The sequence below is a fragment of the Stenella coeruleoalba genome (assembly GCF_951394435.1).
Source record: "Stenella coeruleoalba genome assembly, chromosome: 14".
NCBI lineage: Eukaryota > Metazoa > Chordata > Mammalia > Artiodactyla > Delphinidae > Stenella > Stenella coeruleoalba.
In genome coordinates this window covers 63,988,059-64,101,788 of record NC_137160.1, presented here as the reverse complement: position 1 = coordinate 64,101,788, position 113,730 = coordinate 63,988,059, and the positions used below count along the sequence as shown (strand labels likewise).

The 113,730-nt window shown below is 44.9% G+C and overlaps 2 protein-coding genes and 2 pseudogenes across 4 annotated transcripts; 3 read left to right on the top strand and 1 right to left on the bottom strand.

Annotated features, from left to right (window-relative positions):
- The first annotated feature begins 5,871 nt into the window (after positions 1-5,871).
- MAPK1 (mitogen-activated protein kinase 1) lies at positions 5,872-101,360 on the top strand. Its single transcript, XM_079941728.1, has 9 exons — positions 5,872-6,190; positions 59,351-59,533; positions 61,268-61,457; positions 74,025-74,141; positions 80,440-80,554; positions 80,822-80,953; positions 91,178-91,287; positions 93,089-93,214; positions 97,674-101,360. The coding sequence occupies exons 1-8, from the start codon at positions 6,075-6,077 to the stop codon at positions 93,203-93,205; spliced, it is 1,080 nt and encodes a 359-aa protein (XP_079797854.1). The 5' UTR covers positions 5,872-6,074; the 3' UTR covers positions 93,206-93,214; positions 97,674-101,360.
- On the top strand, positions 10,044-11,138 carry LOC307196628 (large ribosomal subunit protein eL39-like; annotated as a pseudogene). Its single transcript has one exon. The product of its transcript is annotated as a large ribosomal subunit protein eL39-like (transcript).
- On the bottom strand, positions 42,460-43,316 carry LOC307196658 (small ribosomal subunit protein eS27-like; annotated as a pseudogene). Its single transcript has one exon. The product of its transcript is annotated as a small ribosomal subunit protein eS27-like (transcript).
- On the top strand, positions 64,639-69,408 carry LOC307196977 (non-histone chromosomal protein HMG-14-like). Its single transcript, XM_079942452.1, has one exon. It carries the CDS (start codon positions 66,094-66,096, stop codon positions 66,397-66,399), a length of 306 nt encoding a protein of 101 aa, XP_079798578.1. The 5' UTR covers positions 64,639-66,093; the 3' UTR covers positions 66,400-69,408.
- Positions 101,361-113,730: the final 12,370 nt, after the last annotated feature.

Here is a 113,730-nt window from a genome sequence, read left to right as displayed (position 1 = left end):
TAAAGACCGTTTCCTGGTTTGTGTTACTGTATAATTTGGTGCATTTGGTTTCACAATGACTTTTTATTCTGTGTATTTTTTGCACATCTTTTCTAATAACATTACATATTCAGAGTTTGTCCTTTGATCTGATCTGAGATTTTCATATTTTTATATAGGAATTTTAGCTATTTATGTGTTTCTTATTTATTTACATTTCCCTTATTTGCTACACTTAGTTTCACTTTCCATCGTCTAATTTTCTTGTATTTTGATGTTGTTTTTTAATGATTCCTTGCCATTTCTTTTTTATTTACAACGTGAAGAAAGTGTCTAGCATACTTCTGGTTACATACTCTTGATTTTTGCTGTATGAATTACCTTCTTCCTTTTATCTCTTATAATAATTTATAAGGTAGACATACAGCATTTTACACTGAAAAAATATCTGAAATTATATATATATTTTTTGATGTGGACCATTTTTAAAGTCTTTATTGAATTTGTTACAGTATTGCTTCTGTTTTATGTTTTGGTTTTTTGGCCGTGAGGCATATGGGATCTTAGCTCCTCGACCAGGGATCGAACCTGCACCCCCTGCCTTGGAAGGTGAAGTCTTAACCACTGGACCGGCAGGGAAGTTCTATAATTTTTTAAAATAACCTTTTTCCTCATTTTATGTAAAACAAAGACTTAGTACCTTGCTCTTTCTACCCTCTTTCTTCCTATCTGATTGCATTAATCTGAGGTTAAAACCCCCTATTTTATTTAATTTTAATTTTTTTTTTTTTTTTTTTTTTTTTTGTGGTACGCGGGCCTCTCACTGTTGTGGCCTCTCCCGTTGCGGAGCCCAGCCGCTCCGCGGTATGTGGGATCTTCCCGGACTGGGGCACGAACCCGTGTCTCCTGCATCGGCAGGCGGACTCTCAACCACTGCGCCACCAGGGAAGCCCTAATTTTAATTTTTATTTTATTTATTTTTTTTCTTTTGCGGTACGCGGGCCTCTCACTGCTGTGGCCTCTCCCGTTGCGGAGCACAGGCTCTGGATGCACAGGCTCAGCGGCCATGGCTCACGGGCCCAGCCGCTCCGCGGCATGTGGGATCTTCCCGGACCGGGGCACGAACCCGCGCCCCCTGCATCGGCAGGCGGACTCTCAACAAGTGTGCCACCAGGGAAGCCCAAACCCCCTATTTTAAAAAATCGCTCTTTCTCAATTTTTTTCCTTTTGCATTTTGTTTGTTACTATAGCAACAACAATTATTTCAACTTATCAGCATCGGTCTCTACTGAGTGTTTTTATTCAGTTATCTCTCTATCTTTAGCTAGTTTCAAGGCTCATTGCCAGTTCTTTTCTCTTGTTTCATCATTCATGAGTTTCTGATTCATGTCCCGGTGATTTATTGTATGACTCTGAGCAATTTTTGCAAAAAAGGGAGTTAGTTGGGTCGTGTATTAGTCACAAACTCTTGTGGTTTCAAGTGACAGAATCCAAATTCAAATTGATTTCAGTTAAAAAAAAAGAGAATACATTGTCTCATGAACCTGTAAAGTCCAGGCTCAACTGAATACAGCCTCGAACTCTGTCATCAGGAAACTGTCTCCATCTCTGGACCCTGCTTTCCCCATCTCAGCTTCATTCTCCGAGGGCAGTTCTCACATGGTGGCATGTCTGGCCCCAGACTCGTACTCCCTGCCCTGGCACCCAGGCAGAAGGAGAGCACTCCTTTCCCAATTGTTTCTGCAGAAGTCTGGGCTGAGGGATTTCCCTGGCGGTCCAGTGGGTAAGACTCCACGCTCCCAATGCAGGGGGCCCGGGTTTGATCCCTAATCAGGGAACTAGATCCCGCATGCCGCAACTAAGAGCCTGCATGCTGCAACTAAGAGTCAGCATGCCACAACTAAAGTTCCCGCACATGGCAGCAAAGATCCCGCCTGCCACAACTAAGACCCGGCGCAGTCAAATAAATAAATATATATTTTTAAAAGTCTGGGCTGGGCTTCCCTGGTGGCGCAGTGGTTAAGAATCCGCCTGCCAGTGCAGGGGACATGGGTTCGAGTCCTGATCCGGGAAGATCCCACATGCCGCGGAACAACTAAGCCCGTGCGCCACAACTACTGAGGCTGTGCTCTAGAGCCCGTGAGCCACAACTACTGAGCCCGCATGTTGCAACTACTGAAGCCCATGAGCCCGTGCTCCGCAACAAGAGGAGCCACCACAATGAGAAGCCTGTGCACCGCAATGCAGAGCACCCCCAGCTTGCTGCAACTAGAGAAAGCCTGCATGCAGCAACAGAGACCCAACACAGCCATAAATAAATAAATAAATAAAAGTCTGGGCTGAGTGTCAATGGCCTGGATCAGGTCTCATACCTATCCTTTAAACCAACGTCTACGACTCTGATTGTGGAGCCCTGGATCACATTCTTACTCTTGACTTGGGGGTGGGGCCAGCCCTGCAAACCACATAAGGGTGTAAAAGGGACAGTTCACCAAAAAAAACCCCGGATTGTTGCTACCAGAAGGAGAAGGGGTCAATGCTGGGTAGGCAAAAAATAACAGATATCCATTGTTTTCTAAGATTCTAGATCTGTGAACTGTCACCACTCTAGAGAGACAATAAGGAAGACATCCAGGTGGCCAGCTGGCCATCTAAGCAGGGTCTTAGGCTTAGATAGTGGTTTAGCATGGTCTCACAGTGTTCCAGTGCCTCGTTCTCAGGTTCTCAGGTCTGTGCTTCTGGAAATCTGTTGTTGTCAGTCTAGCTAGATGATTGTCCCCTATGGGCCTGTCTCACGCCAGCCTGACTCAGCAGAGACAGATGTATATCTAAATCCCATCTTAGAGGGAACAGTAATTGCCAAAGGACCTAAACAGGGCTGTCTCCTGGTCAGTGCATTTTCCCTGTCAAAAACCACAAATGAAGCCAAACTCTAATCATAAGGTAGCTTAGTGACCACAGAACCAATCAAGAGAAGTTCTCTGGAGAAAGGTTATTGGCCAGATGCATCATGCCATGATAATATGGTGACTTTAAATGTCCATAAACACTGGAAGAATGAAGAGAGGACATATTACAAGGCTGAAAGGTAGGAAAGAACTGAGAGCTGCCTGGTCCGGCTGGAGCACAGGGGAGGGCAGGTGAGGACGGCAGGTAATGTTGTGTGTCAATTATACCTCAACTTAAAAAAAGCGAATAAAACAGTGCTTTTCAAAGTTTAATATCCATATGAACCACTGGGGAATCTTATTAAAATACAGACCCTGAATCAGTGGTCTGGGGCGGGGCCTGAGATGCTGCCTTCCAAACAAACCCCACATGATGCTGATGCTGCTGGTCTGGAGACCACACTTTGAGCAGCAACAATTTCCAAAATATTAAGAAATAGAATTTATAGGTGTTTGTGAGGGTTGGATGGGAAGAGGGGTTGGGAGCAAGGAAAAATGCATTGTTAAGGACCATCCCCAAACTTCCAGCTTGAGTATCTGGGTGGTGATGCAATCCACGAGTACAAGACGAGGAACAGGTTTGCGTGGGGTCGATAATAATGAGATAACATTTATTGGGTATATATTATGTGCCAGGTTCTTTACATATGCTGTCTTATTTATTCTGTACAATAGGGAGGTAGGTGCTATTATGATTTTCTTTTTTTTTTTTTGCTGTACGCGGGCCTCTCACTGTTGTGGCCTCTCCCGTTGCGGAGCACAGGCTCCAGATGCGCAGGCTCAGCGGCCATGGCTCACGGGCCCAGCCGCTCCATGGCATGTGGGATCTTCCCGGACCGGGGCACCAACCCATGTCCCCTGCATCAGCAGGCGGGCTCTCAACCACTGCGCCACCAGGGAAGCCCCCCTATTGTGATCTTTAAGAGTGAGGAAACTGAGGCCAAGGTCATACAGGTAGTAAGTGGAAGAGCCAAGATTCAAACTCTTTCTGGTAGTCTGAGGGCAGAACTCCTGCAGTTAACCATTGGCAGTTTGGAAATGTAAAGTTGAAGCCCCTGTAGGATGTCACAAGATGTCCGGGTGGACAAGCTGACCACATATTCTGACAGTTAAAGACCTGGGAGGAAGTGAGGCATCAGTGGGAATTAAACCATGTAAGAACGGCAACAACCTACCCTCTCAGAGTGCTGCCAATCTTGTTCCATTTTCCTTTGGCATTTAATTATTACAGAGGAGGACTCTGAAGAAAACCACCTTTTAGCTTCTTAAATAAATAATCTTTCTTTTTTTTTTTTTCTGATTGGATACTGTGTTCTTTATCCCTGAAATTTAAGAACTTTTCCAGGTTATGTCTTGAAGTTGGTTTCTGCTTATTAATTTTTCTGGATTCAGAGAACTCACTCAATTTTCCACTTCTACCTCAGATCTTTTTAGACCTAAGGCAAGTTTTCTTTTACTATAATTTAAGTTATTGTCTCTAATTGATTTGCTCTGTCTTCTTTGGGGGGTGCCTATAGTTTGACTCTCCGTGGTATTCTCCTGTACATTTTTTTCTCTCTTAAAGAATTTCATCACTGACTTTTTCTTCTATACTGCTGATTTGCTCTTCTACATTGTTAAGTCTGCTTTTTAGTGCTCCAACCATTGCTTTTACTTTGGTTATCATGGTTTTAATTTCATGGAATTCTCCATTTATCTTGGCCTGTTCTTTAAAAGATGCAATGTCCTCTTTTAGTTGAGAGTAAGAATTAGGTGTTTTCTGGAACTGGGCTCTGCTTCATGGACTAAATATATTGCAAAGGAGTAATTTTTGGCTCTAGCACTTTATTTTTCTCATATGCCACATATTTCTCTCCCCAGAGGGTTAAATTTTTTTTTTTTCCTTATTCACCTTTGATATTGTCTAGTTGATCTTTGTTGTTGATGCCTGGACGTCCAGGCTTACAAGATCACAATGTTGGACAATCAGGATGCAGGGTTCCCCACCTTTACTCCCCATCCAGAGATGGCCCGGGTGTCGGTTCAGAAGCAGTGGTTAGATCATCTTCTGTCTCATTGTTAGCTATTCTTGGCATTCACTTGCTTCAAGATTCCGACTTTTATTTTTCAACCTCTGGTGTCTGTGACTATTTCTGAGGCTCAGGGTGTTTGTCTCATATTCTCTAGATCTTGATGCTTTGGACTTCAGTGTTTCTATCTTTGCGTTTCTATTTCAGTATGTCCTATGTCTGAGACGCTGTCCATCTGTACCAATCTGAGTCTCAGTCTCTGAATCTCAATGTTTTTTTCAGTGTCTCAGCCCCGTACTCCCGAACCCCTTACTGATCTTTATATTTCATCATAGCACTTATCACAACTCGAGTCTCTCTCCCTCCCTCCCTTCCTCGCGACCCATCCATCCATCGATCCACATCTCCTTCTGCTGGAATGTAACTCGTGGCAGAGTGGACGCACAGGATCAGGGTAACTTGTTGAACGAGCCTCTGTCTGATCAGCGGGTCCCGTCCTGGCCTCTCGTCTCGGCCTCCACCTCTAGGTTTCACACTTTCTCAGGATGCAAATGTCTTTCTCGGTCTCGGTCACCCTTCCAGTTTCTGTCCGTGTGTAGAGGACTCTAAGTCCGTGTGGGCCGCGGACTCGCACAGGCATGGCCAGGGCGCGCGGCAAGGTATGGTGAAGGTTCCTTTCCTAGGCCCCGCAGGCCCACTGGCTCAGCCTCCGCGTCCCCTGCGCCTAGGGGTCCGCCTCCCGCGAGTGCACGTGACCGCGTCCCGCAGAGCCGCCGCAGTGCCCCGCCCCGAGCGCGCGGCTTCCGCCGGCCGCGCAGCCCCGCCCCCGTGCGCGGGGAGCCAATCCGCGCGCACGTCTCCCGGCCCCGCCCGACGCCCTCATCGGCGCGCGCCCCTCCCTCCGCCTGCCGGCCCGCCCGTCAGTCAGTCAGGCAGGCAGTCGGTCCGAGCGGCTGGCTGCTCCTCGGCTCTCCCGAGCGGCGGCCTCCCTCTTTCCTCCCGGCCAGCGGCGGCGGCGGCGGCGGCTGCGGCGGCTGCAGCGGCGGCGGCGCGGTCCCCTGGGAGGCGCGGCGTGGGCCGAGCGGCGGCCGCGGAGCGTCGAGCCCAGCGCGGCGGCTGCGGCGGCCCGGCAGCCAACATGGCGGCGGCGGCGGCGGGCGCGGGCCCCGAGATGGTCCGCGGGCAGGTGTTCGACGTGGGGCCGCGCTACACGAATCTCTCTTACATCGGCGAGGGCGCCTACGGCATGGTGTGGTGAGTGTCCGCGCCCCGCAGCTCGGCCGCCCCTGCCTGGGCCTGGCGGACGCAGCCGCGGTCTCGCCCGGGCTTTGGCCCGGCCCCGGCCCCCGACCTCGGCCTCCACCTGGGCTGCGCCGTCGTCCGCGAGCTGGGGGCCTCGGGCCGGGGCGGGCCGTCGGGCCTGGGCGTTGCTCCTCGCTGGGCTCGAGGGGCGGAGGCTGGGGCCGGGACCCCGGGACTGGCAGCGAGGCGCCCCCGCCCCCAGTGTGCGCACAGCGCGGCCTCGAATTCCTTCGGATGCTCGTCGCGGCGTGTGTGCACAGCTCCGAAATAATCATATGATTTTCCTCCCCTCGCCTGCGTTTTCCGCGAACGGCTTTCGTTAAGTGCCTTCCGTGGTGCCAGGCGGGCTCTCCTACGCAGGCTTTCTAAAAGGCGTTAGTGGCACCAGTGTTCGTTGTGGAATATTTCAATCTTGAAGTCTTCAAAGGGTTTTTAATACCGTACTGCTAGCGTTTCAGGAAGGATAAGCCAGTATTGCTCTTTTGGTTTATTAAGGAGTCATTTGGAGTTGGGCCTAATTTGACTTGTTTTTCTCTTGCCCCGCGTGGGCTCTCTTACCAGCATAAAGGCATCCAGACGTTTTAGCACAATTACTGTGAACTTTCTCTGTTAATGCTTTAGTGGTCAGTATGTGTGTAGCTCTAATGGAGTTCTTGCAGAATCACATTCAGGCTCTCTCGTCTCGATCCAGCTCACCGAAGCGTTTGTGGAATCGGGGTGACAGTCTTGTTTTTCATTAGAACCACCTAGCTGTCGTGTTTTGTGCTGGTGAAGACCTGTGCAAGTGTAGACTCCCTTACACCGAAATTTTCTCGTGAGTGTGTCTTTTCTGTTGAACGAAGGAAGCGAACTAATATTTATTGAACACTTCGTGGCAGGTACTGTGCTAGGTCCATTATCTCATTTGAACAAACAGCTGGAGGGAGGGGAACGCGGTGATGTCTTTCAGATGAGAAAGTATTTCGAGGTGAAACCAGTTCCTAAGGTCATACAACTAAAGAGGCATACTTGAGATTGTGGACTGAGATCCTGTTTCAGTTGCTGCAGTTCTTTTCATTACACCCCACTTTCCTTAAATAGTGTTATTAATCATATTAGAATTTTAGGATGTTTTCCTCTTAGCATTTCTATTTCAGAAATGTATTCAAATTTGAATGATCATAATTTTAGAAATACCATAGAGCGCATGTTTTGCCAAGTGTTAGTTAAAATTATTTTTTAAAAAAAGACTTTAATTGAATCTTGAATATTTTCATACTCTTTAGGAGCAAAATGTTTCACAGTGCACAACTGTGAAAATTAACATGAACTCAGAGGCTTAGGAGCCAAAAGAGAAATTAAATTAGGTCAGGCCTAAAAGAAATAAGGTCCTAGAATGTAACGGAGAGAAAGAACTGCCCGCAGCATCACTTCTGTTGCACCTGCTGGTAAGTATCCCAGTAAACATGTCTCTTTATGAGAGGTTCAGAATTGCCCATCACGTCCTTCAGTCCTTTAAAATATGTACTAAAAAAAACTAGTTTTATGACATTTCAGTTGCAAGTTTTTTTTTATTTCTTTTTAATCTGAAGCTGATTTAGATAATTTTCTGGTAATTTTCTGTCACTGCTGTAGGCTTATTTGACCTTCTCAGTCTCTGTCAGGTGAAATATCAAGTCCTCTTACTATGATGTTCTTTTCTTAAGTAAGATCCAAGTACAAATATTATTGGAATTAGAATCTGGGTCCAAATTATAGCTTTTTATCTTCAGGTTGATGATATTTATTTAATATAAGAATTTAATCTACGTCGTATGCTATTAGCATTTAGTAAATGTTGGTTAACAATGTTGAGTTTATGGAGGATTTCTTGATTGAAATGTTAATATTTGAATAGTGACATTTTTAAAAAATTAATGCTTCCAGAAGGATTTAAGGATTTTCAGGAAAAGAGGTTTTTCTTTTTTAATTTCCTGAATCAATTCATTAGGAATTTGCCTTTTTCTTGCAGAGTCCTTTCCTAATCATCAAGTGGAGGATATAAAGATGAAAAGTGGGGTTTGAATTGGGTCTTTAGGAGTGAGTGTGATTTTGATAGAAAGATAATAGGTGAAAGTGACAGTTTGAGCTGTGGAATCTAATCCTGGAAAAGTATTTAGGTGACAAACTTGTAGAGGACTCTAAAGGCAAAACTGAATTTGTTTGTATATTTGTGCAGTGGAGATGCATGAATGTTTTTGAAAAGAGGCAGGCACATGGTCAGTTTTGGAATTTGGTGGGACGATAGACCAACACTGGTGGAAATGACAGGAAAAAAAACAGGTGGGGAATCACCTAGGCTGTTGTAACCTTCTAGAGGTGAAGTAATATAGTGGGCATGGAAAATAGCAGATGGAGATGAGAGCCCTTATAAAGATAGAATCAGTAACAGGGGCTCTTGTCAGAAGAGTGATGGACTTCTAATCATGGCAAGTGTGGGATGAAGCAGAGGATGATGAGTGAGGTCTTAATGGGTAAGAGGTGAGAGAGGTGGGATTTGGATTTGAGAGGGATTTCCAGGCTTGATGATATGGCATGGACATGGCTGTTAATTCCAAGGCTTCTAGCGTGGGAGCCTGGGAGGATGGTGGTGCTGTTATAAGAGAAGGAATACCATATAGGCAGAGGAGGTTTGCTGAGGAGAAATAGTGAGTTCTGGTTTGGACTTGTTAAGTTTGTGATGCCTTTAGGCCATTTAAGCTATATCCAGAAGGCATCTTGAAAATAAGAGGGAAGTAAAATCTGGAGATGAAAATTTGTGTAAGTGATAGTCTTGGGTGGAGGAGCACAGATTCTTTTTTTTTAATTAATTAATTTTTGGCTGTGTTGGGTCTTCGTTGCTGCGTGCAGGCTTTCTGTAGTTGCAGCGAGCTGGGGCTACTGTTCGTTGCGGGGCACGGACTTCTCATTGCAGTGGCTTCTCTTGTTGCGGAGCACGGGCTCTAGGCACACTGGCTTGAGTAGTTGCGGTGCATGGGCTTAGTTGCTCTGTGGCATGTGGGATCTTCCCAGACCAGGGTTCAAACCCGTGTCCCCTGCATTGGCAGGCGGATTCTTAACCACTGTGCCACTAGGGAAGTCCAGAGGACAGATTCGTACTTGAGGTCATTGGTTAGGTGAAATTGCATGCATATGTTCTGTATGTTTACCTTTTTAGTGACACAATCCACAGCATTCATTAGATTTTCAAAGGGTCCATTATCCCAGAAAGGTTAAGAACCAGTGAGACAGAAGAGAAAGACCAAAGAGGTAGCTCTGGCAAACAAGTGCTTTTAATAGATGAGCAGAGGAAGAGGAAGCTCTGGACTGGTGAGATGTATAAGAATCAGGAAAAAAAAAAATAGTATGAAAGAGGAGAAATTGAAGCTCTTTGCTTGGTCATCTAATTAAGATAAGTATTTTGGATAAGTTCAGTTTGAAACACTTTCTAAAATGTGACTGAGAGGTCGTGGGGTCATCTCCATAGAGACACTAATTGAAGCCTTGAGAGTGGACAAGATGAGAAAAATGTGAGAGCTGAGCCAAAGGAATGCCTGACTTCAGGTGTCAATAGAGGGCAAGTTATAGAAGAGGACGGAGGAAATGTGGTCGGAGACCAGAGAACCAGAGTTCACACTATCAAAGGAGCCAAGGGAGGTCGTGGTCATTAGGGATTGGTTTAAATACTGTAGAGAGCACCGTGCAGCTGGAAGAGCAGCTGTTAGATTTGTTAACTTTCAACTCTTCTAACAGATGGGCTGTCTTCTCTTCTCTGCCATCCTGTGTGTGGTTGAGTTTGCTCCTCACCATGCCTTCTCACAAGACTTCAGGATCAAGCGATTCTTGGCCAAGAAACAAAAGCAGAATCATCCCATTCACCAATGGATTCCAGTGAAAACTGGTAATAAAATCAGATACAACTCCAAGAGAAGACATTGGAGAAGAACCAAGCTGGGTCTATAAGGAGCCTTGCATATGAGGTGGCACACATATTTATGCTGCATCTTACCATGTCACTCTGAGAACATCACTACTGTCTGAACAGCTGGATGTGTTTTATTGCGAAAATGATTTTTCTCTTTGTGTGTTTGTGCACTAGTGCTTTGGCTCAGTAATAAATGTGTGAGACCTTAAAAAAACCCGAAAAACCAGATGGTTCCTACTAAAATTTCATTGTGATCACATTCCTGATGGTATAATATCCTGTCCTGTGAAGTTTTTTTGTCGTTATGGCAGACTAATAGAACTTTTGTTACGTTTTGTTTTTTAAACATACATACATTAATTAATTAACATACATTAATTAATCCTCACACTGTCAAGGTGGTTACTTTAAGTAAGTGGGAATTTGAGACACAGAAGGGTTAACTTGCCCATGGACACCCAGCTCGCAAGTGATAGAGTATCCTAATCTGGTTCCTGAGTGATACTCAACCAAAGACCCAAGTTGAGAAAATACATGTTTTCAGTAACAGAAAATATCTGTTGTCTGCTTTTTGCTTGTGTCATGTTTTATTTTTTTTTTAATTAAAAAATTTTTTAAATTTATTTTTTGGCTGCCTTGGGTCTTCGTTGCTGCACGCAGGGGTTACTCTTTGTTGCAGTGTGCGGGCTTCTCATTACAGTGGCTTCTCTTGTTGCGGAGCACGGGCCCTAGGCGTGTGGGCTTCAGTAGTTGTGGCTCACGGGCTCTCTAGAGTGCATACTTAGTAGTTGTGGAGCACGGGCTTAGTTGCTCTGCAGCATGTGGGATCTTCCTGGACTAGGGCTCGAATCCATGTCCACTGCATTGACAGGCGGATTCTTAACCACTGTGCCACCAGGGAAGCCCTGTGTCACGTTTTAGCTTTTTTTGTTTGGTTTTTTTTTTACATTTTAGCCTTTTAAAAAACCTTTCAGGGCTTCCCTGGTGGCACAGTGGTTGAGAGTCCGCCTGCCGATGCAGGGGACACGGGTTCGTGCCCCGGTCCGGGAGGATCCCACATGCCACGGAGCGGCTGGGCCCGTGAGCCATGGCCGATGGGCCTGCGCGTCTGGAGCCTGTGCTCCGCAATGGGAGAGGCCACAGCAGTGAGAGACCCACGTACCGCCAAAAAACCAAAAACCTTTCATACGAGGTTATTCACTCAGAAAACTTTAACTGAGCACTTGTTATATGCTAGGATGCACATGGTCTCAGCCTTTTAGTACCCCTTAGTCCAGATAGTGGGATGGAGTTGGGCAGTAATGCAAAGAATGTACCAGTGTCATACAGAAGGGACGTGTGCAGTATTGTGAGGAAAAAAGAAGGCCTGAGTGACGGGGCTGTCTTTGTATGGCTTCACAAATTTTTGAGCTGGATGTTGATATGTGACTGGAAGTTTGCCTTGAGAAGTGCATTCTAGGTAGAGGAAGACGTACATGCAAAGGCACAGAAGTATGAAAACAGCACATCAGGTCAGGAAAACCAGGAGTTCTTTGGGAAGCTAGGGGTATGGGTTGAGTGCCTTCGGAAGAAAGCTGGAGTTGAGACAGTTGGGATGGGCCTGGCCAGATTCTGAAGGACATTGTTTACTGAGTTTAGACTTGATTTTTTAGGTGAAAGTCATTAGAGGATGCCCTTTTTCTGCCAGTTCCTCATCACATTTTGTGTTCCCTTCCTTGTCTCTCTTATGCTCTCTACCTGCTTGTGCTTATTTTCTCTTCTTTCTTCTTATCTAGGGGTATTCAGTGGGTGTGATTTTTACCCCCTCTCCAGTGGCATTTTGAAATGTATGTGGGTTAGGTTTTGTTTTTTGGTTGTTAAATTGATTGGGGAGTGTTATTGGCCTTCGGTGTGTGTATGGTCAAGGCAGATGTGCTGAACAACCTGCAGCTCACGGTGTAGTCCTGCACTGGAGGACCATCCTGCTAAGAGGCCAGCAGTATTTCCCTCCAACCCATCCCCAAGAAACACTGGGCCCTGTTCAAGTCCAGTTTTCCTCTAAGGTTCGTCTCCTCTGTAAACTTGTGCTTATTACTCTCTGCTGTAGTGCTCCCTCCTGCCCTCCCTGGAGCTCTGCTGGGGGTATTTGTACCACCTGTTTGAAAGGCAGGGCCAGCAGTAGTATATATCATCTATAAAGGCTCGAGACCTGGAAATGCATCTGGATTCAGATTCATAGTTTTGCTTGTTAACTGTTAATTTAACTTTTAATAAAAATGTCTCTTCTATGCTTTTTGGAGCTCAAAGATGTGAGGAGACCAGCTTAGATGAGCAGCAGAATATCCAGAGTTTCTGAACGGTTTTGAGTGCAGGTAAAACTCAAACAAAATTAAATTTATATTAATAACAGCCTGGTGGTTAGCTCTAAATGATAGGCCATTCCCATGAATTTAATGGGAATGCTCTCAATTCTCAAGTATTTATAAAAAGAGTCTCATGAAAAGCATCCAAGTTGAGTTTTCCCAGGAATCATCTATAATTTATTCCTCATCTCACATTAACATATCTACTAAATAAAAAACAACTGATTCCCCAACAAACATCTAGAGCTACCTCACCATTATGCATCCAGCCTGTTCCACCTGCCTAACCCTGAAATGCTTTTTCTCCCCGTTTGCTTCTCTTGGGGCTCCCATACATTGGAAAGTCAACAGGATAGACATTCTCCAAGATTTCTCTCAGATGCTGAGTCTTAGGGCAGGCTCTGGGTTCTGAACCCATCCACAGCTAGTAGGAGCTGGGAAGTGGAGTGTATGTATGGGTGGGGTCTGCATGGGATATGCCATGACCAACTGACTAACATTAGTTGATCTTGAGCAACTTCCTCTCCCTTTTTTTAAATTAATTAATTTATGGCTTCGTTGGGTCTTTGTTGCCGTGCACTCAAGCTTTCTCTAGTTGTGGTGAGTGGGAGCTACTCTTCGTTGTGGTGTGTGGGCTTCTCATTCTGGTGGCTTCTCTTGTTGCGGAGCACGGGCTCTAGGAGCACAGTCTTCAGTAGTTGTGGCGCGCAGGCTCAGTAGTTGTGGCTCGTGGTCTCTAGAGCGCAGGCATAGTAGTTGTGACGCAAAGGCTTAGTTGCTCCGCGATATGTGGGATCTTCCTGGACCAGGGATCCAACCTGTGTCCCTTGCATTGGCAGGTGGATTCTTTTTTTTTTTTTTTTTTTTTGCAGTATGCAGGCCTCTCACTGCTGTGGCCTCTCCCGTTGCAGAGCACAGGCTCTGGACGCACAGGCTCAGTGGCCATGGCTCACGGGCCCAGCCGCTCCACAGCATGTGGGATCTTCCCGGACCGGGGCACAAACCCGTGTCCTCTGCATCGGCAGGCGGACTCTCAACCACTGCGCCACCGGGGAAGCCCCTGGCAGGTGGATTCTTAACCACTACACCACCAGGGAAGTCTCCTCTCCCATTCTTTGATTTAACAGAGCATCTCCTGTGCCTACCCTGGTCCATGTTCCTGCCCTCCCTCAGGAATGTTGCAGTGCATTGTTGGAGACAGACTGATAAGGAAATAAATTACTGTGTCGTGTGGTAAAAACACTGTTCTGAGATCATTCTGGACAGAGCAACTAACTCCACTTGGGCTTCCCAGTTGCTAATTAAATCAACAAATAGTGTATGTGTACACCAGGCACGCACTAGTTGTTTCACTACATTGGTAAACGAAACATCTAGCCCTCATGGTCTATGGGTGCCTGGCTGAATGGGAGTGGCTTGAAGAGAGGATTAGAAAGGTTTGGTCAGGCCTTGGCTTTAGGTTCCTTCTAAGGAGTTTCCTTTTGGGAATTCCCTGGCAGTCCAGTGGGTAGGACTCCACGCTTCCATTATAGGGGACATGGGTTCGATCCCTGGTCAGGGAACTAAGATCCCACAACCCACATGGTGTGGCCTAAATAGATAAATAAATAGTTTCCTTTTATTTCTTTTTTTTTATAGTACTTATCATAGACATGTCTAAGATACTTTTTTCAGTTTATTGATAAATCATTTAAGCCCAGAATTAAAACCTTGAGGAAAATTATTTTCTGTACTATAAAGTTAAAGAACTTTCTAATACTGTTGTTCCAGAGTAATAGTTTACCTCGAGTGATTAGGTTATTCACGTGTGTTTGGCTAAGAGAGAGTTTTTAACTGAGTGGCTGGAAGGAATGTTCTTTGTTTTTCTTTTTTTAAAAATAAATTTATTTATTTTTGGCCGCATTGGGTCTTCATTGCTCCACGTGGGCTTACTCTAGTTGTGGTGAACTGGGGCTACTCTTTGTTGTGGTGCGTTGGCTTTTCGTTGCGGTGGCTTCTCTTGTTGCGGAGCACGGGCTCTAGGCACGCGGGCTTCAGTAGTTGTGGCACGTGGGCTCAGTAGTTGTTGCTCGCGGGCTCTAGGGCACAGGCTCAGTAGCTGTGGCGCATGGGCTTAGTTGCTCTGTGGCATGTGGGATCTTACTGGACCAGGTCTCGAACCCGTGTCCCCTGCATTGGCAGGCGGATTCTTAACCACTGCGCCACCAGCGAAGTCCTTAGACCAAATGTTAATGTTGCCACATTGTCATTGGGAATATTGGGAACACTGTCATTGGGGAATGTATAGTGAAAAATGTAGAGTTTCAGAGATAGGGAAATTCTTAAATAGGACTGATTAAAAGTAATTCTGGGGAAAAAGTAAGTACAGTCTTATTTATAGAACAAATAGTTTTAGCTGCATAGCTAAGGAAAATAAGCAAAACCATTACATTTCTCCAATTAATACCTAAATTGCCACTGATCACAGGTCAGGCTTGCTAAGTAGAGAGTAAAACCTATAGAATGTACCTTGGTCACAAGGATTTATCTTGAGTCAGTAGCTAAGTTCAGGGTACTGTTACTTATTGCTTCAGTAGATATGTAAAAATGTTTAGTTTGGGGCTTATTTGAGATTTCCTTCCATTTTCAGTGTATCAGTGCTGAACCCATCCTCAAACTTGTATTTCCCTCATTACATCATCTTTCTGTTTCATGGTTGAAACAGATACTTTTTTTTTTTTAAAGGATCAATATAATCCTTTCCCATGAGTTAATTTTTACCTCAGGACTATATAGACATATAAAAATATTTGATGTTATGTTTCAGACCAGTGAGAAACCATTTGATAGGAATGCTAAGTAATCCATTATCTATTACCATTTCCAGGTATGTTCATTGAGCCATTCTACCTGTTGTGTGTTTTGCTGTTTTCAAGCATCCTTTCATGACAACTCTTATCCCTTAATTCAAGTGATGGTAAAAGTGGTATTCCCTTAAGAGTGTTGTAAATTATTTCTTTAGTCCAAAGAGCTGGAAAGAAAAGACTTTTTTTTTTTTTTTTTTTGCGGTATGCGGGCCTCTCACTGTTGTGGCCTCTCCCGTTGCAGAGCTCCGGACACGCAGGCTCAGCAGCCATGGCTCACGGGCCTAGCCGCTCCACGGCATGTGGGATCTTCCTGGACCAGCACACGAACCCGTGTCCCCTGCATTGGCAGGCGGACTCTCAACCACTGCGCCACCAGGGAAGCCCGAAAAGACATTTTTGATTCTTTGTCCACTCTGACATAACTGTTGGAAAGAGCCATTTGTTTCCTGCCACAGAGAAAGTATAAGACAGAAATTAGTCATAAGAGGGCTAAAGTTTTATAGAAACTTTAGGAATGCTTCTGGATACCCCAGCAGGCAGAATGTAGCATTCAAGAACTGGTAGATGTTTATCTAGCATCCTAGAATGTAGTGCTTAACTATAAAAATGTAAATTGGAAAATATTTTGGCCTTATGTGGTTTTTGGCTTTAGCAGGAAAGCCTCTATTAAGATGCTGGCATTAGGCTGAGGTATATTTTATTTATTATATTTACAGAAATATCCATCACTTCTATTTTGGTTTTTTTTAACATAAATAAGTGAATTTTCTCAAATGTCTTTTCTGCCTTAATGGAGGTGATCATATGGTTTTTCTCTCTTTAGCATTGAGGATCATACTAATGGATTTCCTTATATTGAATCTTCCTTGCGTTCTTAGAGTAAATCCTAGTTGGTTATGTTGTATTTTTCTTTTCAATTTTATTTTATTTATATTTTATACAGCAGGTTCTTATTAGTTGTGTATTTTATACATATTAGTGTATATATGTCAATTCCAGTCTCCCAATTCATCCCACAACCACCACCACCCCCTCACCACTTTCCCCCTTGGTGTCTATATGTTTGCTCTCTACATCTGTGTCTCTGTTTCTGCCCTGCAAACTGGTTCATCTGTACCATTTTTCTAGGTTCCACATGTATGCGTTAATATACGATATGTGTTTTTCTCTTTCTGACTTACTTAACTCTGTATGACAGTCTCTAGATCCATCCACATCACTACAAATGACCCAATTTCGTCCCTTTTTATGGCTGAGTAATATTCCATTGTATATATATGCCACATCTTCTTTATCCATTCATCTGTCGATGGGCATTTAAGTTGTTTCCATCACATGGCTCTTGTAAATAGTGCTGCAATGAACATTGGGGTGCATGTTTTTGAATTAAGGTTTTTTTGAATTATGGTTTTCTCTGGGTATATGCCCAATAGTGGGATTGCTGGGTCATATGGTAATTCTATTTTTAGTTTTTTAAGGAACCTCCGTACTGTTCTCCATAGTGGCTGTATCAATTTACATTCCCACCAGCAGTGCTAGAGGGTTCCCTTTTTTCCATACCCTCTCCAGCATTTGTTGTTTGTAGATTTTCTGATGATGCCTATTCTAACTGGTGTGAGGTGATAACACCTCATTGTAGTTTTGATTTGCATTTCACTAATCAGTGATGTTGAGCAGCTTTTCATGTGCTTCTTGGCCATCTGTATGTCTTCTTTGGAGAAATGTCTATTTAGGTCTTCTGCTTTTTTTTTTTTTTTTTTTTTTTTGCGGTACGTGGGCCTCTCACTGTTGTGGCCTCTCTGGTTGTGGAGCACAGGCTCCGGACACGCAGGCTCAGCGGCCATGGCTCACGGGCCCAGCTGCTCCACGGCATGTGGGATCCTCCCAGACCGGGGCACAAACCCGTGTCCCCTGCATCGGCAGGCGGACTCTCAACCACTGCACCACCAGGGAAGCCCCCTTCTGCCTATTTTGTGATTGGGTTGTTCGTTTTTTTAATATTGAGCTCCATGAACTGTTTATATATTTTGTAGATTAATCCTTTGTCCATTGATTGCTTGCAAATATTACCTCCCATTCTGAGCGTTGTCTTTTCGTCTTGTTTGTAGTTTCCTTTGCTTTGCAAAAGCTTTTAAGTTTCATTAGGTCCCATTTGTTTATTTTGGGTTTTATTTCCATCACTGTAGGAGGTGGATCCAAAACGATCTTGCTGCTGTGATTTATGTGAAAGAGTGTTCTTCCTATGTTTTCCCCTAAGAGTTTCATAGTGTCCGGTCTTAAATTTAGGTCTCTAATCCATTTTGAGTTTATTTTTGTGTATGGTGTTAGGGAGTGTTCTAATTTCATTCTTTTACATGTAGCTCTCCAGTTTTCCCTGCACCACTTATTGAAGAGACTACTTTTCTCCATTGCATATCCTTGCCTCCTTTGTCATAGATTAGTTGACCAGAGGTGTGTGGGTTTATCTCTGGGCTTTCTATCCTGTTCCATTGATCCATATTTCTGTTTTTGTCCAGTACCATACTGTCTTGATTACTGTAGCTTTGTAATATAGTCTGAAGTCAGGGTCCTCCAGGTCCGTTTTTTCCCCTCAAGACTGCTTTGGCTATTTGGGGTCTTTTGTGTTTGCCATACAAATTTTAAAGGCTTTCAGTTCTGTAAAAAATGCCACTGGTAATTTGATCAGGATTGCACTGAATCTGTAGATTGCTTTGAGTAGTATAGTCATCTTCACAATATTGATTCTTCCAATCCAAGAACATGGTATATCTCTCCATCTGTTCGTCATCTTTGATTTCTTTCAACAGTGTTTTATAGTTTTCTGAGTACAGGTCTTTTATTTCCGTGGGTAGGTTTATTCCTAGGTATTTTATTTGGTTTGTTGCAATGGTGAATGCAATTGTTTCCTTAATTTCTCTTTCTGATCTTTTGTTGTTAGTGTATAGGAATGCAAGAGATTTGTGTGCATTAGTTTTGTATTCGCCAACTTTACCAAATTCATTGATTAGCTCTAGTAGTTTTCTGGTGGCATCTTTAGGATCTTATGATGCTTTGTATTTGTGCAGTATCTGTTATAACTTCTCCTTTTTCATTTCTGATTTTATTGATTTGAGTCCTCTCTCTCTCTTTCCTGATGAGTCTGGCTAATGGTTTATTAATTTTGTTTATCTTCTCAAAGAACCAGCTTTTAGTTTTATTGATCTTTGCTATTGTTTTCTTCGTTTCTGTTCCATTTATTTCTGCTCTGATCGTTATGATTTCTTTCCTTCTACTGATTTTGGGTTTTGTTTGTTCTCCTTTCTCTAATTCCTTTAGGTGTAAGCTTAGATTATTTTTTTGAGATTTTTCTTGTTTCTTGAGGTAGGCTTGTATTGCTGTAAATCTCCCTCTTAGAACTGCTTTTTCTGCATCCCATAGGTTTTGGATCGTTGTGTTTTCATTGTCATTTGTCTCTAGGTATTTTTTGATTTCCTCTTTGATTTCTTCAGTGATCTCTTGGTTATTTAGTAACGTATTGTTTAGCCTCCATGTGTTTGAGTTTTTTACCTTTTTTACCCTGTAATTGATTTCTAACCTTCCAGCATTGTGGTCGGAAAAGATGCTTGTTATGATTTCAGTTTTCTTAAATTTACCGAGGCCTGATTTGTGATCCAAGATACGACCTATCCTGGAGAATGTTCTGTGTGCACTTGAGAAGAAAATGTAATCTGTTTTTGGATGGAATGTCCTATAAATATCAATTAAATCTATCTGGTCTGTTGTGTCATTTGAAGCTTGTGTTTCCGTATTAATTTTCTGTCTGGATGATTTGTCCATTGGCGTAAGTGAGGTGTTAAAGTCCTGCATTATTATTGTGTTACTGTCAATTTTCTGTTTTATAGCTCTTAGCAGTTGCCTTATGTATTGAGGTGTTTCTGTGTTGGGTGCATATATATTTATAATTGTTATATCTTCTTGGATTGACCCCTTGATCATTATGTCGTGTCCCTCCTTGTGTCTTGTAACATTCTTTATTTTAAAGTCTATTTTATCTGATATGAGTATTGCTACTCCAGCTTTCTTTTGATTTCCATTTGCATGGAATATCTTTTTCCATCCCCTCACTTTCAGTCTGTATGTGTCCCTAGGTCTGAAGTGGGTCTCTTGTAGACAGCATATATATGGGTCTTGTTTTTGTATCCATTCAGCAAGCCTGTGTCTTTTGGCTAGAACATTTAATCCATTCACGTTTAAGTTAATTATTGATTTGTATGTTCCTAATACCATTTTCTTAATTGTTATGGGTTTGTTTTTGTAGGGCCTTTTCTTCTCTTGTGTTTCCCACTTAGAGAAGTTCCTTTAGCTTTCGTTGTAGAGCTGGTTTGGTGGTGCTGAATTCTCTTAGCTTTTGCTTGTCTGTAAAGCTTTTGATTTCTACATCGAATGTGAATGAGATCCTTGCTGGGTAGAGTAATCTTGGTTGTAGGTTCTTCCCTTTCATCACTTTATCATGCCACTCCCTTCTGGCTTGTAGAGTTTCTGCTGAGAAATCAGCTGTTAACCTATGGAAGTTCCCTTGTATGTTATTTGTCATTTTTCCCTTGTTGTTTTCAATGATTTTTCTTTGTCTTTAATTTTTGTCAGTTTGACTACTATGTGTCTCAGCATGATTCACCTTGGGTTTATCCCGCCTGGGACTCTCTGCGCTTCTTGGACTTGGGTGGCTATTTCCTTTCCCGTGTTAGGGAAGTTTTCGACTATAATCTCTTCAGATATTTTTTTGGGTCCTTTCTCTCTCTCTTCTCCTTCTGGGACCCCTATACTGCGAATGTTGTTCTGTTTACTGTTGTCCCAGAGGTCTCTTAAGGTGTCTTCATTTCTTTTCATTCGTTTTTTTCTTTATTCTGTTATTCTGTCTTCCAGGGCACTTATCTGTTCTTCTGCCTCAGTTATTCTGCTGTTGATTTCTTCTAGTGGTATTTTTCACTTCAGTTATTGTATTGTTCATCTCTGTTTGTTCTTTAATTTTTCTAGGTGTTTGTTCTTTAATTCTTCTAGGTCTTTGTTAAACGTGTCTTGCAACTTCTTGATCTTTGCTTCCATTCTTTTTCCAAGGTACTGGATCATCTTCACTATCATTATTCTGAATTCTTTTTCTGGAAGGTTGCCTGTCTCCACTTCATTAAGTTGTTTTTCTGAGGTTTTATCTTGTTCCTTCATATGGTACAAAGTCCTCTGCCTTTTCATTTTGTCTGTCTTTCTGTGAATGTGGTTTTCCTTCCACAGGCTGCAGGATTGTAGTTCTTCTTGCTTCTGGGGTCTGCCCTCTGGTGGATGAGGCTAAGAGGCTTGTGCAAGCTTCCTGATGGGAGGGACTGGTGGTGGGTAGAGCTGGGTGTTGCTCTGGTGGGCAGAGCTCAGTAAAACTTTAATCCACTTGTCTGCTGATGGGTGGGGCTGGGTTCCCTCCCTGTTGGTTGTTTGGCCTGAGGCGACCCAGCACTGGAGCCTAATGGCTCTTTGGTGGGGCTAATGGCGACTCTGGGAGGGCTCACACCAAGGAGCACTTCCCAGAACTTCTGCTGCCAGTGTCCTTGTCCCCACGGTGAGCCACAGCCATCCCCCGCCTCTGCAGGAGACCCTCCAACACTAGCAGGTAGGTCTGGTTCAGTCTCCTATGGTGTCACTGCTTCCCCTGGGTCCCGAAGCACACACTACTTTGTGTGTGCCCTCCAAGAGTGGAGTCTCTGTTTCCCCCAGTCCTGTCAAAGTCCTGCAATCAAATCCCACTAGCCTTCAAAGTCTGATTCTCTAGGAATTCCGCCTCCCATTGACGGACCCGCAGGTTGGGAAGCCCGGACATGTGGCTCAGAACCTTCACTCCACTGGGTGGACTTCTGTGGTATAAGTGTTCTCCAGTTTGTGAGTCACCCACCCAGCAGTTACAGGATTTGATTTTATTGTGATTGCGCACCTCTTACTGTCTCATTGCGGCTTCTCCTTTGTCTCTGGATATGGGGTATCTTTTTTCGTGAATTCCAATGTCTTCCTGTCAGTGACTGTCCCGCAGCTAGTTGTGATTCTGGTGCTCGCAAGAGAGAGTGAGTGCACAGCCTTCTACTCCAACATTTTGAACCAATCCTGTATTCTTTTTTATATGTGCTGTTTAAAGAATAAGTTAAATATACGTAATCATTGTGCAAATTTGAAAATAGAACACTGTCAGGACCTTAGAAATGTCTTATCAAATCCGCTTCTAGAGTTGACCACTATCCTCAATTTGGGTGATAATTGTTCTTTTCTGCCTCTCCCCCTTTTTATTTTTTACTTATTAAGAATTTTTTTTTAATTTTTTACTTTTATTGAAGTATAATATACATACAGAAATGTGCGCATATCATAAGATTACAGGTTGATAAATTTTCACAAACTAAGCACACCCATATAACTAACCAGTGTTCAGATAAACAGAACCCCAGCACCTCAGAAGCTCCGCTTGGACTCCTTCCAGTTGCCATTCTCCAGGGGGAAGCTCTATCCTGATGTGTAACTGCATGGATTCATTTTGTTTTGTACTTCCCATGAATGGAGTCGTATAATATGTTTGTTCTCATTGGTAGCTGGCTTCTTTTATTCAGCATCATGTTTGTGTGGTTGTGGATTATTCATTCTCATTGCAGTATTGGTATTCCATGGTGTGACTATACCATAATTTATTTATCTGTCCTACTGTGAATATGCATTTGGGTTGTTTCCAGTTTTGGGGCATTATTATTAGCGCTACTATGACCATTTTAGTGCATGTGTTTTAGTGAACATGTGTGCAAATTTCTGTTGGGTGTATACCTAGGAGCAGAGTGGCTGCATCACAGGGTATGCATACATTCTACGTTAGTGGATGTTGCCAAGACATTTTCTGAAGTGGTTAAATTGTATTCATGCCCACTATCTGTGTATTAGAGTTCAGACTGCTCCGTATTCTGATCAACACATCATATTTTCTATCTTAGTTTTAGCCATTCTGGGGGGGCATGAAGTGGTATTTGTTGTGGGTTGGGTGTTGTTTGCATTTTCCTGATTATTTTAGCTCTGTTTTATATTAGCCTTTTGGCTATCTTGTGAAGTGTTTAGGTTGTTTGCATTTCTTTTCTATTGAGATTTTGGCCTTTTATTAAATAATAGGAGTTCTTTCTAGATACTGGACATGAGTCTTTTTTTAGGTTTATGTATTGCAAATACCTTCTCCACTTTGGGAGTTACCTTTTCATGCTCTTAAGGGAGTCTCTTTGATTCTGTGTCACAGATTTCAGTTCTCTGGTGAACGTCATCATTTTCTCAACTGCTTTCTGCTGGCAAGACTGGCAGGGTTCAGAAGGGCTGTTGGTGGGAGGAAGCTCCAGGGAAGCAGTAAGGAGCAGGCCTCTGGCCTGTATTGTGCCTGCATTGTGTCTGGTGCAGTTGTGCATGTTGTGAGATCACAGTTGGGAAGGTTAGAGGAGGTCTTTTCCCTTAGCTCAAGGGAAGGAAAGTAAGGGCACTAGAAGAACAGACATCACTGGAGAAACCATGGCAGACTGAGGGTATGTGACAGGTTTTTTTGCCAGGTGGCCTTAGCTTCTGAGTCAAGTAGGAGGTTAGGTCAGACATCTGCCAAGAGTGCATTGCCTGGAGGATCGAAGGCTTGGAAAGCATGGCGAAAGTTTGGGACAGCTCTCGTGTGCTTGAAAGTCAACCAGAGATGAAGCAAAGGACTGACCCAACTCCTTGAGAGTGAGGACTCTGTTCACTGCTGTCACCACAGTACCTAGTACACACATTGCACATAGTAGGTGCTCAGAAAATATTTGTCAAATCAGCCAGGTGGAATAGTACCAGTGATGGTATACTGAGGCTGAGCTAGCTAGCTGAGGCTGCTAGCTCTGTGCTGTCCTCACATTTCCATTTACTTCCCTATATTATTTGAATACCTGAATGAAAGAAGAAATAAAGTGCCTCGTGCCCCTTAGGCCTCTTTAAGAGCAGCAGGAACATATCTCTTTTATCAATTAGAAACTGCATTTAAAAATCTCATCTCTGGCACTAATAGCTGGGTGATTGACAGCATGTCATTTAACTTCTCAGAGTCTCATTTCACTCTTTGGTGAAACGGGGATCATGCCTTTTGAGTGCTGAAATGACTACATCAACTAAACCACTGTAATCCTGATCCATCTCAATATGGGTTTACAAGATAAAGCATTGAAATGAATGATTGGGTGCAGGCTGAACACTGATGTAAGTAGGTAACTTGTGGAGCTTGTTTTGGGGTTTTAAAATTATTTTTTAATTGCAGTAAAATGCATATGACAGAATTTACCATCTTAACCATTTTTGAGTGTACAGTTCAGTAAAGTACATTCACTTTGCTGTATAACAGATCTGTAGAACTTTTTTATCTTGCAAAACTGAAACTACCCATTAACAGCTGTTCATTCTCCCCTCTCCTCAGCCCCTTTCAACAACCATTCTGCTTTCTCTGTGAATTTGACTACTCTAAGTACCTCATATAAGTGAGCATTAATGTCCTCAAGGTTCATTCATATTGTTGCAAATGGCAGGATTTTCTTTGTTATCCATTCATCCATTAATGAACAATTGAGTGGCTTTCACCTCTTGGCTGTTGTGAATAATGCTGCTATGAACGTAGATGTACAAATATCTCTAACACTCTGCTTTCAATTCTTTGGCTATATACCCAGAAGTGGAATGGTAATTCTGTATTTAATTTTTGGGAGAACTACCGTACTTTTTTTTTTTTAATTATTTATTTTTTGGCTGCACCAGGTTTTAGTTGTGGCATGTGGACTTCTTAGTTGTGGTGTGTAAACTCTTAATTGTAGCATGCATGCAAGATCTAGTTCCCCGAACAGGGATCAAACCTGGGTCCCCTGCATTGGGAGCATGGAGTCTTACCTACTGGACCACCAGGGAAGTGTCCCCTACCATACTGTTGTTTTTTTTTTGGGGGGGGCTGCATTGGGTCTTTGTTGCTGCATGTGGGCTTCCTCTAGTTGTGGCGAGCGGGGGCTACTCTTCGTTGTGGTGCGCGTGCTTATTGAGGTGGCTTCCATTGTTGTGGAGCATGGGCTCTAGGTGCACAGGCTTCAGTAGTTGTGGTGCACAGGCTTAGTTGCTCCATGGCATGTGGAATCTTCCCGGGCCAGGGCTCGAACCTGTGTCCCCTGCATTGGCAGGTGGATTCTTAACCACTGAGCCACCAGGGAAGCCCTACCATTACTGTTTTTTAAAGCAGCTGTACCATTTTACATTCCCACCAACAGTGCACAGGGGTTCCAGTTTCTCCACATCCTCACCAGTACTGCTTTTCTGTTTTTTGATAGTTACCATCCTAATGTGTGTGAGGTGGAGAGTTTGTTTTGATGGGTCCTGTGCTCTGTGTGTTTGGTGTGCTGTCTGTCAGCACTAAATATTTGGAAGCTAAAGTGGGAGTGACTCTCAGCAAATATTGTGTTAAGCACTTGCTGGGATAAAAATATGAATAAAACACAACCCTTACCTCAGAGGAGCCTTTAGTAAATACAGTAGGGCGCTTACAACTTAGAAGTCTGTGTGTATATACACGTGTGTATGTATTTTCTCTTTGTTCCTAGACAATTATAAAAGTACTTCTTAAATCACATGGTCGTCTAGTATCACCATTGTTAATGAATTAATGATGCCAAGCATTGAAAGTTAACATTTATTTATTTATAAATTTTGTTTATTTATTTATTTATGGCTGTGCTTGGTCTTCATTGCTGCACACGGGCTTTCTCTAGTTGCAGCGAGCAGGGACTAGTCTTCGTTGCAGTGTGCGGGCTTCTCCTTGCACTGGCTTCTCTTGTTGTGGAGCACGGGCTCTAGGCGCATGGGCTCAGTAGTTGTGGCTCTCGGGCTTAGTTGCTCCGTGGCATGTGGGATCTTCCTGGACCAGGGCTTGAACCCATGTTCCCTGCATTGGCTGGCAGATTCTTAACCATTGGACCACCAGGGAAGTCCCTTATTTTATTTTGTTGCCACACTGCGCAGCTTCTGGGATCTTAGTTCCCCAACCAGGGATTGAACCCAGGCCCTCTGCAGTGAAAGTACAGAGTCCCAACTACTGGACCACCAGGGAATTCCCTATTTATTTATTTTTTAAATTGAAGTTTAGTTGATTTACAATGTTTGTTAGTTTCAGGTGTAGAAGAACATTTTATTTTTATTTCGTAGGTTTTCAGTGGAATTTTATAAGTCTTCAAGATGAGTTTTCCAATTAGACTAGACTTCATAAGTACTCTGATACCCATAATCCTGCAGGTGACTTTAGGAGACTCCTCCGTTTTCCTCAGCCCTGGGATGGGGCCTCCAGCGTCTGTCTGTTAGTTGTACTTATCTCAGGTGGCCTCCAAGTTGAGGCTTACGGCCTCCCTGAGGGGAGAAGCTGGGCATTGCCCTCAAGTTATCCATTATCCCTTGATGGAGCCAAGTGAGAGTCCCCAAAGGATAGTGTGTGCCGAGAAGGTGGGGAGAGCCCAGCCTGCTTCACCTGTGGGGAGTGGCCGGGGGGGCGGCAGGGATGAGAGGTACTTTCTCTGTTAAGTGGTCTCAGAATTGTCTGCATAGAAAGCATTCTTCTTTGTTCCTGGAGTTAGTATGAATTGTATTTTTTTTAAATGGTTTTAATGCATATGATGAAACTACCTAATTGCTTTTATGGTGGTCGAGTTTTTTATGAGAGGCCTTAGTTGAAGAAAAGCACTAATTATGGGTTATTATTCCTAATAGCAGTAATAAATAGTACTTTATCTTTAAAAATATTTCATTGAAATATACATAGGTACACAAATCTTTAATTGTTCAGCCCAGTGAGTTTTCACAGACTGAACACACCTGGGTAATTAGTACCCAGATCAAGAAGCAGAAGTGATAGGCATTCCAGAAGCCTGCTGTGTTCTTCCTTTTAGTCACTACCCACCCCTCACCCACCAGAATAGCCATTATCCTGACTTCTAACATGTTTGCCTGGCTTTGTATTTTATATAAATGGAATCATAAAGTATGTATTCTTTTGTGTGTGGTTTGTTTCACTCAACAGTTGTGAGAATCATATTGTGTGTATTTGTGGTTTAAAATTACTTTTTAAAGTATCCTACTTAACAACCTAGGAAAGGACTTTACCCATGGCTTTGCCATGCTCTTGATGCTCCAGTTCTGGAAGGAAGATGTTTTTAGGTGGTCTTCACATTCTCTTCATTCCTTTTCTAGACCAAATGACACCTACAGAGTTTTCTGTAATCTTGTTTTTCCTCATTTCATTTGTTGTAGTACTAATCTATTGCTGTGTAATAAATGCCCTACAACTTCGTGACTTAAAACATCAATAAACATTTGTTTTCTCACACTTTCTGTGAGTTAGGAATTGAGTGGGCCTAGCTGGGCAGTTCTGGCTCAGGGCCTCATGAGGTTGCAGCCAAGATTTCAGCTGGGTCTGGGGTATCTATCTGCTTCCTAGCTCACCCAGCTGACACACTGGCGCTGGTTGGTTGTGGTGGGGAGATGGGGGGTTAGGGCTCAAGTTTCTCTCAGTGGAGCCCTCTGCATAGGCTGCTTGAGTATCCTCACTACATCGTGGCTGGCTGTGCTCTTCCCAGAGAGCACCTTTTTATGACCTAGCCTCAGAAGACATACAGCATCACTTCCACCCCATTTTACTTGTAAAGCAAGTCACTAAGTCTGGCCTATATTCCAGGGGGAGGAGAATTAGGCTTTTGGAGGTTAGGGAAGTCATCTGCTATATAGACTCATCTAGTGGAACTGTAGCTAACACAGCTATATTTGGCTTTTAAACTCTCTAAAATAGAATAGAGGTTTTAATGAGATAGTTGGAAACTTAATGTCCCCTACCTTGAGTGGATACCACGTAAGCTGATCGCTATAGTGTAAGGTGGAGCTCAATGTTAAGTGTTGCTATCTTCTGTAACCATTTTACTGCAGTATCCATTTCACATAAATATCACCTGTTCTTAAAAATGTGCTAATAATTCTTAGGGTTTTGACTCTTTACTGTATGAATTTATACAACTAAGCTTTAAAACTATAATACTTTTTTGTATAAAATACATAACATTTTAATACATTCTGACTAGATCTCCAAGGCTCAGCAGAGGTATAAAATGACACAGTTCAAGTAAATTATCAGGTATATCAGAAGTACAAATTTAAGGGGCTTAGTTGAAATATAGTGATCCTCAGAGGGCTGCTTGGTGACCCCTGTGCTCTGCCTCTGACAGGAGAGCTCTGCCTTGCCCTTTGCTGCAGCAAGTTCTCTGCAACTTCTGCCTCTCTTGTCTCATCTCCAAATAACGGTCTGTACCCCCTCACACTGGCAACCCCTGAGTTCTTACTTCAGCAGAGCCAAGAAGGGAGGGGCCACGACCACTGGAATTGGTTCTAAGGGTTGGAACTCATCCCTCGGTCAGATATGTACAGGTCCACAGTCCACTTATGAGTGGGATTAGTGCTGTTTATAAAAGAGACCCCACAGAGCTTCCTGGTCCCTTCTACCATGTGAGGGTACAGTGGGAACTCTGCAAACCAGGAAGAGGACCCTCACCCAACCATGCTGGCACTCTGTTCTCAGACTTACAGCCTCCAGAACTGTGAGAAATAAATTTCTGTAGTTTATAAGCTACCCAGTCTGTGTCTTTTTGGTTTTTTTAGCAGCCCAAATGTAAGACAATCCCTGTGTTTTCTTTAAAGAATTTTGTAGTTTTAGCTCTCACATTTAGGTCTTTGATCCATTTAGAGTTACTTTTTGTATATGGTATGGGGTAAGGGTCCAACTTCATACTTTTGCATGTGGCTATCCAGTTGTCCCAGTGTCATTTGTTTTTTTTTGTTTGTTTTTCGCGGTACGCGGGCCTCTCACCGCTGTGGCCTCTCCCGTTGCGGAGCACAGGCTCCGGACGCGCAGGCCCAGCGGCCATGGCTCATGGGCCCAGCCGCTCCACAGCATGTGGGATCCTCCCACACCGGGGCATGAACCCATGTCCCCTGCATCGGGAGGCGGACTCTCAACCACTGCGCCACCAGGGAAGCCCCAGTGTCATTTGTTGAAAAGACTGTCCTTTCCCCACTAAGTGGTCTTGGCACCCTTGTGGAGTATCAGTTTACCATAGACAAATGAGTTTATTTCCAGACTCTCCTCCATTCTGTTTGTTTATCCTTGTGCCAGTACCACACTGTCTTGATTACTTTCTTGATTACTTGCTTTGCAATAAGTTTTTTTTTTTTTTTTTTTGTGGTACGCTGGCCTCTCACTGTTGTGCCCTCTCCCGTTGTGGAGCACAGGCTCCGGACGCGTAGGCTCGGCTGCCATGGCTCACAGGCCCAGCCGCTCCGCGGCATGTGGGATCCTCCCGGACCAGGGCACGAACCCGTGTCCCCTGTATCGGCAGGAGGACTCTCAACCATTGCGCCGCCAGGGAAGCCTTGCAATAAGTTTTTAAATTGGGCAGTGTGAGTCCTGTCACTTTGTCCTTCTTTTACAAGATTATTTTGGTTATTCTGGTTCCCTTGAGTTTCCATATGAATTTTAGGATCAGCTTGTCAACTTCTACAAAGAAAAGGCTGGTATTGTGATAGAGATAGTGTTGAATCTTTAGATCAACTTTGGGTATACTGCCATCTTAACAATATTTTGTCTCCTGATCCATGAACATGGGATGTTTTTCCATCTATTTAATTCTTTCAGCAAAGTTTTATAGTTTTAAGAGCATAAGTTTTACCTCTCTTTTGTTAGGTTTATTCCTAAGTATTTTGTTTTGATGGTATTGTGAATGGAAGTGTTTTCTTGATTTCATTTTTGTTTTTTTAAAAATAGATTTATTTATGTATTTATTTTTGGCTGCATTGGGTCTTCGTTGCTGTGTGCAGGATTTCTCTAGTTGCAGTGAGCGGGGGCTACTCTTCGTTGCAGTGCGCGGGCTTCTCATTGCGGTGGCCTCTCTTGTTGCGGAACACGGGCTCTAGGCGCGAGGGCTTCAGTAGTTGTGGTGCTCGGTCTCACTAGTCGTGGCTCGCGGGCTCTAGAGTGCAGGCTAACTGGTTGTGGCGTATGGGCTTAGTTGCTCCACGGCATGTGGGATCTTCCCGGACCAGGGCTCGAACCCATGTCCCCTGCATTGGCAGGCGGATTCTTAACCACTGTGCCACCAGGGAAGTCCTTTTCACTGTTTTTAAATGATGCAGCTGTAAACATTTTAGCACAAACAGGACCCCACCCCCACCCCCTCTGAGTAACTTTCTTAGAACCTATTCCCCGAAAATGATTGACCAGGTCAAAGATAGGACTTCTGCAGATTGCTCTCCAGAAATAGCATTTGAATTTGTGCTGTCCCTGTTAATCTTTTTTTCCCACCCACATCCCCCCCCCACCCAGGCACCTGTCCCTGTTAATCTTTAAAAGTCCCTCTTTGCTCTGTGTCCCCCACCCCAGCCCTGGTTCCCTCTTGCTGTGACAACATGGTATTATTCTTTTATTTATATGTAATTGAATAGAAATGAGATAAACCTTTTAGGTGCCTTGTTTTTGGTTATTTGTGAGGCCAAACTTTTTTCTAAGTTTTACTCACTTATCTGATGTTTGAACTGCATTCAAGTTATGGAACCGTTTATGCACTAGAAGCTAAGCATTAATGTTCTGAAAGCCTTTAAATTTTTTTCTGAAAGCTTTAAAAATATTTGTATAATCAAATTCATCAACTAATTGTTTGCTGTGTTCTTTTATTGCTTCAGAATTGGTGAAATACATGAAGGCCTTTAACCTTTAATTTAGTCTTTTAAGCTGTGTGGAAATGATTGCAGAGAAGAATGCTGCATTTATATGCTTTATGTATTTTATTCCATATTAAGAGTATAATTTTAGCAGTATTAGACACCTTGTCTAATTTCACATGAGTTTTCATATTAAACTTAGAGGTATTTACCTGTGTCTTTCTGGAATCTGTTTGTTCCATTGGTCTAGTTTATTATTTTTAACTATAACCTGGTATTATAAGGCTTTTTACTCTTGTTTTGCCCAGATGTCTGCTCTTTAACTTCTTAGCAGGGCTTCTACCTTGAATCCTTGTCAGTTTTCATACTCTGGTGGAGTGGGTTGGCCAAGATAAAACGTATATATCATCAGGATGCCTTTTCTCTCCCTCTTCCCTACTCCCAGAACTCAGAGCCAGTTTTTCTCCTTGCTCTTGTGCCTGGTCTTGGTTGCTGGTAGCTCTCCAGAGTGAAGAGATTTTTCAGGTTGAACTCTGGGCCACGCTGTGCGGCTCTCGGGATAGGGATTGAACCCAGGCCCTAGTCAGTGAAAGCGCCAGTCCTAACCCCTGGACTGCCAGGGAATTCGTTGAACTCTTTAAGTGTTAGCCCCTGATATACCGATTTGAAAAAAGAATTTTTTTTTTTTTTTAATGAGACCATGCTTTTTTTGAGGGGCGGTGATATCTAATTCCAGAACGTTTTTATCACCCCAAAAGGAAACCCTGCACCTAGCAGTCACTCCCCATATTTTCCCCAGTAATCAGCCCCTGTGCAGAAAGCCTCCTGCCAACGTGGAGCTGGGGGAAGGGGTGCCCTTTTACATTCCGGCTTCTTTTCACATGCATTTTACATTTTACTATTTTGTTAAGTTGTCAAGATTTACTTTTCAGAGTCATTAGTTGCTATTTGGCATTGGCTCTGTAAAATGAACTTGGCGAATAACCACCTTCACTTATTTTACTTCTCATAGTTGGGCCTGGGTGTGCATCATTTTCTCATCTCTTTCTGCATTCTGAGATCTTCGTTTTTCCTCCTTTTGCCACTGGTTATTCTTCCTTTTTGAGCCTCTTCCTCTTGGATTTAACCCTGATTGGTAGGCACACTATTCTTTTATTCTTGCCAATGATATCTTTTTTGTTTTTAATTCAAAAAATATTATTTGATTATTTTCTCTCTGATTTTTATTTATTTATTTTCTAATTTTACTGTCTCTCTGATCTTAAACAGTTAATCTTAACTCTTTTTGTGGGCCTCTGTTATTGTAGCTTAATTCTTTTATTTTTATTTTTTGACCGTGGTGTGCGGCTTGCAGGGTCTTAGTTCCCTGATCAGGGATCAAATCTGTGCCCCCTGCAGTGGAAGCACAGAGTCCTAACCCCTGGACCGCCAGGAAAGTCCCTAATTCTTTTTTAATCTGTTTTCCAGCTCTGACGGTATCATCTGCACTCTCTTCCGTCTATTTAACTGATTTCTGTTATTGTTACCTTATAAATTATTATTTTTTAATTTACATTCTGCTTGACTTATCTTTTTTTTTTAAATCCTGATTCTGCTATTTGCAGAATTCTTTTTTTATTTTAAATTCTTTTGTAATATGTCACGGTTCTGCAGAATATATTCTGGTCTGTTTTTATTTAGCATTCCCCTTGTGTGTAACACTTTAAATGTGTTTATGAGTCCCATTCTGTCTTTATCTCCATTCTTAGAGATGACTCTGCTAAGCCTGCTCCTTTTCTCCTGGACCTGTATTGTTTGTGCTTAGTGGCCACTCCTGCTCCTGGTTGCCCTTTAAAATTTGCTTGCTGTGTTCCTTCAGTTGAGTCTTATCTTTGTTCTTTGTTTATAACATGTTTATTTTGTTGAGTTTTGAAGGAGGCGGCATTCTGTACCACTTCTCACTTAGTGCTTCCCAAAGTTCTGTTGTGTAAGACTTTCTGGGCACATTTTTACATAATGGAAAGAACACAGAATTCAGAGGAAGGACCAAGTGTTAATCCTAGCCCTCGCATTGGGTAGCTTTGGCTAAGATATTTAGACTATATGGTAGGACTTAATTCTTTTAAAGTTTTATATAGTTGTTGTGTTCTTAAAAATTAGCATAATTTTTATATCTAATGGGAATATAAGGAAAATTAAAATAATACAGTGTACAGTGATGAACTGAAAATTGATATAATTATTAACTGATTTATTTTAAAATGATAATGAAATAATTAAAACATGAGATTGTTGGGCTTCCCTGGTGGTGCAGTGGTTAAGAGTCTGCCTGCCGATGCAGAGGACACGGGTTCGTGCCCCGGTCTGGGAGGATCCCACATGCCGCGGAGCGGCTGGGCCGGTGAGCCATGGCCGCTGAGCCTGTGCATCCGGAGCCTGTGCTCTGCAACGGGAGAGGCCACAACAGTGAGAGGCCCGCATACCGCCAAAAAAAAAAAAAAAAAAAGAGAGATTGTTGGGCTGGAACTCTGATAAAATTGTTGTCACGTAGGCGGCAGTGGTATTGTTTGCATATGTATTGAATTTATGAAGTGAGTTCGCATATACTTATTCTTCCAAATAAGCCTATATATGAGAGATAAGTATTCTTTCCATTTTATGGGGGAGATATTGAGGTTCAGCAAGGTTAAGAGAATTGCCCATGGTTACAAGCACAGAGTTGTGACAGTGCAAGAACTTGAATTCAGATTCAGGACTTCCAAGACCAAGGCTTTTGTAACTTGACCCAAAATAAAACTTGATTAGTTTTAAGGTTGTTTCTTCAGATACTTGACAGTCTGTCACATGGGTAGATTTTTCGGAGTACAGGCCCTAGTTTCAGCAGTTGTCCTGGAGATCAGCTGTCACTCTGAGTGTGCGGAGGATCAGTGTTGGGAGTTACCTGGGGGCAGCCACTGTCTCTGGCAGTGTTCCTCTCTGTCTGGATCTTTGATTGTGTCTGGCAACAGATATATTTATTGGTCAAGGGCAAAAGTGAAGAGATAATATGGGGAGAAAAGAAAAGAAACTGATTTCAGAAATAAGATTTCCACAGTAACTTGAGCAATGAAACATTTGAGAAATTCTTGGTTGTGCTGACCAGGATCCTATGGAATTCTTGTCGGTCTCTGTTGTAGTTTCTTAGGACAGGGCCGAAACTAAGCTCATCACACGAGATGAATTGTGCCAAAGCACAGCAGTAGAGGGCTGCCGCTCGCTCAGGCAAAACAGCGCCGTCTGTCTGCTGTGGTAACTTTTATTAAAGCATTATCTAGATTTACATTTTAAGACTTGTTTTCTTAACATTTCAGAAGTGCCAAAGCAGCATCCTATGTTTTTATTAATTATACGAGCAATAATTGGCTTTCGTGAGCACCTGCTGTGCTTCCTCCTTGAGCGCAAAAACAGCACAAAGTTCCCACCATTATTTTGATTATACTGAAGTAGCACAAGGACATTTCCTTGCGTTCCCACCACTCTGATTATACTGAGGACATCTCATGGATCAGTGCCCAAAGCACTCAGTGCTTCTTTTGCAGGCCCCCGGTTTGCCGGGGCGGGGGGGGGGGGCGCTCGAAGCATTCAGAACTGTTCACAACTCTGGCTTATTCGCATGCCCCCCGGTTTGCCGGGGGGGGGGGGCTCAAAGCAATCAGGACTGTTTGCAGTTCTGGCTTATTCGCCAGCCCCCAGTTTGCTGGGGGTGGGCTCATGGGTCACGTCTCCTTTCCATGTCCTCAGTTATCCCACTACAGTCTCTGAAGTCTTTGGGGATCCTTTGTGTACACTCTCAGATTATTGAAACACAGGGACTCAGGCCAGGACCTAAGGGAAGGAGGACTCAATTGAGGAATTGGGAAATTATCAAGAATCATGGCAGTGGCTCCATCATTCTCTCTTTTCACATTCTTCTCATTCTCTGTTCTCTTTTTAAAATCTTTGTTACACACATGCACACACAAATATACATATATGCATATAATTTTAACAAAAGGATGTAATTTTTTATTTTGAGATAATTTTAGACTTAGAAAAAAGGTGCAAAAATAGTCTAGAGAGTTCCCATGTAACCACCTTTTCCTAATGTGAACATGGTGTATGTCTGTAGGAATGTCATCAAAACCAAGAAATTAAAACTGGTACAATACTAGATGCAGACCTTATTTTCCCCTAATGTCATTTTTTCTTCCCATTTTCCCCTAATGTCATTTTTTCTTCCAGGTTCTCATTTTGCATTTAATTGTTGTGTCTCCTTAGTCTCTTCCAACTGTGACATTTCTTCAGCCTTCCTCTGTCTTTTATAACCGTGACACTTTTAATGAGTATTGGATTGTTGTTTTTGTAAATTTATTTATTGTATTTATTTATTTTTGGCTGTGTTGGGTCTTTGTTGCTGTGCGCAGGCTTTCTCTAGTTGTGGTGAGCGGGAGCTACTCTTGGTCGCGGTGTGCGGGCTTCTCATTGCGGTGGCTTCTCTTGTTGCAGAGTATGGGCTCTAGGCCTGTAGGCTTCAGTAGTTATGGCACGCAGACTTCAGTAGTTGTGGTGCTCAGGCTTAGTTGCTCCACGGCATGTAGGATCTTCCCGGACCAAGGCTTGAACCTGTGTCCCCTGCATTGGCAGGTGGATTCTTAACCACTGCATCACCAGGGAAGCCCTGGACTGTTATTTTTGTAGGCTGTCCCTCAGTTTGTGTTTATCTGATGGTTTTTCATGAATGGAATGAGATTATGCAGTTTTAACAGAAGTGATGTGCCTTTCTTGATACATCACATCAGAGAGTTGGTGTTGTGGAGATATTTTATCCTTAGGGATGTTAACTTTAATCACCCGGTTAAGATGGGGTCCATCCATTTACCCCTTTGTAATTAATAAATATCTTAGAGGATGTACTTTGAGACTAAGCAGATGCCCTGTTTCTTCTCAGATTTCTACTCACTAGATTAAGCATCCATCCATGGACCTTTTTCTGAAAAAATTATTGTGGTATTTACCTAATGACAGTTTTTCTATTTTCCTCATTCCATCTGATTGGAGTGCCTCTGTGAGAAAGAGCTGTTCCTTCTCCCCACTGATTTATTCACTTACTTATTTGTGTCAGTATGAACTCATGGGTATTTGTTATATTCTGTAGGTTTGTAATCCAGTATTGTCATTTTTTATTTCAAATTGTTGCAACTTCGACCTTTGTTTGCTCCTTCAGAGTGACTGCTTTCAACAAACCCCACCCTTGTTTGAGTACCTTTTTAAGGGCAAAGTGTGCTCGTTGCTACTGGGGTGTAGTTGCTTCTAAGTCTTCTTAGTGAACAGAGCTGGGAAAATAGATGTGTGTACACCAACCCACACATACACACATCTGTATTTCTCTGTCTGTGTATATGTTAAAAACTATGAGTTCATACTGATGTCCCTGATTCCAATCCAACACCATGTGGTTTATTTTAGCCTTTCCTCTTGCTTGTATTCTTTCCCCAGCCTGGCTCTCATTATCTTCCATTTTGTTTGCTTATTTGTTCAGTCCCATTCTGTTTATACATAAAGTAGATGCAGAATTGCTAACCCATATCCTTGTGAGAAACATGTTCACTAATTAGATTACAGGATTTGTGTTCAGCCTTTTCCTGCTTTAGCTTTACAGCATGCAGTTAAAATACTGTTTTCTAAAGTTGCTTAGGCTGGTTTCTAGTTCCTCATGCCCTTCAGTGTGGTTATGTCATTGATTTGTAATACAGTTAGGTTCATTTGTTACTGTTGGTGTTCCATTTGGGGTTCTTCCTGTATCCTCATTCTTGTTTCTTTAGTTTTTTGAATATGTGATATGACTGTGACTTTCGGAGTAAGAGCTACACACAAGGTATACTCAAGGAACAGTCCCTCCCTTCTCATCCCTACCACCCTGTTCCCATCCTCCCCTTCACCACTTTCCCACTCATCCCCTGTATACAGTCGATCTCTTTAGTTCTGGGTTTATCCTTTCTATATTTCTGCTATACAGATAAGCAGATACATTTATGTTTTTTTATAACTCTTCTTTCTTATATGAAGGGTAGCATAGTATAAATCTTTTATACTTTGCTTTTTTACTTAACATTGTATCTTGGAACCACTCCGTGTTAGTTTGTAGATCTTTTTCATTCCTTTTTTACAGCTGCATAGTACTCCACCATGTGAGTGTATCATAGTTCATTCAGCCTTTCTCCAGTGTATGAGTATTTAGGTTGCTGCTAGTATTTTGCAGTTACAAATAATGTTGCGGTGAATTACCTTGTGCTTATGTATTTTCATATCACTGGAGATGTATGTTTAGGGTAGAATCCTAGGAGCGGGATTGCTGAATCAAAAGATAGGTGCAGATGTTTGATTTTGGTAAGGACTGTCCTACCAACCTGTCCAGAAGGGTTTATAACCTGTCTTCCCACCACCAGTGTTTGAGAGTTAATTGCGTATATTTTATGATGCATACATATGAATGATTATCAGATTTTGTTCAGGGTCTTCCTTTCCTTATCTACTTCCTCTTCTATCATGATGGGTTGGGGAAAGAAAAAAACAACTCCAACTGTAGAAGGTTTTTTATTGGAAAGAAGTAAAATTAGTTTTCCAGCTCTGACTGGAGATTTTTTTACTGGTATTTTAGAGTTATAATTGTATGTTACAGTTTTCTACTTTACCTAGTTTAGCATCTGTTGTGTAACATCTCACTGTCTGCTTAGTTGTGCGGGCAGTTCTTTTCAGTTTAGATAATAATGCTGTTTGCTTCCAGTTTAAACACTTTTCCGTCTTCCATAGGTCTGGGTGGGTGTTAATATTTCTGACATTGGGGCAGTTCATGAGGAACTTGCATTTCTTGACTGACCTAAAGTTTCCATGATGGGGATGATCATCCGAGCCTTTCTTTCTCTGACTTGACTCATTGGGGTACAGTTTACAAAGGTGAGCAAGGGTGGCCTTACGAAGTAGATCATCCTCTTTCGGACTGTAGCTCCCTTTCCTCCTGCTCCTTCTCCCCTGTACCCCCACTTGAGATCCTCACCTTTATGGTTTCCTAATCTCCTAGTCCTGTCTGGCCTGGGTCTGGATCTGTCTGCTGACCTCTCCTCTCTTTTGACGACTCCACTCCCATTTTACGAGAACCCAACTGTTTATTTTGTCTGATCTTACAGGCTGATGGTATATGCTAAAGAAAATTACTGGATTGTCACGATCGACACTACTAAAAATCTCTGGATTCTCATTCCTGCTGGTCTCCAGCATATCTTGTTACTTGTCCCCATTCAGACCCTGATCTCACCTCCCTCCCCTCATGTTTGGTTTGCCTTTTCATCTCCTGCCTTCAGGTCTGCTCTCCCACACCTCATTTACAGGACATATTTGCCTCTTGTTTCAGAGGAGACAGGTTTTAGGTTTTGGCTTATCCTGATGAAGAAGATCTAAATAGCCAGATCCTTCAAAATGGATCGGCTCCCTTGGGAAGCAGAATGCTTTCTGTATCGTGGTCAGTACGATGATTTTTGTTTTTGTCCTCATTGTCTGCTGTCCTCAGCTTCTTTACAGTTGCCCCGTCAGAATCATGAGCCAAACCTTGGTTCATCACCAGCAAAAGGGCATAGCCAGTGGAGGACTACTGACCCTCGCATGGTGTAGTGGCTGAGAAACAGGGGTTTTGGAGGTCAGCACGCCTGGGATTAAATCCCAGTTCTGTTGGCTGCTGGTTGTGTAATCAGATACAAGTTACTTGACTCCTCCCTTCTGCCATAGTTTCTTCACCTGTAAAGTAGGGGCTGTGCTTTACCGCCATAGGGTTGTGGTGAAGACAGCAAGTAAAGGTTTTTCTGAAGCTCTCAGCACTGTGCTGAGGGCTCAGTAAGCGGTGGTCATTATGGTTACTGAGGTCCTCTCTCAGTGTCTCACTCAACTTCAGGGCCAAAGGTGCGCAGAGCTGCCTGGGCGGCTACCCGGAATGCATAGCACTGGAGGAGACTCGATGCTCTTAGTCTTGGTTCAATACGTCTGGCTGTTCTCAGAGCTCACCGCGAGCCAGCCCGACCTGGACCGTCCTAGAATTCTTGGCCAGTGAAGGCAGAAGAGAATATCTGAGGAGGAAGGAAATGTAGGGGGATGATCCACAAGTGAGTAGTAGCCCATCTGCTTCATCAGGGTCTCTCTCATGACAAGTTCAGAGCATAGGTGAACTCCAAAGGTCATTTCTAAAGAGGAGTGCTTGGATTAGAGTACTGATTGGATCTGTTGCAGAGTACTAACTCTGACTTTGTGCTGCTCTAGTGTGCTTCAAATAACAGAGTTTATGGTTGTGGGGTTTTAGGATGATGATAGTCACGGTACTAAATTCTGATGGGGTATCTTAGATCTAGTAATAGAGACGCATTTTTCCTATTAATCGGAGAGAAATGTTTTTCATACTTTTTCCTTTAATAATTTGTGTACTTGAGCCCACCAAAAATTTGTAGAACCTTTACTGAGTATAAGTCACTACAAGTCTTCATCTTTCTATGGCTATATCTATGCATATATATGTATGTATGTACATTCAGTCATATAATTGGGTGTGGGTTTTTTTCCAGTCTCTTGTATACATATAAAAAATTTTTAAAGAAGTTTTGCACTTATGTTTGGAAGAAGCCTGAACACAGAATAATGGTATCTTCTTTTTGTAACTTGGCCAACACTATCAGGGCAGACATACAGGGCATAGCCAAGCTAGGACTAAAACTCAGACCTCCTGATCTGAAGTCTAGTTTTTTTTTCTGATGTTACTTTCTTTTTATGGTTTCATTGGATAAATTAATAAAAAATAATAAAGTAATTAAAAATGACTTCCACTTTTTTGGGGATGGTCTAATATCTTTCAGGCTTTTCATCTGCTGTTTTTGCAATCTTCATAACCCCATAGGCTTTCTTCATTTTTGAGTCAAGCAAATGGTTGCTCAGAGGTGTTGGGTAGTTCAGTGATGTCTCAGCTAGTAAGGGAATGGGCCAGAATTGGAACTCACCTGACTCTTTGGCCCCTGTTCTATTACTGAAGAGATTTAAAAATGCATATGTAGACAACCAAATTTGTTCAAGCTCTGGGCTGTATGGAGCACCTTTCCTAGAGAGGGTGCACATGTGTTCATGACATCAGATTTTAAGTTGCAATATCTGAAGTATTATTGGAGCACTCAGTCTTAAAATAATGTAAAATTATGATGGTTTTACAGCTAAAATGACTTTAGCTTTTATTTGCTCACTGAATGGTTCACACACTCTAAAGAAACCTTTGCACTGGCTTTCTTGGTTAGTAAATTATGAGAGAATCAGGCTAAAGGAACGAATACGTTTTCTTTTAAAGCTGTCATTTGTATTATCTACCTACTTACTTTTGGAACATTAATTTGGATCAGTCTAACTTACTTAGCATCTGAAGACAAGTTAATTTTTATCTGTGAAACAAAGTACTGTGGTTTTGTGTTCAGATAATTAAAGTGCACCGAAATGGGTAGCTTAGAGAACAGCTTAATAGCTTTCTCTAAAAATAACCCATTAACAGTTGATAGCATTTTAGTTGCTTAACAACGTGTACAGTATGTGGTGCTAATGCATGAGGAGATAGCTCCTTCATTAGACAAACTTTATTATCCACAAATATTATTGAGCCTCTGCTATGAAATGACTGTAATGACAGGGGGCTGGGGCGGATGGGGAGAAAGCCTGAATGTACCAGAAATGTTATATTTACGCCAAAGCCTCAGAAATGACTGTGGAAGCCTGGGCATTTATTCTAATGATGTTGCCATTGCTCAAAACCTGTTTGTAACACTTCCTATGAAATTGTCCTCAGTATGAGCATATGAACCATGAGAGAAAATCAGCCCCACAGTTTTGTAGCATAGCTCAGTTTTTAAAAATCACCTTTTGAGGTATAATTTTTTTCTTTTTCTTTGCGCTACGCGGGCCTCTCGCTATTGTGGCCTCTCCCTTTGTGGAGCACAGGCTCCGGATGCACAGGCTCAGCGGCCATGGCTCACGGGCCCAGCCGCTCCGCGGCATGTGGGATCTTCCCCGGTCAGGGCACGAACCTGCGTCCCCTGCATCGGCAGGCAGACTCTCAACCACTGCGCCACCAGGGAAGCCCTGAGGTATAATTTATATACAACAAAATGGACCTTTTCTTTGTGCAAAGTTCAGTTGAGTCTTGGCAAATATATACCCTGTGTAACCGCCACCACAGTGGAGATATGGAACATTACATAACCCCAGGAAGAAGTACCCTTGTGCCCTTTGCTGTCAGTCTTCAGCTCAGGCAACCATGGATCAGTTTTCTATCACTGTAGATCAGCCTCAGCTTACCTAGCGTTTCAGATAAATGGAATTTAGAAGTCTTTGCTCTTTTTTGCCTGGCTTTTTCACTTAGCATAGGGTTTTCCAGGTTCATCCTTGTTGTCGCATGTAGTCATTTCCCTTTTGTTGCTCAGTGCTCTTCCATTGCACGGTGACACACAGTTTGTTTACTCTTTCCTTGTTGATGACTATTTGGGTTGTTCCAAGTTTGTGACTGTTATGAATAAAGCTCCTACAAACATTTGTATACAAGTCTCTATGGATGTATATTTTCTTTATTTTTTAATTGAAGTAATTTGACATACAATATTTTATTAGTTTCATGTGTACCACATAGTGGTTTGACATTTGTATACATTGTGAAATGATCACCACAATAAGCACAGTTACCATCTGTCACCATACAAAGTCAATACAGTATCATTGACTGTATTCCCTATGTTGTATGTTGCATCCCCGTGACTTAATTATTTTATACCTGTAAGTTTGTACCTCTTGACCCCCTTTACCTGTTTCCCCCCCATCCCTACCCCCTACCCCTCTGGCAACCACCTGGGTTTTGTTTTGTTTGTTTTGTTTTTTAGATTCCATGTATAAGTGACATCATGTGGTATTTGTCTTTCTCTGTCTGACTTATTTCACTTAGTGTAATGCCCTCAAGGTCCGTCCATGTTGTGGCAGATTTCGTTCATTTTTACAGCTGACTGGTATTCCATTGTACACGTATACTACGTCTTCCTTATCCATTCATCCATTAGTGGACACCTAGGTTGTGTACGTATCTTGGCTATTGTCATAGACATATATTTTCATTTCTCTTGAGTAAATAATTAGGAGTGGAACTGCTGGGTTGTATGGTGAGTGTGCATTTAATTTTTCAGAAACCACCAAGCCTTTTCATAGTGATTGTACCATTTTGTAGTTCCACCTGCAGGGTATGAGAGTTCTAGCTTTTCTACAACCTCATCAGCACTTGGTATGGTCATTCTTTTTCATTTTAGCTATTCTAATGGGTATGTTATGTGGTTTTAATTTACAATTTCCCTTATGACATCATTCATCTTTGTGTGTGTGTATTGTCACACAAAAAATGTCTGTTCTTTTGCCTATTTAAAATTTTGGGTTGTTTGTCTTATTTTGAAGTTGTAAGAGTTCTTTATATACTCTAAATACAAGTCCTACATGTTGCAAATTTTTTCTCCCATATGCACAGCTCATTTTTGACCTTGACAGTATTATCTGGCCTGTTCACCCACCTTGCTCACTAGATCCCAGTCAGCACCTTTCCTTTTCAATCTCAGTAACTCCTCCTGTCTCCACTGTCGTCATCTTGTACATTCCAGAGGCTTTACCACTGCCCTTAGAGGTGTGCTGCTTTTTCTTTTTGTGAGTATTTTACTGATTTGAGAGTGCTGCTGGTTCACAGTGCCCTCGAGTCTGGGACGCCGAATGTTCTGCAGTGGGCGACATGATTTCGTACAATGAACTGACTGGCTTAAAATGCCAGTTATGTGCTTGTTGCTTAGTCCAAGCCACTACCATCTCTTACTGGTGCTATTGCAGTGTTTCAAATGGTTTCTTTTTTCACTCTTTCCTTTTTACAATTTATTCTTCATATCACAGCTGGAGAGAGCATTTACAAATATAAATTGGGTACTTTTAGTCCTTCCTTAAAGTGGAAGTGCACTTAAGATGAGTCTTAAACCCTTAGCACAACTTCCAGGTCACAGCCTCATCCTGAGCCATGTGCTCTTGGCTTGGTATGTGCCCGCCACCAGTAGCCTTCTTTGGGGTCCACAGATTCACCTGCCTAACCTCTCTCTGTTCAGTAGAACACTTGCCTTCTCAGCTACCCGTCACCTGGCTAATTCCAGCCTGTCCTTCAGGTCTCTGTTTTAAATGCCACTTCCTTAGAGAGGAAGAGCCTTCCCTGAGCCCCTAATTTAAACCAAGTTCTCTAGTTATCCATGATGATGTTAATTATAGCATTTGCATTTTTTCTTAGTATCTATCATAATTTATCTATTTTTAATATATGTCTCCTTACCCCACCCCCCCTTTTCTTCCTTTGGCCTTGCCACGCATCTTATGGGATCTTAGTTCCCTGACGAGGAATTGAACCTGTGCCCCCTGCTGCACTAGACCACCAGGGAAGTCCCCTAATACATGTCTCTTTATATTTCCCCCATGTTGTATAAAGTTTATGAGAGTAAGGAATTTTCTGTTTTCGCTGTAGTATCCATAGCGCTTAACAATGTAGACGATTAATGAATACCTGATAAAATTGATTTTAACATTTGAATGGTTTTAAGTTTATTCATCGTGCCTCCTTCAAGATCCCAACTGACATTTTTTATCTTGAGTACAAACTTCTATGTACTAGTTTTCTGTCTCTGCCATTTGCACTGAATCTGTAAATTGCCCTGATAATAAGAGTTCTTAATCTTTTTTGTGTCATGGATCTTTTAGGTAGTCAGTGAAACCTGTGGCTCCTTCTCAGATTAGTGGGTTGTTTTTTGGTTTGGTTTGGTTTTTTTAATCCAAAATATGTTTATTGGGATCGTTTCCCATTCATCTTGATTCAGGGTGCTTTTAGTGCTGCTTCCAACTGAAGGAGCATCCTTCTGTAAGCCTTGCTTTTTCCTCCTGTAGGCTGGCAGAGGACATTAGAGCAGCCAACACACAAAACTACTGTTTGTGCCTGGCTAGAGATGGTGGTGGTTTTATAGCATCCTGGGCATTTCACATCCATGAAGTAGGAGGTGGGGCTCTGCAGCAGGTGCTTCTTGTGTGTCCTATTCTGGCGAGGGATGCAGGAGATCCTTTGTGAGAGGCATGTTCTCCTGAGGAGGTCCTCACTGCCAGATCAGATTAGTGGTCTGAAATGAATAGAATAAATTATGTAAGGTTACCAAGGAAATCGGTTATGTTGAAGTACTGGTTTTTTTTAATATTAAGAAAATACATCTTTAATGTGTGTGCTTCTTTATTAATTCCTTAAATAGCAAGATCAAGCAGCAGATGTGACAACTACTGTAATTTCAAAGTAGTGAGACATATAAATATTTCGAGAATTACAACTGTAGGCTTTTTACTGGTCTTAATATTTCTCTGTTTAGCCTCCTTCAGTGTCTGGAAATACCTGTATTTCTGATAGTGTCACTCTCGTGGCTGGAGAATTCTTTCTGTTATCAGAATAAAGTACAGATTTGGGAATTGTCTTTACTAAAGGAATTTAGAGCCTGAACCAAGATGGCGGAGTAGAAGGACGTGCTCTCACTCCCTCTTGTCAGAACACCAGAATCACAACTAGCTGCGGGACAGTCATCGACAGGAAGACACTGGAACTCACCAAAAAAGATACCCCGCATCGAAAGACAAAGAAGAAGCCACAGTGAGACGGTAGGAGGGGCACAATCACAGTAAAATCAAATCCCATAACTGCTGGGTGGATGACTCACAGACCAGAGAACACTTACACCACAGAAGTCCACCCACTGGAGTGAGGGTTCTGAGCCCCACGTCAGGCTTCCCAACCTGGGGATCTGGCAACGGGAGGAGGAATTCCTAGAGAATCAGACTTTGAAGGCTAGTGGGATTTGATTGCAGGACTTCGACAGGACTGGGGGAAACAGAGACTCCACTCTTGGAGGGCACACACAAAGTAGTGTGTGCATTGGGACCCAGGGGAAGGAGTGACCCAAGGGAAGACTGAACCAGACCTACCTGCTAGTGTTGGAGGGTCTCCTGCAGAGGTGGGGGGTGGCTGTGGCTCACTGTGGGGACAAGGACACTGACAGCAGAAGTTCTGGGAAGTACTTCTTGGCGTGAGCCCTCTCAGAGTCAGCCATTAGCCCCACCAACGAGGCCAGGTAGGCTCCAGTGTTGGGTTCCCTCAGGCCAAACAACCAACAGGGAGGGAACCCAGCCCCAACCAACCAATCAGCCAAGCAGATTAAAGTTTTACTGAGCTCTGCCTACCAGAGCAACAGTCAGCTCTACCCACCACCAGTCCCTCCCATCAGGAAACTTGCACAAGCCTCTTAGATAGCCTCATCCACCAGAAGGCAGACAGCAGAAGCAAGAAGAACTACAATCCTGCAGCCTGTAGAACAAAAACCACATTCACAGAAAGATAGACAAGATGAAAAGGCAGAAGACTATGTACTAGATGAAGGAACAAGATAAAACCCCAGAAAAAAAACTAAATAAAGTGGAGACAGGCAACCTTTCAGAAAAAGAATTCAGAATAACGATAGTGAAGATGATCCAGGACCTGGGAAAAAGAATGGAGGCAAAGATTGAGAAGATGCAAGAAATGTTTAACAAAGACCTAGAAGAATTAAAGAACAAACAAACAGAGATGAACAATACAATAACTGAAATGAAAACTACACTAGAAGGAATCAGTAGCAGAACAACTGAGGCGGAAGAACAGATAAGTGACCTGGAAGACAGAATGGTGGAATTCACTGCTGCGGAACAGGATAGAGAAAAAAGAATGAAAAGAAATGAAGACACAGCCTAAGAGACCTCTGGGACAACATTAAACACAACAACATTCGCATTATAGGGATCCCAGAAAGAGAAGAGTGAGAGAAAGGACCAGAGAAAATATTTGAGGAGATTATAGTCGAAAACTTCCCTAACATGGGAAAGGAAGTAGCCACCCAAGTCCAAGAAGCGCAGAGAGTCCCATACAGGATAAACCCAAGGAGAAACACGCCGAGACACATGGTAATCAAATTGGCAAAAATTAAAGACAAAGAAAAATTATTGAAAGCAGCAAGGGAAAAATGACAAATAACATACAAGGGAACGCCCATAAGATTAACAGCTGATTTCTCAGCAGAAACTCTACAAGCCAGAAGGGAGTGGCATGATATACTTAAAGTGATGAAAGGGAAGAACCTACAACCAAGATTACTCTACCCAGCAAGGATCTCATTCACATTCGATGGAGAAATCAAAAGCTTTACAGATAAGCAAAAGCTAAGAGAACTCAGCACCACCAAACCAGCTCTACAATGAAAGCTAAAGGAACTTCTCTAAGTGGGAAACACAAGAGAAGAAAAGGCCCTACAAAAACAAACCCAAAACAACTTAGAAAATGGTCATAGGAACATACATATCGATAATTACCTTAAACATGAATGGATTAAATGCTCCAACCAAAAGACACAGGCTTGCTGAATGGATACAAAAACAAGACCCATATATATGCTGTCTACAAGAGACCCACTTCAGACCTAGGGACACATACAGACTGAAAGTGAGGGGGTGGAAAAAGATATTCAATGCAAATGGAAATCAAAAGAAAGCTGTAGTAGCAATACTCAATATCAGATAAAATACACTTTAAAATAAAGAATGTTACAAGAGACAAGGAGGGACACTACATAATGATCAAGGGGTCAATCCAAGAAGATATAACAATTACAAATATATGTTTACCCAACATAGGAGGACCTCAATACATAAAGCAACTACTAACAGCTATAAAAGGAAATCGACAGTAACACAATTAATAGTGGGGGACTTTAACACCTCACTTACACCATTGGACAGATCATCCAGACACAAAAGAAATAAGGAAACACAAGCTTTAATTTAAATGACACAAGAGACCAGATAGATTTAATTGATAATTATAAGACGTTCCATCCCAAAACAGCAGATTACACTTTCTTCTCAAGTGCGCACAGAACATTCTCCGGGATAGATCACATCTTGGTCACAAATCAAGCCTCAGTAAATTTAAGAAAATTGAAATTGTATCAAGCATCTTTTCTGACCACAACACTATGAGATTAGAAATGAATTACAGGGGAAAAAACATAAAAAACACAAACACATGGAGGCTAAACAATACGTTACTAAATAACCAAGAGATCACTGAAGAAATCAAAGAGGAAATCAAAAAATACGTAGAAGTCTTCCCTGGTGGCGCAGTGGTTGAGAGTCCGCCTGACGATGCAGGGGACGCGGGTTCGTGCCCTGGTCTGGGAGGATCCCACGTGCCGCGGAGCGACTGGACACGTGGGCCATGGCCGCTGAGCCTGCGCATCCAGAGTCTGTGCTCCGCAACAGGAGGGGCCACAGCGGTGAGAGGCCTGCGTACCGCAAAAAAAAACAACGAAAAACAAAAAAACCTAGAGACAAATGACAATGAAAACACAATGATCCAAAACGTATGGGATGCGGCAAAAGCAATCATAAGAGGGAAGTTTATAGCTATACAAGCCTACCTCAATAAACAAGAAAAATCTCAAATAAACAATCTAACCTTACACCTAAAGGAACTAGAGAAAGAAGAACAAACAAAACCCAAAGTTAGCAGAAGGAAAGAAATCATAAAGATCAGAGAAGAAATAAATGAAATAGAAACAAAGAAAACAATAGCAAAGATCAATAAAACTAAAAGCTGGTCCTTTGAGAAGATAAACAAAATTGATAAACCATTAGCCAGACTCATCAAGAAAAAGAGGGAGAGGACTCAAATCAATAAAATTAGAAATGAAAAAGGAGAAGTTACAACGGACACCACAGAAATACAAAGCATCCTAAGAGACTACTACCAGCAACTCTATGCCAATAAAATGGACAACCTGGAAGAAATGGACAAATTCTTAGAAAGGTATAACCTTCCAAGACTGAACCAGGAAGAAATAGAAAATATGAACAGACCAATCACAAGTAATGAAATTGAAACTGTGATTAAAAATCTTCCAACAAATGAAAGTCCAGGACCAGATGGCTCCACAGGTGAATTCTATCAAATGTTTAGAGACGAGCTAACCCATCCTTCTCAAACTCTTCCAAAAAACTGCAGAGGAAGGAACACTCCCAAACTCATTCTGTGAAGCCACCATCATCACCCTGATAACCAAAACCAGACAAAGATACTACAAAAAAAGAAAATTACAGACCAATATCACTGATGAATATAGATGCAAAAATCCTCAACAAAATACTAGCAGACAGAATCCAACAGCACATTAAAAGGATCATACACCATGATCAAGTGGGATTTATCCCAGGGATGCAAGGATTCTTCAGTATATGCAAATCAATCAATGTGATACACTACATGAACAAATTGAAGAAGAAAAACCATATAATCATCTCAATAGATGCAGAAAAAACTTCTGACAAAATTCAACACCAATTTATGCTAAAAAACCCTCCAGAAAGTGGGCATAGAGGGAACCTACCTCAACATAATAAAGGCCATATATGACAAACCCACAGCAAACATCATTCTCAGTGGTGAAAAACTGAAAGTATTTCCTCTAAGATCAGGAATGAGACAAAGATATCCACTCTCATCACTATTATTCAACATAGTTTTGGAAGTCCTAGCCATGGCAATCAGAGAAGAAAAATAAAAGGAATACAAATTGGAAAAGAAAAGTAAAACTGTCACTGTTTGCAGATGACATGATACTACGCATAGAGAATCCTAAAGATGCCACCAGAAAACTACTAGAGCTAATCAATGAATTTGGTAAAGTTGCAGGATACAAAATTAATGCACAGAAATCTCTTGTATTCCTATACACTAATGATGAAATATCTGAAAGAGAAATTAAGGAGACACTCCCAGTTACCATTGCAAAAAAAAGAATAAAATACTTAGGAATAAACCTACCTAGGGAGACAAAAGACCTGTGTGCAGAAAACTATAAGACACTGATGAAAGAAATTAAAGATGATACCAACAGATGGAGAGATATACCATGTTCTTGGGTTGGAAGAATCAATATTGTGAAGATGACTATACTACCCAAAGCTATCTACAGTCAATGCAATCCCTGTCAAATTACCCATGGCATTTTTTACGGAACTAGGACAAAAAATCTTAAAATTTGTATGGCGACACAAAAGACCTCGAATAGCCAAAACAGTCTTGAGGGAAAAAAACGGAGCTGGAGGAATCAAGAGTCCCTGACTTCAGACTATACTACAAAGCTGCAGTCATCAAGACAATATGGTACTGGTACAAAAACAGAAACACAGATCAATGGAACAAGATAGAAAGCCTAGAAATAAACCCATGCACCTCTGGTCAACTAATCTATGACAAAGGAGGCAAGGATATACAATGGAGAAAAGACAGTCTCTTCAATAAGTGGTGCTGGCAAAACATGTAAAAAAATGAAATCAGAACACTTCCTAACACCATACACAAAAATAAACTCAAAATGGATTCGAGACCTAAATATAAGACGAGACACTGTAAAACTCTTGGAGGAAAACATAGAAAGAACACTCTTTGACATAAATCACAGCAAGATCTTTTTTGATCCACCTCCTAGAGTAATGGAAATAAAAACAAAAATAAACAAATGGGACCTAATGAAACTTCAGAGTTTTTTGCACGGCAAAGGAAACCATAAACAAGATGAAAAGACAACCCTCAGAATGGGAGAAAATATTTGCAAATGAATCAACGGACAGAGGATTAATCTCCAAAATATATAAACAGCTCATGCAGCTCAATATTAAGAAAACAAACAGCCCAATCCAAAAATGGGCAGAAGACCTAAATAGACATTTCTCCAAAGAAAACATACAGATGGCCAAGAAGCACATGAAAAGCTGCTCAGCGTCACTAATTATCAGAGAAATGCAAATCAAAACTACAATGAGGGATCACCTCACACCAGTTAGAATGGGCATCATCAGAAAATCTACAAACAACAAATGCTGGAGAGGATGTGGAGAAAAGGGAACCCTCCTGCACTGTTGGTGGGAATGTAAATTGATACAGCCACTATGGAGAACAGTATGGAGGTTCCTTAAAAAACTAAAAATAGAATTACCATATGACCCAGCAATCCCACTACTGGGCATATACTCAGAGAAAACCATAATTCAAAAAGACACATGCACCCCAATGTTCATTGCAGCACTATTTACAATAGCCAGGTCATGGAAGCAACCTAAATGCCCATCGACAGACGACTGGATAAAGAAGATGTGGTACATATATACAGTGGAATATTACTCAGCTATAAAAAGGAACGAAGTTGGGTCATTTGTTGAGACGTGGATGGATCTAGAGACTGTCATACAGAGTGAAGTAAGTCAGAAGGAGAAAAACAAATATTGTATATTAACGCGTATATGTGGAACCTAGAAAAATGGTACAGGTGAACCGGTTTGCAGAGCAGAAATTGAGACACAGATGTAGAGAACAAACGTATGGACACCAAGGGGGGAAAGCTGCGGGGGTGGGGGTGGTGAGATGAATTGGGCGATTGGGATTGACATGTATACACTGATGTGTTGTATAAAATTGATGACTAATAACTTGCTGTATAAAAAAATAAATAAAATTTTAAAATTAAAAAAAAAAAGAATAAAGTACAGATTTCTCAGCTTTCTTTGTGTGATGTTACCTTTTGCTTTTCGCCCAGATGAGCTCTAAACTCCAGCTGTACTGGACAACTTCGCACTTGTACCCAGCCTTCCATGCTTTAGTTCCTGTGGCTACTTCCTTCTGCAAGCCTTTCCTCATAGACTGCCTATTAAACCCTGCTGTGCTTTTTAACCCACCTTAAATAAATACCACCTTCTGAAAGAGGTTCACAGATATTAACATAGAGCAATGTCTGACACATAGTAAACACTCAGTAAGTTGTAGATATTATTAAATAAGAATTGTTCATAAGATTTCTTTTTATTATCACCACCCAACTATAAGTATCTTGAGTGATGTCCATATGAGAAACAAGACAGCACAATATATCAATAATTGTGAGTAAACATGATGTAAAGTGAAAATATGCCTCATATGTAATATACATCAAAAATAAAAGTCTTGACATGGGGGAAACAAGACTTGAAAGTGCTGCATCAACCCTGTTAACTGTTGTTGCTGTTTGCACTGTAGTAAGTATGACTTTGAGAGGAGGAGGTGTGATCAGGAGTCGAGGGTGTGAAGAATTGGCAGTACAAGCCAGCCCTGTGGGCGGCTCCTCACACCCCACAGCCTTGGAGTGTGTGTGAGAATGCAGTAGCCGAATTGGAAGTGGAGCTGGTGTGGGCACCACCAGCACTGGAGAGTAGTGACCATGCTGAGCACCCTGCCATCAGGGCCATGGACAGACCCAGATATACCTAGAAAAAAAGCAGGAAAGTTCAGGATGGCGGGGGAAGGTCAATTTTATGAGACACGATCAGAGAACTTCTAACAGTGAAAGGAACTATACCACAAAAGTAAAGCTATTCAGATGAATAAAGTCTTAGGAATAAAGGTTCTTTCCTAAACTCTAATAACCAAATAACTAGCAATCCTGAAATTTTGGAATAATGCTTTTTTAAAGAATAAAGGGTACAGCTTTCATGGAGCAATTTGGAGCAGGCCTTTTTTTTCCTTCACATGCAAGACTGCTGTCATTCCAGCTGGCAAACGTAGTAGATTTGAAATGGCTCCTCTGTTTCTCAGAGTCCATAATATATCAAATTATTTCTGTATGTCCAAGTGGGAATCCGAAAATAATTCTTTTATAATCTCAGCTTAATACCATAGGTATCTGAATGCAGCTTCTCTCAGCTAATACTTGGGCATCAGCATAAGTTTTCACTCTCTGTTGTAATGACAGTCTCAGCTACTAAGTGGTGCCTGTTGCTAAGTTGGAAACCAGTGTAGAGAGAGCACTTGTATGTTTCTTTTTTCCTTGACATTTAGCACTTTTCTAGAAATATTTACTTTCCCTCGGATTTTGTACATGTGAAGTTGTTAGACTCCAATTAAATGTATGTTAATCTCCTTGACCTTGTCCCACAGCTCGCTGGTGCTCTGTTTCCCCCCGATGTCTCCATTGAATTACATTTTGGCTAGATTGTACTGCTGTGTCTTCTAGGTCACCAGGTTTTTCTTCAGTGTATAATCTCTTGCTAATTTCAACCATTGTATTTTTTTCATCTCTAGAAGTTCATTTTGAGTCTTTCTTATACCTTCCACTTCTCTCTTTATATTGTGCTGTACGTTCACGAACATATGGAGTATATTTATACCAGTACACATGATTGTCTACTAATTCTATCATCTCTACTTCCTAGGTATGTTTTTTTATTGGCTTTTCTCTTCATTATAGATTGTATTTTCCTGCTTTTTTGTTTTGTGGCTGTTGTTTTTACTGATTTACAGTATTTCAGATGTACAACAAAGTGATTCATTATATTCAGTATTTATGTTTTTTTCAGATTCTTTTCCATTATAGGTTATTGCAAGGTATTGAATATAGTTCCTGGGGATTTTTTATTTTTGGGGGGGGGTTTGGATGTTGATTGGATGCAAGACACTGGATTTTACATTGAGTGCTAGGGCTTTTTTTGGTATTTCTTTAAATACTTTGGGACTTTTTTTTCTGGGATGCAGTTAAGTTACTTGGAACACTTTGATCCCTTGAAAACTCTCTTTTAAGCATTTTAGCTCTCTTTTAAGCATTTAGTCCAGAATAGCCTTTAGTCAAAGGCTAATTTAGCCCCAGTACTGAGTCAACACCTTTCTGAGGACTCAGTTTTTTGTCCTGGTGTGAGGAGGTCTTTACTGGAAAAGTGGTAGAAGAGGAACTGTTCGCAGCCTTGTTCCACATGGATTAGTCCATCTGCTCCTCTCTGGTGGCTCCTTCCCCAGCCTTGGAATTTGATCATGCACAAGCTCTGATCATTATCAGCTGGACACTCAGAGGGAACCCTCTGTGGATCTCCCCAACCTTCTCTGAAGTTCTCCTCTCCTGTACTCAGCCGCAGAAATTCTGAGTTGGACTCTCCAGATCTTGAATTCTGTCTCAACTCAGGGAGACTACCAGGCTCCATTTGGGTTTCCCTTCTGTTTACTGAAACCTGGAAACTCCAGGCAGTAAGCTGGGGCAGTCACAGGACTCAGCTTGCTGGCCTGTGTTGCCTGTTGCTGGGTGTCAGAAAACTGTTATTTCATAAATACTGTCTGGTTTTTTAAGTTAAGAAGCAAAAGCCTGTGAAGGTATTTAGAACTTTAGGAACTCATTTAAAAACTCAAGTTATTTCCTTCAAGCTGCCTTATCTTATATTACCCACCCCTCACTGGTTATTTTTTTCTCCCAACAGAATAGACAGAAATAGTAAGACAAAATACAATTTAAATTACGTTTTAAATCACTCATGGTCCCATCATCCTAGCTTGTTCTGTATATTGCCTCTTCTAGATAAATATTTTTAAGCTGCAGTCCGTTGGTTTATTTTGAATCTCACCTTTAGTTAATACGATCTTCATACTTAGTTTAATGGCTGCATAGTGACCTGTTATATAAATATTCCATAATGTATTAATCCTTATGTTTGGCAATACAGGTTTTGTTCTTTTAGGTAGTTTTGCAGTAAATACCTTCAAATATCATACCTATTCTTAAGGATGCTCAAAGGGAGAAAGGCAGGTGGGATGATCTATTTATTTCAATCTGTAGTGAGATTTAGCCTATATTGGGTATTTAGTAAATGTTTGTCAAATGATTGAGGTGGAACATAACTTAAAGTTCAATTAGGTAAAGTTTTCAGTTACATTTTTAGGAATATTTTTGTTCCATTGGGCATTCATTTTTATTTTTATGGGGGTTAAAGTAGATAATTATGAAATGTTTATGTTTCCTTCTACTTATTAAATTAAGCCCATATTTTCTACATGTTAATTATAATTATGTCATCAATTTTGGAGGTATAATTTAGTGGAAGACCTTCTTCAGATAAACTTTTATGTTGGAATAATTTTAGGTTTACAGAAAAGTTGCCAGGATAGTGCAGAGGGTTCCCGTAAGCCCCCACCCAGTTTCTGTTTCCCTTGATATTAACATCTTACATTACTGTATGCGCTTATCAAAACTGAGAAACCAGCATTGGTATAAAGAAATTTCAGACTTTATTTGGAATTTGCTTTTCCACTGATTTCCTTTTTCTGTTCCAGGATCCAATCCAGGATACTACATGCATTTAGTTGTTATGTCTGCCTGTCTCTCTGTGACTGTTTTCTCACTTTTCTTTTCATGACTTAAAGAGTACTCGTCAAGTATTTTGTAGAATATCCCTCAACTTGGGTTTGTCTGATGTTCTTCTCACTATTAGCCTGGGGTTACAGGTTTGGGAAAAGAATATCACAGAGATGAGCTGCCTTTCTCGCCTCATCCTATCAGGGAGTCACAGTGTCCACATGACGTCACTGGTAGTGGTAACTGATCGCCTGGTGGAAGTGGTATCTGCCAGGCTTCTCCACTGTAAAGTTACTGTCCTTCCCTCTTCACATTCTGTTCTTTTGTTTTTGTTTTTGTTTCTTGCGGTACGCAGGCCTCTCACTGTTGTGGCCTCTCCCGTTGTGGAGCACAGGCTCCAGACGCGCAGGCTCAGCGGCCATGGCTCACGGGCCCAGCCACTGCGCGGCATGTGGGATCTTCCTGGACCGGGGCACGAACCCGTGTCCCCTGCATCGGCAGGCGGACTCTCAACCACTGCACCACCAGGGAAGCCCACATTCTGTTCTTTTGAAGCAAGTCTCTAAGTTCAGCCTGCCCGCAAGGTGTGGGGGCTGGGAGAGATTGAGTCCCACCTCCTGGAGGGGAGAGGATCTATACATATTACTCCAAGTTCTTCTGTTAGGAGGATTTGTCTCTTCTCCACTGTTTGTTTCTCCCCTGTGAATTTGGTTACAGCTGCTAGGAAGAAGACATAAGTGATTTAGAACGTATAGTTCTGCCATTGAGGAATATAGTCTAATTGAATGGAGAGCATTTGAACAGGACCAAGCTAGGAAACATGAGGTTTATGAAGTAGGCACTACTTCTTGAGTTGCCTGTGGCCACTTTCTCCAAAGCTGTGGCTCCACCATCGTTCCAAGTTGGCTAAGATGGCTCCTGCCTGGTGCACTCCCCTCCCCATTCCATTCCTTCAATAAACTACTACCTGAGGGAACTTCATAAAAATACCGCCATGCTTAAAATCCCTGCCTAACATCTTTTGGTGCCTCCCCAGGGTAAAATTGTAGATATTTAAGCATGGCCTGGTTCCTGCTTATGCCTCCGGCTTCAACCCCATCCGTGTCCCCTTGGGTCCCACTCTCTTGCCACAGGTTCCCGCAGGCCTCTGTAGCTTTGCATGCACCTCTGCTTTGCCTGAAGTGTGTGCTGCCTTCTCACACCTGCCTAGTTTTGGGGAGTCTTCTTTTCACCCCACCTGGTCCGCCAGCCTTCGACCCACCCACTGCTTTCATAACAGCGTGTGCCTTTTGGTTGTTCCCTTGGATTTGCCAGTCATTCTCCTCCTCGCCTTCTTTAAAAGTAGTCACCTGTGCTGCTTCCACTCCTGTCCCCACTCCCCTCCACTTACTGCCACCCAGGGTACCACACATCAGCTGATTGCAGATTCATTGAATGCTTTCCAATTGTTGTGAAGCATTCCTGTTTGGAACTCTTTATAATCTTGGCTTCTGAAACACCACTCTCTCCTGGTGCTCATAGGTGCTTCCTCACTCTCTAGCTGGTTCCTCCTCCTCTGTCTGCTCCTGAGTTCTGTCATCAGACCTGTTTTCTCCACTTATCTCTCCTCAGTAGTTCAACCCTCTGTGGCTTCCATTAAAAATTCCCATATCTTACGCCTAACCTTGTTCTCTCTCTTTAATGCTGCTAGAAGCGCAGAGCCATCCGAATCACCTGCAAGCCTCCTCAGATCTTTAAATCAGGAAGTACAAGACTGTCATTGTCTTCCCCTACCCCCATCTTCATTTTGTGCCTCCCAAACCCAGGCCTGCCCCTCATGTTTTCTTTGCAAGGCCTGGGTCAGGAATACAAATGGAGCATCACATACCATATAAATCAAACTAAGAAACAAGAAATGTATTCTCACCCCCACACCCCCGAGACATAAACTTTCTTAAAGACCTGGAAGATCAGGTTCAAATTGAAAAATCTTGGGCTTTTTAGAGTTGGGTATCAGCAGTTCGAGGAGAGCAGGCCTCCAGCATAGCCCTCTTCTCTTCCCAGCCAGTGCTGTGCCCCCCCAACCCCCATGAGCTGGAGCTTGTGGACCCCCCAGCCCAACAGTTCACGCACCGTGTATACCCTGCAGATAGCTCCCCTTGGCCACCGCTTGTGGTACACACCCTGGAGGAGCATTCTGCTCGCTGCCTTGGGATTCTGGGGCTCCTGATGGCACATTCCCGGACCCAATAATCACCACTGGGTGAGGAGGTGCCTGGTTGGGTGAGGACCAGCTGTCCCCAGTAGATGGCCTGATTGTTTTCCTCTCCACATGTTGCCTCTCGCCTTCTCTGTGCCCTTGCTCCTCTTTCGAAAGCCTGCTCATCTTTCAGGGTATGGTTTCTACAGGCCTCATCTTCTTTTAATCCTCTCTTTGTTGCCCTTATTTGGACTTAATCTACCCAGCTTCTCCTTGGGTTTCAGAAGTGCTTTACTGTGATAAAAGCAGTGCATGCTGTCTGTTCCTGTCTCCTTCCCTCACTAAATTGCCAGTTTTTTAAGAGCAGGATCGCTGATTGGCTTTGCCCCCAGTACTAACACGAAGTCTCAGAAGTGGGAAGTGCTTGACAAGTGTGGCTTGAATCCACCACAGCTCTGGCGTCACCCTCCTGTTGTTGTGGTAACCCTGTCAAAACAGGAAATGAGGTTAGTTTAGCATGACTTGTTCATAATTGACTCATGCTGGTTCCCTTTTCTTCCCTAAGTGATCACAAAACATCTGTTAAATAATCTACTCCAGAATTTTGTGGGCTTCTACTTCCACATTAACTGGTCAAATATAGTTCTGGAATCTCTGTTCCCACCCACCCTGGCCCTGGAATTCACCATGCATTTGGAGAGCCCTGGCTCCTTTTTTTAATTGCTCTCTTAAGAATTGCTTGATGAACAATATACCAGTGTACAGTTTAAGTTTTGACATATTATACACCCATTAAGCTATCAAAACAATTAGATAATGAACATTCATTGCCTCCAAAAGTTATCTAGCTTCCATTTCCATTTGTGTAATCCCTCCCACCCAGCAGCCCCAGGTAAACCCTTCTGACGTGCTTTGTGTCCTCATAGACTAGTTTGCATTTTATATAAGTAGAGGTACTTTTCTTTTGGTCTGGCTTTACTCAGCATAATTATTTTGAGATTCATCTGTGTTGTATATATCAACAGTTTGTTTCCTTTTATTGCTGAATAGTAGGAATCTACCGTTTTAAGAATTGAATGTGCTCACCTATTGGCCTGACCTCCCATTCCCCACCATTTATGTATCTTAGGATAGGATTCATCTGGGACTTGAAGCTGCATTTATGTAAGATGATTGGGTGCTCTCAATAGCTTGAGCTCAAGGGCACAGTAATAGTATAATCTTTGTATCCTGTTAATATAACCAAATGGCTGGATAAAAGTTCCCTCCTTTACTTAGGGGTGTGTGTGTGTGTCTGTGTGTGTGTGTGTCTGTCTGCGCCTCTCTCTGTGTTTTATTTATTTATTTACTTTAAATTTATTTATTATTTATTTTTGGTTGCATTGGGTCTTTGTTGCTGTGCGCAGGCTTTCTCTAGTTTCAGTGAGTGGGGGCTACTCTTCGTTGCGGTGCGTGGGCTTCTCATTGCAGTGGCTTCACTTGTGGAGCACGGGCTCTAGGTGCGTGGGCTTCAGTAGTTGTGGCACGCAGGCTCAGTAGTTGTGACTTGTGGGCTCTAGAGCGCAGGCTCAGTAGTTGTGGTGCACGGGCTTAGTTGCTCCGCAGCATGTGAGATCTTCCAGGACCAGGGCTCAAACCCGTGTCCCCTGCATTGGCAGGCGGGTTCTTAACCACTGCGCTACCAGGGACACCCTCTCTCTGTTTTAAATAACATACCCAGTTCCAATTTCATCACTGAGTGTCAGTCGGTACTGTTGGAGGGGCACATTGACCATAAGCCCCTCTCCCCAAGCAGTCTTATTCTCAAAGGCAAGTTTATGCCCGTGTTTGTTTGACTACCATGCTTCAGTAAAACTGGATATTTATTTATTTATTTTTAATTTTTAAATATTTATTTATTTATTTTTGGCTGCGTTGGGTCTTTGTTGCTGCATGCGGGCCTTCTCTAGTTGCGGCAAGCGGGGGCTAGTCTTCCGTTGCAGCGCGCCGGCTTCTCATTGCAGTGGCTTCTCTTGTTGTGGAGCATGGGCTCTAGGCGTGTGGGCTTCAGGAGTTATGGCATGAGGGCTTAGTAGCTGTGGCTCATGGGCTCTAGAGCGCAGGCTCAGTAGTTGTGGCGCATGGGCTTAGTTGCTCCACGGCATGTGGGATCTTCCCGGACCAGGGCTTGAACCCGTTTCCCCTGCATTGGCAGGCGGATTCTTAACCACTGCGCCACCAGGGAAGCCCTGGTTATTTATAATGTTGAGTGTAAACCAGTATTTTATAACTATTTTAACCTGTGTTCTCTTTTGTTGAACTCAGGCTCTAAAATCTGAATTACCAAAAAAGTTTTGATTTCTAATAGTATTTACTCCCAGTGTTGAATAAGCTTGCTTGAACGACATATCCCTTTGCCTGTCTACCTAAAAATCAGTGGTTTGGGCCTTCTTGCAGCAAACCAAAGCAAAATAAGATTTGAGTAGCTATTCTTTTATTTAAGGAAATAGACGTCATTTCAAAGTGTTGGGGTACCCGAGTGCAATGTATAAATGGTGTGAGAAAGCTGAAGCTGAGTGAGACAAGGTCCCTCCTACAGCATAGTTTTGTGGTAGAGTCAGACAGATGCATCAGTAATTCTCAGTATAAGTAGACTGATAGATATCATTGTAGAAGCACAAACTTGAGAATAAACTTATTTTACTGTTTCCTGTTTCTAGCACTTACCCAGAGGAGACCAGAAGTAATGTCTTACTGCCCGTCCGTGTTCTTTCATTGCTTCGGTCAGTGGACCAGATGTTGATACTTGTTAATATGAAAAGCTCTTACAGAAAAGATTCAATAGAATATTGTTCATAAAGATAGTAGTAATATTCAAGATTCAAATTCATCATAAAATTGAAGATAAAATTATTATTGCTTCTGCTTGGAATTCTATTAAGTCAGACCTTCAGGACAACTTGGAAAGAACTGGGCCCTATGTTATGGCTGTGAAGGTATTTTTTGAACAATACTTTTTAGGTTTTGTTATAAGACTACCCAAACATCTTGATTAAATTTCTTGTGGGGGGGGGGGGAGAAATAGTCATGTCATTTTGCACGTAAGACAAAGTTGTTGCAAGCAATCAATGCATCCTCCTGCCCCACCTTTTAATTGAAGTATAGTTGACTTACAATATTAGTTTCAGATATACAGCATAGTGATTTAGTATTTTTACAGATTATGCTCCATTAGGAGTTATTACAAGATAATGGCTATAAGTCCCTGTGCTATGCAGTATATCCTTATTGCTCTCTTGGGTGCATTTTTGTTCGGGTTGAAGATGTGGTTGATGGTCAATTGATTGTTTCTGCTGAGTCAGTGGAATCTAATCCAACAGTAGGAAGTTGTTTTGGAGGCAGAAATGATTGCTCTCACCAGAATGCAGTTGCTGTTAAAAACAGTGGGAAAATGGCTTATGTGTGTCATACGCCCATGTTCCTGGATTTATGAAAATGGACATCTGTACAGTTCCCAGGGCCAGGCCCTCTGTTAGTTTTGAGATTCTGTGTGTGCTGCGTTTTGCCAGCCGCATCCTCCCTAGTTTAAGGCCTCTTTGTGGATTATACACATGCTGCCTTCACGTGTATGAAACAAGTATTTGCTCAGAGTGCTAAACATTTAATACTTTACCGCCTTGTTCTGAGAACTGTTTTTAATGCCATCTCCCCTCCTTCCCTCCTTTTTTATTTATTTTTTTAGCTCTGCTTATGATAATGTCAACAAAGTTCGAGTAGCTATCAAGAAAATCAGCCCTTTTGAGCACCAGACCTACTGCCAGAGAACCCTGAGGGAGATAAAAATCTTACTGCGCTTCAGACATGAGAACATCATTGGAATCAATGATATTATTCGAGCACCAACCATCGAGCAGATGAAAGATGTGTATCCTTTTCAGGCAGCTGCTCCACTGCTCCGTCACCTGGTTGAGTAATGTAACTGGACGTGTCTGCACTTATAGGGGTGGAGGAAAAGTAATAAAGCACATTTAAGGGGAAACTGTACTTTGCTTGTCATTTACTGTAATACTTGCATCATTTACATTTTTTCTCTGATTCATTTTTTCATTTGTCAGTAACTGATTTTAGTATCTTTTTGGCAAATCCAATATTTTCTGTCAGTTTCAGTAAAGATTTCCTTTAAGTGTATAGTGGAAAATTTTGGAGAACACCTTTTCCAGTCACGTGTTTGCCACTCAAGGTATGGTTTGTTATGATGGTGAAAAGGAAAGAGCAGTCGACTGTGGAAGAGGGTGCCCTGTACAGCACCTGGTCAGGTCCAGACTGTCCTGATCTTAGCGCCATTTCACATCTGGGTCCAGTTTTCTTGTTTTTAAAACTGGCGTGCTCGCCCTCATGATCTACAAGGCTGGCTCAGCTCTGAAGTTGTGTGATTAACTATGACAAACATTTAGAAATCTGGACTAAGCAGGTAAAGGCTTGGGTAAAGGAGGCTGCCTGGGTAAAGACTGTGTTTGAAAGGTACAAGTGTGAAGTGTGCTGAGGAGGACCTGATGGGAGAAGGTTCCGGTTCTGGCCGCAGCAATGTTCCCACCAGTTTGCCCATTTTGCATTCTGCCCCTCCAGGGAGAGGCAGCTCACTATCTCCAGGCAGCCTTTCCATTTTTATTTTATTTATTTTTATTTTTATTATTATTTTTTAGCCTTTCCATTTTTAGACAGCTCTGTCACTAAGTTCTGATGATATTTTAAGTGAAATGCCTCCTCCTGCCATCTGTTGTCCTGCTTTAACTTTTGCCTTGAAAATCACATCTCTGTCAGATGACAAGTTTTCCAGTCATGTTTCCTTCAAATTCTGTACCATGTCTCATCTAGCATGAATCTGTAGATGTGTAATATTTACACAGAAATGAATAAAAGAAATGCAAAAACACTAATGAAATAATATCGTGGTGAAGTTAAAACCTAGCCGCTTTTATAATTTATTTTCTGTGGGAATGAATGAAGTTAGCCATAACTAAAATTTTATATGCTGAGATACACGGATAGGCAGGAAAACAAGAGGAGCTCAACCAGGACAGGCCCCTTCCTAGCACAACTTCCTACAGTCTTACACACTTATTTATACTCTTAACCTTAATTGAAGAGTGAAGCAAATAGACTGAGGGTTGAGTTTAGTAGCAAATGTGTTCTAGGCCTGTGTTTCCAAAAGTTTTATGGTTGATTTTTGTCGAGAAGGAGGGGGACAAGAAGGGAGGTAAAAGAACAGTGACGTTTTGAGTTGTTGCTAGGCCAGAGAGGAGGGAGTGCCTGGTGCTGGCCCCCACCCTCCCCCAGCCCTTTCCAACAACCCCAGAGGGCGTCTGTTGATGGTGGACAGTTTGGAGACCAGGACTCATCCACACCACCTGCGTCAGGTCTCCGCTAGCGCATCACTGCGCATATCAGGCAGGTGTGGTGCCTGCTGTCTCACAGGACCTAAGAAGGAGTTGACGACTTTCCGATTCCTTCTGTTGAGGTGTACCAAGTTTTCATCAGGTCCTCATTTCCCTCCCGAGCCTCATGATGTAATAATGGACCCTTTGGCTTCGTTTTGTTTTCAGTGCTTTGCTAAGTGTGACCAGCTATTTTGGTGTGTTACCTTAACCTTTCCAAACAGATATATAGTACAAGACCTCATGGAAACAGATCTCTACAAGCTCTTGAAGACGCAACACCTCAGCAACGACCATATCTGCTATTTTCTTTACCAGATCCTCAGAGGGTTAAAATATATCCATTCAGCTAACGTGCTGCACCGTGACCTCAAACCTTCCAACCTGCTGCTCAACACCACCTGCGATCTCAAGGTCAGCTTGGTTATTTACTCTTAGGGTGATATCTGTTGAAAAACTCAAGTTACTGGGGCATGTTTATATTTATTGTTATTCAGATTTTAAATTACACCAGAAATACATGAAAACATTTATGGCAAAAAAAAATGCAAGTAAAGGGTGCTAGTTCTATTTTTCTTCTCCATCCCATTGCTCCTCCTTCTCCAGAGGTAACCACTGTAACAAATTGGTGTATTTTCATCCAAAGTTTTTTCTATGCTCTTACATACACATGTACTTTTTAACTTATATATGTAAATAGGCTTATGTGTACATTAAAAGATCTATTTCATTGGTCACCTTTTTCTTTGATAAATTTTATACAGTAAACAGAAAACAGCAGAAAAGTTGACCTTAACGATTTCGATTCCTAAATAATGCATTCCCAATAAATAGGAAAACCCTAGATCCTTTATAGTCCTTAGAGTTCTCTTAAAAATGGACAGCATTGGGCTTCCCTGGTGGCGCAGTGGTTGAGAGTCCACCTGCCAATACAGGGGACACGGATTCGTGCCCCAGTCCAGGAAGATCCCACATGCCGCAGAATGGCTAGGCCCGTGAGCCATGGCCGCTGAGCCTGCACGTCCGGAGCCTGTGCTCCGCAATGGGAGAGGCCACAACAGTGGGAGGCCCTCGTACTGCAGAAAAAAAAAAAAAAAAAAAGGCAGCATTTATATATATTTCTATTTTAATACGTGGCAGAGCTAAATAAGGAGGGAGGTCTACAGCTGTCTCCGGTATGATGAAGGGAATGTGGATTCAGTCTAGTAAAAATGCATGTGAATTTAAGACCTAGATGAATGAAATGACATCCCATGTTCATGGATTGGAAGGCTTAATATTGTTAAGATGGCAGTACTTCCCAGTTTGATCTACAGGTTTAATGCAGTCCGTATCAGAGTCCCAGGTGGCTTTTTTTGCAGAAATGGGCAGGCTGATCCTGAAATGCATATAGAAATTCAAGAGACCCAGAATAGCCAAAACAATCTTATGAAAGAGCAAAGTTAGAGGACTCACACTTCCTGATTTTAAAACTTATTACAAAACTATAGTAATCAAGACATTGTGATACTGGCTAGGAGTAGGCATATAGCTCACTGGAGTAGAATTGAGTCAATAAATAAACCCATATGTTTTTGTTTTTTCATTCATTCATTCATTTATTTTCGGCTGCATTTGGTCTTTTTTTTTTTTCCCCGATATGCGGGCCTCTCACCATTGTGGCCTCTCCCGTTGCGGAGCACAGGCTCCGGGCACGCAGGCTCAGCGGCCATGGCTCACGGGCCCAGCCGCTCCACGGCATGTGGGATCTTCCCGGACCGGGGCACGAACCCATGTCCCCTGCATCGGCAGGCGGACTCTCAACCACTGTGCCACGAGGGAAGCCCTGCGTTTGGTCTTTGTTGCTGCGTACAGGCTTTCTGTAGTTGTGGCAAGTGGGAGCTACTCTTCATTGCGGTGCACAGGCTTCTCATTGCAGTGGCTTGTCTTGTTGCAGAGCACAGGCTCTAGGTGCACGGGCTTCAGTAGTTGTGGCATGCGTGCTCCGTAGTTGTGGCTTGCGGGCTCTAGAGCACAGGCTGAGTAGTTGTAGCACACAGGCTTAGTTGCTTCGCAGCATGTGGGATCTTCCCAGACCAGGGCTCAAACTCGTGTCCCCTGCATTGGCAGGCGGATTCTTAACCACTGCGCCACCAGGGAAGCCCCAACCCATATGTTTATGATCAACTGATTTTTGACAAGAGTGCCAGGATCATTCACTGGGGAAAGAATAGTCTTCACCAAATGGTGCTGGGACAATTGGATAACCACATGCAAAACAAAATGAGTTTGGGCCCCTCCCTGCCTGTACTATGTACAAAAATTAACTCAAAATGGATTAGAGATCTAAGTTTAAAGGCTGAAACTAGAATGCACTTAAAAAACACAGGAGTAGGGGCTTCCCTGGTAGCGCAGTGGTTGGGGGGTCCGCCTGCCGATGCAGGGGATGTGAGTTCGTTCCCCACGGCGGGAGAGGCCACAGCGGTGAGAGGCCCGCGTACCGCAAAAAAAAACACAAAAAACACAGGAGTAAATTCTTGCAAACTTGTGTTAGGCAGACTTCTTAGACATGACACCAAAAACACAAGCAACAACATTTTTTTTTTATAATGGATTTCAGGGAGTTCCCTGGTTGCCTAGTGGTTAGGACTCAGTGCTTTCACTGCTGTGGCCTGAGTTCAATCCCTGGTCGGGAACTGAGATCCTGTAAGCTGCGTGGCGTGGCGTGGCGTGGCGTGGCGTGGTGTGGCGTGGCGTGGCGTGGCGTGGCATAGCCAAAAAAAAATATTTCATCAAGATGAGAAGCATGCACTACAAAGTAAATCATCAAGAGAGTGAAAAGACAACCCCCAGAATGAGAGAAAATATTTGTAAATCATATATGTGATAAGAGATTTATATCTAGAATATATGAAAAACTCTTACAGCTTAACAACTAAAAGATAAATGGCATAATTTAAAAGTGGGCAAAGAATCTGAAAAGACCAAGGATCTAACGAAGGTATACAAACAACCAATAAGTACATGAAAAGATGCTTGACATCATTAGTCAGTGGGGAAATGCAAATCAAAACCACAGTGAGATACCACTTCACACACACTACGATGATATAATCAGATGATAAGTGTCAGCAAGAATTCGGCCCCAGGTGTATACCTGAGTGGAATGAAAACATGCATCTGCACACAGACAGATATAGAAATATTCATAGTGGCGTAATAGCCCAAAGGAGGAAATAATTCAGATGTCCAAATGACAATGGATAAATAGAATGTGGTGGATCCATACAGTGTAATAAAAAGGAATGAAGTACTGATATGTGCTACAATATGGATGCATCTTTTTTTTTAATGGATTTTAATGAGTTATTTATGTTTTATTTTTGGCTGCATTGGGTCTTCATTGCTGCATGTGGGCTTTCTCTAGTTGCGGCTAGTGGGGGCTACTCTTTGTTGCAGTGCGCGGGCTTCTCATTGTGGTGGCTTCTCTTGTTGTGGAGCACGCATGGGCTCTAGGCACACAGGCTTCAGTAGTTGTGGCACATGGGCTTAGTCGTTGTGGCTCGTGGGCTCTAGAGCGCAGGCTCAGTAGTTGTGGCACACGGGCTTAGTAGCTCCACGGCATGTGGGATCTTCCCGGACCAAGGCTCGAACCCATTTCCCCTGCATTGGCAGGTGGATTCTTAACAACTGCGCCAACAGGGAAGCCCAATGTGGATGCATCTTGCAGACATTATTAAGTATGTGAGGGAAAGAAACCAGTCATAAAAGATCACGTATTGTAGAATAGATGTGTCTGTAGAGATGGAAGGTAGATGAGCAGTTGCTGTGGACTGGTGGGATTGGAGAGGCATTGGGAGAGACTGCTGATGGGCACAAGGTTTCTTTTTGAGGTTATAAAAATGTTCTAAACTTGGATAGTGGTAATGGTCATATAGCTCTGTGATATAATATCAAAAACCATTGAACTGCACACTTTAAACGGGAGAATTGTGTAGTATGTGAATTATATCTCAATAAATTTGTTTGAAAAGTACATATAGATGAATAGCAGTGATCATTTTGTGGACCTCACTTCCACAGACGTTCCTGTGGGAAGCTGTGTAAGGTATACCTGGCAAGGGAGGTGAGTGTCTGTCCCTGCAGTCTGAAAACTGATAGGTCAGGGGTCTGATAAGCAATAGATGATTGCAGTACTGTCTGCTGTAACGCACACAAAGGAGAGAGGTGAGTTGGTTCTGGCCAAGCTGTGAGGCATCAGGAAGGAGGATTGTCGTGCTGTCCCTCTCAGCATGTCAGGCTTGCAGTGGGCGAGTGGCTGTGTTGGGCGCAGGCAGAAGGAACAACAGAAATATAGTAAGAATAAGAAGTAAGGGACGAGTGTACCAACACTGAGGCCTGCGCTGTGTGGCTGCAGCTTTGGTGATCACTGAAGTGTTGATCATGAAGAGCCTTCTGGAACTATCTAAAAAGGCAGTGGGGGGTTTCCCTGGTGGCGCAGTGGTTGAGACTCTGCCTGCCAATGCAGGCGACATGGGTTCGTGCCCTGGTCCGGGAAGATCCCACATGCCGCGGAGCAGCTGGGCCCGTGAGCCATGGCCACTGAGCCTGCGCGTCCGGAGCCTGTGCTTCGCAACGGGAGAGGCCACAACAGTGAGAGGCCCGAATACCGCAAAAAAATAAAATAAAATAAAAAGGCAGTGGGTCCTGTCATCAGGCAGTCATCTTATCCGCTGTCGTTGGGTGTTTAAAGCAGGATGGCAGATGTCCTGTGAGACGTTGTGGAGGACAGCTTCCTGCATCAGATATGACTCGGTTGGACTCTGTCACCTCTTAGGATCCTTCTGAGTTAAATTCATGTACTTCCTACATAGGGTGTAGCCAGATCCCTGTGCATGGATCTGTGCAGATGAGAGCCAGGTTGGCACACAAGGAATGGCCGTACTTTGTCGGCTCTTAGTGATTTTTTTGAAAAATTACAGTGAAGAGCGGCCAGACAGCCCAGCTTCGTGAAGGCTCTCGGCGCGCCGCGGCCCCCAGGCACCCGGCACGCGCCCGCCCCACCACCACTATGCCCAAGAGGAAGGTCACCTCCGCTGAGGGGGCGGCGAAGGAGGAGCCCAAGAGGAGATCGGCGAGGTTGTCAGCTAAACCGGCTCCTGCAAAAGTGGAAACGAAGCCAAAAAAGGCGGCAGGAAAGGATAAATCTTCTGACAAAAAAGTGCAAACTAAAGGGAAAAGGGGAGTGAAGGGAAAACAGCCTGAAATGGCTAACCAAGAGACTAAAGAAGACTTACCTGCAGAAAATGGAGAAACTAAAAATGAGGAGAGCCCAGCTTCTGATGAAGCAGGAGAGAAAGAAGCCAAGTCTGATTAATACCACACACCTTGTCCTATCAGTGGTCCGTTTCCCTTCTTGTACAATCCAGAGGAATATTTTTATCAACTATTTTGTAAATGCAAGTTTTTTAGTAGCTCTAGAAACATTTTTAAAAAGGAAGGAATCCCACCTCATCCCATTTTTTAAGTGTAAATGCTTTTTTTTCAGAGGTGAAATCATTTGCTGATTGTTTATTTTTTGGTACAACCAGAAAATAGTGGGATATTAAATATGGGAGGCTTTGATTGTCTTGGGTGTCAGCTTAACATTCCACAGATGGAGGGTAGCTTTTATATCCTATAATACAAAGCATACTAAATGGCAGTTTGGAGTCAGTTGTCCATTTAATGTCTTAAACACTTTAAATTACTTCTCTTCCCACATTGTTTTTGGTAGAATTGTTTCCTAAAGCAAACCACTCACCCCTTGATCGTGGCTCTCCTGGGCAGAATTTTGTGCACTCTGTAACATCTTTGGTCATGGTAGTCCAGTTCTTCTAGTAACTGTTAATGTGCTGTGACGATTGACAATTTGAGTATGTAGTGTATATGACATTAAATTGTGAATTAGTGGGACTTACGATGTAACAGCATATCAATATTTGAAGATATTGGTACTTGATATCCTTTGAAGGAAAATTTGCCCCCAAATTTTAAGCTGGAAAGTCACTGGAATAACTGTTCAGAAAAGAATCACAACTACATGATTTTTTAGGTTTTTGGTACATATGTTGAGAATTGTGTACAAATTGAAATGTCTGTGTACTGATCCTCAAAACAGCCAATAAAATCTCAATTATGAAAGAATTTCTTGAAGCACATGAAAAAAAAATTACAGTGAATATTTTTATGTCTCCTAGTGCTTTTTTTTTCTTTCTGTTTCTTATCACAGTCCTTTTATGGCAAATTGCTTTTGTTTGTTTTTGGAGAGCCATTGTTAATATTTTAAGTATGTAATATTTCTGGGAAAAGATGACTTTTACTTTGACTTGAAAATGCTCGTCCTTAAGAAGAAGCACAGGACTAGACTACTTTGTCTGTTGTCTCTTCACTGTTTGTGGACTTGTCTTTACCTCGGGCCATTTTATTCACTGCTCACCAAAATGGACACCCACACTGATATATATGTCTTGTTGGCCGTCTGCACAATCCAGGCATTGTTTTCAAAACGCAATTTTAACACACACTCAGAAACACAATAGGATGTTTTAGATATTTACAGCAGTGAAATTCACCCACATTTCAAAATGTCCATGTGGGGTGTACATCATCCACATGGGCATGAATATTCAGGAGAGACTCTTATTCCAGAGATGAGTGTGGTATGTCACCGAGTCACCAATTTGCCGTGGGAGCGTGTCCAACAGCCAGGGCACGTGCACGTGGGAGGGTGGAGCTCTGGACTCACCGAATGCCCATCACATCCTCAGACCTTGCGGTGACCGTGATGCTGTCCCACGAGCCCTGTACCTAGAAAGTTTGTGACCAGTGGCCTTACTGACTTGTTATTTGGTCCTTTTTGAATTTTCAAGTAGGTAATGATGTCACATTTTCCATTAGCTTCTGTGTTACTAAGTATTTTCTAGTCTTGAGCCCTCAGGATATCAACTCTTCTCAGTGTCTTAGACCTTTAGTTTTTGGCTCTATAAACATGCTTTGTACTTGTTACCTGAAGCCCAGAGACCCAGCAGACACCAGCCTCTCAGGGCCCTCCTGAGACCCTCTCCTTGTAGGCTTCCTCTTTATTTCTGAGGGCCGCAGAAAAGCAAGGGCTGTAGACCCTATTTCGAGATTCTGCTCACATATTTTTAATGAAACTGCCAGGGGAGTGTGGTCTCCAGCAGTCCGTGTCCTCGCCGTTTGCGTACTGAGCCCCCAGCAGCCCCAGGAGGAGTTCCAGGCTGCTAGGCTCACAGCACATGTGGTTCTGGGTGTGCATGGGAAGGAGGACTTTGAAAGATACAAAATGAAACGTCTTTGGGGCTGGCTTTTGTTTTATGAGAATTTGAATTTGCTCAACCCAAAAAGTAGCCAAGTAGGAGTGATAGGTCATTTTATATTTCTTGTACTGTATCCTGGTTGTCTACCTTCCTTCTTATGGAATTGTAATGAATTTTATTACTTTTTTATTTTGAAGCCTTGACAGTTTTTTGGTTAATGCTGTATTAGCTTTCAGTGTTGTAGTGTTAAAGGAACTTTAAAGAATCCCATGAGCTTTCCATTGATGACCATGAGTGGAGTTGTGAAATCTTTCTTTTTTTTTTTTAATATTTATTTATTTGGCTGCGCCGGGTCTTAGTTGCAGCACACGAGATCTTTGTCGTGTGCAGGATCTTTAGTTGCAGCATGTGGGATCTAGTTCCTGGACCAGGGATCGAACCCAGGCCCCCTGCATTGGGAGCGTGGAGTCTTAGGCACTGGACCACCAGGGAATTCCCGAGTTGTACAATCTTGTAGAGGTCTAAACCCTACATCACCCTCTTTATTTTTTAAATTATAATCAAAAATTTTGAGAACCTGCTGGTTCTGTGCCTTATACTAGGAGTGGAGGATACAAGTAATGAAACACGATCCTCCTTATACTAGCTCACTATTCTGAAAATTGGTAACTAAAGGGAAAAAAGGATTAAACATTTTCCCTGTCTTTCCAGTGAGATCTGGGCATCAGGGTAAGAAAATAGCCCCAGTTGATGAATGATGGCTCTTCCTTAAAATAAATGCCAGCTAATAAATGCACAAGGAATAATAAAATTAGAGAAGTCGCCATTTTGCAGCCTCCAGTGACGTAATTGATTTGTGCCATATAATCCCTGGACCCTCTGCTCAGACTCCAGTCCCCTGGGTGGGCTGCCACCGCCTCCCCATGTGGACTCCCTGTTCACCTCACACCTAGACCGTGTCCTGATCTGAAGCCCTCTCTCAAGCCCACCAGGCTGCTGCGGTTCCTCCCAGCCCACAGTGACCCTCAGGCCACAGGACCCCTTCTGATGGCTTCCAGACAGGAGGAGCGACTGCCGCTTTAGTTCTTGTTTAAAGAAGGAGCTGTACTGCAGCGTTCCGCATGGAGAAGGAATGCTGCTAATTCTAAAACTTGGGCTTCCCTGGTGGCACAGTGGTTGAGAGTCCGCCTGCTGATGCAGGGGACATGAGTTCGTGCCCCGGTCTGGGAAGATCCCACATGCCGCGGAGCGGCTGGGCCCGTGAGCCGTGGCCACTGAGCCTGCGCATCTGGAGCCTGTGCTCCGCAACGGGAGAGGCCACCACAGTGAGAGGCCCGTGTACTGCAAAAAATAAAATAACTCTAAAACTTTTTCTTCTTCATCTTGCCACTCTGAACAATGCAGTTTTTTTTAACATTATTAAGTATTAATGTAAGATTTTACATTAATGGTAATGGTGTACCCTGGTTTTTACTTTTAAGAGATAATCAGTAGTTCAGATACTGTGAGAAGTGGTTAGTACTAGAGTCTCTTGCCAGTTAATCCACCTGAGTTGCTATGCTTCCTATAAACATTTGAAATAAGGCATTTATTCACCTGATGTTGAGAGCCCACTCCACTTAGGGATAAAAAGTTAGTTGAGTATTGCCTTTTTCTAGGGACTTATATTCCAGCTGTGGGGATGGGCATATGTCCAGCTAACTGTCATGGATTGTGGGTATGTGCTTACATATAATACATGTCAAACAAAGTATTACCGGAGTTCAGAAAAGTGAGCTGTTCGTGGGATTGGTGTTGGTTCCTGGGAAACCTCTCACAAGAGGTCACTTTCATGCTGGTATTTAGGGTCAGGCAATGGTGAGCATCAGGTCCTCAACTGAGAGGGCGTCACGGAGTCAGGAAGGGCATGGAACTGTTGGTAGGAGCAGATGTGGCACAGAGATAGATGGTGGTGGGAGACACCCGAGCAGACAGTGTGTGGAGGGTCTTTGCTTAAAGAATTTGGGCTTTATTTACTAGGCAGAGGGGATTGGTTAAGAGATTTTTGAGCCAGAAAGGTGATTTATGTTTCAGAAATAACACTCAGGCAGGAATTTCAAGGAGGAATCAGATTGCAGTCAGGTAAAGTGAGTCTCCCTAATTCCAGACAGACTAAGGCCCTTTCAGTTGAGATGTTGGAGGGGCAGCCAGTTGAAGAGCCACTTGGGGAGGTTTCAGCTGTGGGGCCACCCTTCCCTCACACACCCCCAGGCAGTTGCTCTGGTTTCCCAAGGTCTTCCTGTGGCTGGCATCTCTTCAGTGTTCCAGTGTCACTGCACGTGGGTCCTCCTCAGAGAGGGCTGCTCCGTCTTAATACGCACGCTGTCCGGCACCACTATGTTAGCTGTGTCTTGCTCTATAACAATCACCTCAAAATGTAGTGGCCTTCCAAAGAAGAAGAAATTGAGGATAAAAAGACCAAGTGAAGGCAGAACACAGAGGGTTTTTTGGGCGGTGAAACTATTTCTGTATGACAGTGTACTGGTGGATACATGTCATTACACACTTGTCAAAACTCATAGAATGTACAACACCACGAGTGAACCTGAAGGTAAACTGTGGACTTCAGGTGATAATGATGTGTCAGGGTAGGTTCCTCGACTGTAACAGATGTCCCGCTCTGGTGCAGGATGTTGATAGTAGGGGAGGCTCTGCCTGGCGGGGGAGGCAGGTGTACATGGGGAACTCTTTGTACTTTCTGCTGAATTCTGCTGTGAACCCAAAATGGCCCTAGAAAAAGAAAATCTGTTATTAAAAAAAAAAAATGTAGTGGGCTTAAACAACAAGAATCATGTTTGAGTTCATAGTTTCTGCAGGTGAGGAGTTCAGTCAGGGTGCAGTGGTGGGCAGTGACTGGTCTCTGCTCCAGCCTCTGGGCCTCAGCTAGAAGATATGTGGGTGGAGCCTCAAGTCATCTCCCACAGGGCCTGGCAGTTGATGCCAAGGAACGGCCACGTGTAGCCGACGTGGCCTGGTGTCCTCACAACGTGGGCAGAGGGTTCCAAGTACCCCAGTGGAGAGAGCCAGGTAGAAGCCACATTGCATTTTTATGATTTTGCCTCGGAAGTCTCACAGCATCACTTCCACTATATTCTGTTGGTTTAGGCAGTTACAAAGGTTTGGTCAGATTCAAGAGAAGGGAAGATAGATCCTGCCCTCTTTTTTTTTTTTTTTTTTTTTTGCGGTATGCAGGCCTCTCACTGTTGTGGCCTCTCCCGTTGCGGAGCACAGGCTTCGGATACGCAGGCTCAGCGGCCATGGCTCCCAGGCCCAGCCACTCAGCGGCATGTGGGATCTTCCCGGACTGGGGCACGAACCCATGTCCCCTGCATCGGCAGGCGGACTCTCAACCACTGTGCCACCAGGGAAGCCCGATCCTGCCCTCTTGATAAAAATTCAGCCAAAGATCTTGAAACAGGAGCGTGGGTAAGGGTTGTATTGATGATCCTCTTTAGAAAAATCCAGTCTGCCACAGCTGTGTTTAAAGTTACTCACACCACTTATCCTGTCTTTGTGTTTAAGAATCTCATAAAGCCTCCCAAAGTGCGGCTTCTGTTACTTTGTCCACGCTCCCAGAGGTGTGTGGAGACGTCAGCCTCGGTACTTGGCCTCACTGAGCTGGGAATTTCCTATATGCTGTTTTTCTTTTAATCTGGGATTTGTTTTGTGGTTCCACTGACCCACAAAAAGCTGTGGATGAAGTCTGGACCCATCCACGCTGTGTGGGGCTGAGTGTAGTAGAGGGCAGTGAAAGATCTGGGAATCCTGGTCAGGGACTTGCGGTGCATTTACTCTGCTGCTGAGATGCAGTATTTCTTCTCTGAGCACATGATTCAGAATATGGCTTCAAGTGTCCATTTACATGCAGAAGGCAGACCAAGTGCTGAGCTTTGATTGAACTTGAATCAGAGGATGAGGTGTTAGCCCTGAAAAAGAGAAACTGTGGGCTGTATTGAAAGTTGAAGCCACACGGAATTGACGTGAATTGGTTGTAGTCCAGCGTGGCAAATGGTGACTTCTGGATGGCTTAGAGGACCCACCTTTGCATGTAAGGAGAAATCGCTCCTCTCTTGCTTCCTGAGCTGGGATCACGCCTGCAGGGATTGTACTGCTAGTGAACTGAGTATTCCTGCAGTTTGTTTCATGGGACTTGGTAGAATAGGCTCTAAGGAAACAAATAGGGTGCAGGTATGTCGAAAGCCTCAAGATCAGTCAAGCTGAGGTTAGAGCTTACCACGGTCCCCCTGTAAAACTTATGGCCCTCCATCAGCCTGATCCTCTGACAGGCCCGGGACTGTCGAGGGTGCGACGGCATCAGCAGGCTGGCCGGCTCGAGAGGTGAGGCTGGTGCTGGGGGGCACGGGGTGGTGATGAAGGCCAAGAGGGGACTGTCAGCTGCAAGAGGGTCCAGACAGCCTCACCATGCAGCTCTGTTAGGGTGCGCTTAGAGCGTAGCCTGTGGAAGAGCAACTGGGGAAGCAAATGTGGCATTGGCTCCTTTTGAAGATGCAGTGACAGTATGTCAAAAGACAGAAATTGGGCAACACAGATACGTCACTTCTCTTGAATGCTGCGGTCGAAGCAAGCAGCAGGGCCTGTGGGGTCAGAGGTGCCACATGGGGATGCCAGTGTCCAAGGCTAGAGAGAGACACTGGTGAAGTGGATGGGAGCATTCAGAATCTTTCTGAATTGTCGAGAACTTCAACTATGGGATATCTGAGCAGAGGTTGATGTCCATTTACGTCTCATGAGTATCTCTGAGGTGTGTCCCTTCCTCCTTATCCTATTTTTATGGCCTGAGCTCAGACCCTTTTCACTTCTTAGGTGAATTAAAGCAATAAGCCTCCAAAGTGATCTCTGTCTTCCAGGCTGCCTTCTGCTAGACTCTGGCCTGTCTTTGTTAACATCTCTCTCTCTTTCTCGGGTTAGTTCCCCAGGAGCTAGGAATTAAAATATCCTGCAATTGTACGAGATTAAATATGTTATAGTTACTTTCCTTATACATTGGAGCTGGAGTAGCACCAAAGCATTGAATGGTGAAAGGCCAGCAAGTACTTTTGTGAGTCAGGAGAAATTAGAAGCTGGGTGTTTGTTTTTTTAAAAAAGATTCATCTTCAATATGTGAAATATCTTTTAAAGGTTTGGGAGTGGGTTTGGCTACGTGGAGGGGGAAGGAGGTAGGAAGGAGGTAGGAAGAGCAAGTGGAGGACCAGCAGGAGGTCAGGTCTGCGGGGAGAGGAACTGATCCCATGGTGATCACCCCCAAGCGTCAGCAGCAGAGGTCTGGTCTCCTAGTCTCTAGTGGGTAGCCTTATTTTCTGAGCAGAACAGTTTTTGTCAAGTGGCCTAAGCAAGGTTGCTGTGGGATAAGCAGATAATGAGAGGTGAGGATACTGTCCTCTGAAGATGTGTTCTGTTCAAGGCTCCTCCAGCCTGTTCCTGTCTGATGCGCGGCAGCTGCCTTTCAGATTGTGGTGAGGATTAGGTAAGAGTGAGTGTGTAGAATTCCAAGAAGCATCTGCCACATAGGAATGGTAGCAGTTACTTGTCATCATTACTGCTGTTGTCTTTTTTGTGTTTATGATGTTTTGATGTTAAATTGGTTAGAATCTCTAAGAACGTGTCCTGTTATTTTCTCTCTTAGATCTGTGACTTTGGCTTGGCCCGTGTTGCAGATCCGGACCATGATCACACAGGGTTCCTGACGGAGTACGTTGCCACACGTTGGTACAGGGCTCCGGAAATTATGTTGAATTCCAAGGTAAGGACCAAGTTTGCATAAAAAGAAAACCAAGAGGCAAAAGAACTTTGGACGTGAGTTGCAGTAAGCCTCCCACTCAGTAAGTTTCTTTCAGCCTGGGTTGAGGCCTAGCCTGTCTGGTCAGAACCAAGGTATGTCTTTGTCTCCCATTCAACACTGAACTTCTGGGCCCTCGGCTGGGGTAGTGCTGATGTGTTACAGAGTTGGAGGGCCCGCCTCCCTAGTCACTGGTACAATGAATGTTCTGTGTCCCACCCCCTGGTCAGCTCTCCTGCAGTCCTACCTGGGGCAGCTTTCACTCCTGTGGCTGCCACTGCCAGGGTCAGGCTGGCTCTGTGTCAGAGATGAGCTCTGTATACGGTGTGTGTTTCTGTGAATGCGGACCAGAGCTTTTCTGTAAAGGTCAGACATACCTGATAATGAAGAATGCCTCTTTAGCAAAATTATAGTATAATTGGAAGAAAACATTGGTGTGGAAAAAATTGGAGCTGCTATAATTCTTTCAAAATTATGTGATGGTCCTGCTTCCAAATGGTAGTCCCTGCATCTGGATCAAAAGCACACTTCTAACAAGGTCTTTGTCTGGGTCATAAGGAATGATTGAAAAACTTACAAAAGCAAGAGAAAGTGAAGTACAACATCCTTGTTAGGTATATGAGCAACAGTGGCAAACAGTGAGGGCTGCTGTGGGGATTCAGTTTTGTTTTTTATTTGTTTTATCTTTTGGGCATGCCACACGGCATATGGAATGTTAGTTCCCTGACCAGGGGTCAAACCCGTGCCCCCTGCATTGACAGCACAGAGTCTTAACCACTGGACCACCAGGGAGGTCCTGGAGTTTCAGTATTTTTAATATATCATTTGAAAATAGTATTTGAATAAGGTGTCACATTTGAGAAGTTAAGTGCACCTGACATCTAATATCTAATCCTGTATCTCATATCTCAAGACAGATTCTTGATCTCAGTTCCATCTTCCATAATGTAACATTAATATACATGAAGAAAAGCTATAAAAATAGGGACTTCCCTGGTGGCTCAGTGGTTAAGACTCCACACTCCCAATGCAGGGGGCCTGGGTTTGATCCCTGGTCCAGGAACTAGATCCCTCATGCATGCCGCAACTAAGAGTTTGCATGCCACAACTAAGGAGCAGGCAAGCCACAACTAAGGAGCAGGCAAGTCCCAACTAAGGAGCCCGCCTGCCTCAACTAAGACCCAGTGCAACCAAAAAAAAAAAGAAAGAAAAAAGCTATAAAAACAAACTTTGGACCCCGTGTTCAGGTGCAGGAACCAGAAATCATCCTGAGAGGCTTCTTGGGAATGAAAAGAACAGGTGTAATTAGCCCATAGGCTGCATTCTCTTCCTCCATCCTTTACGAGTCAAAGGGCTTGGGATGTAGGTTGCTTTTGTGAGGAAACGGAATTTGTTTAAAGCAGTTAGTTATTCTTGATATCATACCTGTGTTTAGTTTAGCTATGGAAATAAAATTTCATTAAAATAAATTCCGTTGTAAAGAAGGATTTGGTGTAACAGATGTTTCAAAGGAGAAAATGTTGTGTTGATTCTCTCATAATTCTGTACGACAATCCCACACAACGGGTTCTTGCTGTGGATAGATGGGCCACGTGACAGCCTATCCACGCCAGAGGCGCCCATGTGTGCAGCAGTGCCTGCCACCTGGAAGGAAAGCTGTCCTTTGCATCCTGGGGCCTTGTGGTCTTACAGCATCCGTCCCCATTTGAGCCGCTCCCCTGTCTTCACTTCTTGGCCACCCTCCAGGGGGAAGTAGCCAGGAGGGTGGCCTCTGTTTTTGCAGTTAACTGTAGTCAAAACTGAGTTTGAATCCTTTTTTTATTTATAGCACCTCTAGCCTGAGAATGTTACTTTTAGCAATGTATTCAGGATTTTCTTTTTTATTGATTTAGAACATTTTCACACCCACAGAAGAGAGTCCAGTGAACACCCATATTCCCCTTACAGCACCAGCTGTTGACATCCTCTGCCTCCCTCTCTCTCCCGTCTCTTCTCTCTCTTCCCTTGTGTCAAACCCTCTGACACTTCACCAACATAAACCAGCACTGCACACCTCGACTGATGCTAGGAGTTCACTAATACTCCCGAAAAGGTGGTGTGCTTCCCCACAGCTGCGGTACCATGCGAGTGCCTGTGACGGCCGGCGCTCATTCAGTGCCATCCCAGTTGTGTGTGTCCCCCCCCATCTGGGACAGTCCTCCCGCCTTCCTGGCTTCTCCATGACACAGAATACTTGGCAGAGCACAGAGGTGGTGTTGTGCCCAGCGGGTCTCTTTCTGAATTCTTGGGACTGGCTCCTCCTGATTAGGTTTAGGTAACACGTTTCGGGCACAAACCCCACAGAGTCTTGGAAGCCATGTGTGTGGCCCCTCTGTTTCCTGGCAGCCTCTCCCCCAGGGGTGCGCCCTTGAGGACCATTGTCTCCATTGCAAAACGTGATTTTCTAAATTGATTGTTTCTTTTACATCGATGAGCTGGCATTCATCTGTGAAGAAGAGGTTTCCCCCTTTTCTCTTTCTCTTCCTCTGACCCCTGTCTTTGTTTTGAAAACATGATTGTGGACTCATGGTGGCTGTGGGGGTTTTTTGTTTGTTTGCTGTCCATTATCTTTTTTTTTTAATATACTCATTTTCCCAGCTTTGGCCAGCTAGAGCGCTCTGTGTGTGTGTATTTGTAACATTTCATTTTGATAGAATTTTCAATTCGCAGAAACATTGCAAGAAAAGAAAAGGCAGGGGTTCTCAAACATTCTGTTCTCAAGACTCCTTCAGTGTCTGAATGTCTAAAAATTTATCCAAGACCCCAGCAGGTTTTGTTTATGTGGGTTTTATTTATCAATATTTACTATATAGAAATTAAAACTGAAACTTTTCTTTTTTTTTGGCTGCGTTGGGTCTGTTGCAGGCTTTCTTTAGTGGCGATCAGGGGCTACTCTTCATTGTGGTGCACGGGATTCTCATTGCAGTGGCTTCTCTTGTTGTGGAGAACAGGCTCTAGGGCACATGGGCTCAGTAGTTGCAGCTTCCCAGACCAGGGCTTGAACCCATGTACCCTGCATTGGCAGGCGGATTCTTAACTGCTGAGCCACCAGTTTGGAGCCCCAAAACTGAAACTTTTTAAAGTATTTATTAATTTTTAAATTTATTTTAAAATAAATGTTAAAAAGTTAGATAGTTCTCATTTTAAAAATGTTTATTTTCCACAACAAAAACATTTTAGTGAGAAGAGTGGTGTTCTCATCTTTGCAAATCTCTTCAGCGTCTGGCTTGATTTGAACACTGCTGGATTCTCACCTGGTTCTGCATTCAGTCTGTCAAATATGTTGTTTTGGTGAAGTTAGCAAAGAGTTAGTGAAGAGTCTTCGCACGAAGCTCGGAAAGAGAGAGTTAGTAGTCTTTTCAGCTACTCTTGGCTCATCATTGATACCACACCAAAACCCAGCAGAGGAAAGGCTAATTGCCACGTGAAATCTGAAACCATGGCATCCATTGCTCTTCCTGACACCGACACCCATGCGTAATTCTGTAACACTGAGCGTTAGGGAAGCACGGTTCACTGTTGTCACGTTTCACGTATAATATCCTGTAATGTCATGTAACCTCTAGAAAAATCTCCTGTACACATGTGAGAGAATGAGTGAAGAGGAAGACAGAATCACAGTCGTATTATAGCAGAGGGAAGCCGCCTCACAGAGCTGATGGCTGGAACTGTCCACCCTTCACCTCAGATGCACACTCACCAGCTCTTTATGTTTTGTCCCATTTGCTTTTTCATTCTCTCTCTGTGTGCCTGTTTTTGTGAGTCATTTGAGAATGGATTATAGATGTGCACCTTTAGCACTAAGCATTTCACCGTGTGTGTCCTTAGAACAGTAGTTCGAATGTTCCCTGAGGACATTTGGTTGTGTTTAGAGACATTTTTGGTTCTCACAACTAGTAGGGGAGGTGCTGCCGGCATCGAGCAGTGAGAGGCCAGAGCAGTGGTGAGCACCCTGAGGTGCGCAAGCTGGCCCTCCAACAAAGACTTGTCCAGCCCAGAGCGGCAGCAGTGGAGGTGAGAAAGAAGGGTGTTCTCTCCCATGACCATAGTACAGTAATCAAAAGTGGGAAAATTAACAGTGATCCAATAGTAATGCCCCGTTTATATTCAGATTTTGGATATTGTCCCAATAATAACCTTTATAGCTTTTCTCAATATGTGTGCAAGGCTCACACATTGCATTGTTGCTTTAGTTGCCTTTAATCTGAAATAGTTCCTCAGCCTTTCTTGACCTTGATGTTTTTGAAGGGTGCGGGTCAGCTACTTGTAGCACGTGCCTCAGTTTTGTGTCATGCATTTGGGGCGTGAATAACACAGAAAGAGTGTTTTCTTCTCAGCGCATCATCTGTCACATCAGGAGGCACACCTGGTTTGTGTCGGTATCGGTGAAGTTCTTGTTGATCTTTTGGTTAAGATGGCGTCCTCCAGGTCTCCACCATCATTATGGTTATAGTTACCGTTAACTATAGTAATAATAATTACCACGTTGGACTTCCCTGGTGGCGCAGTGGTTAAGAATCCGCCTGCCAATGCAGGGGATACAGCTTCGAGCCCTGGTCTGGGAAGATCCCACATGCCGCGGAGCAACTAAGCCTGTGCGCCACAACCACTGAGCCTGCGCTCTAGAGTCCGTGTGCCTAGAGCCTGTGCTCCGCAACAAGAGAAGCCATTGCAATGAGAAACCCGCGCACGGCAACAAAGAGTAGCCCCCACTCGCTGCAACTAGAGAAAGCCTGCGTGCAGCAACAAACACCCAACGCAGCCATAAATAAATGAATGAATGAATCAATCTACTAGGAAATTGTGGGAAGATACTTTAAATCTCTGTAATTTATTGATGAGAATTGTTTTGAAATTCAACCCATTTTATCAGAGCTGTAGATCTGATCATTAATTCTTTGATTTTCAAAAAATACTTTGCTATGTTTCCATAAGCTTTAATATTTGGATAAATTTTTTTCCCTCTAGCTTTTCTCCACATTTCTTCTTCTATTTATCACTATGCCTAAGCATTCTCCATAAAACTCAACTTATATAGTAACATCTTTTTTTTTTTACTGTTGTATGATAATTCTTCCATGTCTTTTCACTGAACTCCTTTAAAAGAAAAAATATACCTGAAAAATCAATAGAAAAAGGAGATAAGCAATAGGGATCAGTGAGACATGATGGAGCCAGCACGTGCTTCTTTTCGGCAGAGATCATGGGTAATTGTTGTGTTTTGTTTTTAATGATTTTCAAAATGGATAAAGATATTCTGGAAATGTAGCAATGCCCCCCCACCTTTATAATTAATTTATTTGTTTTTTATTTTTATTTTTTGGCTGCTTTGGGCCTTCGTTGCTGCGCGCAGGCTTTCTGTAGTTGCAGCAAGTGGGGCTACTCTTTGTTGCGGTGCACAGGCTTCTCGTTGTGGTGGCTTCTCTTGTTGCGGAGCATGGGCTGTAGGCGCCCGGGCTTCAGTAATTGTGGCTTGCGGGCTCTAGAGTGCAGGCTCAGTAGTTGTAGCACACGGGCTTAGTTGATCTGTGGCATGTGGGATCTTCCCGGACCAGGGCTCAAACACGTGTCCCCTGCATTGGCAGGCGGATTCTTAACCACTGCACCACCAGGGAAGTCCAGGTTTCCAAAATAAGTGGGCCACAAATGTCCTAAAGCAATCAGTGGTTGTTTCTATTTTTTTCTTTTTCCAGCTTCAGCTTACAAGGATTCTGATTCTTTCTCTCAAATCATTTGAAAAAAGAAATGAAGTAGGGCTTCCCTGGTGGCGCAATGGTTGAGAGTCCGCCTGCCGATGCAGGGGACATGGGTTCATGCCCCGGTCCGGGAAGATCCCACATGCCGCGGAGCGGCTGGGCCCGTGAGCCATGGCCGCTGAGCCTGCACGTCCGGAGCCTGCGCTCCGCAACGGGAGAGGCCACAACAGTGAGAGGCCCGCGTACCGCAAAAAAAAAAAAAAAAAAGATATAAAGTATACTGCAGAAATTCTAACTTAACAAGTTAATCAACTTTGAAGAGAGAAATAAAATCAAGCAATCTGGGTTGTTTAGTGTCTTATAAGAAAGTCAAATGATATTTGTCTCTCCATGGTCCCTTATTTCTGAATTATAGAGCCAGAGGAGAAGCTGACACTCCAGCAGCCCTGTGTCTGTCATGCAGAAAGGTCTCGTTGTGTCATGGAACAGCAGAGGTCATTCTCCATCTTTTCTCCTTTCCACTGCAGGGCTACACCAAGTCCATTGATATTTGGTCTGTAGGCTGCATCCTGGCAGAGATGCTCTCCAACAGGCCCATCTTCCCGGGGAAGCATTACCTCGACCAGCTGAACCACATTCTGGGTAAGGTTCGTGAGCATTCTGGGGACCCACTGTGTACATCAGAGTACCCTCAGGAAATTAAGAAGAGTTCCAGCAACTCTTCAGCCTGTGATGGACATGAGCTTTTTTTAAATCTTCCTTGATTTAAAACATTAAGGACTTTGTAAAAAGCATTGGGAGGTAGTGAGAAGACATTGAATGTCAGTGCCCATTCTGCCCCACTGCTGATGGTATGCAGCTGGTTTACCTTGGTCTTGATAATTAACAGCTGATTATTTTATCTGCTAGGTATTCTTGGATCCCCATCCCAGGAAGACCTGAATTGTATAATAAATTTAAAAGCTAGGAACTATTTGCTTTCTCTTCCGCACAAAAATAAGGTGCCATGGAACAGGCTGTTCCCAAATGCTGACTCCAAAGGTAAATGTGATTTCATTGATTATTTTTCTTAGGCTTAGCTTTTATTTGTTTCTTTGTCTTATTCATTAAAGCAGTAGGTCACTAGTCTGTGGCTGTTGGATAATGCCTTATTTGGTGCTCACTCTTCATTGCTTTCTTCCCTCTTATTTAGGAGCGGTAGCCATAGGGTAAGGGAGTCTGGAGGTGACTGTTTAGTTTTCCACGTTTTAGTTTCTTTGCTACTTTTTAACTTGGATTAAGTTCAATTTTTTTAAGGTCATCTTGTCATTTGATCATTTTGAAAGTCAGGTTTATCACAGAATAATTCACATAGAGTAAAATTCACCCTTTCTAGTTGTGCAAGTCTTTGAATTTTAACAAACATATGCAGTCCTGTAACTTCACCACAGTCAAGTTTTGGAGCATTCCCATTGTCCCGAAAAGTTGCTTTGTGCCCCTTCGTAGTCAGTTCCCTCGCCTAGTCCCTGGCAATCAACATCTGATCTGGTTCCTGTCCCTATGGCTTTACCTTTTCCAGAATGTCGTAGAATTGCAATTATGTAATATGTAGCCTTTTATGTCTGGATTCTTCCAGTCAGCAGAATGCATTTCAGATTTAGATTTATCTGTACTGGTGCCTATGGCAGTCTCCTCAGCAAATGATGCTGGAACAATTAGACATTTGTGTGCAAAAAATAAGTAACATGGACCTAAATAGAAGGAGTAAAGCTATTAAGCTTTGAGAAAAAACCAGGATAGAATCTTCATGGCCTTAGGTTGGGTGAAGATATCTTAGATATGTTCCAAGAGCATGTTCCATAACAGAGAAAGGTCATACATTCGATTTTAGTCTTTGATATCTTTTTTGTTTTGTTTTGTTTTTTTGTTTGTTTGTTTTGCGGTACGCGGGCCTCTCATTGCTGTGGCCTCTCCCGTTGCAGAGCATAGGCTCCGGACGTGCAGGCCCAGTGGCCATGGCTCACGGGCCCAGCCGCTCTACGGCATGTGGGATCTTCCCGGACTGGGGCACGAACCCGTGTCCCCTACATCAGCAGGCGGACTCTCAACCACTGTGCCACCAGGGAAGCCCCTTTTTTTAATTTATTTTATTTTATTTTTTGCAGTATGCGGGCCTCTCACTGTTGTGGCCTCTCCCGTTGCAGAGCGCAGGCCCAGCGGCCATGGCTCACGGGCCCAGCCGCTCCGCGGCATGTGGGATCTTCCCGGACCGGGGCACGAATCCGTGTCCCCTGCATTGGCAGGTGGACTCTCAACCACTGCGCCACCAGGGAAGCCCCAGTCTTTGATATCTTATAAGTTAATTTTGTTTAATAATTATATTATCCTTCATTCCTGCTTAACATGTACCTGTTAAATATATTAGGCAGCTATTTTTTTTTACCTTTATGCTGTCATAAAAGTGTGGTAGGCAGAATAATGACCCCATGCCCAAAGATGTCCGTGTCCTAATTCCCGGAAACTGAATCCATGTTAGGTTACATGACAGAGAGGAGTAAGATTACTCATCAGCTAACTTTAAGGTGGGGAAATTAGCATGGGTTGTCCAGGTGAGCCTGTTGTCATCACAGGAGTCCTTAGAGTGGAAGGAAGAGGTCAGAGGAGGGAACCCAAGAACAGCTTGCTGACATGTTGGTGCAGTGATATTACAATATTTACATCCAGTCTGCTGTTGACTGAATTTTAGCTTTTTCTAATATGTGTGTATGCATATGTATGTGTGTGTGTGTACATATGTGTGTATTTTTTAACGTTAACAACGATTTACTTAGATGTTAAATTTGTTTTATGTGTTGACCTGAGCCAAGTTTCAGAAACACTTGGTTTAAAATTGAATTTCTTTTGGATATAAGAGGAACTGTCTTTTAAACTCTCTGATATAAAGGTAGTGTATGATTATGGTAGACAGTTTGGACGTATAGAAAAAATAAGTCAGAGAATAAGAAATAGTCTTAATTATCAGAATCCCAAAATAACCTTTAATGTTTGCTCTACCAAAGTGTGCACAGCTTCTACCTATTTAGTTATAGTTATATAATGTATTCTAGTTGCAGAATTTTCAAAATTAGAATTTCCCATGCCTTGCACATGTTGCTGATTAGATTGGCTTGTGTGCTGTATCGTCCATCCCAAGCATGTTACCTAGATCTGATTTCCTGAGTTGCCTTTTTTAAGAGGTGTGTACATAACAAAACTGTATAATTAAGACCTTACAAGAAACAGAACTCTTAGGCTTTTCTCCTGTTTGTTTCCTCATTCTTTTCTCTAGTTAGTCATAATTTGCATCAAATTATTTGAGGGTTTTTTAGCTTATTTTCCTTAGGTTAAGGTCATGAACTTTGAGATTGGTTCGTTCAGGTAATAATTAACCCCACTAAAATCCAGTTAAATTTGAATTGTAGGTATTGGGTGAATATAATGAAAAAGCGGGGAAGAACTATACATAGAATCAAGTGGAAAGATGGAGTTTAGTGCTGAAGTGGGCATAAAATATCATGTGTCCAGAGCACAGGCTTTACAGCCAGACCTCCCTGGTTCAGTCCACAGCCCAGCCGCTTACCAGCTGAGCATCCTTTGGACGAACTACTTAACCTCTCTGGGCCTCTGTTTTCCCATTTATAAAATATTAGTACCTGCATCACAGGGTTGTGTGAATGTCTATACTACTGGTTTTGGTAGGACTAGGTTCTGAGATCTCAAGACAAAGTTTTTCATTTATATATCTTGGGTCCTTTCTATGTCTCTGTAATAAAGAATGGGTACATAACATTCCCTTGTGGGTGGCCTGTAGTGTCTTTCACAACCTCATGTTGGACATTGACATTTACATCAGTTATCTGTTGCTGTGCAACAAACCTCTCCACAACCCCGGGCCTTCAGATCACCCCATATGATGCTGCACACCTGAAACTTAGAAACAGTTCAGTCAAACCAAACCAAACCAAAACTAGGTTAATGTGGCACCTTGTGAAATAAGATATAGAAGAGGATCTTACTAAAATTGACCCTTATTACCAAAAATTTTAAAAACCCGACCAGCACATATTTGTTCCAAAGCCCACGGGGCTTGGTGCAGCTGGGCGGGTCTGCTCGGCTCGCCTCATGCTGCATGGCCTAAGGGTGCCTCACAGCACCTAGCACCCTGTTGGCTCTCGTCCTGCAGTGGACCAGACTGGGTTTCTCATGCTGGCAACAGCATTCCAAAAGAACCAGAGCAGGAGCTGCAAGGTCTCTCCTGGCTGGGTCTCAGAAATGGACATTTCTGCCACAGTCCGTTGGTCAGAGCACATCACAAGGTCAGGCCCGACTCAAGAGGGGGAGAAATGAATCCACCCCTTCATGGGAGGAGCTGCAAAGAAATGGGGGCCATATTTATATGCCACCAGGTTGCTTCTGGTTTCTTAGTACAGCATTGGTAAATGTATTCATTTAATAAATAGATGGGTGTCTGTTCTAAGGCCCTGGACATAGAACAGCAATAAGACAGATTTAAGAACCTGCATGCAGGTAGCTAATAGTCTAGATTTGCATGAAAATAACAGGAAGAAATGAATGGAAGACCTCGGGGATCTCAAGAAATTAAAACTTTCAAGCTGAAACACTGGCGCTTTTAAGTCTGGTCAATAATATTGGGTTGGCCAAAATGTTTGTTCACATTTTTCCATAAGATCTTATGGGAAAACCCAAGTGAACTCAAATAGTTCACAGAAAAGGAAATGTAAATGTCTCTTAAATATAGGAAAAGGGACTCATTGTTATTTATTATATGAGATATGAACATTGAAAGGTCAGTAATTCCATTTTTTTCCCACTCATCACAGTAGCAAGAATCACAGAGTTTGATAATCCGCTGTGTGGTCAAGGCAGGGGATCTTCTCAGAGGCAGCTGGTGGAGTGTGAATCTGTGGAGTCTCTCTGAAAGGCAGCTTGGCAATTCTGTCACATGTCTTTTGTTCCAGCAATTCTGGGTATTGCACTTTTGGGTTTGCCAACCAAATGGGGGGGAAGTGACATTTTAATTTGGTTTTCTTTAATTAAGAGTGAGGTTGAATATTTTTTCACGTTTGTTGGAAATTTCTGACTGCTGAGTCCCTTGAACCAGTAGTATTGTAGATTTTTCTTCAAAGGAATCTAGCTTAGGATTCTCTCCAAAATTACTCCTGTGAGGGGGAAGAAATGATTATTCTTCAGCAGATGGTACTGGGCTAGTTGAATAGCTGTTTGGAAGAAAACCAATTTAAATCACTATTCACACATCAAAGTGAATTCCAAAACAATTGATGAGCAAATACTTTTAAAAAAATCATACTATTAAAAACTAGCGATATTTAGAGCATTCAGTATTTTTCTGATCTCTGCGTGGGGGAAGAATATCTTCCTAAGCTTTAAAAACAAACCAAGGTGGCGCAGTGGATGAGAATCTGCCTGCCAGTGCAGGGGACGCGGGTTCAATCCCTGGTCTGGGAAGATCCCACATGCTGCGGAGCAATTAAGCCTGTGTGCTACAACTACTGAGGCTGCACTCTAGAGCCTGCATGCTGCAACTACTGAAGCCCACGCACCTAGAACCCGTGTTCCGCAACAAGAGAAGCCACCGCAAGGAGAAGCCTGCGCACCGCAATGAAGAGTAGCCCCACACTCGCCACAACTAGAGAAAGCCCGTGCGCGGCAACAAAGACCCAACGCAACCAAAAATAAATTAATTAATTAAAAAAAAAAAGACAAACATAAATGAAAGGTAGTAGATTTAAAAGTTTAAAATTTAAACTAGATTAGACCAGGTGTGGACAAATAGGTATAATTTGTTCTAGATTGAATAACATCTAAAGAATCCCTGTCCTGTTTTGTTGATGGCCACACACATGGTGGTTAGGTCCTGTGCTCTACAATTGGCCTCCTGAGTGCAGACTTGTGACCTCACTTTTTCACATTTTCCTCATCTCAAAATTGGGGCAAGTTTTACCTACCTCATAGGATAATTGGGAAGGTTGAGAGCTAAGAATATTAGGCAGGGTTAAGAGCAGTAGTTCTTAATGTTAGACTTCTCGTTAATGTTATTAGTGTTTAAAGAGCAGAGAGAACTCTAAGACATCAGTGGATAAAATACATGAGCCAAAGGACAAGAACACACAACTTCCACGAAGAGGTACTGAGCCGAGGGTCACTGTGGGAGGAGCCAGTCGGGAGTTAGCAGTTGCGAGTTTAGTCTGGGCCGTGTTAAATTGTTAGAAACGGCTTCCCTGGTGGCACAGTGGTTACGAATCTGCCTGCCAATGCAGGAGACACGAGTTTGAGCCCTGCTCCGGGAAGATCCCACATGCCGCGGAGCAGCTACGCCTGTGCGTCAAAACTACTGAGCCTATGCTCTAGAGCCTGCGAGCCACAACTACTGAGCCTGCGTGCCACAAGTACTGAAGCCCACAGGCCTAGAGCCTGTGCTCCACAAGAGAAGCCACCACAGTGAGAAGCCCACACGGAACAATGAAGACCCAACGCAGCCAAGAATAAATAAATAAATTTTTTAAAAAATTGTTAGAAACAACCTCAGCGCTAACTGTTCATTGTTCATGGATCAGAGTCAGCTGATACATCTACTCAAAGGAATATTATATCAAGTCCCTAAAAGTGATTTTTACAAAGTTTTTGTAGCATGGGAAAATACTAATGAGCAGAGTTGACTGAGGAGATAACACAGCCTTTGTTATGTATAATATGATCTCAACTGTGTGAAAGAAGATGCACAGGGAAATTCTACAAAATGTGTCCAGAGATGAGCAGTGGTTCCCACTGAGCAATGGGGCTGTGGGCGTGGGGTGAGTCATCACAGACTGGAGGGTCGGCTCTTTGAGGCCTTCTCTGTCCACTTCATGAGAACCCACTGGGACTGGCCTTGGCCTGAAGAAGGACTTCACCGGCTCTCGGAACCGACAGGCCCAGCCGGGCTTTGATTCCAGGCGTAGCTCCTTTGACCACAATCTGGACTTTGTCATTCAGCATTGCCTTCCTCTGTTCCATCTTTCTTGTTAACCAGCCTCTTTTCTCATGGTGACACGATGGCCACCAGCATCTCCAGGCTCACGCTGACCTGTTTCCTGATAGTTTTAGCCCAAGTGTGGGGCTGACACTCACTGCCTCTGTGTCCACACCCTTGACAGTCACTGTGGCCAAGAGAACCTGGTGAATGTGGCCGAGCTGGTGTCACCGCTCCCACGGGCAATCCTGAGAGCTCCCCCATGGCAAGTGCAGCTCCGTGTGGTTAGAGGTCAGGTGCGCAAAGCCAGCAGACGGCTGTCAGCGCGTAAAGAAAGATGAGGAATTCTGTTCTCTTGGTCCCACTTTTGTTTTTCGTTTTTTAGTTTTTGGGGGGTTTTTTTGGCCATGCCATGCAGCATGCGGGATTTTAGTTCCCCGACCAGGGGTCAAACTGGTATCTCCTGCAGTGGAAGAGCGGAGTATTAACCACTGGACTGCCAGGGAATTCCCCTATTTTTTGAAATTTTAAAAAATGCCGTTCTTGTGAGAAGTCTGTGTCCATTTCTCAGATAACCTGGTATTTGAAAAGCCTCCAGACTTTATTACTGCTCCTGTAAATGCATATACATATATATGTTCTCAATGGGATAAGCTGTATTCTATTTCATTACCTACAGAGAGTCTCTGTATACAGAGAGTGAGAGTCCTGAGCTGACAGTAGATTTAGGAGTTTTTTAACAGATGGCATTTGAAATCCTGGAAGAGGCTGGGGAGGTGAAGAGTGAGATGTGTAAGGAACTGGACAAGAATCTTCCCTGGGCAGTGCAGGAGGGATGGGGATTCTCGCAACCTGTAGAGGAGATGGACACAGATAATGCCTTGTGAGAATGTGGCCGAGTTCAGCACCTCCACATGGCATAGAGGCCTCCAGTTCAGGTCATGGGTGACCACATAAGAGGAATGGGAACATGGAGACAGAAAGGACTGGGCCAGGTGAGGGCAGCAGGGAGGATCGGCTTTGGGTGGGGAGAGGGTCTCCTCTTTGAACAGAAGGATGCATGTGGATCTGGTGGAGGAATGCCCAGGAAGGTCACCCCTGGGGATATTGATTTTCTCAGAAAGTTGTGCTGAGAGGAATGAGGGCCGGTGGGCAGGAAGGGCATGATCCACCCATGTGAGTAGAGAAGGGCTGACCAGGGCTTTCCCCGAGCTCTTGGGGACCATGATAAGATTAAAGATCTTGAGTTTTTGTGGCTCAGCAGTTCTTGGTAGTATGCTCCTTAGACCTCTAAGGTCCCCAAGATCCTTCCAGGGGGTTGGTGAGGTGAAAACTCCTTTCATGATGACACTGAGGCATCCTGCACCCTGTCCCTTGTGCTGCCATCTGTGCTCAGTGCAGGGCGAGGCGGCAGTGCCAGCCTCCCAGCTAAAACCAGGGCAGCTGCGTGTGAGGTGCCTTTGGTTAAGCAGCACAGAGAAGTCGCTTTGTTGTGTCCTGTCCTTTGTGCCAGTCTTTTTAGTGTTCCATGTGACAGCGCGGGATAAGTGCACGCAGAACACATCTGCCACGTACTGAGTGCAGTGGTTTCCTCAAAGGATGGTGCTGTGCAGTTGTTTGAATTGTGAGTTGAATTCGCTGCTTTTTAATAATTGATCCTCAGTTTTCAAGAGTAGGGCTCTGAGATCAGAAAGTTTGAGAAGCACTGTTGCGGTGGCACAGTCTGCACAGGTGGGCTTTTTCTCTGCCTCTGCTCAGAAATTCGAGCTGAGGATGGAAATGACAGATGGCAACCTTAATCTGGGATCAGAGTGTTGCTGGGTAGGTGAGACGGCCCCAGAGCAGTGCTGCCAGCCGGGTGACCCGCCCCAGGACCTGGAAGGAGAAGTGACTGATGAGCCGGAAGGGTGGGGTCATGTTGCTGCACACCCCCCGGAGTTAGAGGGGAGGTGTGGGCTCATGGCCGCCACCAGGGAGAGTCAGGATCGTGGTCAGATGTCATCCTGGCCTTGAAGGGGCTTCAGTCTTTTAGGGAAAATAAAATCTGCATCCTATGCACAGCCAGTGTGATTCATACGTCGGAGTGGTGCCAGCGGGATGCTGAGCATGTGGGAGGAGGGAGGCCGGGCTCCCTGACTGTGGGAGCAGCACCTGCCAGCTGCTTCCCATCTCCCCCCCTCCCCTCCTGTAGCTGCAAGCAGTGCAGAAATAGCGCTGCAGTCAAAAGAGGCTGGAGAGCCAGTCAGTTTTCAAGTAGAAAAAAAAAAATTTAAAAAGCTCTTTTCTTTTGAAAGTGTTGCCTAGGATTGAACTTGAAGGAACTGAAAGGTCTGTTTTAGGAGTGTGTCAGCTGCAGAGCATCCAGTTGCCTTGGAGTGCATCCCTCCTTAATATCAACAAGACTTGGAATTTAAAAATAATGCTGTTAGACTCTTGACTGTGGCTGGGCCCTCGGCTTCTCCTGACATGGATGGAGGTTATCTGATCTCAAGGCATTCCTTGGGGAAATGTCTGTGAGCTCTAGGGGAGGGGGGCGGGAGCGGGAATTGAGGTCGGTTTTAGTACCTGTGTTAGGTATGGTAGGGCTCTGAGGCCCAGCAGGTGTGTTCGCCCATCTACCAGTTTGAAAATGTACTATTTGTAGAAATTCATTATGTGGGCTTTAAAAAAAACGTACTGTTTTTCACACTTCACTTTATGGACATGAAAAAAGTCCTTTGTTGTGTGGAATTTCTTATGTCCATCACACAGTGTACCACATCGATGATCTCCTGATTGAAGGTGAGTAGGGGTGGTGTGCAGGGATGTGCACGTGGGGGCCACAACTTCGGGCAGTGGGGCACTCCACCCACTCGCTCTCTCCTGGCGACTTCCTGGCCAGCTGCCAGCTGCTCTCCATCGGGGAGCACATTTCCTAGTGACTACAGTGATTTTCCATCACCGTTCTTTATCCTAGAGCTTAGAGTCGGGTGCTCATTTGCAGATGGACGAGGTTGATAACCTAATAAGAAACTATCACCGTGAGTAACAAGGCTTCATTAAGTAGATGCCAGTGCTTTTGTTTTTGTTAGTGTCAATACATTTTCTAAAAATGTGTGTTCTTAATAATTACCTGGTAGGTTTTTTTTTGCGGTACGCGGGCCTCTCACTGTTGCGGCCTCTCACTGTTGTGGCCTCTCCCGTTGCGGAGCACAGGCTCCGGACGCTCAGGCTCAGCGGCCATGGCTCACGGGCCCAGCCGCTCCGCGGCATGTGGGATCTTCCCAGAGCGGGGCACGAACCCGTGTCCCCTGCATCGGCAGGCAGACTCTCAACCACTGCGCCACCATGGAAGCCCTACCTAGTAGTTGTTAGATTTATTTCTTGGAGCCCTTGGATTTCTTAGGGGTGTCTCAGGGCCGTGAGCACCACTGGTCTGAGCATTGTTAAATAAAAGGAGATAGTTTTAAAAGAAGCCCTCTTTGTTACCTCTTTACCAGAACAGTGATGTCTTTTCTAGCATGTATTCTCCCTCATTGAAACCTACTTCTGACACTAAATACAGGAAGTATTTTGTCACATGACCCTTAACCCTGGTCCCAGCCACTGTCAGCCGTGCCCCTTGGCTGTCCTCGCGGCCTGAGGTGGTGCCTAGATACTCTGTAGAGGCCCCAGGGCAGGCTGCTCATTGGCCACCGCCTCCGGCTTGTTCCTGTTGGCCCTGCACTTGCTGCCTTGCTGCATTGTCGACATGAAAAAGGTGGTCAGGGCTGAACTGCCGGCCAGGTCGAGAGAATACTTGTAGTTTGGGGCCTTGGAGAAAGACGCCAGGCTGCAGAGCAGGCCAGGGGGCCTGTGCTTTATACATGCCTCTCAGCCAGGACCTGGAAGGAGGAGGCTGAAACCACATGGGAGGCAGTGACCATTGCAGAACTGACTTTGGAGTTGACTTAAGAGCGGTACATACATAAAACCTCTGCTTTTGACCCTGCGAGCAGAGCTGTGATTTAGGACAAGGCCAGGTTTTGGGGGCAGACTTGGGCTTGAATCCTGGCCACTATGTGGAGCCTTTGCTGAGCATATCACCTTCCTGAGTCTGGGTCTCTACTAACAGGTGCTCAGACTCAAGCTCAGAGATGGAACAGGCACCCCTGGGTGGTGGGGGCTCCTTTAGCTCGGTTGTCTTGTGGGTCAGTGGACTTAAACAGGAAGACGAGAGAGTATTTCATTGACTTTTTCTTTGGCTTCTCACCTCTTCAAAACCTTTCTCTTTGTAGCTCTGGATTTACTGGACAAGATGTTGACGTTCAACCCTCATAAGAGGATTGAGGTGGAACAGGCTCTGGCCCACCCGTACCTGGAGCAGTACTACGACCCAAGTGACGAGGTGAGAGCCTGCACCCCCCCGGCTGAGTGGCCCTGCCATCATGTGCCTGAGACTAGTGCTGTCCCCACAGCCTGAAACCCCTTCCTTTAGGTCCCCTGCACCGGGTGGGGCCGGGGAAATGGAAGGGGAGGGGAGCACAGGCAGGAAAGGGATCCCAGGACTGTGGTCATGGCCTGTGGCAGGAAGAGACATGGAACTGCAGGGCCCACCCTGAGGGTGGAGGGGAGGAGGGGACAGGTCAGCCAGGACAGTCCCACCAGAGCTTGGTGGCTTCGTGTCTGCCTCCGTGTGTGCCTCCCTAGAGACACGAGAGCCTGTCGTGATGAGGAATGCTGGTCGCAGAGGTGCGTGCGCGAGTCTCCAGTACACACCGGGCATGCAGGTGCTGCATGTCGGGCATCTTCTGTCCAAAAGTCCCCGTTCCTTGGCTCTTTGATTCCTCTGGGGACTCACTTTTAACTTTGTTCTCTGGAGGATAATGAAGGAAAGTGCAGTAGGAACCAGAAATGTGGATCTTTCTAGTTGAGGTTCAAATGCATAGACAGTAAGCCTTCACACTCCTGTTTTTTAAAAAGGGAGAACCAAGAGGAATGTGTTAAAGGGGAAATGGAAGAGGAAAGGAAGAACTAACTACAAAAGTGAAACGCAGTTACATGAAAAAGAGAAAGAGGAAATCAAACATATATCAGTCAGCTTCCCCTTCCACAGCCTTTCCCGGAAACAGTTGACGCGACCTCCGTGGTACATAACAGAGGAGCAGCTGAAAACATGGGACCTGGGGCTCTTACTGCCCTGTGAGCTGGCGGTTTCCTAAGCCCCACGTCCTACTTTCAGGCTGGGGTGGTACCCCACACCCAAAGGGGGCCAGGCGGATTAGAAGGGTGGCATGTGTAGGGTCCCGTACGTCGAGCCCTCCTTCAGGGAGAGGAGCTGCTTGTTTTTCTCTTTTCCCCCTTTCAAGAGGCCAGGGCCTAGCGCAGAGTTTGGGGTGCACGTTTCCTTTCCCTTAATACATGGTGTGAGGGTGACATGGATAAGGTCTGGGGTGCCTGGTAACAGCTGTATCGTCATCAGGTTCTGTAACATTGCATTCGTTTGGAGGGGGGTGCTTACAAATCAAAATATTAACTGACTACCTCTTTTGTCGTTGAGTATGCATGGAGGTTTTTTGATATGAATAGACAGTATTAGATTTCTGGTTATTTATAGAGAAAGTATACTAAAGAAAAGCAAAAACTTGCAGAAAAATACAAGAAAGATCACTTTGTAGTCTTGTTATGCGGTTATCATTATTAAAATTTTGGAGTGTTTCCTTCTCAGTCTTATATTTCTATATCTAAATTTTAAAAATAGAGTTCATTCTGTTTAACACAAATATGGGCATTTTGCCATGATTTTCACCTTCCTTGCGGCTTCACTTTTTAATGGCTCCGTATTACTTCTTCATATAAAGATACCGTAATGTATGTAATCAAATGCATTTATTCAAGTATTGAGGGTCTTGATTGTATACACATACTACCACCAGCAGCAGCCCTCCCATCACAGCAGATTCCTGTGGCTGCCATGTGCATGCAGTGCCTGAAGACATTGGAGAATCATGTGGGGACGCTCCCTCTCACTGGTTCAGGGCTCTCGGGAGGTGCACTTCCGTGACTGGGGTGCAGCACAGGGCTGCTCATCACAGGTGCCAGTCCTGCCATCTCAGTTCGAAAGCCTGAGCTATGGTCTTTCTGTGGAGCAGTGAATGACTGCCTCAGCCGCAACCACTTTTGTCTAAACGTTCTATTTTCTTTTCAAGCCCATCGCCGAAGCACCATTCAAGTTTGACATGGAATTGGATGACTTGCCCAAGGAAAAGCTCAAAGAACTCATTTTTGAAGAGACCGCTAGATTCCAGCCAGGATACAGATCTTAAATTTCTCAGGTACCTGGAGCTTTAACCATATAGTAAATCCTAGCAGAGGAGACAGGTAAAAAGTGTTCAAAAAGAGGAAACACAGATCTCAATTTTAGAGAATATACGGAACGGGAGAGAGAGTGGGGCTTGTTGTGTTAGAACTCTGTAGAAATGAGCAGTGAGATAAAGAATTATGACCAAGGGTTGAGGCACCTGCTGGGGAAATGCTTTGGACAGACCGGCCCGGGGCAGCTGGATGGCCTGGCAGTGGGGTCTGCAGACAGGTGACCGAGGGGGCTCCAGGCAGGGTTACGAAGTGGGGGATTCTGCAGCAGTGGGCATTGGGGATTCTCAGCTGGATCTTAAGTCCATTCTCTCCTGCCTGGGCCTTTTTATTTATTTTCACATACTGGGGTCAGGCTGAGGGTTGGTCTGAGGTTGCCTGTGTTGGGCAGCGTCCAGGCTTGAGATCAGAAGCTGCTTGAGCTATTTCACACAGAGGGTGTGTGATCAGTCAGGAGGCTGTGGAAGGGCTGGAGAGCAAGAGCGGGGCGGTGGGGCTTCCTGCAGACGGGGGTCTGCAGGGGCTGAGGGGAAGCGATGTGAGCCAGCATCTGTCTGGTCAGCAGGCCCGGAGGGTGCCGGGCCCCTGCCAGAACTGCAGCTGTTAGAGCATCACCATTGCTGAGGAGGGTCAGGAGCCCGACTGCCACTGACCCAGGGACCTCAGGGGCCTGAGTCACCACCACCCTCCAGTACCTCTGAAACCCAGGACCACCCCTCCCGAAGAGCCATGTGTCACTAGAGGCAGAAGAAGGAAGGCTTTTCCTCTCAGTGCCTGCCACTGGCAGTCCCACCAGAAGCAGCTGCCAAGGACAGGCAGCGGTGCTAAGGCAGGGTCCCAGCCCCGGAGCTCAGATCAGGGGATAGGGAAGGGCGGAAGGGGGGCTACAAGCAGATGCGATCAGCTCACCTACTCACAGAGCCACCAGGGCTGGACCAGGGCAGAGGAGAGGGTGGGAGAGGAGCTTCCAGACCTGGGGCTCAGACTGGGGTGTGGTCGGGAGAAGCAGTGACTGCAGGGGAGTGAGGGGAGCAGAGCCTAAAAGACCCCGATTCCCTAACCAAGCAAGGGAGGGGGACTGGCAGGCCCTTGCTGGGACACACTGGAGGCCAGACTCCAAGCCCGAGCACATGTGCCCCTAGCAGCCAACCTTCAGGAAGTGTCTGAGCAGGAAGGGGAGATGCCGCAGGGGACAGAGAGGCCAGTCCAGTGGGGTTGGAAGCGTTCATCCGTCCACACCTCACATCAGGACAATCTCTTGAAGAATTTGTTGCACACAAGGCACTGTGCGGTCATTCACCAACAGAAGGAAAGCGGCCCCTGGGACCCAGCCGTTTTCACCCCTTCCTGGCCTCTCTGCCTGCATTCACAGTGGGGGGATTGTCTCTGCCAGGGGCCTGCTCTTCCGTCCCCGTGTCCGTGCCAGGTCAGCCTGGCTGCGTTGGGTGAATAAGCTTTTGGCTGGCTCTTTACAAATTAGGCCACTGACCCCTGGCCTGGAAGGTCGAGCTGAGCAACTTTCTGTATGGTCCCTTCCATGGGTTGCTTTCCTGTGTGTTCATGGCCCCTGATTTCCCTGCCTTCTGGTTTCAGGGCATACATGCTGTGTGCTCACCCCAGTGAGCAGAACAGACAGGACTGAACGTGGCCCCCGAGGAGCACGTGGCCTGAGAGGGGAGAAAGACACAGACCATCATGCACATCTTTGGTGTAGAACATCTGGGGGTGATGGAGCTATCAGTTTGTCATTGTTCATTTAATCCCTGTCACGTACTTTAGTGCCGGGTAGGAGGGAACGGATGGGTAAGACCCAGGCTTTGCTTTCTAGCAGCCTGATGGCAGGACCCAGGGAGTCAGGCCCAGCATTGTGGTGCTGCACCAGGGGAGGGTTCGACCCCAAAGATGCAGAGCGCCGGGAGGGGGCGCCCCGCTGGTGGGGAGGGGCCCGCCTCTCCTCACAGGTGGTCTCAGGTCCTGAAGTGTCAGGGCATCTGACACTGGGCAGTCTGGGTGGCGGGACCTCAGCAGGGACTTGTGGGGTGGCTGGTCAGGCAGCAGGCACAGGGGAACGTGACAGTGACTAGGGTCCTGGGCCACAGGACAAGGCTGCTGACTGGATGCCTACTGGAGGCCATTAGCACACGGGGACCAAGCCCACCCGGGGCCCACCCCAGCTCTGAGTATCCAGGGTTGGGGCCTGTCACCAGTGGAGGCGGTGGCAGGGGGGTTGCTCTGTGTTTAGTTCACTTCCTCCAGGCACACAGAAGGCACAGAATGTGCTTGTAGCCTGATTTTTTTCCCAAACGTTTTTTAAATGACAATTTTTACCTATTCTGAGAAGTTGAGGGTTTTACAGTAGACACCCATATTCCCACCACCCCGATCCTATGATTAACGTTTTATTATACTTTCTTTGCCTTTTCACGTATCTGTCCATGCATTCCTCCATCTGCCCATCAATCCATCTTGTTTTTTTCTGTGCATTTCAAAGGAAATTTCCAACATCTAGACTGACTTATAATTTAGTCATCTAGGATAGAAGAGTGAGTGCAGAGGAGGGTGGGTTGGGGGCGTTGTTAAGCTCTGGGCCAGGTTCTTTCACAGACATTGCCTTTTGATGATCACAGCAGCGTTTTCTGAAGTCAGCACACAGCCCAGGTCTACGCTTGACGAAACTGAAGGAGTGTGTTTAAGCATTTTGCTCAAGATTATACATCGGTGGCAAAACTAGGCAGAGAGTCCAGATCCTTTAGACTCAGAAATCTTTTTTCACCTAGATTTGCTCCCCAGGGAGGTGGAGGGACCGGGGTGTGAGTTTCCAGTCTGCAGCGAGGGCGGAACTGCACAGAGGAGAGCCTGGAGGTGTTGGTGCTGTGACACACGGGGCCGCTGGGGAAACGTGCTCATACAGCTGTGGGGGCTTTGCTGGAGGGGACAGCAGGGACCGCTCCAGAGGAGACCCTAGGTGTCCCCTGCTCGCTGATGTTCTTAGTGGCGGCTCTGAGTGATTGTAAAGGGTCAAAGTATGTTCATTATATTTTGTTTAAGGAGCTCTATTTTAGAAATGTTTTCACTGGAAAGGTAAAAAGGTATAAGTGGTTAATACATTGTGACAAGTCTCCGATTCCTCCAGCCTTGGGTCTCAGCCTCATCCTTACAGACCATCTCCTTACCTGCTTCCCTGAGAAGCTGGGGAAGAGGAGGTGGTACCTGCCTTTCTTCCTCCTTCTCCAGCCCGTCGCTGGACTTTCTCGGGGGGTGGTGGGGGACTGATTACTAGGAGCATTCATCTGTTGTTTCCCTTTGGTTTCATTAAAGATAAAAGCATTTAGGGCAGTTTTAGTTTTCTGCCAGCTGCTAGGTGTGGCTGCAGTTCATGGTGGCACGCCTCTAGGGGGAGGTCACGTCTTGTCCCCCGAGCTCGTCTCCCCGAGCAGCAGACAAGGACTATCCACCTGGCAGTGCCTGTGAGCCAGGTGACACCTGCCGGTGGGCGTTTAACAGGCCACGTCTCCAGGGGAAGGAAGGTCTGCTTTGCTCGCATCCTGACACACTCGATTACCCTCATGCTGTCTCCACGCGGCTTCGTCGTGAGACACAGAACGTGCGCTTCTCCTCCCCAGGATGGTCCTCGGGGTGGAGGGAATTCCCACGTCCACCCACGCCCCACCCCCAGCCGTCTGTGCTCACAGCCAAGAACTGCTAGTCTGGAAACAGGTGGAGTGGATTTAACCCAGAATATAATTTCCTCAAGTAAAATAGAGATGTTAGGAGAGTGATGGGGGACCTCAGGGGCCTCCTGAGGGATCCTCGGACATCTGCAGGGCCAGGGGGGCCTGGCGGGACAGCAGCCATTGGGTCGCCTCCTGCACTTCCAGGGTCCAGGCCCACCAGCTTCACGCTTCCTACCAGCACTTGGTTGTGCTTGTTGTGCTTAGTCACAGAAAACTTGAGCATTAAAAAAAAAAACACTTTCTGCCTCCTGTGTGGTTGATTCTGACCTACCTGCTCATCCAGAGAGAGAGACGTGCTGAGAATAGGAGGCAGAAGCGTTTTCCACTTCACACATGTGTTTACAAAGATTCTCAGACTCTGGTTTGGACCGTTGGTTAATGGCATCTGGGGAACACTGACGCCGGCCTGGCTGTGAGCGAGCGTGCGTGTCTCCCCCTGAGTATTCTGGAAACATCCTCTGTGAAACGTCTGAGAGAAAAGGTGCCCGGGGATGGGGGCGTGGAGGCAAGCCCACCCTTGAGGAGCCTCGGGTGTGACTCGTGCCACGTGGTTCTGAGGGAGATGACCTTTTCTGCAGGAGTGTTTTTCCTTTGCTTTTTCACTCTTCCGTTTTCCTAGCACTGCTGCTGCTGCTTTTCCCACGTGGTTCACCCTTAGCTCACAGTCGGTCTGTCTGTTTCCCAACAGGACACGGGCTCCGAGGACGGGCCACGCGCAGGCATCGCTGTTCTTCCTCCCAGCTCCTGACCCCGGGCCCGTCTCCAGCCTGTCTCGGCGTGTCCACCTGACTCCTTTGAGCCATTCGGAGGGGCAGTTTCTGGTAGTTGTGGCTTTTATGCTTTCAAAGAATTCCTTCAGTCCAGAGAACTGTTCCTGGCACCCCTGTGTGTGTCGCCCTCCGGTGACCTGTGGCAGTATGTACTTCAGGGCACCTACTGCTCACCTTGCTTTAGTCACTAATCGCTTTCTGGTTTGAAAGATGCAGTGGTTCCACCCTCTCTAGTCCTCCCTCCCGATGCCCTGCTGACCCCGCCCTCACCGTCGGTCACTGCGTCTCACCTTCCGGGAGGGTGGCCGCTCCTCGGGCACTTTAAGGCAGTGACGGCCCCTCTTTGCACTCCTCTCCCACCCTGCCGGGGCCCCTGCAGCTCGTGCTCCCGCCCCTGGACCCTGTGGGTGCTCGTCAGCACCTCTCCTTTTGTCATATTAATCTCTAGCAGATGTAAGGTATATGTACTGCTTGCCCAACTTTTAGAAAATTCAGCCCTTTTTCTAAATAAAAGGAAGAAATCCTGCATCGGGCAGTTCCACCTGTACCATTTACAGGGGCACAGCACTTGCCAAAATGTGTTATATACAGTTCTGGGTGTTTGCAAGACTTATGCAAAAAGACGTAAAGTGGCAGCTTCTCTCGGGATTTGGTGAGAGGTGCGCGAGGTCATGCAGGCTGCCCAGGTGGTGTGGGGCTGAGCTCCACGCCCAGTGGGCACAGGTGCCACGGGCGCTGTAGCCACGCTCGATGCCTGAGGGTCTAGCGGAGAGGAACACTGCGTCTTTCAATGAGAAAGTGTACACTTCCTTTTCCTCCTACAGCATGTCAGCATCTCAAGTTCATTTTCAACCTACGATATAACAGTTTGTAATAAAGCCTCCGTGAGCTCACGACTGGAGCACTGTTCTTTCGTCAAGTGCTCGCTCACGTCTCTGATGTCACCGAGCTCAGGCCGTCAGGAGCAGCTAGCACTAGGTCCTGCGTGCAAGGAGCCCTAGCCCCTGCCCTCCTGAGCCCTCTAGTGTTTGTTCCCGCCGCCGCACCCTGTGGTGTGGACTCGGTGTTCTGTCCCCGTGCGGTGCCTCCTCTTGACTCCCCCACTGCTCTGTGTGGTGAGAAATCTGCCTTGTTCAGTAATTACTGTACCCTCGCATGACTGTTACAGCTTTCTGTGCGGAGATGACTGTCCCAAGTGCCACATGCCTATGATTGAAACAAAAAATCTATTGTTACCTCTGAGTTGTGTTCCACGGAAAATGCTATCCAGCAGATCACTTAGGAAAAATAATTCTATTTTTAGCTTTTCATTTCTCAGCTGTCCTTTTTTTCTTGTTTGATTTTTGACAGCAATGGAGAATGGGTTATATAAAGACTGCCTGCTAATATGAACAGCAATGCACTTGTAATTCATGGAAATAAATGTACATCTTCTATCTTCATATTCATGTTAAGATTCGGTGTTGATTTCCTCTGGATTAGCGGGTCCAAATGGACAGTCAGGCTCAGTCTGTGCTTTAGAACAGAGAGGCTTGCAGGCCTCCCCTTCCCACCAGGCACTGCCCGAACACTTAGCTTTACGTCAGGTGATTTAGAAAGCATTTCTGGAGGGTTCTTTTTTCCTTCCACACAGCAGAGAATCAATTCTGACATGTTCGTTTCTTCAGATCATAGGTCTACAGTGTTCTGTCAGGCTCTGATGAAGCAGCCCAAATGTCTCAGGTTGGATTCTCTGATTCTTTCTAAAGAGGGCCGGCCTGTGTCCCAGTTGAGTGCTGGAAAGGGCTCCACCCCCCCACCCCCCACCCCCCAGCCCAGCGTGCTGGTGCTCACACCTCACGGGCCAGAGCAGGTGGCTGACTCATCCTCAGAAATCAAAACTACATCTAGGTTTTTGCCCTGAGATACGTGATTTTCACCTCCATGCACAGAGCTGCCTTGTGAAGGTCCACACAGCATTGAAAAGATACAGAGATTTGACTGTTCCTCGATACATTTTTAAAGGAGCATTGATAGTTTTATTGCTCTTGTTTCTTTGTACTTTTTAAATGGAATGTTAGCAGTATTATGAGGTTAACCTGCAGTCCTCTAACTAGAAAGAAAGCCATAGCCTTGGTTACTAATCCCTGGGGACTCTAGGCTCTTCCCCCCCCCCCCCACCTCACTGGTACCATGGAGTCAGATGGGCATGAAACCACTAACTGCATCCTAGAGTCCCTGTAGCCACAGGTTGTGTGCTTTTTACTAATCATGCTAAACTTGGTTTAACAGGTCAGGAATTGTCTTAACCAAGGTACCTGTGAAAAGTACTAGCTGTTAGGTGTGAAAGACTCATCATTTGGATATTTCATCTCTAAAAATGTACAGGTTAGGTCATCTAAATTCATGCTGGTGATCCCGAATGCCTCCATTACTGCTCCACGCAGATAAGTTTCAGACTGATGGCTTTTTTGGTGTCTAAAATGTAAGCAAAAAATTCCTGTCGAAACATTCCAGTCCTTTCACTTAGTATGAAACAAAATACCTAGCAAGCCAGCAGGATGGACTTGAGAGAACTCAGGAGGACTGTGCAGACACAGCCTTCAAAGCTGGTAGAGACACGCAGACCGTGGACATGAGGGTAGAAGATCACTGCGTTGGTGTGCGGTGTGTTCACGTGACTCCTGCTACTGCATGCACAGCGACGGGTGTGGCGGGGCCACAGTAGTCGGTGGCTGTCCCTGAGGCAGACAGGTGTACTGCCTACGACAAGCCGAGTAACAGTCATGCGCAGACCATTCAGAGGAGACTGACCTTTATTTGCTTACGTGTTAATACAGATTTTAAATTGGTAATTTTTCTATAGTATGGTAATAGTATGTTAATACACATACATATGCACACATGCTTTGGGTCCTTCCATGATACTTTTATATTTGTAAATCAATGTTTTGGAGCAATCCCAAGTTTAAGGGAAATATTTTTGTAAATGTAGTGGTTTTGAAAATCTGAGCAGTCCTTTTGCTTATGTTTTAAAGCATTTGTGCTTTAAAATTGTTGTGCTGGTGTTTGAAATATGATCCTCCTAGTACAGATGAGAGGCATGTCCCAGCAGAGGAAGCGCTGTCTTCCTCACTGCAGCCAGCTTGGCATCGTGGGTCAGAGACGGGAAATCCAGAGGGATGCTGTAGGCTTGCACCAGCTTCCCTGAAGCTCGTGGCCTTTTCTGTGCTGTTTATCCGTGTAGAGCACTCAAGATCTGAAACTGCTTTGTTACCTGCTTTGTACTGTTGGTGCCTTCTTGGTATTGTACCCCAAAACTCTGCATAGATTATTTAGTATAATGGTAAGCTAAAAACAAATGTTAAGGGAAGATTTTATTAAGAATCTGAATGTTTATTCATTATATTGTTACAACTTAACATTTATTTGTGGTATTTGTGATTTGGTTAATCTGTATAAAAATTGTAAGTAGAAAGGTTTATATTTCATCTTAATTCTTTTGATGTTGTAAACGTACTTTTTAAAAGATGGATTATTTGACTGTTTATGGCACCTAACTTGTAAAAAAACAAAAACTACAAAAAAATTAGAATCATTAAATTGTGTCCGTGTTACCAAAATAACATAGTACTGTGCATGTCTAGTTTAACTGGAATTTCATACATGAAGATATGGAGTCACCTGGTCCTTTATTACATTTCCCAAGCAAGTGCGTCTTCTGGTTTGACTTTGCTCGTAGAACATGGCGGTAGTACCGTCAGCTGGTGCTCTGGAGGCACTGGAATCCTAGTCTGTCCAGAGTGGTCTTCAGACCTTTGGCCGTAGGGGGAGAAGGCATTGCCACACGCATCTCCTCTCATCTCCCTGAACTTAAGCGACCCCCGCTGCTGGGCAGGTGTCACTGGCCGCCTCTTTTCAGACCAAGAAATCATGACCACGGGAGGGACTGTTGGACATTTGGTTCCTGTCACTGTTGGGCATCGTGCAGTGGCTTATTTACGAGAAAAGATACCAACAGTGTCCACGGTGAGACAGCAGGAGCTCGGCTCTGGGCCTCGGACCCACAGCTGCACCGTGGAGCTGGCACACTCGCCTTGAGCACGGTGAAGGTTATATACAGATACTTCAAGTGCCTAGCGTAGTACCTCCAAGCAAGCGGTAAATCTTCCTAAATGTTTTTTTATTTCTTTAAGTTTTGTTGTGAGGCAGCATGAGAGTGTCTGCTAAGCAAACTATTTTCTGTTCATCTGAGAGGAAAACTGCCCCAAATGTTCTTCAGGCAAATGAGCGGATCCCACCTGAACTGGGAGTTTCTGAGGGGTGTTTGAAGCACTGGTATTGCATTTGCTTTCCCTGGAGAGGTGAACACGCTTTGCTGTTGTCCCAATCCTTTAGACGATTCAAATGATCCTCCTGTTAGTGGACACAGGAGTCTGATAACCCTACGTTCCCCATTTTAATCGTGAGCCCCGGCCTTAGCAGCAGTGCAGCCATTCTGGTTGGCACTGTAGATGGCATCTCGGCTGGCCCAGTTCACTGTGTTCAGTCAGAACCAGAGTGTCCAGGGCTGACCGTGACTGCAGAGCAGGTGGAGATGGGAGGGAGCGGGAGAGGAGCTGGGGTGTCTGCAGAGGAGTAGCCGAGCGAGGCCTGGTGTCATGGGGGCTTGGCCACCTGCAGGGCTGAGGCTGGGGGTGTGGGTCCAGGCAGACCCAGGCCATGGGGGCGCTTTCTTTGAGTCCAGCGCCAAGGATGGCTGAGGACAAAGCTCATCTTCTAGAAGGGGTGGCAGTGCTCACGACATGTCTGTCCAGGTGAAATGGGAACGGTGTCGTGAGGAGGAGGAGGAGATCCGAGGAGGCCTGCAGTGGAGCTGACCTGAGGGGCCACGTCATCAGCGGTGACCCACGGCTGGACGATACGGGGCCTGGGAGAGACGGCTGAGTGACAGCCACGGCCACCAAGGCTGCACAGGCACCTGCCACTGCTGAGCATGCGTGGCGGGAGGTACAGGAAGGTAGGAGGGGATCTGATGCTGTCATACCCGGGTCCTGTGCAAATGAGGCTCCTGGGGCTCGCCAGGTCACCCTTGGGGGGTGACAACAGTGAGGGGAGGGGAGAGACCCATCACCTTGAGCTGTGACCACCCCTGGAAGACTCCGGTCACGCAGACCTTCTGCCGGCCTCAAGGCTGATCTGCTCGCAGTGGACTGGGTGCCAGGCCCTGCCTGCCAGGAAATCCGTGAAGTTGCCGGCCTGGGAGGGAAGGGGGACCTCTCAGCCAGAAGAGGCCCAGAGGACCGGAGTCTACCAGCTGTGCGATAATGACCATGTCTGTGCAGGTCCACAAAGATGTGTGGATTTAAAATCTGAATGATGACAACAGGAATGTGAAAACGAGTCATTTTTATCAGAAAGCAAAGTTTTGTCTTTTTCTGAGCAGATCAGGGAGACCCTGCAGGTCATCCTCACTCCCTCACTTTTAAATCAGCCTCCTGATTTAAAAGTGCAGGAAACAAGCTCGGCCTGGTGCTCTGTGATGGCCTAGTTGGGTGGGATGGTGGGGGAGGTCCAAGAGGGAGGGAATGTGTGTATGCATGTGGCTGATTCACTTTGCTGTGTGGCAGAAACAGCATTGTAAAGCAATCGTATTCTAATAAAAACAAAATATATTTTAAAAAGGGCAGGAAACATTGTTAAGACCACTGAGAAGTACAAATAGGGAGTGGGGGGATAGATGATAAGGAAGAAGAGCTTGTAAGGATGGAGAATGAAGTGTCCAGTGTTGATGCAGCGTCTGGCAAGGGCATGTCTGCAGAGGCAGCTGCGTCGTCTGTGAACATGCTGGTTCAGAAGGAAACGCTGGGCCAAGCAGGTTGCAAGGAGGAGGAGGTGACCGTCAGAGGAGGCCTCCCCTGGCCAGGAGGTACGGGGGGCTCAGAACAGGCGGGGGGTGTGTGCTGCCACCAGGGTACATTCCCTGAAAAGACAAGTAGCAGACAGTGCAGACAGAGCATGTGGGTGAAGTCAGGAGGACGAAAAAGGCAGATGATGGATGTCATGACGGCCAAGCAAACAGGACGCCTAGTCTGCTGTCTCCCAGACGGAGGCTGGGCACGGGGCCCCTCCCTGACCGCCCACCGGGTCGTGGGATGGCCCGGCTGCTCCACAAGGAACAAGGTCTTAGAATAGCCTGGAGCCTAAGAGTTTTGGAGGGATCACAGGCTCGTCTCGCCCTTTTTCAGATGTGGTGGCTTAGACTGGCCTGGCCAGAGACACGTAGCTGGGTGACTGTGGGGTCTGACCCCATCCCCCACGGTGGCCAGCGAGGGCGCCGACCTGGAATGACCTGTAATGTGCATTCTCTAGTTTCCCACACTGGCTGCTGCAGGTGCGGGTATTCAGCCCACCCACCCACCGCTTGATTTAAAATCGTGCGGCCATCAGGGTGGGATGCCCCGCCTGGGTTCAGAGGACGCAGGTCCACAGGCAGCAGGGGCTCCAAAAGGCAGGCAGACTCACCCCTAGTCCCCTGAGCTCCCGCTGTCTGGCCGCTGAGCCGTTGGCCAGGCCCACTTTGGTCCCTGCTGGGGGGAGGGGCGCAGCCCGGTGGGGGAGGGGTGGGAAGAGATGGAAGCCTAAGCCTGACCCTGTAGCTGAGGTACTTCAGGCCCTTGGGGTCTCCACTGGTGAAATTGGGATGGTGGCTCCCAGGACTCAGGAGGGTGGGTGTGTCCTGCATCTGCAGTGGGTTCCACACCAATGCTTCCCCCCTCCCCCCCACACCTTCCTTGTCATTTGTGTTTTGCTGCTTGGCTTTGCCTTTTGTTTTTCCTTGAAGTAACAGGTGTACATTTCTGGTTCTGGAAGCAGTATCAGGCCCCCAAGGGAGCTTGCCCCCATCCCTCTGGTCCTCGACACCACATCCCCACCTCTATCCACTTGGACAGCAGCCACGAGCCTCGGGGATGAGATCCCCAGGTCATGGTAATCTCCTACTCAAAACCTCTCCCCTCCTGTGGAGGGTCTGCCTTGCTGCCCACCTACTGCTCCAGCCCCATGACCCCACGCCCTTCCTGGTTCTTCCCTCCAAGCCCACCCACTGTCCTGGCTCCAGTGTCAGAACAAACTGGAGGCTGGAGACCACAGGCAGGGAGCAGAGAGCTGAGGCCCCCCCAGGATGGAGGCCAAGCCCCCCTTCGTGACAGCCCTGCCACCAGAACTGAAGAAGAACTAAAGAATTGCACACTTTGCCCAGCATCTCCCCATTCCCCCCACCCCCTAGCCCCTGGTAACCATTCTATTCTAGTTCATGACAGCTCATCGTTTTCATCACTGAAGAAGAGTTCACTGTATGGGGCTTCCCTGGTGGTGCAGTGGTTGAGAGTCCGCCTGCCGATGCAGGGGACACGGGTTCATGCCCCAGTCCGGGAAGATCCCACATGCCATGGAGCGGCTGGGCCCGTGAGCCATGGCTGCTGAGCCTGCGTGTCCGGAGCCTGTGCTCTGCAACGGGAGAGGCTACAACAGTGAGAGGCCCGCGTACCGCAAAACAAACAAACAAAGTTCACTGTATGGATGGACCACAGTTTGTTTATCCGTTCACCTACAGAAGGACATCTTGGTTGCTTCCAGTTTGGGGCAATAATAAAGTTGCTATAAACACTTGTGTGCAGGTTTCTGTGTGGACATAGGTTTTCAAGTCATTCAGGTAAATACCAAGGACCACAACTGTACCAGGCACAGGTTTAAGGAAGAAATTATATGGATTCTTTAAAGTTTATTCCAGAAAATAGAAGCAGAGGGAACACACCTAACTCATTCTATGAGGCCATCATTACCTTAATACCAAAACCAGATAAAGACATTACAAGAAAGGAAACTACAAACCAGTATCTTTTATGAATGTAGATGCAGAAGTGCTCAACCAAACACTAGAAAATGGAATCCAATAATGTATAAAAAGAATTATATGCCATGACCAAATGGATTTATTCCAGGCATGCAAGGCTGGTTCAATTCTTGGAAATCAGTTGACGTGAGCCATCACATCAACAAGCTAAAGAAAACTCATATGAGCACATCAATAAATGCAGAAAAAACATTTGACAAAATCAAACACCCATTCATCATTAAAATTCAGCAAATTAGGAATAGAGGGGAACTTGCTCAACTTGTTAAAAAGCATCTATAAAAAACCTACAGGTCACATGATAATGAGAAACTGCATGCTTTCCTCCCCAAGATGAGGAACAAGGTGAGGATGTCTCCTTTCACCACTCCTGTTAAACATTGTACTGAAAGAAAAAAAAAAATCCTTGTTTCTTGTACCAGTGAAATTATCCTTCAAAAATGGAGAAATAGGGACTTCCCTGGCAGTCCAGCGGTTAAGACTCCACACTTCCCCTGCAGGGGGCACAGGTTTGATCCCTGGTCAGGGAACTAGAATCCCTCATGCTGTGTGGTGTGGCCAAAAAAAAAAAAGAAAGACTTTCTTAGACAAAAACTAAAGGAGTTTATTGCTGGTAGATCTGCTTTGCAAAAAACATTTAAGAATTCTTCAGAGAAAAGGAAAATGATACAGATCAGAAATTTAGATCCATATAAGCATTTAAAATATTACAGTCCTCTCCTTGCTTGTGTGACTTCTGACAAGAAGTCTGCTGTGATTCCTATCCTTGTTTCTCTATAGTTAAGAGAGTTTGTTTGTTGTTTGTTTTATTCTGGCTTCTTTCAAGATACCCTCTTGGTCTTTGGTTTTCTGCAGCTTGGATATGATATACGTGCATGGAGATTTTTGGGTATTTATCCCATTCAGTGTTGTCTGAGATTCCTGGAATCACGATTTGTTTTGTCATTAATTTTGGAATATTCTCAGCCATTATTACTTTAACCATTTCTTCTGCCCACCTTTCCTTCTGGAATTCCCATTGTGTACATGTTATACCTTTTACAGTTGTCCCACAGTTCTTGAACATTCTGGTTTGTTTTTTTTTTTTTTTTTCATTCTTTTTTCTCTGTGTTTTACTTTGAGAAGTTTCTAGTGGCATATCTTCAAGTTCACTGACGCTTTCCTCAGTGGCATCCAATCTACATATGAGCCCATGAAAGGCGTTCTCCATTTCTGTTAGGTTTTTTTTCCCTAGAATTTCCTTTTGATTCTTTCTTAGCATTTCCATCTCTCTGCTTCCATTACTCATCTGTTTCTGCATGTTGTCCATGTTTTCCATTAGAGCCCTTAGCATATTAATTGTAAGTGTTTTAAATTCCCAGTCCAGTAATTCCAAAATCTCATGTCTAGGTCTGGTTCTGATGCTTCCTTTGCTCTTCAGACTGTGTTTTTCCTTTTCTCTCAGCACATGGGTAACTTTCTGTTGAAAGTCAGACACAATCTATTGGGTAATAGAAATGGGGTAGACCGGCCTTTAGTGTGAGGTTTTTGTTTTTCTGGCTAGAGGTAAGGCTCTGCTTACTGTTTGTTCAGCTGTAGGTGTCAGAGGCTGAAATGTGCTCCAGTATCCCTGCTTTGTTTCCCCTGTTGTCCCTGGGTTTCCCTAGAGACTCCTCCTTCTTAGGTGGAATCTGAGCCTTGCAGTTCTTTCAGCGGTAATTCTCTGCAGTATACAGGAGCCCTGTTGATCAGTCAGAAGAAACGGAGGGAGAGGAAGCATTTTCTGATCATATGATTAGGTCTCAGTCTCCTAGTGGGCCTGTGACCCTCACAAGTGCTTCTCGGGGCTTTTTGGCCCCCTTAAGTAAGACAGAAAGGCTAGGGAGGTGATTTAGGTCTACCCTTCCCCTGTGTCGGATGAAGCTCTGAGAAAGTCCTCTCCCTTCCTTGCTAGCTGACCGACCTTGTGGAGAACAATCTGGGCATGTTTCCCGATGGTAATTTCCCCCGTCCCTAGTCATGCACAGGGGATTTTGCTTCAGTCTTCACTGTGAGAACCTGGTGGGGTTCCTTGGAGGTAAAACTTGTGAAAGTGTGGGGCCCTCTTAGACTGGGTCCCTGTGACTTTTTAACTTTCAAGCCAGTCCACTCAGCCTCCAGCATTTCTTCGATGGTAACATCTTTGATGTTACCATTTATGGGGTCATTTGAGTGTTCCTGCCAGTTCCTGGCCCTGTGGCTTTTGTTGCTGGTAAGCTGTGATTCTCTCTTCCAGTTTGTGGGGTTGGGGTTGTCCTGTGACAACCATCTGATGGATCTAGAAGTCACAGTTTATTCAGCTTTTTTCTTGTTGTGAGGGCAGGTGATGACTTCCAAGCTCTTTACATGTTGAAGGTAAAACTGGAAGTTAGTTTTGCACTTGCTGCCCTTCCTAACAAAGGCATCTAGAAGGGCAAGGAGTTGGCGCAGCAGATGTAGCTGTAGAAAACTGTTAAGTCCAGTGTCTTGGACAAACTGGTGGATTGGAGAAAAACATGTCCACATCTGATTTCAACACAGACCCATAAGGACAACAGTGCAGGAGACACCACGGGAGCCAGGGGCACATCTGCCATGGGGACCCAACAAGAAAAGTCTATTTTCCAAAACATAAAAGAAGCTCAAAAATACAAACACCTTGCCTCATTCCCAGCTGATAGGCGATCAAAGAACATTGTCTGCTTACAAGAGGAAAAGTACCCAGTGTCATTAGTCAATAGGGAAATGCAAATGAAAATAAAGACACAGTGCCGTTTTGTGCACACCCTACTTTCTGGGGGTTTTGTTGTTGGTGGTTTGTTTTTTTGTTTTTTTAAGCAAAGGTGAAATTATAAAAGCCGAACATTGTGAGGTTGTAAGGCATTGCTAACAGTGCTGTAAATGAATATGTCCGGCAGAGTGACAGGAACAAATCAGAAGATGTGTTTTGACTCAGTAATTCCTTTACTGGGATTTTTTTCCCAGACAGTAATTCTAGGGAGAACGGCCACGTGTACAGAGGTGTTTGTCCAGCATTATTTGTAAGAGCAGAAAGAAGGTCAGTAGCCTGCATGCCCAGCATTAGGGAATGATCTAGGGGACTTAGCGAGTGGACACAGTGGTGACAGAGTCCGCGTGTCCTCACTCACCTCCCCTTCCCCGACATGCAAAGCCAAGCCTCACTGGGGAATCAGGTAGCTTTCTGTCCACTCCTCTGGAGTGACTTTGCCTCTTTTCTCATCCACTTGCCAGGAAGTTCCTGGAAAGCATGCTGCGTGGTTTGCTCGTTCGGGTATGGCCGTCGCCTCTCTCAGACTCTGGTACAGAGAAAGTCTCTACTGAAGCCTGATGCTCAAAATAATGGGCTGTGGACCAGCAGCATCACTGTCACCTGGAGCCCATTCAAAAGCAGAATCTCTGCTATAAGGTGGCAAACTTGACGGTATGTTTATTTTCCCACAATTAAACATTAAAATGCAGAATCTCAGGCCCCACCTCAGACATACTGCATTTCGGCAAACGTTTTAACAAATTCCCAGGTGATTTGTTTAAATTTTGAAAGTCTCTGTCCATTGATTATACAGTTATTCTCAAAATATAAATTTCCATCGTTAGTTACAATTTCTCGTTAAAACGCAGCCTTGATTTTTCTCCCTCACTGCGAGAGGCTGGTTTTAACTTCTCTCGGACCCCTTCATTTGGACCAAGAATGGAGAAATCACAGCAGCAGCTGACAGGCTCCAAGGACAGCAGGATGCCATGGCAACAGCTTCCATCGGTAATTTAATTTCATCTCTGCTTTTACATCTTTCTTTCATCAGTCCTGAAGCTGGGAAATTTTTTTAATTTGGAAGGAACGTAAGGTGGCTTGTGGTTGCTATGCCGACAGCAGCTACTTCCTGATGGGCTGGAATATCACACAGGAAACCAGCAGCGACGCATAGATTTTAGACCTCAAGGGGCTACAGCGAACCTTCGTCCCCTCTCTTGGCTGAGGGCTCCAGGCCCCACAGCCACACACCAGCCTGCCTTGAATTCCCTACGCAGGCTGCTTGGCCAGGCTACCCAGGGGTCTTAGGCAGACAGGGATGGAAGGCAGGTGGGGGGACCCTGTTGGAGAATTGCTTTTGGTCTTTGTCTACCCCTAAAACCCAGTGTATTTGCTTGCTGGGGCCGCGATAACAAAGCACCACAGACTGGGCAGCTTAAACAGCAGGATTTATATCTCACGGTCTGGAGGCTGGGAGTCTCAGATCAGGGTGTCCGCCAGTTTGGTTTCTCCTGAGGCCTCTCTCCTTGGCTTGTAGACAGTCATCTTCTCCCTGTGTCCCTGTATGATCACCCTCTGTGTCTCCATCTTCTTATTTTATAAGGACATCAGTCAGACTAGATTAGGGCCCACCGTAATGGCCTCATTTTAATCTAATCACCTTTAAAGACCCCCATCTCCAAGTATAGTCACATCTGGGGGGACACAGTTCAGCCCGTTGACACCCACCTGACTGGGTCCTCGCGGAGGCTGCCTGCACCCCTGCCTCTGGGACACAGCTGAGAAGGAACCAAGCCCCTGCCCTCCGTGGCTGGTGTCCAGGTGAGGGGAGGGGGCAAGAAACCAAACCAAGAAGATGCTTGCTGGGGGGTGTTAAGGAGGGAAAACAAGTCCAGGGGATGTGAGGGGGTGAGTGGTGGACATGGTTGTCCCCCAAGCTTGGAGGGCATGGGGACACATTTGAGAAGAATCCCGGGAATGAGGGGCCTTCGGGAGAGGGGATGGCAGGTGCGGAGTCCCAGAGATGAGACGGAGCGGAATGGCAGGAGGCGCTGTGTCTGGAGGCGGTGAGCAAGGGGGGGCTTCCTGGGAAAGAACTTACCATCACCCCTTGCTTCTGGGAGGTGGTCTCTCAGCCCTCACAAGAGCGTCCATTTGCCTGGGGGACTGGAGCCTGAGATCAGTAAGTCATGCCTGTGTGATGGAGCCCCAGGAAGAACTCTGCCCTGACCCTGTGAAGGCCGAGTTTAATCTGGATCCTTTCTCTGCTGTAAACTGAAACCATGAGTGTGTAACACTTTCCACGAGTCCTTCTCTGAGACGGTCAAACCTGAGGGTCATCTTGGAGGCCCCAAGCCTGCAGTTGGTGTCGGAAGTCCTCTCCCAACGTCCAGCTGCCTCAAAGCTTGAGGGGACAGAAGCGGGAAGTTAGGGGAGCTGGGGACCAGCCATGCCACGTGGGGCATTGGAGGGACTCTGGCTTTTAGTCTGTGCAAAGCAGAAAGCTCCTGGGAGCTTTCAGAGGTGGCGGATCTGGTTGTTGTTTTAAAAGCATCTGTCCACAGAGAACACAGTTAAGGAGGCAAAGCCTGCAGCTCAGGGCCACGTGGGCTGGGGCAAGGATCTAGACGAGAGGAGTGTGGTGTGGCCCTGGGCGTGGGGGCGGCTGTGGGGTGTGATGGGGAGAGAGGAGGTGAGGGGCTGGGGGTTCTGGCCGGTGCTGGGAGGGGGCAGCACCTTCTGCCGAGGTGAGGAAGAAGGCAGCTTGATGGAGGGTGTGCAGAGCTTGAGGTCTCATGGACCTCTGAGGGGGATGCAGTCGGCAGCTGGACGTGAGCCTGGAGTGCGGGGCTCAAGGGAGTTGTCTGTGCTGGGAGCTGTTGGGGCCCCATCCTCAGGAGGGTGGGAGAGCCGGTGACGCGGGGCCAGAGAGGAGGAGAGAGCAGAGCCCAGGACCAGAGTGAGAAAGCGGTTAAAGAAGGTGACCAGCTGAGTGAAATGCTGCTCGGACTGTCCTGTCAGATGTGGCTAGGATCAGACCCGAGGTTTGGTGGGGAGGGTGGGATGGGAATCTCAGAGTGGGAGGAGCCGGGCTGGCTCTGCAGGGTTGCGGGGAAACATGGTGACAGCGGAGAGGGGTGTGGAGATGACAGCAGGTCCCATAATCTGCTGGGACCACCCAGGGAAGAGGGGACCGAGGATACAGTAGAAAGGGTGTGTGCACTGGTGGACCACATGGACTGGTGGTGGCAGGTGGGCAGGGAGACGGCTGGGAGCAGGACACAGCAGAGGGGGAGGAGCAGAAGGAGGGAGGAGTGCCATCCAGGAAGGGGGCTTAGACGGACACAAGAGGTGTGGCAGGTAGGGTAGCCAGGAGGAGGGCACTGCCCCGGAACCCAGTCTCCCCGAGCCACGCAGAGTCCCATCCACCCAGGACAGGGTCTTCCCAGAAAGTTTGTGGTGTGAGAAGGGGGCTGAGGCAGGAGGTGAGACATGAGGGTGGGTAGGTGGGGGGGGACAGTGAGTGTGGCCCTGAGTGTGGTGACGGCGGCTGTGGTGGGGACGCCAGCAGGAGGGGGCCAGGGAGCAGAGTGGTGTCCCAGAGCGGGCTGCCCGTAACTGAGGGTATGGAGGGTGGTGACCAGGCAGTGGGTGGCAGCCTGCTGGCTGTGGCGGATGGAGGGCTTGTGAAATTGTGTAGGGAGTCATATGCAGGCTGTGGTTAAGTAAAATAAAACAGGAGAGTATAGAAAATATTAGGGCCTTGCACAAGGATGCAGATTAGATCATGAAACTTGTTCTATACATGTGGGTGCTGGATCATAATGTAGAATGTGTTTTGTACTATTTTTTACTATAGTAAAGCACAATAACGTAACATTTGCCATTTTAACCATTCTTAAGTTTGTAATGCAGTGGTGTTAAGTGCATGCACATTCTTAAGTGCAACCATCCCCCCGATTTTTCATCATCCGAAACAGAAATTTTGTACCCATAACATGTAAATTTTACTGTGGTCATAGTTAAAAACATTTGAAAGGCACTGGTCAGTGGCCAGCGAGGGGGTTCGTGTCTGGGGTCGCACAAAGGGCAAGATCCTTGCAGGAGAGGGCCAGTGAGCTGACAGGCCAGGGCACTGTGGCTGCACTCACTTCCATTCTAAGGGAAAGCTGTGTCTCCAAGAAGGAAGCCAGGAAATGCAAAGAACTACAGCGAATCTCGTGCTAAATTTTTCAAAGAATGAAGGGGTTTGAAGAAATAGTGCAAAACTAATCGAAGTGCCCAACTACCACTCATAGCTAGATATTTAGGTTAATATTGAGCAGCCAGGAAAAATGTTAAAAAACCTGCAATAAAAAAAAACCCTGCAATAACAGAAAAAAAGCAGGATACAAAATTATAAAACTTTGGCTCACATCAAAATTAGGATTTTTTTTTCAGCAGAGGACTGGCTGAGAAAAAATATTTGCAATAGCAAAAACAACCAAAGCTTAATATTTTAGACAATCAAAGGAATCTTGAAAATTCACAAGAAAAAAGAAACGCAGTTGGAGATGGAAGGAGACCTGAAAGGCTCAATAGTTCATGAAAAGGTGCAAGAACCGTCTTCAAGTCACTTAGCAGCGGGCTCTGTGGAAGCCGGGAGCTGGGGACGTGGCCGGGAGAACGGCCGCGCTCCAACGGCAGATGGGACTCACCCAGAGGCACCGAGAGCTGTGCGGATACATTGCATCGCGGGAAGGAAACAAGATCAAGGGCGCTGCCATGTATAGAAAGGGTATCTACGCTGTGACCCAAACGGGGTGGGCTGATGCTGATGCTGGGATTTAAACATCAATCTACGGAGAAAGGCCGGGGGACCCACACAATGAACACAGGGGAGGCCTGCGGGGCGGAGTGCGGACGCGGGGCGGGGCGGGCTGTCCGGGGCTTCCCCACGGGCCACGTGTGCATCCAAGGCGCTCAGGTCCAGCAGCTTGGAGCGGCCGGGATGGGGGCGGGGTGGCGACGCGGAGGACCCGCCCTCGGGACGGGGTCGTCGAGGGGTCCGGCCAGGAAGCCCGGCCCGCGCCCCCTCCCCCAGCCCCCGGGGCTGTGAGCCGGCGTGGCCTCGGCCGACCCACGTGTGCCGGGAAGAGCAGGCGACCGCCAGCTTCCCGGACTCGTGATTCCGACCGCCACATAAACCGCTGGCCGAGACCTCAGCCCTGGACAACCCGCGCCTGCGCGCCGCGCTCCTCTTTTTGAGCCCGCCCCGCCCTAGCCCCGCCCCACACCCGCCCCTCGAGGCCCCGCCCCCGCTACCCTCGACTCT

What these genes read in the sequence shown, in the direction of transcription:
- MAPK1 (XM_079941728.1), top strand. Translation starts at nt 6,075, where the DNA reads ATGGCGGCGGCGGCGGCGGGCGCGGGCCCCGAGATGGTCCGCGGGCAG. An exon ending in ATCGAGCAGATGAAAGATGT is followed by an intron (nt 59,534 to 61,267) that starts GTATCCTTTTCA and finishes CTTTCCAAACAG; the next exon opens with ATATATAGTACAAGACCTCA. An exon ending in ACACCACCTGCGATCTCAAG is followed by an intron (nt 61,458 to 74,024) that starts GTCAGCTTGGTT and finishes TTTCTCTCTTAG; the next exon opens with ATCTGTGACTTTGGCTTGGC.
- LOC307196977 (XM_079942452.1), top strand. Translation starts at nt 66,094, where the DNA reads ATGCCCAAGAGGAAGGTCACCTCCGCTGAGGGGGCGGCGAAGGAGGAG.